This window comes from Lactuca virosa, chromosome 1 (assembly GCF_052849685.1).
Source record: "Lactuca virosa cultivar CGN04683 chromosome 1, Lactuca_virosa_CGN04683_v6, whole genome shotgun sequence".
NCBI lineage: Eukaryota > Viridiplantae > Streptophyta > Magnoliopsida > Asterales > Asteraceae > Lactuca > Lactuca virosa.
This window is the reverse complement of record NC_136426.1, coordinates 318,499,274-318,643,452: the sequence shown is the minus strand read 5'-3', so window position 1 is coordinate 318,643,452 and position 144,179 is coordinate 318,499,274.

Sequence of the window (144,179 nt, the reverse complement as noted above, 5' to 3'; positions counted from 1 at the left end):
GGAAAGCATGGGCATTACGCCAATGAGTGTACATTCAACAAAAGGGTATGTTACGAATGTAACGAGGAAGGGCACCTCAAGCAAGACTGCCCAAAGAGAGAAAGGGCTATAAAGCCAAATGTGTCGCCAAGGCCGAAAGCAAGAGCATTCCATATGATCCTTGATGAGACAGCTGACAATGCAAGGAATCAGGAATGAGGACAGATTTCCGAAGAGCAAGTCATGAAGTAGTTGGCTAGATAGTACACGAGGTGTGGCCTATTACAGGCATAGTATAGGGTGAACTTGAACACCTATGTAATCGTTTCAAGAAATAATATAAAACCTTCGTTTTGATATCTGGTGTGTTATGTTGCTATGTGATTTTCTTGTATGATGACTTGGAAAACTACGAGACAATATTTGGGACGAGTATGAGTAGGTGTGAAAGGTAGTAGATGCATATACTACCGGAAGCACATGACTCACGCTTGGATCAGTGAAAGTCACAAGGTTACCAAGAAGCCAATAATTGATTCCGTTTTATTCAAGCATGTCGTTACCATCGTTTCGGTAATGACTAAGAAGATTGTTGTTATTCCGACCCTAGTGGTCATATCAAATTAAGTCCAACTATGATGAGTATGTTACGTGGTTTAGAGAACCAACTTCGATGTAACATCTGACTTAAGCCATAGGATTGAAGTAAAAGATAATCGAAGTGATCGGTAGAGGTATCGCGACGGTTGCTTGTAGCTAGAAATGCTACCTTTTAAGATGTGATTAGAACATGAAGGAAGGTATAGTCTGTTCTGGAATTTGACTCTAAAAGACCTGAGTCCAAGCAATGCATCATACGATGAGAGGTCATTAGAACATGACCCATCGGTCTATTATGATAATCGAAGGAAGAAACTTATCTCAAGTTTGTTAAAGAAGGAGTCTCCAAGAAAGATCGAGATCGTGACATGAAGATCATGACTGAAAGTTTAACATGAGATAGAGAGCGGGTCCAAGATCGGGCACCGCCTACCGTCAGGAAGTCTTAGAGTTAGATACTCGTTCGAAGAAACATCAAAGTTACGGTTATTACTTAGGATGAAGAGATAATGTATGGAGTCATCATGTGAGCCCTGTTTCGTTGATGATTCTGGGACGTAATCATCCTAAGGGGGAGATAATTGTAACGCCCGTAGATCCGGGGTAGTCAATTTAGCGATAATAGGGGTCGAAAACGACATTTCGACAAAAGATTATTTAGAATAAATAATCTTAACCATGTTGTAGAATATGTCTCAAGGGTTCCGTACATATAAAGAACGCCGAAATCCGAGTTATAACGAAGAAGTTATGGCCCGTCGAAGTTTTACGGCAAAACCGGCACGGCACCGGGAGACGTAAATAGTGAATTTACGATAAAGGACTTTTTAGCCATAGTGATCTAAACAAAAGTTGTAGTGTACGTTAAACCGAGAGCGTCCATAAAAAGAACGCCCAAATCTGACTTCGTATGAGGAAGTTATGATTTTTCTAAGATTCGGCTTAGCAGTGCACGGCCCGAAACTCGAATTTTAGTTCGAGTTGTTTTTGGCATATGCGACCTAAATGAGAGTTGAAGATCTCATTAATAGGAACTCAACGATAGAAATACAGACGAAAACGGAGTCCGTATGAAGGAGTTACGAATTCTTCGCGGTCATTTAACAGTCTAATCTCTTCCTACTGTTAAATTTAAGATCGATCGAGAATTAGCCGACGGAGTCTAAATGAAAGTTGTAGATCTTGTTTTTAACTACGCGTGGATGTAAAAAACGTTGAAAACGGAGCTCGTATACGAAAGTTATGAATTTTTGAAAATCGGCTGATTTCCACCCTGTGTGCGATGCCACGTGTCAGCACCAGGCTGTTACTTGGTGCCCAAGCTCACTCACGACGTGAACATCAAGAGATTCACGACGTGAACGTTCCTCCAGCCCCTATAAATAAGTGGTGAGGCCTCCATTCATTCTCACACCTTCCTACTTCTTCCTCTCTCTCTCTAGAACCACTCTCTAGCCCCCGAAACCCCCCGAAAAGCCTAGGGAACCTCCCTAGCACGAGGCGGAAGCCCCGGAGCGCCCGACGGCTCTGAGAAGAAGAGCCTTTCGGCTTGGGAATGCTGCTCTAGCGGAGCCCGATTTTGAGAAAAACCAGCTGTAAGTGAGCTACGCCTAACCTATCTTTAGTATAACTTATGTTTTAATATAGTAATGTTATTAGGACCTTAAAATAATTATTTGGGCTATTATTAAGAGTTATATAAGAGTGTTGCTTAACACTTATATAATAGTAATAATAGCTAGACTATTAATTAGTCGCGGTTAACGTTAGACTAAACGCTAGTGGTATTGATACTAGGTTTTGTCAAGGGAAAATTATTTTGAGATAACGAAGCGCTGTTCAAGTACTGAGTCACCACCTTTCAGGTGAGTGCATAGTTACTTTCATCTTACACATAGATAAGAAGTATTTAATATAAATTACGTGCTATGTGTGCATATTGTCTGTATACTTGCTGTCTACGCTGGGTGAAAGATTTTTATACATGCTTTAAATGATTTAAACTGTATATATTTTTTATATCTACAAAATATGTTGGGTAAAACATGGGTAGATGAAATATGAGTCGGATGATGAGGTGAGAGGTGAAATAGACCATGAGGTGAGGGTGAGAGGTGGACGACGTAAGAATCCTTGTACCCAAATGCTGGCCCTGTCATCTAGCAGAGTATAGATGACAACCACGGACTATTCTAGACAGTCCAGTGGAACACTAGCAGGCTCGCAACCTGTAGGTGTTGTGAACGATGTGTTCACCGGTGTACTCTAAAAACCCATTGACATGTATTGCGAGTGGATTCTCGGAAACGATACTGTCGATAAACGAGATAACCCTGGCAGCTGCGCCTAAAGGACAATACCGGCAGATGCGCCTCGTAGAGAATGTCACAATTTTGGCAGATGCGCCTAAGTGATAGAACTAGCAGCTGTGGTTGATAGATGTGTCATTGACAACGATGAAATTCGTACCTATTCCTTAGGATAATCCTTAGTAATGAATTAACAAGAAATAGCTGATTCTTAGGGTAGATCCTTAAGAATAAAGAAGATAATGGGGATGGGTAATTGGGTTAACTGTTTGATGATTAAACATAATAATTATATTATTGTGGGTTGAAAACCCTATGTACTCACCTGGTTTCCGAACCTGACCCACTCAGTTTATTTGTATCACAGGTGTCGATATGAAGTTACATTACAGTGAGAGATTAAGGAGATATAAATCACTAGTGATAATGAATGTAAGTTCTGTTTATGCTTATGTTTCTGTATTGACGATGACATCCCAAATGTTTTAAAATGAATAAAAATACATTTCTTCAGAAATGCATTGATAACGTATTTATCATGTTTTACTGGGAACAAATTCCGCAACATTTTTATTAAAAGAGGTACTCTGATTTTTATAAAGCATAAACAAAATCGGTCTTTTCTGGCCGTGAAAATGGGGATGTCACAGTTGGTATCAGAGCATTAATTTAAGCGAACTAGGAATATGGATTTATTTCTAGACTTAAACTTAGAATGCTAAGTGATGATCGTGAGAAGTGTGTCTAAATAAAATTTAGGTAATACACTTGAATAGACACAAGCACTAGCTTATTTAGGGAAAATTCCTAACATGCTTTTACGTGCTAAATGATTTATGAGATGCGTTATACGATCGGATCTATGGTCTGTTGCCGACCGGATCTGGAAACTTTATGTGTTCAGGTTTGTAAACGTTTAATTACGATATTAGAACTGGCATATAACTTTTCGAAGTGATAGGGGGAATTATATGTCGATCGTAAATAAAATCTTCTCTATCTAAATTCCCGTCACTCCGCACCGAACGTCTGATTTGGTGTATAGATCAAGATGGCAAGAACCCGAAGTGGAAACGTGAATAGAAATCACCAGCCCCTAATGATTGAGCAAATACATGTTGTGGTAGCCACACCCGAGCCAATCACAATGGTTGGAGTACAAGCCATGATACGGGCTATGTTGGCTGAACAAAGGGAAGAGATGAGGCAGATGTTCCTCGAAAACAGGGATGAGCCTACCATTCCCGTTGAACAACCTGAGCTGATTCCCGAGCAATCGGAGGAAGGGAACAATAGCCGCCCTGTAAGTCAACTTGGGACTCAAGGAGAACGAAGGAATTGCCCGGAGAGGGGAAACGACAAGGATGGACGAATGTATAAGAACTTCTTGGGTGCCAAGCCACCAAGTCTTTCCGGAAGCCCGAAGCCAGTTGAGATTATGGATTGGATCTCCGAGATGGAGATGGTGTTTGAGAGCTGCAACTGTAGCTAGAAACAGAAGACCGTCTTCGCAGTAAGACAACTGAAAACTGGAGGCTTGAGCTGGTGGAAGCTATTGGCATATACGATGCCACGAGGAAAATCCCTAAGGATGTCATGGGAAGAGTTCTTGGAACAGTTGAAGATGTAGTACTGCTCAGAGATAGATCTGATAGACCTAAACAACGAGTTTCAGAACCTGAAGAAAGGGAAGATGAGTGTTGATGAGTATGCCACCGCGTTCACCGAGAGGATGAAGCTATTCCCCTACTTGGTGCCTACTGAACTCTCCAAGATTGATAGGTTTGCTAACTGACTGCCCACAGACTTTGGCCCAACAGTCAAAATGACAGCTACCTTGAAAACAACTGTTAGAGCAGCTAAGAATGTAGAGACCCAGATAAGAGAAAGGGGTCTAGAAAAAGACAAGGCAGGAGAAAAGAGGAAGTTTGAAGGATCATCAAGGTCTAACAAGGAGAGCAAATTCCTGAAGTCTGGAGGAGGAAGAGGAAGTGAAGCAAGATGGTGCGAGAAGTGCAAAAAGAAACACTCTGGAAAATGCGGTGAGGAGGTGACTTGTTTCAAGTGTGGAAAGCATGGGCATTACGCCAATGAGTGTACATTCAACAAAAGGGTATGTTACTAATGTAATGAGGAAGGGCACTTCAAGCAAGACTACCCAAAGAGAGAAGGGGCTATAAAGCCAAATGTGCCGCCAAGGCCGAAAGCAAGAGCATTCCATATGATCCTTGATGAGACAGCTGACAATGCAAGGAATCAGGAATGAGGACAGATATCCGAAGAGCAAGTCATGAAGTAGTTGGCTAGATAGTACCATGAGGTGTAGCCTATTACAGGCATAGTATAGGGTGAACTTGAACACCTATGTAATCGTTTCAAGAAATAATATAAAACCTTCGTTTTGATATCTGGTGTGTTATGTTGCTATGTGATTTTCTTGTATGGTGACTTGGAAAACTACGAGACAATACTTGGGATGAGTATGAGTAGGTGTGAATGGTAGTAGATGCATATACTACCGGAAGCACAGGACTCACGCTTGGATCAGGGAAAGTCACAAGGTTACCAAGAAGCCAATAAGTGATTCTGTTTTATTCAAGCATGTCGTTACCATCGTTTCGGTAATGACTAAGAAGATTATTGTTATTCCGACCCTAGTGGTCATATCAAATTAAGTCCGACTACGATGAGTATGTTATGTGGTTCAGAGAACCAAGTTCGATGTAACATCTGACTTAAGCCATAGGATTGAAGTAAAAGATAATCGAAGTGATCGGTAGAGGTATCGCGCCGGTTGCTTGTAGCTTGAAATGCTACCTTTTAATATGTGATTAGAACATGAAGGAAGGTATAGTCTGTTCTGGAATTTGACTCTAAAAGACCTGAGTCTAAGCAATGCATCATACGATGAGAGGTCATTAGAACATGACCCATCGGTCTATTGTGATAATCGAAGGAAGAAACTTATCTCAAGTTTGTTAAAGAAGTAGTCTCCAATAAAGATCGAGATCGTGACATGAAGATCATGACTGAATGTCTAACATGAGATAGAGAGCGGGTCCAAGATCGGGCACCGCCTGCAGTCAGGAAGTCTTAGAGTTTGATACTCGTTCGAAGAAACATCAAAGTTACGGTTATTACTTAGGATGAAGAGATAACGTATGGAGTCATCATGTGAGCCCTGTTTCGTTGATGATTCAGGGACGTAATCATCCAAAGGGGGAGATAATTGTAACGCCCGTAGATCCAGGCTAGTCAATTTAGCGATAATAGGGGTCGAAAACGAGTTTTCGACAAAAGATTATTTAGAACAAATAATCTTAACCAAGTTGTAGAATATGTCTCAAGGGTTCCGTACATATAAAGAACGCCGAAATCCGAGTTATAACGAAGAAGTTATGGCTCGTCGAAGTTTTACGGCAAAACTGGCACGACACCGGGAGACGTAAATAGTGAATTTACGATAAATGAATTTTTAGCCATAGTGATCTAAACAAAAGTTGTAGTATACGTTAAACCGAGAGCGTCCATAAAAAGAACGCCCAAATCTGACTTCGTATGAGGAAGTTATGATTTTTCTAAGAATCGGCTTAGCAGTGCACGACCCGAAACTCGAATTTTAGTTCGAGGGGTTTTTGGCGTACGTGACCTAAATAAGAGTTGAAGATCTCATTAATAGGAACTCAATGATAGAAAGACAGACGAAAACGGAGTCCGTATGAAGGAGTTACGAATTCTTCGCAGTCATTTAACAATCTAATCTCTTCCTACTGTTAAATTTAAGATCGGTCGAGAATTTGCCGACGGAGTCTAAATGAAAGTTGTAGATCTTGTTTTTAACTACGCGTGGATATAAAGAACGTCGAAAACGGAGCTCGTATATGAAAGTTATGAATTTTTGAAAATCGGCTGATTTCCACCCTGTGTGCGATGTCACGTGTCAGCACCAGGTTGTGACTTGGAGCCCAAGCTCACTCACGACGTGAACATCAAGAGATTCACGATGTGAACCTTCCTCCAGCCCCTAGCATGAGCCAGAAGCCCCGAAGCGCCCGACGGCTCTGAGAAGAAGAGCCTTTCGGCTTGGGAACGCTGCTCCAGTGGAGCCCGGTTTTGAGAAAAACCCGCTGTAAGTGAGCTACGTCTAACCTATCTTTAGTATAACTTATGTTTTAATATAGTAATGTTATTAGGATCTTAAAATAATTATTTGGGCTATTATTATGTAACGACGTAAATTTTCAAACAATTTTTCATTTTTAAAACATATTTCATTCATAACAAAACCCATTATATCACATAATATTTCAATGAACAACCCCAGAATCTCAAGTACATAACTCTTCATCAGTGTGTACAGACCATGCCGACGCCTTCCCGCGATCCTCGCTGGTACCTGAAACACATAACACAACAACTGTAAGCATAAATGCTTAGTGAGTTCCCCAAAATACCACATACAACACATACGCCTTTCCAGGCCATAACTCTGTAGGATCTTCCGATCCATGTGTCTCAGGAGACTTCCGTCCCGAATCCCGGTAGACCTTCCGGTCCTACCCGTATCGACCTTCCGGTCCGTAACCTCCTGACCTTCCGGTCCATGTCATCTTGACCTTTCGGTCCATATCATCTTGACCTTCCGGTCCTTACCATACATAACATACATAGCACATACATATCACCTAACTGTATATAGCACATACATCTCATAGCATACAAGACCTTTCGGTCACACATAGGTACCCTTCCAGATACAGTATAGTGAGAAGACTCACCTCGATGAAGTCGGATAAACTCTCGTGCTCAAAGTCCCGACCTAGCCTCCTCCTATTATTAAAATAACATCTCCGATCAATATTCTCATATTCTCATCTCTAAAGATTGGGTAAATGAAAGGTCATGGGTATTAGGGTTTACGTGGATGTAACCCTAATCCTCCATAATATATAAAGGGGTCCTTGGCTCACAAAATTGGCACAAGTGTGTGAAAATAAGAGTGGGCCGATTTTAGTGTGCATACATATTCTCTCATGTTCTTCCAAGGTATTTTGGTGATTTGTGATTCCATTTGAGGCTTCCACACTATTGGGGCTAAGCTCTTAAAGCTTTAAGACATCAAGCTACATCAAAAGGTATGTCATCTAACTAGAACTTTGTAGTATAGGTGCTTCATAATATGCTAGTTAGGATGAAACCTTGGAATAGTTAATATTTGCATGTATAATAGAGAAAACATAGATCCAAGGTTTATAGGGTTGCATGTACGCCATAGGAGTGTTAGAATGCTCAAAACCCAACAGTGGTATCAGAGCCATGGGTTGTTTTCTGTTATATTGATGCAAATGTTTTATTTTCAAGTTGGAAAAAAAAGGAAAAAAAAACATGACGTTTGTCAAATTTTAAGATAATTACTTGTTTTGTGAAAAACGAATTATTTGTAAAATTTGAATCATTTGTTATATGAGTTGAATTATGTCAAATTTGGTAAAAGATAAAATGATATGATTATTTTATTAGTTTTAAAAGTTTGATCTAAATGTTTTAAGGAGTTACATATTTTGTCATAAAATTTTGGAGCTCAAAAGTTTTTTTAAAGTTGTGATCTTAAGGGTTTTTGAAACTTCCATAAGTTATGGATATGAAAGTTTTTTTCTTTTAAAAAAAAAATTTTGATTCAAAGTTTTTATGGAGTTACAAAATTTGGTATTAATGTTTTAAAGAATTCCATAACTTGTTCTTAAGTTATGGAACATGGAAAGTTTCATCATAAAACACCATTAATTCCATAAGTTATGGAATCCAAAGGTTTTCAAGAATTACAAAACTTGCCCTCAAGTTTTGGAATTTGAGAAAAGTTTTTTATGAAAAAAAAGAATTGAATTCTAAAACTCTTGGGTTCATAACTTAAATAATTAATTAAATGGTTTTAATTTTGAGTTTAATAATTGGAATTATGATGTTTTGTTGAATAGTTCAAATTAACTCTTATGGACTTTATTAATAGTTAATTAAAGCATTTAATTAAAAGAGTATTATTAAATCCATAAATATACGGTTTGAGTTTAATTAAATTAAAAGTCTAGTTTAATTAATAGATTAAACCACCAAGTATTTTAAATGTCTAAAATACACCCTTGTACTATTATAATATTAAAAGTTTAATATATTATATGTATAAGAGCAAGTCGTCTTACCATTAGTAGGCCTCATTCACGAAGCCGGTCTATAAGGGGGGTATAAGGTTACTGCCTATAAAATGGCAGTTTAATGGGTGTCCACTCTCACTCACCGCTTCCTTGACCGGTGGAGGGTCGTTAGCCGAACAGGTACAACAAGGACTATAATTCTCCTTTCATTATAAGTATAATGATAAATACTAAGTAACTAAACACTTATAAATTCTCAATCTTAGTTACTTAGGAAAATGTGAATAAGGTGCTAATCCATGAAATTACACTTTGCACTTTGTTTAAGCTGTTAGTGGAGCGTGTGTGGTTAACCGGCACACTAACCTGGACTTAACAAGGTAGGCAAAGGGTAACTTAATGTTTATCAAAGTATCGTTGGAGCGTGTGTGGTTAACCGACACATCAATTGAGGGGTAAATATTAAGGGTACCAAGTATATTTGCATGGTTACTTCACACCTTGTTTTGTGATCCTCGGCATCCCAGTCACAAAACCTGAAGGGCGCACTCGAGATTGAAACATGCCATTGAAAAGTTCAATGAATCTCAAAAGAATCTAGGAGTTTCAAAACCAATTAAAACCTAATAATACATTTCGTTTATCTTGGTGGAAATTGGTGAATCGTCATTCACCTACCTTCAAATATTTTATAGCTTGGATTACGGCATCCCTCTTCCAAGTTATAAAATAGTTTGTTGGGTCCTAGCCTTAATATATCATATTGGGTGTTATATTAAGGACTTAAATCAACTTTACGTGAATTTCTCCCATTGTTGATGTCTGGTTTAGACAACAATGATCTTCCCAAACCAAGCTTTCCTAATGAATATGACTTCCCGAGTTTGGCTCATGGAAGTCATACTTCTCTTCCTCCACCTCCTCCAATTATTCTCCCTAACCCACAAGTTCAAGGTCACTCAAGCCCTAATGGCAAGCAACGTGTATGTGTGATCACATCTTAGAGATGAAGTCACATATTGACAAGCCGGGAGAGTTGGGTGTCAAAGTCTTGACAAAGTTGGATGTTCAATCACTTTCTAAGTCACATAGTGAGTTCCTTTGGGACTACTATGAAACAGACTATGACATGAACCTTAATGATCATATCTATTTGCTTGGTGCTGCTGAATCAGCAATGATTTGGAACGATAGTAAAGCAAATTTGATTAGAAGATCAACTTCCCAAAAACTTTATGGACAGTGACAATGGTGACACTGGAAATCCAGAAAAAGCATTCTCTTCCCAATGGAAAGGGATTGGCCATAGTCAACCTGGTTGACCAAATGGTAAAGAGAAAGGCTAAGTCTGAGATAGTCCCATTACTAAAGGGTCCATATGTTTATTTTGCCAAAGGAAGGGGCGTTGATTGCAAAGCTGCCAAATTTACCTAAGGATGTTAAAGTCACTAAGTTTGACTCTACATCAGGTAGAGCCCATTATCTAACTCTGTTAAGTTCTATTCTGAGATCCTCATTACATGATGTGACTGGGTCACATGTTGATGTTTTAAGAATCAAAGAATAGAGAGGAATCTTAAAGAAAGTAGATGCTGATTCTGATCGCGAAGGTGTATTTCGATCGCATCAGAATTTTGAGCAGTTGCTTAAGAAGTTATGATATATTCCTAAGGAATAGATAACACCAATCTTCCATGTGGATTGTAAGGATAAGTTTTTCCGCAAAGTTTTAAAATAAAAGAAAATTGTTTAATTTTATTTATTTGAAGTATCCTTACAATCGCATTTGTGGAAAATTGTTGCTTATATGATTCCACTGACAGCAATATTGGAAAATGGATTTGATTCTTTCATTTGTGGTAGTGTCTAAATTTACCAAATCAGGAAAGTTCCTCATCACCCAAGTTTCAATTGGACCGAAACTTGGAATCATGCAAGTTGAATAGTATGATGAATGAGAACTTTCAAGCATTGGAAAATCAAGACTAATTACTTGTTCACATGGATGTGTGAGTCAAGTGAAGGACTAAAGAGATCGAGTACACATTCTTGTGCACTGGTCATGTCCACCACAAAGCTCGTTAAGACTATTTGATTTACTAAAGTTTAGTAAATATGGTTATACTTACAAGTTTAAGTATAATTCTGAAACATTGGAAAAGTCTCAATGTATGGCAGAACGAATGGGAAGAATCAAATTAAGCAGAAAGATAAAAGTTTCTCAAATCTGAAAAGATGGGATAGTACTTTAGTATCATGTTTGTGATCATCTTAATGATTTAGAAATCATATCACAATTAGTCCTCTAAAGGTCATCTTGATGGGTTTTGAGCATTCTAACACTTCCTAAGTGTACATGCAACCCTAATAACCTTGGATCTATGTTTGTCTAATAATCATGCAAAGTTGAATTCCAAGGTTATATTCCTATCTAGCATACATGGGGAACATTTTTAACTTGAATGAAAGATAGAATAACTTACCTTGTTGTTGATTATGATCCTTGAAACCTTGTGAGCCTAGCACCTCAAGTGTGATGCCTCGAATGCTTCACACAACACCAAATGCAAAGGAGTAAACTTTGAGAGAATCTTACACTTGCAAAATCGGCTCTAGCCCTCTTGTTTCTTAGTGTAGCCTATTTTGGTGGAGAATGGGTTTCTTATATAGTGTTGACACATCTAGGGTTACACCATGTAAACCCTAATGTGTCATGACTCTTCATTTCCATGACCTATGGGTTTGTAACTCCCATGGAGCATCCATGGAGCATCCTATGGGTGGAACCCAACTTGATAATCCATGGAGCCTCTTAGCCCACTATATAAGATATGGAAGATTTACATAATCTACCCATATATTTAATTAGTTATCTTTTGATCACTTAATTAATTCTAAATTAATTCTTGATCAAACTAATTAAATAATATTATTAATATATTAGAACTTATAATATATTAATAAACCATAAGTGTTAATGCTCTCATTTTAGTTTATCCAATTGCATGGTGCCATGCAACCCAAATGGACCATGCCGGGTCGGGTCAAGTACATACCAGAAATAGTTATGGACTTAGACACCTTATCCAACAGTCTCCCACTTGGATAAGTCTAATAACTATAACTGCAATACTTCAGGAACCGATCGGCAATCGTAGCTCTTTCAAGGTCTCTCGGAACTGAGAAGATGATGATACGCCATTTAAGATAAGTGATCATATAATCCTCTGTTCTAGATATCAGCCGGAGAAATACATGGAACAATGTCTTACTTTGTATCCAGCAGTTTGTTTCCCGATTTCCGATTTGTTTGACAAAGAACTTAATTGAACAAATCAACTTAGTTCTGACCGGGCCCGGTACATAGGTCAAAACAAAATCATCGAGGGGCCCAGATATCAGCTTCTAATCCAAGAAGGAACAGATAAACTTCGACGCATATGTTTGTTCTACCACTCATTGAATTATACACAAAAGCACGTTTTATAACATCGAGTTACCAATGCGTTAACATATAATCAATGCATAACCAACTCATAGGTAACAAATCATATCTCTAGGTTTGAAGACTTATATGATATTACCGTCTCACGATCACTCGAGATAAATTCCATGAAGTGATTCCAGTGAGCGTGGGTTGAGTCCAATGCTCAGAACTTATGAGCACTCATGAGTGTTGTAGCCATGTCCAACAACTTAGACCTTTGCAACCAATCATGACAGTCTTGATTCATACCTACTTCCGACATATGACCGACTGTGGAGGTTCGAATAATATCATATACCAAACATAATTATTCTGGAAGTCAAAACATGCAAAAGAAATATAGTAAACGATCGACAAGAGATAGCAACACTTTACTCATAAATAAAACACCTTTTATTCATCATCTAATGTCAATTACACTTTACAAATTTCAAGGTTATCTAACTAGTAAATCTAATATCATCCTTCAGCCCTATGCTCCGAGCATGCTGGAGATGCTTAACCCGAGTCAGTCCCTTCGTGAGGGGATCTGCTGGATTCTCATCCGATGATACCCTCTTTGCCACGAGGAGTCCTTCTTCTATTCGATGTCTGATGAAATGGTATTTTCTGTCGATGTGTCTGGATCTCCCGTGATCCCTTGGTTCCTTGGCTAAGGCAACTGCACTTTCACTATCACAGAAAATTTCCATTGGCTCTTTAATAGCTGGTACAACTCCAAGGTCTCCAATGAAGTTCTTCAGCCATATCACCTCCTTTGCTGCCTCGCTAGCTGCTATATACTCTGATTCGCAAGTTGAATCAGCCACTGTCTCTTGCTTGGAACTCTTCCAAGAAATTGCTCCTCCGTTTAAGGTAAAGACCCAGCCTGACTGAGAGCGGAAATTATCCCTATCAGTCTGAAAGCTAGCATCACTATACCCTACAACTCTCAAGTCTTCACTCCCACCGAGGGTAAGGACCCAGTCCTTAGTCCTCCGTAGGTACTTGAGGATATTCTTTACCGCAGTCCAGTGTGCCTTGCCAGGGTTCCCCTGATACCTGCTAACCATGCTCAAAGAAAAGGCTACATCAGGTCGAGTACACGTCATAGCATACATGATCGATCCTACAGCCGAAGCATAAGGTATTCGACTCATTTCTGCTATCTCAGCCTCAGTACTAGGGCTTTGTGTCTTACTCAATCTGGCGTTACTCTGGATGGGTAACTCTCCTTTCTTGGAGTCCTGCATGCCGAATCTCTTCAACACCTTATCCAAGTAAGTACTCTGACTAAGTCCAATTAGTCTTTTACTCCGGTCTCTCAAGATCCTTATCCCTAGAATATAGGCAGCTTCTCCTAGGTCCTTCATAGAGAAACACTTCCCAAGCCAGGACTTAACTTCCTGCAGAGTTGGGATGTCATTTCCTATGAGTAGTATGTCATCCACATACAATACCAAAAAGCTAACTATACTCCCACTAGCCTTGACATATACACAAGATTCATCTTCACTCCTAGAAAAGCCAAATTCTTTGACTTTCTCATCAAAGCAAAGATTCCATCTGCGAGGTGCTTGCTTTAACCCATAAATGGATTTCTCAAGCTTACACACTCTATTAGGGTACTCTGTATTGACAAAACCCTCTGGCTGACTCATGTAAACATCCTCAGCCAACTTTCCATTAAGGAAAGCGGTTTTGACATCCATTTGCCATATTTCATAGTCATGAAATGCAGCTATGGCTAACAGAACCCTAATAGACTTAATCTTGGCCACTGGAGAAAAGGTCTCATCATACTCAACTCCCGGAGTTTGTGAGAAACCCTTTGCAACCAGTCGTGCCTTATAAGTGTGTACATTACCATCCATGTCGGTCTTCTTCTTGAAGATCCATTTGCACCCTACAGTCTTACGACCTGGTACATTCTCAACCAAGTTCCAAACTTGATTGTCATACATGGACTCTATCTCGCTGTCCATTGCCTCTTTCCACTTGGCTGACTCAGGGCCTGCCATGGCTTCCAAGTAACTGTTAGGTTCATCCAGACCTATCAGTGTCTCATCACTGATAAGTGTATCACCTTCCGCAGTAATATGGAATCCATAGTAATGCTCAGGTGCATTCCTAACCCTTGTGGAACGCCTCAGAGGTACAGACTTGTCAATTAGCTCAATAGAAGTTTCCTCCTCAAGTTGAGTGCTAGGGTTTGAAGTTCCTTCACCACTTGACTCTTGAATTTCTTCAAGGTCAACTTGCCTCCGACTGTCTCCTTGGCTTATGAACTCTCTCTCTCGAAAGAAAGCCCTCCTATCTACAAAGACCACATTCTCATTAGGTCTGTAGAAGAGGTAACCAAAGGATTTCTGTGGGTAGCCGATGAAAATACACCTCTCACTTCGAGGTTCGAGCTTATCATGAGTCTCGCGTCTCACGAAAGCCTCGCAACCCCAAATCTTAATGTGGTCTAGTTTGGGTACTTTACCAGTCCACATCTCATGAGGAGTTTTGACAACTTTCTTTGTGGGAACTAGATTAAGGATATGGGTGGCAGTCTCTAAGGCATACCCCCAAAATGAGATTGGTAGCGAAGCTCGACTCATCATGGAACGAACCATATCCAACAAGGTTAGATTACACCTCTCAGCTACACCATTTAACTGCGGTGTCCTGGGAGGTGTCAATTGTGAGACAATCCTACATTCCCTAAGATAGTCAAGGAACTCTGAACTAAGATACTCACCACCTCGATCGGATCGAAGCATCTTAATGTTCCTGCCCAATTGATTCTCGACTTCCTGTTTAAACTCTTTAAACCTCTCAAAAGTCCCTGACTTATGCTTGATTAAGTAGACATATCCATATCTACTGTAATCATCAGTAAAAGTCAAATAATAACGATTAGCATCCCTTGTGGCATGTTTGAAGGGCCCACACACATCTGTGTGTATAAGATCCAACAAACCTTCACCCCTCTCACAAGAACCTGTGAAGGGTGACTTTGTCATTTTTCCAAGTAAGCATGATTCGCAACTATCATCTGACTTTAGGTCAAATGACTCCAATACTCCATCCTTTTGGAGTTGGCCTATGCGTTTCTTGCTTATATGTCCAAGACGACAATGCCATAATGATGCTTTATCCAAGTTATTATTATTAACAGAATCAATACACAATACATTATTTCCTAAGTTATCAACCACAGATACAATTTCATACACGCCATCACAAGGTAATGCTTTAAAATAAAGAACATTATTAAAGAAAGCATTAATCGAACCAATTTCATTATCAAATGAAAAGGTGAAACCTTGTTTATACAATGCATGAAAGGAAATAATGTTTCTTGCCATTTCTGGCGAATAACAACACTTATTCAAATCTAAACTAAACCCACTACTTAGCAATAAAGTATAAACTCCAATCTTGGTGACAGGTAAAGCTTTCCTATTCCCCATGATTAAGTTTATTCTTCCATGCTCCACATTCTCACTTCTTCTTAGTCCCTGCAAATCAGAACATATATGAATACCACAACCGGTATCAAGGACCCAAGAGTTAGAATGGGGTGAGTTATTAGATAAGATAGTGTAAATACCTGCATGGTTGGGTTTAACTTTCCCATCCTTCACATCTTGCTGGTATTTTGGGCAGTTTCGCTTCCAATGTGACTTTTCATGGCAATAGAAGCATTCAGCCTCTTTTGGGTCAGAAGAAGGAGTGACGAAACCTTTCTTGGTTCCACTTGAAGAAGAGCCATCAAGGGTCCTAGCCTTGGTACCCTTCGAAGAGCTCTTCCTCTTCTTCCCTCTACCTTTCCCGATTGCCAAAACTGGGGCGGAGTTTGGAGTAGGAGTGTTAACAACCGACTTACCCTTAAGACCTGTTTCTGCGGTCTTGAGGAGTCCCTGAAGTTTGCTGAGTGTGACCTCTTCCTTATTCATGTGATATGTCATGCGGAATTGATCATAGCACGATGGTAAGGAGTGCAAAATGATATCTATTGCAAGCTCCTCAGGGAAGTTCACATTAAGCTTCAGCAACCGATCCACATACCTTTGCATTTTCTGCATGTGGCCCATGACGGATTCCCCGTCCTTCATCATGGTTCTTATGATAGAGCATATGATTTCATACCTCTCTTGTCGTGCAATTTGATGGTATCTTTCCATCAGATCTTGGTGCATTTCAAAAGGGTAGAAGTCCTCATAGGACTTTTGGAGTTCCGCTCTCATGGTGGCCAACATGATGCATACCACTTTTGTAGCATCCCTTTCATGTGCCCGGAAGTCAGCGATCTCCTGGGGAGTTGCAGTGGTCTCATCAATCTCCTTAAGCTCCTTGTCAAGGACATATTCTTTGTCCTCGTAGCGGGTAATCATCCTGATGTTTCTGATCCATTCATTGAAGTTGGATCCATCAAAAGTGACTTTCCCACACAAGTTCATAAGGGTAAAGGAGCCATTAGGATTAGAGCCAGAAGCAGCATTGTTTGAAGACATCTGAAAGAAGAGAACAAGATTAGTTTAGATATTAAGAGAGTCCTTAATAAAATACCCAAATGTAATATTAAGGCTAGGATCCAATCACAATATATTATAACTTAGAAGAGGTATGCCGTAATCCAAGCTATAACATATTTGAAAGGTAGGTGAATGACGATTCACCAATTTCCACCATGAAAAACGAAATATAAATATTAGGTTTTTAATTGGTTCTTAGAAATTCCTAGATTCTTTTGAGATTCAATGAACTTTTCAAAGGCATGTTTCAATCTCGAGTGTGCCCTCCAAGTTTTGTGACTGGGATACCGAGGATCACAAAACGAGGTGTGAAGTAACCATGCAAATCACTTGGTACCCTCAAGGTTTATCACTCAATCGATGTGCCGGTAAACCACACACGCTCCACCGATGCTATGGTAAACCTTAAGTCACCCTTTACCTACCTTGTTAAGTCCAAGTTAGTGTGCCGGTTAACCACACACGCTCAACCAACGACTTAAACAAAGTGTAAAGTGTAATTTCATGGATTAGAACCTTATTCACATTTTCCTAAAGTAACTAAGATTGGGAATTTAATAAAAGCATTTAGTTACTTTATAATATTCATCATACTTTTAATGAGAATTTATAAGTCCTTGTCTTACCCGTTCGGCTAACGACCCTCCACCGATCAAGGAAGCGGTGGGTGAGAGTGGACACCCATTAAGTTGCCATTTTATAGGCAACAACCTTATACCCCCTTATAGACCGGCTTCGTGAATGAGGCGTACTAGCGGTAAGACGACTTGTTGTTATACATATATATATTAGTAACTTATAATATTATAAAGTATAAGGGTTGAATTTTAACTTTTAAAATTCTAAGGGTTGGAACTAAAGTTTTAATCAAGACTTTACATGTTCCAAAACTTGAGGGCAAGTTTTGTAAACTTCCAAAACTTTTCATTTCTTATAACTTATGAATTAATTGAGTAATAAAAATGAAGACTCTTCATTTTTATAACTCTTGTGTTCTTTTAATGGCTTTAATAAAAGTGAGACTTTTGGTTTTCCATAACTTGAGGACAAGTTATGGACTCCATTAAAACACATTATGATCATGAATTAAACTACCATGAAGGTTACAAACAATTCCTATGATCATCTAATCTTCATAAGTTCAAGAACATGAATATGAACACTTTCAAGAATCAAAAATTACACTTAAAAAAAACTTGTAATTTTAATAATTGCCATTGTAAATGGATTAGCATAAACATTACACCATCTAAAACAAGCTTTAAAACATCAAAACAGTTTAGGGTAATGTTTCTAGTCCATTTCCAGCAACAAATGTGCAAACTTTCATACGAGCAGAAAACAGAAAAACGATTTTTTTTCAAGCTGTTTCCACACAAAAAAAAAAACAACAAACAAACCTAGGCTCTGATACCACTGATGGGTTTTGAGCATTCTAACACTTCCTAAGTGTACATGCAACCCTAATAACCTTGGATCTATGTTTGTCTAATAATCATGCAAAGTTGAATTCCAAGGTTATATTCCTGTCTAGCATACATGGGGAACATTTTTAACTTGAATGAAAGATAGAATAACTTACCTTGTTGTTGATTATGATCCTTGAAACATTGTGAGCCTAGCACCCCAGGTGTGATGCCTCAAATGCTTCACACAACACCAAATGCAAAGGAGTAAACTTTGAGAGAATCTTACACTTGCAAAATCGGCTCTAGCCCTCTTGTTTCTTAGTGTAGCCTATTTTGGTGGAGAATGGGTTTCTTATATAGTGTTGACACATCTAGGGTTACATCATGTAAACCCTAATGTATCATGACTCTTCATTTCCATGACCCATGGGTTTGTAACTCCCATGGAGCATCCATGGAGCATCGTATGGGTGGAACCCAACTTGATAATCCATGGAGCCTCTTAGCCCACTATATAAGATATGGAAGATTTACATAATCTACCCATGTATTTAATTAGTTATCTTTTGATCACTTAATTAATTCTAAATTAATTCTTGATCAAACTAATTAAATAATATTATTAATATATTAGAACTTATAATATATTAATAAACCATAAGTGTTATTTCTCTCATTTTAGTTTATCCAATTGCATGGTGCCATACAACCCAAATGGACCAAGTCGGGTCGGGTCAAGTACATACCAGAAATAGTTATGGACTTAGACACCTTATCCAACACATCTTAGTGCATTCTTATGACTAAGAAGAGGAGTCATGAATTGTTGAAATGGTTAGATCAGGAAGATGAGTCATACTTCGTTCCAAAACAATTCTTAGAGTCATACTCCAAGATTGTAACTTGAGTGACATATCTTAAAGAAAGGTTTAAAACACTTGTCAAATGTAAGAGTAAAAGTGTCCTACTCTTGTACATTTGAAATTGGTAAGTTGTGATGTTTTGGATAAAACAAAGACCAACTAAGGCCAATTGTGTGAAGTGTTTGTCTTGATAAAGAATCCGCACTATCTCTTGAATATTTGGCAAGATAGTCTTATATGTCAAGAGGATAGTGGGAGTCTTAAAGATCCTAAAATGAATTTCAAGAACTAATCAAGAATAAAACCTGAGGTTCTTCACTAGCACACGACTTGAGGTTTATAACCTATCGTGTTGACATATTCTTTGCCCATTCCAGTTAAAGTTGGCTTTGCATAGGAGTTTTGAAAGTTCTCAATTGGTTGCATAACAACTTGGAAGCAATGGCAGGCCCTGTACTGGCAGGTGGCAAGAAGTTAAGATTGCATAAGTTCAGTCCATATGAGTTTGGATTTGTCATTATCCTTGTCTTGTGACTATGGTTTTGACGATTCACATGGATAAGAACACATACACCATAAAATCTAAGGGTCATAAGGTTTCTCTCCGATTCATGAAAATGATGGTGAGGAAACACTTCCACCAAGTAGATTTGAAGCAGATGGCAAAAGGTCTAAACAATTGAGACTATGATTACGACATCCCTTTTAATAGTTCTGAAATTGTTTAGACACACATGCATGCTATCTAAGGAAAGGTGTATGATTTTGATAAAGTTTTATCAAAGCATCTCGTATCAGAAATCTGAACTTTGGTAAGAAAGTCAATAAAGTATTGATTTCCTTAGTCAAGAATATATATATGAATTTCATGTTGGATTGGTTCAACTTAAGGAAATTCTATATATTGCGTTCTCAAAATTCGATTATGATTACGACATCCCTCTTCATAGTCAAATTTTGAAAACATGGCAAATAAAAATATTGTAGCAAAAGACTGGTCTAGAATCATGTCTTTATGTGAGACATCATGAATCGTGTACCATTTGCTTTGGGTACAGGATCGATTGCATGTGCTATAATATTTGTCATTTCTAAATTTTTCCAAATGCCCAGAGGCATTAAGAAGGGAAAAGGTCTAGAATTGGATATGACTAAAATGATTAAGCAATTGTCGAGGACAATCTGAGGTTTACCAAAGATTGGTTGCTCAGGGACAGTTGGAAGTATAGTGCTAATTTTGGAAGGACCATATTGACATATTCTAAAAAGAGGCATCTCTTATTCAGAAGTGATAGTCAAAATGAGAATATGGAGTTGTCTCCATAGGTGGAAGTTATCTGTGTAAGATTAGAAAACTTAATGAAAGAAGCATGTCCAAAGCAATGTACTTTGAATATGAGACTTAGTTTCCATGGAGTTGATCTCCATTGGAATACCTTATAATGACTGTTGACAAGTCTTTGTGACTTTGTACATATTCATTACAGGAGGGTCAGTGCATATAAGTTTAAAATCTAAACAGATTTCGGTAAATGATAGGAATTTGAAATTCTCACATTTTTCGATAAGGATTTGGGAGTGTGAAATTAGAATCATTGAAATTATGTTCACTTGGTTTATTTCACAAAGTAAGGATCATAGACAAACATAGAGTGCATACTTGGTGTATGGCAAAGCTATTGTTTAAGAAAAACATAGTGTACATGCTTGGAGCATGGGAAAACTAGTGTTTTTAATTCAAGTATAAAGTTGATAAAACCGAAACAATGAATAAGGAGTAATCAGTATGGTGATAAATAAAAGTGTTTATTTATATTCATAGGGTTTGATACCATATTTGATTCATTTATTCTTGTGTTTCACTTTGCATGTTTTGACTTCCAGAATAACTAAGTCGCTCTTCCTGAATGATAAATCTATTCAAACCATCCACAGTCAGTCATATGTTGGAAGTAGATATGAATCAAGACTGTCATGGGTTGGTTTGTAGAGGTCCAAGTTGGTGGACAAAGTGGTGCTACAACACTCATGAGTGCTCATAAGTTCTGAGTATTGGATTCAACCCGCGCTCATTAGAATCACTTCATGGATTTTATCACGAGTGATCATGAGACGATAATATCTTATATTCTTCAAACCTAGAGATATGAGTTGTTACTATGAGTTGGTTATACATTGATTGCACGAAAACGCATTTGGTAACTCGATGTTATAAAACGTGCCTTTGTGTATGATTCAACAAGTAGTAGAACAAGTCATATGAGTCGAAGTTTATCCATTCCTTTTACCTTCGGGATAAAAGCGATATATATGGGCCCCTCGATGATTTAGCGATGACACATGTGAGTGCTTGGCCAAGCCAGCACTGATTTGATTTGATCAATCAGTCAGTCATCATAAATTGAAAATCGGGAAAGAACAAATGGACAGAGAGAATGATTATAATCCATGTCTCAATCCATATGATATCTAGAATGGAGGAATATATGATCCCTTATCTAATGGACAAGTCATTGACAAGGTCAAAGTTCGACAGCGGCTTTAAGAGCTACTATTGCCAGTTACGTTTTGAAGTCATACTCAATAATAGTTTTAGACTTATCCAAGTGGGAGACTGTTGGATTAATGTCTAAGTCCATAACTATATTTGGTATGTACTTGACCCGACCCGGCATGGTCCATTTGGGTTGCACTTCACCGGCACAATTTATATGGATAGTCTTTTGAGAATAGTATATTTATGATGGGCCAATAGGTATGGAATGGGCCAATAGGTATGGCATGGTCCATTTGGGTTGCACTTGACCCGACCCGACATGGTCCATTTGGGTTGCATGGTCCATTTGGGTTGCACTTCAAAAAGAACTAATTAAATATGGACTCTTATATATATGGAATGGGCCAAGTTCATTTAGGTTGGGCTAAGCTTTCATGGATGGTTCATGGAGCTTTTAACCCATGGATCCTATGTAAATGAAAGGTCATGGGTATTAGGGTTTACATGGATGTAACCCTAATCCTCCATAATATATAAAGGGGTCCTTGGCTCACAAAATTGGAACAAGTGTGTGAAAATAAGAGTGGCCCGATTTTAGTGTGCATACATATTCTCTCAAGTTCTTCCAAGGTGTTTTGGTGATTTGTGATTCCATTTGAGGCTTCCACACTATTGGGGCTAAGCTCTTAAAGCTTGAAGACATCAAGCTACATCAAAAGGTATGTCATCTAACTAGTACTTTGTAGTATACGTGCTTCATAATATGCTAGTTAGGATGAAACCTTGGAATAGTTAATATTTGCATGTATAATAGAGAAAACATAGATCCAAGGTTTATAGGGTTGCATGTACACCATATGAGTGTTAGAATGCTCAAAACCCAACACAAACCCCACTACATTTGATAGTGCCAAGCGATTGGCACAACGGGTTATAGATGACGGGGTTCGTACCCCGGCCGCAACAACAACCCTGGCCATCTGAGAACCCGCCAGAACCGCTGATTCCAAGCGGAAGTTCTGGGATGACAAGAAAAAGAAGAAGGCTGCCAAAAAGCAGCAGGTCGTGGCAGTGCATGCTGCGATAGCACCTACCGCTGCTGCTCCGGTAAAACAGTACGCTGGAAGTTTGCCTAAATGCAACTTCCACCACATCGGTGCCTGCCGAGAAATGCAGTGTTTGAACCGCAACAGGAAGGGGCACACTGCCCGTTTCTACAAAGCTCCGGCGAGGCCAATCAACCAAGTCCCCAGCGCAGGAGTGGGCCAAGCCTGCTACGGTTGTGGCGATGTGGGCCACTTCAAGAGGGACTGCCCTAAGGCAGGGAAAGCCGGTGGAGTAGGAAGAGTTCTGGCCATTGGCCACGAGGAAGCGGTTGTCGACCCCACAGTGGTCACTGGTACGTTTCTCCTCGATAACTCTTATGCATGCATACTATTTGATAGTGGAGCGGAGAGGAGTTTCGTGAACCAAAAATTTGCTCATTTACTTAAGAAAAAATCACGAGCACTTAAAGAACCATTCACTGTAGAAATGGCTAACGGAAAGACGGAGAGCACTAGCAGTATATACATAGGGTGTACCCTAACATTAGATAGCCATTCATTTTTGATCGACCTCATGCCGGTCTCAATTAAAAGTTTCAACGTCATTATGGGCATGGATTGGTTGAGTCTTCATTGTGCCGACATCATGTGTTACGAAAACGTTGTACGCCTTAATCTGTCGTCTGGCGAAACTCTAGTAGTATATGGCGACAAACCTAGCACGAACCTTCGTATCATCTCGAGCATACAAGCTCAGAAATTCTTGCGAAAGGAATGCCGCGCATTCCTTACTCATGTGGTCGATGTGAGCCAAGAAACGAAAGACATCCAGAACATTCCAGTAGTACGCGACTTTCCCGACATCTTTCCGGAAGAACTCCCAGGATTACCTCCGCAACATCAAGTCGAGTTCAGAATCAACTTAGTTCCAGGGACTACCCCAGTAGCCAAATCACCCTATCGTCTAGCACCTGCAGAGATGCAAGAACTGTCCTGTCAACTTAACGAACTGCTCAGCAAGGGATTTATAAGACCAAGCTTCTCACCCTGGGGAGCTCCATTCTTGTTCATCAAGAAGAAAGACGGATCGTTTCGTATGTGCATCGACTATAGGGAGCTCAACAAACTGACCGTCAAAAATCGTTATCCTTTGCCTCGTATTGACGATTTATTTGACCAACTTCAAGGGGCGAACTTCTTTTCAAAAATCGACTTAAGGTCCGGATATCACCAACTACGAGTGCTAGGGGAGGATGTTCCGAAGACAGCCTTCCGAACTCGTTATGGGCACTACGAATTCGTAGTGATGCCGTTCGGATTAACAAACGCACTTACAGTATTCATGGATTTAATGAATAGGGTGTGCCGTCCTTACTTGGATCAGTTCGTCATCGTTTTCGTCGACGACATACTTATATACTCTCGTAGTAAGGAGGAACATAGTCAACATTTGCGACTAATCTTAGAAACACTGCGTTCGGAGAAGCTCTATGCGAAGTTCTCGAAATGCGAATTTTGGATCTGAAGAGTTGAATTCTTAGGGCACATGGTTAGCGAAGAGGGAATACACGTGGACCCTTCCAAAATTAAAGCCATTGAGAGCAGGTCAGCACCGAAGACGCCTACAGAAATTCGTCAATTTCTAGGCCTCGCTGGCTACTATCGCAGGTTCATTCAGAACTTCTCCCGCATTGTGAAACCTCTTACAACACTGACCTAGAAAGGCGTGGCCTTTGACTGGGAAGAGAAGCAGGAGAGAGCGTTCCAAACGCTCAAGCGAGCCTTGTGCACCGCACCAATACTATCCCTCCCCGAAGGGATATAAGACTTCGTTGTCTATTGTGATGCGTCAAATCAAGGGCTCGGCTGTGTTCTGATTCAACGAGGTAAGGTCATCGCCTATGCCTCAAGACAGCTAAAGACACACGAGGTCAACTACACTACACACGATCTTGAACTAGCAGCAGTTGTGTTTGCTCTAAAGATCTGGATACACTACCTGTACGGAACAAAGAGCACTATCTTTACAGACCACAAGAGCCTACAACATATATTCGACCATAAGGAGCTCAACATGAGACAACGACGGTGGGTCGAGCTACTCAGTGATTACGAATGCGAAATTCGTTATCATCCGGGTAAAGCCAACGTAGTAGCTGACGCCCTAAGTCAAATCATTGACTATGACTATCCATTCACACTTGTCCACACAAATTAAGGAGTCTCAGCTCGACGCTTTGAAACCTAAAAATGTGGCGGGTGAATCCCTGAGAGGGATGGATAAGAACTTGGAGGTTTAGGGTGGCGGAGCTTATTACCTCATGGATCGGATCTGGACCCCGAAACACGGTGGTTTCAGAGAATTGGTCATGAACGAGGCGCACAACACTCGTTATTCGTCCACCTAGGTTCAGATAAGATGTATCTGGATCTTAAAAAGTTATACTGGTGGCCTAACATGAAAGCAGAGATTGCTACCTTCGTGAGTAAATGCCATACTTGCGCCAAGGTCAAGGTCGAATACCAGAAACCGTCAGGATTACTCCAGCAACCGGAGATACCTGAATGGAAGTGGGAGCGGATCACTATGGACTTCATAACCAAGTTGCCCAAGACAACGGGTGGACTTGATACCATATGGGTCATCGTCGATAGATTGACCAAGTCTGCACACTTCCTGCCTATCAAAGAAACAGACAAGATGGAGAAGCTTACAAGAACTTACATTCCGGAGATGGAGAAGCTTACAAGAACTTAGATATGAATCAAGACTGTCATGGGTTGGTTTGTAGAGGTCCAAGTTGGTGGACAAAGTGGTGCTACAACACTCATGAGTGCTCATAAGTTCTGAGTATTGGATTCAACCCGCGCTCATTTGAATCACTTCATGGATTTTATCACGAGTGATCATGAGACGATAATTGTTGGATTAATGTCGAAGTCCATAACTATAATTGGTAAGACTTGACCCGACCCGGCATGGTCCATTTGGGTTGCATGGCATCATGCATTTGGATAGACTATAATGAGAGAAATAACACTTAAGGTTGGTTAATATATTATAAGTTCTAATATATTAATAAGGTTATTTAATTAGTATTGATCAAGAATTAATTTGGAATTAATTAAGTGATCAAAAGGAGACTAATTAAATATATGGGTTGATTGTGTAAATCATTCATTCTTATATATGTGGGCTTGTGATCCAAGATTCCTTATGTTGGACTAAGTCCATGGGGTGACCCATGGATACTCCATGGAGGTTAAAATCCATGGAGCATAAGGAATGGGTAAAGTTATGAGTTACATGGTGTAACCCTAATAGCCACCATATAAAAGAATCCCATGGCTCAAGAAATCGTACACTAATGTGTGAGTGTGAGGGCTAGACGATTTCAAGGAGTGTTCAAGTTTCTCTCAAGTTATTCCAAGTGTATTTGGTGTTGTGTGAACCATTTGAGGTGTCACACTTGGGGCACTAGGCACTCAAGCTTCATGAAGACATTCTACATCAAAGAGGTATGTATTCTATCTTGTTATATTTATTATTTTGTATGCTAGATTAGGATAATACCTTGGATGTTCATAATTGTATGTATAATAGAGAAAACATAGATCCAAGGTATTTAGGGTTGCATGTACACTTAGGAGTGTTAGAATGCTCATAACCCAACAGTGGTATCAGAGCCTGGTTTTTTTTCTTGTTATACTTGCAAAAGTAGCTGAAAAATCGAGTTGGATGCATATATTCGATTGTTTTGGCTGGAATTGGACTAGGAACATTACCCTAAGATGTTTTTGGACTTATAAACTTGTTTTGATGTGGTAATGTTCATGCTAATCTAATTTCTAAGATAATTGTCATAATTTCAAGATTTGTATTAGTTTGTATGTTCATGCTAATTTCTTGAAGATTGATGATTTGAATTATGTTGTTCTTATGAGGTTCTTAGATTAATAGAAAAGTTGTGTGAAATAGTTGTTTTCAATCCATTTTAATCTAAGAGTTGATTCCAAAGTGTGTTTTTGTAACTTGTCCTCAAGTTATATGAAAAGTCACATTTAAGAATCATAAAACTCATAAAAGTTGGCAAATGTTACAAAATGAAGAGTCTCTTCATTAAATTAAAAAAAAAGTGTAACCTTAATTAGTTCCATAAGTTACAATAAAAAAAAAGTTATTTTTTTTATTAATTAGTTTAAAGTCTTCCATAACTTGTCCTCAAGTTATGGAACTTGAAAAGTTTTTTTTTTTAATTAAAACTACTTTAAACTCATAAGTTATGCAATTAATTAGTTTTGAATAGTTTCAAAACTTTCCCTCAAGTTTTGGAATTTGAAAAGTTTTCACTTATGAATACTTTAATTCCAAGTTAGCCCTTAGAATTTTAAAAGTTAAAATTCAAACCTTATACTTTATAATATTATAAGTTAATAATATTTATATATATATATATATATATATATATATATATATATATATATATATATATATATATATATATATATATATATATGTATAAGAGTAAAGTCAGTCTTACCATTAGTAGGCCTCATTCACGAAGCCGGTCTATAAGGGGGGTATAAGGTTACTGCCTATAAAATGGCAGTTTAATGGGTGTCCACTCTCACCCACCGCTTCCTTGACTGGTGGAGGGTCGTTAGCCGAACGGGTAGGACAAGGACTATAATTCTCCTTTCATTAAAAGTATTAATGATAAATACAAAGTAACTAAACTCTTATTAATACCCAATCTTAGTTACTTAGGAAAATGTGAATTTGGTGCTAACCCATGAAATTACACTTTGCACTTTGCTTAAGTCGTTAGTGGAGCGTGTGTGGTTAACCGGCACACTAACCTGGACTTAACAAGGTAGGCAAAGGGTAACTTAATATTTATCATAGTATCGGTGGAGCGTGTGTGGTTAACCGGCACACTGATTAAGGGGTAAATATTAAGAGTACCAAGTATATTTGCATGGTTATTCACACCTTGTTTTGTGATCCTCGGCATCCCAGTCACAAAACCTGAAGGGCACACTCGAGATTGAAACATGCCTTTGAATAGTTCAATGAATCTCAAAGATCTAGGACTTTCAAATCCAATTAAAACCTAATAAATTATTTCGTTTTTCATGGTGGAAATTGGTGAATCGTCATTCACCTACCTTCAAATATTTTATTGCTTGGATTACGGCATCCCTCTTCTAAGTTATAAAATAGTTTGTTGGGTCCTAGCCTTAATATTTCATATTGGGTGTCATATTAAGGACTTTAAATCAACTATCTTGAATATCTTCCAAAAAGATGTCTGGTCTAGACATTTATGATCTTCCCAAATCTCTTGAAACAAGCTTTCCTAAATGAAGATGATGTCCCATGGATATCATACTTCTTTCACCTCCTCCAATTATTCTCCCTAACCCACAAGTTCCTAAAAAGTTTAAGGTCACTCAAGCCCTATTGGCAAGGAAAGGTCTAGGTGTGATCACATCTTGGAGATGTAGTCACATATTGACAAGCCGGGAGAGTTGGGTGTCAAAGTCTTGAGAAAGTTGGTGGATCAACTACTTTCTAAGTCACATAGTGAGTTCTTTTGGGAATCCTATGAAACAGACTAAGACAAGACCCTTAATGATCTTATCTATTTGCTAAGATCAACTTCCTAAAACGCTATGGACATTGACAATGATGTCATTGGATATCCAGTAAAGCTCTCTCTTCCCAATGGAAAGGGATCGGCCATAGTCAACTTGGTTGACCCAATGGTAAAGAGAGAGGCGAAGTCTGAGATAGTCCCATTATCAAGGATCCATAGGTAACTATTGCCAAAGGAAGGGGCATTGGTTACGAAGCTGCCAAATTTACCTAAGGATATTAAAGTCAATAAGTTTGGCTCTACTTCAGGTAAAGTCCATTGTCTAACTCTATTAAGTACATGCTGATTCTGATCGCGAAGATGGATTTCAATCGCATGGTTCGGTGATCAGAATTTTGGGCTATTACTTAAGAGTTATGACATTTATATTGCTTAGGAATAGATAACAACAAGGTTTTCATATGGATTGTAAGGATAAGTTTTTCCGCAAAGTTTTAAAATAAAAGAAAAAGGTTTTGATTTTATTTATTTTAAGTATCCTTACAATGGCATTTGTGAAAAGTTGTTGCTTATAAGATTCCATTGATAGCAATATTGGAAAAATGGATTTGATTCTTTCGGTTGTGGTAGTGTCTAATATTACCAAATAAGGAAAGATTCTCATCACCCAAGGTTCAATTGGACCGAAACTTGGAATCATGCAAGTTGTATAGTATGATGAATGAGAACTTTCAGCTTGGAAAATTAAGACTAATTCCTTATGTGAATAAGGAAAGGACTAAGGGATCGAGTACACATTCTTGTACACTGGTCAAGTCCACCACAAAAGATCAAGAAGACTATTCGTCATGATTTACTTAAGTTCAGTAAATATGGTTATACTTATAAGTTTAAGTATAAGTCTGTAGCATTGGAGAAGTTTCAATGTGAGACAGAACGAATAAGAAGAATCAAAGTATGGCAGAAAGATAAAAGTTTCTCAAATCTGAAAAGATGGGAGAGTACTTTAGTATCATGTTTATGATCATCTTAATGATTAAGATACCATATCACAATTGGTCCTCTAAAGTCAAGAAGAGGAGTCATGAATTGTTGAAATGGTTAAATCAAAAAGATGAGTCATACTTCGTTCCAAAACAATTCTTAGAGTCATACTCCAAGATTGTAACTTGAGTGACATATCTTAAAGAGTGTTTGTTAACACTAGTCAAATGTAAGAGTAAAAGGTTATCTACTCTTGTACATTTGAAATTGGTAAGTTGTGATGTTTTGGATAAAACAGAGACCAACTTAGGCCAATTGTGTAAAGTGTTAGTCTTGATAAAGAATCCGCACTATCTCTTGAATATTTGACAAGGGAGTCTTATATGTCAAGAGAACAGTGGGAGTCTTAAAGCTCTTGAAAGTTTCAAGACTTAATCAAGAATAAAACCTAAAGTCCTTCACTAGCACACGACTTGAGGTTTATAACCTATCGCGTTGAAATTTTTGTACCTATTCAAGTTGGCTTTGCATAGGAGTTCTGAGAGTTCTCAATTGGTTGCACAACTACTTGGAAGCAATGGCAGGCACCTGAGCTGCCAAATGGCAAGAATTTAAGATTGCACAAGTTTAATCAATATGAGTTTGGATTTGTCACTAACTTTGTCTTGTGATTATGGTTTTGACAAATTCACATGGATAAGAACACATACACTATTAAATCTAAGTGTCATAAGGTTTCTCTCCGATTCATGCAAACACTTTCACTAAGTAGATTTCAGCTAGATAGCAATTGTGATATTTGCATTCTCAAAGTCGTTAGTGGAGCGTGTGTGGTTTACCGGCACACTAACATGGACTTGTGAGAAGTGGCAAAGGTCTAAACAATTGAGACTATGATTACGGCATCCCTTTTCATAGTTCTAAAATTGTTTAGACACACATGTGAGCTATCTAAGATAAGGTGTATGATATTGCTAAAGTTTTATCAAAACAATCTAGTATCAGAAATCTGAACTTTGGTAGTAAAGTCAGCTAATTTCTGAGTACATGTCAAAGCTAGTGGGAGCATAAGTGTTATGCTAATAATCATCATGTTAGTGGGAGCATGATAATTATGACAAAGGTTGCAAGTTAGCAATGTTAATTATAGAAAACAAAAGTTTCAATTCGTGAGGTTGCAAGGGTTGAAAAAGTTGTTTTGTTATAATTAAGGGAGAGGAAATTATACTTCATTTCAATTCTAAAAGCTTAGATTGAGATTTTAATCGTATTTAATCAAGGATATATATATGAATTTCATGTTGGAATGGCTCAACATAAGGAAATTCTATATATGGGTCCATTATTTGCGTTCTAAAATTCGATTATGATTACGGCATCCCTTTTCATAATCTGAATTTTGAGAACTTGGCAAATTGAAATGGAAATATTATAGCAAAAGACTGGTTTAGTCTTTATGTGAGACATCATGAATCGTGTCCCATATGCTTCAGATATAGGATCGATTACATGTGCTATATTAATCCTTTCTAAAATTTTCCAAATGCCTGGGGCATTATGAAGGGAAAAGGTCTAGAATTGGATATGACTAAAATGATTAAGCAATTGTCGAGGACAATCTAAGGTTTACCAAAGATTGGTTGCTCAAGGACAGTTGGAAGTATAATGTTAATTCTGGAAGGACCATATTGAGATAATCTGTAAGGAGGCAACTCTTGTTCAGAAATAATAGTCAAAATGGAATATGGAAATGTTTCAAAGTTAAAAATTATTCAATCTGTGTAAGATTAGGAAACTTAATGAAAGAAGGATGTTTCCAAGGAGCTGATCTCCTTTGGAATGCTCTGTAATGATTGTTGTCAAGTCTTTCTGACTTCGTGCATAATCATTAAGAGGATCAATGCATATAAGTTTAGAATCTAACAGATTTCAGTAAATGGCATGAATTTGGAATTCTTGCATTTGCAGTAAGGATTTGGGACTGTGAAAAGAGGATCATTGGAGTGATGTTCAATTGATATATTTTACAAAGTAAAGATCATAGATAAACATAGTATGCATACTTGGTGTATGGCATGACTAGTGTTTAGAAAACATAGTGTACATGCTTGGAGCATGGGACAACTATTGTTTTAAATTCAAATATAAAGTTGATAAAATCGAAACAATGAATAATGAGTAATCAGTATGGTGATAAATAAAAGTGTTTATTTATATTCATAGGGTTTGATACCATATTTGATTCATTTATTCTTGTGTTTCACTTTGCATGTTTTGACTTCCAGAATAACTAAGTCGCTCTTCCTGAATGATTAAGTTATTCAAACCATCCACAGTTGGTCATATGTTGGAAGTAGATATGAATCAAGACTGTCATGGGTTGGTTTGTAGAGGTCCAAGTTGGTGGACAAAGTGGTGCTACAACACTCATGAGTGCTCATAAGTTCTGAGTATTGGATTCAACCCGTGCTCATTTGAATCACTTCATGGATTTTATCACGAGTGATCATGAGACGATAATATCTTATATTCTTCAAACCTAGAGATATGAGTTGTTACTATGAGTTGGTTATACATGGATTGCACGAAAACGCATTTGTTAACTCGATGTTATAAAACGTGCCTTTGTGTATGATTCAACAAGTAGTAGAACAAGCCATATGAGTCGAAGTTTATCCATTCCTTTTACCTTCGGGATAAAAGCGATATTTGTGGGCCCCTCGATGATTTAAAGATGATACATGTGAGTGCTTGGCCAAGCCAGGACTGATTTGATTTGTTCAATCAGTCAGTCATCATGAATCGGAAATCGGGAAACAACAAATGGACAGAGAGAATGATTGATAATCCATGTCTCAGTCCATATGATATCTAGAATGGAGGAATATATGATCCCTTATCTAATGGACAAGTCATTGACAAAGGTCAGAGTTCATCGACAAGGTCAGAGTTCGACAGAAGCTTTTGAGATCTACGATTGATGATCGGTTCCTGAAGTCATATGCAATAATAGTTTTAGACTTATCCAAGTGGGAGACTGTTGGATTAATGTCTAAGTCCATAACTATAATTGGTAAGACTTGACCCGACCCGACATGGTCCATTTGGGTTGCATGGCATCATGCATTTGGATAGACTATAATGAGAGAAATAACACTTAAGGTTGGTTAATATATTATAAGTTCTAATATATTAATAAGGTTATTTAATTAGTATTAATCAAGAATTAATTTGGAATTAATTAAGTGATCAAAAGGAGACTAATTAAATATATGGGTTGATTGTGTAAATCATTCATTCTTATATGTGTGGGCTTGTGATCCAAGATTCCTTATGTTGGACTAAGTCCATGGGGTGACCCATGGATACTCCATGGAGGTTAAAATCCATGGAGCATAAGGAATGGGTAAAGTTATGAGTTACATGGTGTAACCCTAATAGCCACCATATAAAAGAATCCCATGGCTCAAGAAATCGTACACTAATGTGTGAGTGTGAGGGCTAGACGATTTCAAGGAGTGTTCAAGTTTCTCTCAAGTTATTCCAAGTGTATTTGGTGTTGTGTGAACCATTTGAGGTGTCACACTTGGGGCACTAGGCACTCAAGCTTCATGAAGACATTCTACATCAAAGAGGTATGTATTCTATCTTGTTATATTTATTATTTTGTATGCTAGATTAGGATAATACCTTGGATGTTCATAATTGTATGTATAATAGAGAAAACATAGATCCAAGGTATTTAGGGTTGCATGTACACTTAGGAGTGTTAGAATGCTCATAAACCAACAATAATATCTTATATTCTTCAAACCTAGAGATATGAGTTTTTACTATGAGTTGGTTATACATTGATTGCACGAAAACGCATTTGGTAACTCGATGTTATAAAACGTGCATTTGTGTATGATTCAACAAGTAGTAGAACAAGCCATATGAGTCGAAGTTTATCCATTTGGGTTGCATGGTCCATTTGGGTTGCACTTCAAAAAGAACTAATTAAATATGGACTCTTATATATATGGAATGGGCCAAGTTCATTTAGGTTGGGCTAAGCTTTCATGGATGGTCCATGGAGCTTTTAACCCATGGATCCTATGTAAATGAAAGGTCATGGGTATTAGGGTTTACATGGATGTAACCCTAATCCTCCATAATATATAAAGGGGTCCTTGGCTCACAAAATTGGCACAGGTGTGTGAAAATAAGAGTGGGCCGATTTTAGTGTGCATACATATTCTCTCAAGTTCTTCCATGGTGTTTTGGTGATTTGTGATTCCATTTGAGGCTTCCACACTATTGGGGCTAAGCTCTTAAAGCTTGAAGACATCAAGCTACATCAAAAGGTATGTCATCTAACTAGAACTTTGTAGTATAGGTGCTTCATAATATGCTAGTTAGGATGAAACCTTGGAATAGTTAATATTTGCATGTATAATAGAGAAAATATAGATCGAAGGTTTATAGGGTTGCATGTACACCATAGGAGTGTTAGAATGCTCAAAACCCAACATATTCTACCCCTCTCTGAACTCTCTTGAATCAGTCTTGACTACAACCCTAAAGTCAACGAAAGTCAACGGTCAAACTTTGACCCGACTCGTCGAGTGCACAAGGGCGACTAGGCGAGTGCATGCGGGTCCTCTGAATCCTTCCAGCCTCTCTTGGCTCGTCGAGTCATCCTTCCACTCGACGGGTTCCTCCGGTCACGAATCGCGGGGCAACCCCGACTCGACTCGTCGAGTCCACTTATGGACTCGGCGAGTTGCTCCCACAACAACTCTCAAATGACCTTCTGAGGTCAGATCTGTTTCTCTAAACTATAGATCTGACTTCTCCACAACTGATAACCACGTAAAGGTCAAAACTTGACTCACATGCAAAGCACCCAAGGCGTTCCTTGGTGAAATAGCTTTTAAAATGGCAACCTAGTTTCCTTTCCTCCATAAACCAACATAAAGCAGAATGGGGAAGGTTCTCTGGACCTCTATGGGTCCAGATCCGAGGTCTAACACAGCAAGGGACCATAAACTCAACTTTTCAAGCCCTAAAAGGTTATAGAAAACCCTAGATCATAGATCTTAACCCAAAACAGGAAGGGAGTTCGATTTGATACCTCAATAGTGTAGATCTGAACTTGAAAACCCTGGATCCACAGCTCCCCTGACCTCCTCTTGCTGGAAACAACTTCTCCTTTGCTAAATCACACCAAAATCGATCAATATGGCCTTATCACTCTCTCAACTCGCTCAAGCTCTCAAGGGGCACTCTCTCAGGGCGGGTAGCCGCACAAGAGGGCTATAAGGTCCTTTAAATAGGGCTCAGGCCCGGGGATTTAGGGTTTCAACCTACAGCGTGGACTCGTCGAGTCCCCCTTTTCCGACTCGTCGAGTCCGCTCATTAATCCAGTCAGCAAACACGCTCCTACTCGACGAGTCCAAGCGTCAACTCGTCGAGTCCCTCCCTTTTACAAAAAGAAAACATGATAAAACATAATACCTGGAAATCCGGATGTTACAATTCTCCCCCACTTAAATTAGATTTCGCCCTCAAAATCGCTCCTCAACCACATAGATAGAAACCAAACACTCGAAAAGCACCACTGAGAGGTCCTCACACCAAAACGATATCTTTCTCCATGAATACCTGGATCCGACCAGGAACTTTAAATTTAGAACAAAACTGGCCCCTCTGTCGCTAAAATACCCCTTTTTGACCTTCCCAGAATTGGGAAACTCTAGTGGCCTGGGCTGCCGCCAGACCCTCCACTCACGCTATCATCATGATATTCGTTCTTCGAACATTAAACCCTGATAACTCACTCCTCCTCTGATTCTCACAAAACAAAATCCGACAATCGGCTAGCGATCGCTCATACCAACGTACCAAAACAGTTTGAATCACGCCCCAAGGAACGAAAGGGTTTACATCCCACCAGGGCTCATCCACTGAACTACTAACAGAATCCATCCGAACAATAAACTTTCAACATTCTGTTCTCTGACACAAGAGAATCATGCTCGCTCAGAAGTCCTCAGACATCTAAAATCATAAGCTTCGACTGCATCCCTCGTATCCCTTTTTAACACTGAGTACCAGATCTGATCTCGACCCAACAGTTGAACCTCCAGGGTCATCCGTTGCATTATCCCAACCGTCTCCATGGTTTCCTTCTTACTACAACCATATCGGCCCAAGGTGACACACGAATAACGAAGTTCGCTTAACCCTAAGCGAATGCCACCTCCCCAACTGGAGATCGACTCAACCCCGACCTCTGTCATCTGTTACTCATGGATCCATGCAACTTGCGGTACCTCCCGTACCCGAGTACTGACCCACACAGGTCTAAGACATGAGATGACAAACAATACTCCTCAACATGGAACCCACCTCAGAGTCCAGAATCTCATCTCACCTATTCAACGCACCACCAGAGCCAAACTGAAACTCGAGGGTTTGGTCCGACCCAGAGTTGGAACCACTCGTCCCAACGAAGCACTCAACTCAGAACTCATTTCCCGCAACTCATGCGTACCTCACTTATCCCATTCTTTTGGATTGCAATGACCACACCTTACTCAGAACATAATGATCCCCTAACATTGAGGAGACCCCGATCTCGCCCCTGGTCTGACCAACAGGTTTCTAAAAACTCATCAATCAAGGCCACCCCATGCCTAAAACTCTCTGCGCCATGCTCTGATCAAAGAGTACTTTATCATAGCAACTTCTTGCTAACTAGTGTGTACTACGTCTTCCCGTAGCACCACCTCGACCTCTCACTGACTGGTGAGTACTACGGCTTCCCGCAGTATCACCACAACCTCTAACTGACTGGTGAGTACTACGGCTTCCCGCAACATCACAACAACCTCTCACTAGTGAGTACTACGGCTTCCCGTAGCATCACAACAACCTCTGACTAGTGAGTACTACGGCTTCCCGTAGCATCACAACAACCTCTGACTAGTGAGTACTACGGCTTCCCGTAGCATCACAACAACCTCTGACTAGTGAGTACTATGGCTTCCCGTAGCATCACAACAACCTCTGACTAGTGAGTACTACGACTTCCCGTAGCATCACAACAACCTCTGACTAGTGAGTACTACGGCTTCCCGTAGCATCACAACAACCTCTGACTAGTGAGTACTACGGCTTCCTGTAGCATCACAACAACCTCTGACTAGCTCACAATCCGCGGGTCAAACATAGATAGGTGCATGCACTTACCTAAATTATGCATCACTATATCTGGCGACAATCGTCATAACAAAACACCCTCCTCTGCTGCAATCCATATTCTCGGACACTCTCACTTGCTGTCATTAACCGAAAGGGCTCTCACTGGAATCATCGATACTTGACCCACCACTTGCCGTCTCCACTCAAGACTCAAAATTATCCGAAATTCAATGCATTAAATTCGGATACCTCGATACACCATATGGGACCTGACGACGTCTCGTCTCATCCACCGATATTCCTGTTCCACAACCTGGAATTGGTTGTCTAATCAACTTCTGCCCTTTCCAAGCTGAATAACAGCCCCATCGTTTAACCAGAATTTCTAAACCGCCGAACTCACCCTACGAGCCAACAATCTCGAATTCACCATTATGACCTTGAAGAATTCTCGTTCACCCCAAGGTCTCCGATCAACGGCCACTTGCCGTGGAGGCACTCATCCTTTTCAAACATAACACATGCATCATCTCGCTCTGCACCTCGTCTCAATCACCAACAACCGTGGGCTTATGAGTTCGCACTGCCGATCTCTCCGTATCCAGATCTCTAACCGTTCTCGATCGAATCTCTAATCCCTTCAATAAAATACCCGGTTCTCCCCCACTTAGGGTTTGAACCAACCCCAATCGGCGCACCTGCAATCTATCCCACAGACTGTTTCCACCATTAACATCGCACCGACTCCTGGAAGGTGCTACACAAAGCTCGATGATCTCCTGACAAAGATCGAGCAACTCCAATGCCCCGAAACTCAGATGAAATCCTCAAAACTTCCTACCATGATTGCTTTTAGTCATTTAGAATCTCACACCATTCCATCACCGGACCTCCCAACCGTCCGGTATTAACCCTGACTCTTAGTCTGGAAGTAATGATCTACCGTACTCCTTATCATCGACTCCTCAACCAACGTTCCATCACGTCACTTATCATAAGAGCAGAACCCATATTTCCACTCTTAATACCTATCAAAGACAATAAGGGCCACCGCCCTGATATACTCCTCTTGATCGTCCGACGTTGCATCTAACACATGCCCTACTATACTCAATTAGGGTGTCTCCTGGTCCTTGACCATCTCAGTCCCCACTGACGACCTGTTCAAGCTATATCTTTACCTCGCGGCAGACCTACTGCCATATACTCTGATTGAAGATCACCATCCGTGCAATCCCACAGGGCTCACCCCCAACTCAAAAACCGAAATCTCAACACCTCTTATGTCTCCCACATGAAACGGATATAGCACCACTCGGGTCACAGAAAGTGACCTCTCCACTATCGGCCGGTCGCCCAGCCCAGACCGTATTCTCCCATAACGCATCATCCCTACTCATCCCTGAGTCTTGTGACTCCAACTGGCATATCACCCACAATCCCTCGAAGCTCACTCGATTTCCCTTTTCAAGGGATGCTCCACTAAAACTTGTTCATCATGGCCTTCTGGCCCCACACTCATTCACCTCGATCTCAGTCTAGACAATCCCCCCAGAATAATTGGTAAAAACCAGAAACACTAACCGCCACATGTCATGATACTCAAACCGTGTGGTCACCTCTCGATCTGCTATGCATCATGGTACCTGAACCATGTTATCTCCTCTTAATCTTCTACGAATCATGGTACTCGAACCACGTTCCCTTTTCTCAATCCATCTCAAATCATGGCACTCTAACCCTGACATCAACTCTCGTCCCGCTACAACTCATGGGACTCGACGCATGGCATCACTTCTTAATCTGCTACTTATCATGGTACTCGAACCATGACATCACTTCTCAATGCTCAAATACCGGCTCATGCGTGCCTGCTCAGACGACACGTGCTCAGGGCAAAACAACGTCCTCTCGTGAAACATCCATGTAATCACAGTCACGGACTCCGTCCCCTGCTTGAGGGACAAGAACTCATGTTCCAACTGTTCCCGCTCCACCGGGGGAACATACTCGTCTCTGAACGTGGTAGTGAACCTGTCCCAGGTCACCTCCGAAATCTCTGCAAGAGTGAAGTTTGCCGCCACGAACTTCCACCAGTCCTTCGCCCCCAAGCGAAACTGTTTCAGTGCAAACCGAACCCTCAGATGCTCCGGACACGAACAGGTGTAGAAGCATCCCTCGATATCAGAAATCCATCTCATCGCAGAAATCGGATCCTGCGTCCCATCAAACTCCGGTGGCTTCGTGTTGCTGAACTCTCGAAACAACAACGAGTCACCTCCCTGAGGCCTGGCACAGCCACAGCTGTAGTAGCTGCAGCAGCCGCAGCTTCAGTTACCGCTGCGTACCGCTCATCAAAAGTCTCAATCGATGTGGTCTTGATAGACCAAAACATCTCCGAAATCTCGGCTCGAATCGCCGCTTCCACCTCATCGTGGATCATCTGACGAAGCTCCTCGTCACTCACGCCGCTCGTCTCAAGTCTGTGGCGTGTCTCAACCATGATGTCATAACATAAAAAAAATATCAGAGACTCACTCGAGTGTACTCGCACTCGATAACTCAACCCTACTTGTTCCTTAGTACCCTAAGGATTCTTACTTGGACTGCGCATTGATCCGGTGTTTTCAGTAGTACGGGCCCAATACTACCTTCCACACCGCATCAGCATTCATTCCAAGTCCTCCTCCTAGGATCCCAGATCACAAGTACTCTACATCTCGCTCAGCATAGGCTACCCTTCGGTAGACTTCTCATAAGCTCCTCAGTGCTACCTACTCCCTCTCAAAGCATCTCAAAGCAACAGTAATCTCCTAGGCTAAGGCATCACAAATCAGGCCACTCTAGTCCTAATATGAATACCTAGCCTACTCTAGCATGCATAACATATAATATCATATCTCATAACACATAATGTAAGGGTATTTTGGGAAATCACCGTTCGGGTGCTGGCTGATCGTACACACTGCTCCGTTCTGCCTTTCTTAAAATCTTTTACTCTTTTTATAAAAATTGTTTCTTTTCCGAAAATTTTCCTCAAATCCTCAGTTTGAGTTCAGATACACCCGAAGGTGCATCAGAATCCCTCAAACCAAGGCTCTAATACCAACTTGTAACGACGTAAATTTTCAAACAATTTTTCATTTTTAAAACATAATTCATTCATAACAAAACCCATTGTATCATATAATATCTCAATGAACAACCCCAGAATCTTAAGTACATAAATCTTCATCAGTGTGTACAGACCATGTCGGCGCCTTCCCGCGATCCTCGCTAGTACCTGAAACACATTACACAACAACTGTAAGCATAAATGCTTAGTGAGTTCCCCAAAATACCACATACAACACATACGCCTTTCCAGGCCATAACTCTGTAGGATCTTCCGATCCATGTGTCTCAGGGGACTTCCGTCCCGAATCCTGGTAGACCTTCCGGTCCTACTCGTATCGACCTTCCGGTCCGTAACCTCCTGACCTTCCGGTCCATGTCATCTTGACCTTCCGGTCTATATCATCTTGACCTTCCGGTCCTTACCATACATAACATACATAGAACATACATATCACATAACCGCATATAGCACATACATCTCATAGCATACAAGACCTTCCGGTCACACATAGGTACCCGTCCAGGTACAGTATAGTGAGAAGACTCACCTCGATGAAGTCAGATAAACTCTCGTGCTCAACGTCCTGACCTAGCCTCCTCCTATTATTCAAATAACATCTCCGATCAATATTCTCACAGTCTCATCTCTAAAGATTGGGTAGAAGGCCATTCTACCCCTCTCTGAACTCTCTTGAATCAGTCTTGACCAGAACCCTAAAGTCAATGAAAGTCAACGGTCAAACTTTGACCCGACTCGTCGAGTGCACAAGGGCGACTCGGCGATTCCATGCGGGTCCTCTGAATCCTTCCAGCCTCTCTTGGCTCGTCGAGTCATCCTTCCACTCGACGGGTTCCTCCGGTCACGAATCGCGGGGCAACCCCGACTCGACTCGTCGAGTCCACATATGGACTCGGCGACTTGCTACCATAACAACTCTAAAATGACCTTCTGAGGTCAGATCTGTTTCTCTAAACTATAGATCTGACTTCTCCACAACCAATAACCACGTAAAGGTCGAAACTTGACTCACATGCAAAGCACCCAAGGCTTTCCTTGGTGAAATAGCTTCTAAAATGGCAACCTAGTCTCCTTTCCTCGATAAACCAACATAAAGCAGAATGGGGAAGGTTCTTTGGACCTCTATGGGTCCAGATCCGAGGTCTAACATAGCAAGGGACCATAAACTCAACTTTTCAAGCCCTAAAAGGTTATAGAAAACCCTAGATCATAGATCTTAACCCAAAACAGGAAGGGAGTTCGATTTGATACCTCAATAGTGTAGATCTGAACTTGAAAACCCTGGATCCACAGCTCCCTTGACCTCCTCTTGCTGGAAACAACTTCTCCTTTGCTAAATCACACCAAAATCGATCAATATGGCCTTATCACTCTCTCAACTCGCTCAAGCTCTCAAGTGGCACTCTCTCAGGGCAGGTAGCCGCACAAGAGGGCTATAAGGTCCTTTAAATAGGGCTCAGGCCCAGGGATTTAGGGTTTCAACCTATAGCATGTACTCGTCGAGTCCCCCCTTTCCGACTCGTCGAGTCCGCTCATTAATCCAGTCAGCAAACACGCTCCTACTCGACGAGTCCAAGCGTCGACTCGTCGAGTCCCTCTCTTTTACAAAAAGAAAACATGATCAAACATAATACCTGGAAATCCGGATGTTACATATTATGAGTAATATAAGAGTGTTGCTTAATGCTTATATAATAGTAATAATAGCTAGACTATTAATTGGTCGCGGTTAACGTTAGACTAAACCCTAGTGGTATTGATACTAGGTTTTGTCAAGGGAAAATTATTTTGAGATAACGAAGCGTTGTTCAAGTACAGAGTCACCACCTTTCAGGTGAGTGCATAGTTACTTTCATCTTACACATAGATAAGAAGTATTTAATATAAATTACGTGCTATGTGTGCATATTGTCTGTATACTTGCTGTCTATGCTGGGTGAAAGATTTTTATACATGCTTTAAATGATTTAAACTGTATATATATTTTATATCTACAAAATATGTTGCGTAAAACATGGGTAGATGAAATATGAGTCGGATGATGAGGTGAGAGGTGAAATAGACCATGAGGTGAGGGTGAGAGGTGGACGATGTAAGAAGCCTTGTACCCAAATGCTGGCCCCGTCATCTAGCAGAGTATAGATGACAACCACAGACTATTCTAGACAGTCTAGTGGAACACTAGCAGGCTCGCAACCTGTAGGTGTTGTGAACGATGTGTTCACCGGTGTACTCTAAAAACCCATTGACATGTATTGCGAGTGGATTCTCGGAAACGATACTGTCGATAAATGAGATAACCCTGGCAGCTGCGCCTAAAGGACAATACCGGTAGACGCGCCTCGTAGAGAATGTCACAATTTTGGCAGGTGCGCCTAAGTGATAGAACTAGCAGCTGTGCTTGATAGATGTGTCATTGACAACGATGAAATTCGTACCTATTCCTTAGGATAATCCTTAGGAATGAATGAACAAGAAATAGCTGATTCTTAGGGTAGATCCTTAAGAATAAAGAAGATAATGGGGATGGGTAATTGGGTTAACTGTTTGATGATTAAACATAATAATTATATTATTGTGGGTTGAAAAACCTATGTACTCACCAGGTTTCCTAACCTGACCCACTCAGTTTATTTGTATCACAGGTGTCGATATGAAGTTACATTACACTGAGAGATTAAGGAGATATAAATCACTAGTGATAATGAATGTAACTTCTGTTTATGCTTATGTTTCTGTATTGACGATGACATCCCAAATGTTTCAAAATGAATAAAAATACATTTCTTCAGAAATGTTTTGATAACGTATTTATCATGTTTTACTGGGAACAAATTCCGCAACATTTTTATTAAAAGAGGTACTCTGATTTTTATAAAGCATAAACAAAATCGGTCTTTTCTGGCCGTGAAAATGGGGATGTCACAAAACTCCTCATGGAATCTCGAAACAAACTCATCCCAAGTCATGGCCGCTACAGCCCTGTAACATTTCGTTTAAATTAAATAAATAAGTAAATAATTAAGTAGCCCTAAACCCCGAGATGTAAATTATATCATTTTCTCATGTTATTTTATTGTTGCCCTAAATTTGAAATAATTTAGCAAGGCATTGGTTTTGGGGTTTAAATGTCATAACTTTTGAATATTGGGGGTTAAGAGTAATTTTCGGATAAGTATGTAAATATTTTCAGAAGTCAGGGGGTGTTTGGTAAAATATTGGACTTAAATTGAAAGGATTTTGGAATGCTGAGGACTAAATGGTAACTTATGGATTTATTTTGAAAAAATTATGAGTGGGAGGGACTGGAAGTGTCAAATTCGTATGAAGTTTGTATGGGACACGGGATTAAACCCGGTTCCTTTTTTTCCCTCTCGTTGCATCACCTAACCCTAGCTACACATCTTCAGTTGCCACCATGAGAAGCCTCCTCAGCCGCTGCTGCCTAGTCGAGTTCGATCACCACCCGTCCGCATGCTACCTCGCCATTGAAGCCCCACCACCATAACCTTGCTGACGGATATTATGGGAAACCGGTGAACCGCCGAGGACCATGGAACACGCTGTGTTCATCGTGCGTGGGTCGTGAGCCACCGGAAGCACTCGGTAAGTCCAACCATAACCCACATTTCCTCTCTCTCGTTATTTTCTGTGGATACGACGTTGGAGACGTCGTTATTGTCGTCGGTGGCCCTTGGGCCGCTATATTCGTCTTTTCCAGCGACGTCTGCCGCCTAGGCAGTGGCTGTGTGGGTGTGTGTTCGAGTGTACATACTACTTTCGGTATTGGTGTTGTTATATGACAATGTTTGGCCGGAAAAGCAACCACCACCACCGTGAGGTGGTGGCTGCCATCGCTTTGCCGCCACTAGCCACCATCTCCGGTGGCTGTGTGTTTATGTGAGTGATTGGTTTGGTGCTTGGAGTACTTTTGTCAGTATTTTGGTCTAGAATCATAGCCACCACCACCATGACGTGGTGGCTGCCGCCGTGAACCGCCATCGACCACCACCGCTCAAGGTGGCAGTGGGTGGTGCCTGACTTGGTGAAACCCTAACCAGCCTAAAACTTAGATTTTAGACCTAATTAGCATGTGTTTAGATTGGAAACCCTAATTAGGGTTTAGAAAACCCTAATCTTGGAAACCATTATTTTGGATTTGTCGGGACCCGCGTTTGGACCGTTGGATTGGAATTATAAAATTATGCTTGACCACATTGTATAATTGGCCTAGTGGGGTGATGGACTTAATGGACTAAGTCCTTAATGGGTTAAGTAAGAACACTTAACCCTAATCATCATTTTATGTGAAAACCCTAATTGTGTTCGGTTTTGAGTTGGGCTTTTCTGTTGGGTTTAGATATTCGGATTCTTGATGGGCCATCAAAGAACAAGTATATGGACTAGGGTTTTTGGATGGGCTTTAAGGTAAGGCCCATGTGAGGGGCTTGGGCCCAATTTGGAAAATTGGGCCTGATGAGAATTAAATTCTCTAAGATCGTTTAGATTCGTAACAGATTTAGACAAACACAATAAAAGCAAAGAACACCGGACGAATCAAACAAGAGCTGAATGATTAATATGCTCCACCTCAGAAGAGCTCGATAAAGAACTTCGACTATAGAGGTGTGCTAGGGTTACAGTATAATGAAAGGAATAATAATTATTAAGCGTACAGAGAACGATGCATGCATGCATCTTATAAAGTAAACCCTAATATCATAAACACGGATGAATAGGCCCAGAACCGTGATAACAATAGACCGTGGTAACAAGCCTAATGACGCAAGTCCTAGACCTAACAATCTCCCCCTTTGCGTCAATTGAGGCTAGAGATCATTTCGGTTGAGTGCGAGTAGATTTCTTCACAGTCTTGAATAACTTCGATATGATGGCGAGAAGAGTTTGACGGAAGTCAATATACCACCGAAGCATATCCGAAAAAAATTTCTTATAAGCTTCACTGTTTTGCCTACACCTGTGAATGATGTCAAGAATGTGCTCCAGACAAGTAGTGGAGAACAGGTGTTTATCGTCAAGAGCGAACAAGCACTTTTGGCCTTCGGCTCTGGTGAACATGACTGTGTGATACTTCGGGTCAATCCTACCCATTTGCATCTTGTTAACGTCGCATGCCTTCCCAATTGGTTTGATTGTAGGCTTCTTCTTTAAAGCAGAGGCGATCTCTTGATCCGTCTTGGCAACCTCATGAATGTAAGAAACTAACATTCGCTTGATGTGATCGATGATAGGCTCGTACTGTTGTTGATCAGTTAGCAAAATGTTGTTCAGGAGGATCCAGTCGTGTGGGTAAGTTCGGCAGATTAGCAAGAGAGATCATATGAACCGACTTGTCAGAGCCTCGGGTCAATTTGAACTTCACATTTATAAAATTCCCCGCTGAAGTTGGTTTCAATACCTTGACCGTTGTGATATTTTGTGCGCTCCAGGTCAAGTATTGTGGTTGAGAGAATGCAAGATAGTAGTCAATCAATTCTCGGTCAACCTTCGGGTCAGGAGTAGGAACAGCGGCGATTGGCTCAAAGCAATGAAACACAAATGCCTTTCGGGTGATAGGCATGTCGAACTAAGAGTCTCTCGAATTCTCACGATCAAACGAGATAACCGGTTCAAGCCAATGAGTGCTAGGAGACTCGATTGCTTCTTTTAACAGTTTCTCCAACGACCACAAAGGAAATAGAGTTTTTCTACTTTCCAATGCATCGTGAGCTTCTTTTCTTTTTCTTTCCCTCTCTTCTTCTTCTCTTGCGATGCGAAGATTTTCATCAAGCTCTCGGTCACGTTGCATTCTTTTGAGAGTATCTTCTTCGGTTTCTTCCTCATCACTATCATTGATTATCTTTTTGTCTTTGTCCTTCACACTAGAATCCGAAGCTTCATTAACCTTCGGTTCAGTGGTGACTTTCGGTTGTGAAGAAATTTGAATAGCTTTGCTTGTTGGAGGCTACGGTGGTTGACCCTAACATGCTTCTCCCCCTTGTTTCGTAGGGACACCAGTCTCCGGAACACCTTCTATACGACTCAACATATCAAGAGCAGGTCTCAGCTTCTCAGCCAAATGCCGTCGAATAGTGAGAGTAAGAACTGAATCATGTGCCTCTAGGAGATTGGACAGAAGAGAGTGCACATCACTAACACAGCTTTTGATAACTGCTCTCTCAGACTTGAGATCATCAATTTCCTTGGTCGCCTGATTGAGCTTCAAGGTCTGAGTTTTGAGCTGAGTAGTGTGAAGAGCCAGTTCATCCATGATTTTGTTTTCCCCGGGTAACTCAGTCTGGAGTTGATCAAGATGAGACTTGACTAAAGATACGACCTATGCATTATCAGTTTTAATCCCCGTTCTAATGCTTTCAAAATGCTTATGCTCATCCTGAAGCGAAGTGGTGAGATTCTTAATAGTAGCATTCACCATATTAGCATTCTTTTCGGCAGCCGCCTGGAGAGAGTCCAAAAACACTTGAGTATCTGAGATAAGTTTTTCGACATTTTTGGTCGCTTTCTTGCATTCGTTTGTTGATTCTTCAACAGCGATGGTGGCTTTCTGGAAAGAGGAGCTGGAAGCTTCAATGGCTTTGGTAGCTTTGGAAATAGAGGAGTCATGCTCCTTGACAAAAGTTGCCAACATAGCTTTGATAGCAGTCTCTGAGTAAGTCTCGCTTCGAGTGGAAGATGAAGAGGAAATCAACTTGTAAAGTTTCTTGTTAAGATCCTTTAAATGTCGTTTCGTTATAGGAGCATCATCATCATCATCATCGCTCTGAACTCTGTAGGGGCTATAATAGAAGGAGTCAAATTCAACATCCTCTCCACCGAGAACGGTGTCATATTCGTTTGAGATAGGTGGAGATAGAGGTTTAGAGGTAATCAGGGTTTCAGTCCATGAAGTAGGTGCCCCTGTATCAGATACGTTGAGTCCAGAGAATAGGCCCATAGTTCATGTTTATCCCATAGCAGGAAGCTTCTTGTATTCACTAATGAGCTTGCTTTCCCCAGAAACACAGTTGTACATAGTCTCAGGAATTGAACCAATGAATAGAAATTTGGTTGGATCGGCTACAAAGTGGCGATCGATGACATCAAAGTGGCGATCGATGACATCAAAGAGTCTGCCAATATTAGAATGTGGAATTTCTCCATTTCCCATTGAGTAACTAAGGTCCAAAACCTGCCACATGAGATTTCGGAATAACGAGAAGCTGAGTTTAGGCTTTATACCAGTTGAGTCCAGAGAGTAGACCCATAGTCTATGTTTATCCCATAGTAAAGACCATAGAGCAGAGTCATAAATGCTTTGCTTGCCCCGTCAGACCCTGTGTAACATCCGGATTTTCAGGTATGACAATTTGAGTATTTATTTTTGAGATGAGAAGAGGGACTCGACGAGTTGACGCCTAAACTCGTCGAGTAGGATCGCGACTGCTGACTCGGATTAATAAATGGACTCGACGAGTCGGCAAGTCGACTCGACGAGTCCGCGTTGTGGACATAAACCCTAAATCTTTGGGCATGTGCCCTATTTAAGGGACCTTATGGCCTTCATTGGCGGCCACACACACACTTGAGAGACCCTAACGAACCAGAGAACATAGAGAGTGAGGGAAGGAGCTAATTACATCACCATTAGTGCATTGTTGCAAGAAGGAAGGAGGGGATTCAAGCTAGGCTGATTGAGGAGATCAGATCTACTATCACTTCATCAAAGGTTGCTGTTTGAGGTATGAATCCATGCCTATTTTCGTGTATATAGTAGATCTCATGAATCTAGGGTTTCTTTACCCCTTCTTTAGTTGAAATATGGAGCATGTGGAGTCCCATTGAGGAATAGACATTAGATCTGGACCTTGAGAGGTCCAGAGAGTCCCAATCTTCCAGCTTTATGTAGTCCCATAAGAGTTTTGGGTCTAGGTTACCATTTTCAGGGTTATTTCATCAAATAGAGCCATATGTGTGATGCATGAACATAAAGGTTGAACCTTTACGTGACTTTTGGGTGCTAGAAGGCCAGATCTAAAAGTTATAGAAACAGATCTGACCTCAGAAGGTCAAATGAGTGTTGTCATGGAGGAAACTCGCCGAGTCCATAAGAGGACTCGACGAGTCGGATCGGGTTGCCCCGCGATTCGTGATCAGTGGTAACCCGTTGAGTAAAAGGTTAACTCGACGAGTCGAGTGAGGCCTTAGGAGCATTTAGAGGACACGCATGGACTCGACGAGTCACCTGAGTGCACTCGGCGAGTCTGGTCAAAGTTGGACCGTTGACTGGAGTTGACTTCAGTTGACCTTGGGGGTTTGGTCAAACTGATTCAAGAGAGGCCTTGGATGGGTAGAATGGTCTTCTACCCATTCTTTAGAGATGAGAACATGAGGAGAGTATTGATTAGAGATATTATCATTTTGATAGGCGGAGGCTAGATCGGGGATATCGAGCACGAGAGATTACTAGACATCATACGAGGTGAGTCTTCTCACTATACATTACCTAGAATGGTATTTATGTGCAGACCGAAGGGTCTTATGTGTTATGTGTATGATTGAGATTATGTACATTGTGTTATGTGTATGATATGTGTTATATAGACTGGACCGGAGGGTCCAATGACTTACGAGGCCAGAGGGTCCTCGATTAGACCGGACCGGAGGGTCCAACGATTTAGATCGGGCCGAAGGGTCCAACGATTTAGACCGGGCCGAAGGGTCCAATGATTTAGACCGGGCCGAAGGGTCCAACGAGCTAGACCGGACCGGAGGGTCCAACGAGCTATGGGACTGGAGGGTCCCGCTGAGACACATCGACCGGAGGGTCGTACCGAGTTATAGCCTTGAGTGGCGTATGTGCTGTATGTGGTATATTGGGGAACTCACTAAGCATTTCTGCTTACCGTGTTATGTGAAATGTGTTTCAGGTACTAGCGAGGATCGCAGGAAGGCAGCCGGCATTATCTGTACACACTGATAAAGTATTATGTATTTGAGATCCTGGGATATGTTTTACTGTGATAACATGTGATAAATTTGAGTTTTGAGATTTACTTTACGAGATATGTTATGTTTGAAAAATGAAAAATTGTTTTGAAAATTCACGTCGTTACAAGTTGGTATCAGAGCCTTGGTTTGAGGGATTCGGATGCACCATCGGGTGTATCTGAACTCAAACTGAGGATTTGAGAAAAATTTTCATAAAAGAAACAATTTTTCTAAAAGAATAAAAGATTTTGAGAAAAGCAGAACGGAGCAGTGTGTACGACCAGCCAGCGCCCGAACGGTGATTTCCCAAAATACCCTTACATTATGTGTTATGAGATATTATGTGATGTGTTATGCATGCGAGAGTAGGCTAGGTATTCATATTTAGGACTAGAGTGGCCTGATTTGTGATGCCTTAGCCTAGGAGATTACTGCTACTATGAGTTACTTCGAGAGTGAGTTGGTAGCAGCGAGGAGCTTATGAGTGGTCTACTGGAGTGTAGCCTTTGTTTAGCGAGATATAGAGTACTTGTGATCTGGGATCCTAGGAGGAGGACTTGGGGTGAATACCGATGCGTTGTGGAAGGTAGTATAGGGCCCGTACGGATCAGTGAGCAGTCCAAGTAAGAGTCCTTAGGGTACTAAGGAACAGGTAGGGTTGAGTTATCGAGTGCGAGTATACTCGAGCAAGTCTCTGATTTCTTTGTGTTATGAGACACCATGATTGATAGCAGATTGAGAGGTGATATCATGGTTCGAGTACCATGATTGGTAGAAGATCGAGAGGTGATATCATGGTTCGAGTACCATGATTGATAGCATATTGAGAGGTGATATGATGGTCCGGGTACCATGATTGGTAGCAGATCGAGAGGTGATATCATGGTTCAGGTACCATGATTGGTAGCAGATCGAGAGGTGATATCATGGTTCAGGTACCATGATTGGTAGCAGACCGAGAGGTGATATGATGGTTCGAGTACCATGATTGATGGCATATTGAGAGGTGATATCATGGTCCGGGTACCATGATTGGTAGCAGATCGAGAGGTGATATCACGGTTTAGGTACCATGATTGGTAGCAGATCGAGAGGTGATATCATGGTTTGGGTACCATGATTGTGTTGGGTTTTGAGCATTCTAACACTCCTATGGTGTACATGCAACCCTATAAACCTTGGATCTATGGTTTCTCTATTATACATGCAAATATTAACTATTCCAAGGTTTCATCCTAACTAGCATATTATCAAGCACCTATACTACAAAGTTCTAGTTAGATGACATATCTTTTGATGTAGCTTGATGTCTTCAAGCTTTAAGAGCTTAGCCCCAATAGTGTGGAAGCCTCAAATGGAATCACAAATCACCAAAACACCTTCGAAGAACTTGAGAGAATATGTATGCACACTAAAATCGACCCACTCTTATTTTCACACACTTGTTCCAATTTTGTGAGCCAAGGACCCCTTTATATATTATGGAGGATTAGGGTTACATCCATGTAAACCCTAATACCCATGACCTTTCATTTACATAGGATCCATGGTTTAAAAGCTCCATGGACCATCCATGAAAGCTTAGCCCAACCTAAATGAACTTGGCCCATTCCATATATATATGAGTCCATATTTAATTAGTTCTTTTTGATCACTTAATTAATTCTAAATTAATTCTTGATCAATACTAATTAAATAATATGATTCCATATTAATATATTAGAACTTATAATATACTAATATAAATCATAAATATACTATTCTCAAAAGACTATCCATATAAATTGTACCGGTGAAGTGCAACCCAAATGGACCATGCCGGGTCGGGTCAAGTACATACCAAATATAGTTATGGACTAAGACATTAATCCAACAGTCTCCCACTTGGATAAGTCTAAAACTATTATTGAGTATGACTTCAAAACCTAACTGGCAATCGTAGCTCTTAAAGCCGCTGTCGAACTCTGACCTTGTGAATGACTTGTCCGTTAGATAAGGGATCATATATTCCTCCATTCTAGATATCATATGGACTGAGACATGGATTATAATCATTCTCTCTGTCCATTTGTTGTTTCCCGATTTTCGATTTATGATGACTGACTGATTGAACAAATCAGATCAGTCCTGGCTTGGCCAAACACTCACATGTGTCATCGCTAAATCATCGAGGGCCCCACAGATATCACTTTTATCCCGAAGGTAAAAGGAATGGATAAACTTCGACTCATATGGCTTGTTCTACTACTTGTTGAATCATACACAAAGGCACGTTTTATAACACCGAGTTATCAATGCATTTTCGTGCAATCAATGTATAACCAACTCATAGTAACAACTCATATCTCTAGGTTTTAAGAATATAAGATATTATCGTCTCATGATCACTCGTGATAAAATCCATTAAGTGATTCAAATGAGCGTGGGTTGAATCCAATACTCAGAACTTATGAGCACTCATGAGTGTTGTAGCACCACTTTGTCCACCAACTTGGACCTCTACAAACCAACCCATGACAGTCTTGATTCATATCTTCTTCCAACATATGACCGACTGTGGATGGTTTGAATAACTTAATCATTCAGGAAGAGCGACTTAGTTATTCTGGAAGTCAAAACATGCAAAGTGAAACACAAGAATAAATGAATCAAATATGGTATCAAACCCTATGAATATAAATAAACACTTTTATTTATCACCATACTGATTACTCATTATTCATTGTTTCGGTTTTATCAACTTTATACTTGAATTAAAAACACTAGTTGTCCCATGCTCCAAGCATGTACACTATGTTTTTCTTAAACAATAGCTTTGCCATACACCAAGTATGCACTCTATGTTTGTCTATGATCCTTACTTTGTGAAATAAACCAATTGAACATAATTTCAATGATTCTAATATCACACTCCCAAATCCTTATCGAAAAATGTGAGAATTTCAAATTCCTATCATTTATCGAAATCTGTTTAGATTTTAAACTTATATACACTGACCCTCCTGTAATGAATATGTACAAAGTCACAAAGACTTGTCAACAGTCATTATAAGGTATTCCAATGGAGATCAACTCCATGGAAACTAAGTCTCATATTCAAAGTACATTGCTTTGGACATCCTTCTTGCATTAAGTTTTCTAATCTTACACAGATAACTTCCACCTATGGAGACAACTCCATATTCTCATTTTGACTATCACTTCTGAATAAGAGATGCCTCTTTTCAGAATATGTCAATATGGTCCTTCCAAAATTAGCACTATACTTCCAACTATCCCTGAGCAACCAATCTTTGGTAAACCTCAAATTGTCCTCGACAATTGCTTAATGATTTTAGTCATATCCAATTCTAGACCTTTTCCCTTCTTAATGCCTCTGGGCATTTGGAAAAATTTAGAAATGACAAATATTATAGCACATGAAATCGATCCTGTACCCAAAGCAAATGGTACACGATTCATGATGTCTCACATAAAGACATGATTCTAGACCAGTCTTTTGCTACAATATTTTTATTTGCCATGTTTTCAAATTTTGACTATGAAGAGGGATGCCGTAATCATAATCGAATTTTGAGAACGCAATATATAGAATTTCCTTAAGTTGAACCAATCCAACATGAAATTCATATATATATATTCTTGACTAAAGATGATTAGGGTCTCAATCTAAGCCTTTAGAACTGAAATAGAGTATATCCTCTCCCTTAATTATAGCAAAACAACTTTTTCAATCCCTGCAACCTCACAAATTGAAACTTTTGTTTTCTATAATTAACATTGCTAACTTGCAACACTAACAATAATTATCATGCTCCCACTAACATGATGATTATTAGCATAACACTTATGCGCCCACTAGCTTTGACATGTACTCAGAAATCAGCTGGACTTCTAGAAATCAATACTTTATTGACTTTCTTACCAAAGTTCAGATTTCTGATACGAGATGCTTTGATAAAACTTTATCAAAATCATACACCTTTCCTTAGATAGCATGCATGTGTGTCTAAACAATTTCAGAACTATGAAAAGGGATGCCGTAATCATAGTCTCAATTGTTTAGACGCTTCAAATCTACTTGGTGGAAGTGTTTCCTCACCATCATTTCCATGAATCGGAGAGAAACCTTATGACCCTTAGATTTTATGGTGTATGTGTTCTTATCCATGTGAAACGTCAAAACCATAGTCACAAGACAAGGATAATGACAAATCCAAACTCATATGGACTGAACTTATGCAATCTTAACTTCTTGCCACCTGGCAGTACAGGGCCTGCCATTGCTTCCAAGTTGTTATGCAACCAATTGAGAACTTTCAGAACTCCTATACAAAGCCAACTTTAACTGGAATGAGCACAAAATATGTCAACACGATAGGTTATAAACCTCAAGTCGTGTGCTAGTGAAGAACCTCAGGTTTTATTCTTGATTATTTCTTGAACTTCTTTTTAGGATCTTTAAGACTCCCACTATCCTGTTGACATATAAGACTATCTTTCGAAATATTCAAGAGATAGTGCGAATTATTTATCAAGACAAACACTTCACACAATTGGCCTTAGTTGGTCTTTGTTTTATCCAAAACATCACAACTTACCAATTTCAAATGTACAAGAGTAGGACACTTTTACTCTTACATTTGACAAGTGTTTTAAACCTTTCTTTAAGATATGTCACTCAAGTTACAATCTTGGAGTATGACTCTAAGAATTGTTTTGAAACGAAGTATGACTCATCTTCCTGATCTAACCATTTCAACAGTTCATCACTCCTCTTCTTAGTCATAAGAATGCACTAAGATGACCTTTAGAGGACTAATTTTGATATGATTTCTAAATCATTAAGATGATCACAAACATGATACTAAAGTACTCTCCCATCTTTTCAGATTTGAGAAAATTTTATCTTTCTGCCTAATTTGATTCTTCCCATTCGTTCTGCCATACATTGAGACTTTTCCAATGTTTCAGAATTATACTTAAACTTGTAAGTATAACCATATTTACTAAACTTTAGTAAATCAAATAGTCTTAACGAGCTTTGTGGTGGACATGACCAGTGCACAAGAATGTGTACTCGAACCCTTTAGTCGTTCACTTGACTCACACATCCATGTGAACAAGTAATTAGTCTTGATTTTCCAATGCTTGAAAGTTCTCATTCATCATACTATTCAACTTGCATGATTCCAAGTTTCGGTCCAATTGAAACTTGGGTGATGAGGAACTTTCCTGATTTGGTAAATTTAGACACTACCACAAATGAAAGAATCAAATCCATTTTCCAATATTGCTGTCAGTGGAATCATATAAGCAACAATTTTCCACAAATGCCATTGTAAGGATACTTCAAATAAATAAAATTAAACAATTTTCTTTTATTTTAAAACTTTGCGGAAAAACTTATCCTTACAATCCACATGGAAAATTGTTGTTATCTATTCCTTAGCAATATATCATAACTTGTTAAGCAACTGCTCAAAATTCTGATGCGATCGAAATCCACCTTCGCGATCAGAATCAGCATATACTTTCTTTAAGATTTCTCTCTATTCTTTGATTCTTAAAACATCAACATGTGACCCAGTCACATCATGTAATGAGGATCTCAGAATAGAACTTAACAGAGTTAGATAATGGGCTCTACCTGATGTAGAGTCAAACTTATTGACTTTAACATCCTTAGGTAAATTTGGCAGCTTTGCAATCAACGCCCCTTCCTTTTGGCAAAATAAACATATGGACCCTTTGGTAATGGGACTATCTCAGACTTAGCCTTTCTCTTTACCATTTGGTCAACCGGGTTGACTATGGCCAATCCCTTTCCATTGGGAAGAGAATGCTTTTTCTGGATTTCCAGTGTCACCATTGTCACTGTCCATAAATTTTTTGGGAAGTTGATCTTCTAATCAAATTTTCTTTACTATCGTTCCAAATCATTGCTGATTCAGCAGCACCAAGCAAATAGATATGATCATTAAGGTTCATGTCATAGTCTGTTTCATAGTAGTCCCAAAGGAACTCACTATGTGACTTAGAAAGTGATTGAACATCCAACTTTCTCAAGACTTTGACACCTAACTCTCCCGGCTTGTCAATATGTGACTTCATCTCTAAGATGTGATCACACATAGACCTTGCTTGCCATTAGGGCTTGAGTGACCTTGAACTTGTGGGTTAGGGAGAATAATTGGAGGAGGAAGAGGAAGAGAAGTATGACTTCCATGAGCCAAACTCGGGAAGTCATATTCATTAGGAAAGCTTGGTTTGGGAAGATCATTGTTGTCTAAACCAGACATCAACAATGGGAGAAATTCACGTAAAGTTGATTTAAGTCCTTAATATAACACCCAATATGATATATTAACGCTAAGACCCAACAAACTATTTTATAACTTGGAAGAGGGATGCCGTAATCCAAGCTATAAAATATTTGAAGGTAGGTGAATGACGATTCACCAATTTCCACCAAGATAAACGAAATGTATTATTAGGTTTTAAGTGGTTTTGAAACTCCTATATTCTTTTGAGATTCATTGAACTTTTCAATGGCATGTTTCAATCTCGAGTGTGCCCTTCAGGTTTTGTGACTGGGATGCCGAGGATCACAAAACAAGGTGTGAAGTAACCATGCAAATATACTTGGTACCCTTAATATTTACCCCTCAATCGATGTGCCAGTTAACCACACACGCTCCAACGATACTATGATAAACATTAAGTTACCATTTGCCTACCTTGTTAAGTCCAGGTTAGTGTGCCGGTTAACCACACACGCTCTACTAACAACTTAAACAAAGTGCAAAGTGTAATTTCATGGATTAGCACCTTATTCACATTTTCCTAATTAACTAAGATTGGGAATTTATAAGTGTTTAGTTACTTAGTATTTATCATTATACTTATAATGAAGGGAGAATTATAGTCCTTGTCCTACCTGTTCGGCTAACGACCCTCCACCGGTCAAGGAAGCGGTGAGTGAGAGTGGACACCCATTAAACTGCCATTTTATAGGCAGTAACCTTATACCCCCCTTATAGATCGGCTTCGTGAATGAGGTCTACTAATGGTAAGACGACTTGCTCTTATACATATAATATATTAAACTTTTAATATTATAATAATATAAGGGTGTATTTTAGACATTTAAAATACTTGGTGATTTAATCTATTAATTAAAATAGACTTTTAATTTAATTAAATCAAACCATATATTTATGGATTAATAATACTATTTTAATTAAACGCTTTAATTAACTATTAATAAAGTCCATAAGAGTTAATTTGAACTATTCACCAAAACATCATAATTCCAATTATTAAACTCAAAATTAAAACCATTTAATTAATTGTTTAAGTTATGAACCCAGGAGTTTTAGAATTCAATTCCTTTTTTTCAAAAAAAAACTTTTCTCAAATTCCAAAACTTGAGGGCAAGTTTTGTAATTCTTGAAAACCTTTGGATTCCATAACTTATGGAATTAATGGTGTTTTATGATGAAACTTTCCATGTTCCATAACTTAAGAACAAGTTATGGAATTTTTTAAAACATTAACACCAAATTTTGTCACTCCATAAAAACTTTGAATCAATTTTTTTTTTTTAAAAAAAACTTTCATATCCATAACTTATGGAAGTTTCAAAAACCCTTAAGATCACAACTTTAAAAAAAACTTTTGAGCTCCAAAATTTTATGACAAAATAGGTAACTCCTTAAAACATTTAGATCAAACTTTTAAAACTAATAAAATAATCATATCATTTTATCTTTTACTAAATTTGACATAATTACACTCATATAACAAATGATTCAAATTTTACAAATAATTCGTTTTTCACAAAACAAGTAATTATCTTAAAATTTGACAAACGTCATGTTTTTTTTCCTTTTTTTTCCAACTTGAAAATAAAACATTTGCATCAATATAACAGAAAACAGCCTGGCTTTGATACCACTGTTGGGTTTTGAGCATTCTAACACTCCTATGGTGTACATGCAACTCTATAAACCTTGGATCTATATTTTATCTATTATACATGCAAATATTAACTATTCCAAGGTCTCATCCTAACTAGCATATTATGAAGCACCTATACTACAAAGTTCTAGTTAGATGACATACCTTTTGATGTAGCTTGATGTCTTCAAGCTTTAAGAGCTTAGCCCCAATAGTGTGGAAGCCTCAAATGGAATCACAAATCACCAAAACACCTTGGAAGAACTTGAGAGAATATGTATGCACACTAAAATCGGCTCACTCTTATTTTCACACACTTGTTCCAATTTTGTGAGCCAAGGACCCCTTTATATATTATGGAGGATTAGGGTTACATCCATGTAAACCCTAATACCCATGACCTTTCATTTACATAGGATCCATGGGTTAAAAGCTCCATAGACCATCCATGAAAGCTTAGCCCAACCTAAATGAACTTGGCCCATTCCATATATATATAAGAGTCCATATTTAATTAGTTCTTTTTGATCACTTAATTAATTCTAAATTAATTCTTGATCAATAGTAATTAAATAATATGATTCCATATTAATATATTAGAACTTATAATATATTAATATAAATCATAAATATACTATTCTCAAAAGACTATCCATATAAATTGTGCCGGTGAAGTGCAACCCAAATGGACCATGCCGGGTCGGGTCAAGTACATACCAAATATAGTTATGGACTTAGACATTAATGTTGGATTAATGTCTAAGTCCATAACTATATTTGGTATGTACTTGACCCGACCCGACATGGTCCATTTGGGTTGCACTTCACCGGCACAATTTATATGGATAGTCTTTTGAGAATAGTATATTTATGATTTATATTAATATATTATAAGTTCTAATTTATTAATATGGAATCATATTATTTAATTAGTATTGATCAAGAATTAATTTAGAATTAATTAAGTGATCAAAAAGAACTAATTAAATATGGACTCTTATATATATGGAATGGGCCAAGTTCATTTAGGTTGGGCTAAGCTTTCATGGATGGTCTATGGAGCTTTTAACCCATGGATCCTATGTAAATGAAAGGTCATGGGTATTAGGGTTTACATGGATGTAACCCTAATCCTCCATAATATATAAAGGGGTCCTTGGCTCACAAAATTGGCACAAGTGTGTGAAAATAAGAGTAGGCCGATTTTAGTGTGCATACATATCCTCTCAAGTTCTTCCAAGGTGTTTTGGTGATTTGTGATTCCATTTGAGGCTTCCACACTATTGGGGCTAAGCTCTTAAAGCTTGAAGACATCAAGCTACATCAAAAGGTATGTCATCTAACTAGAACTTTGTAGTATAGGTGCTTCATAATATGCTAGTCAGGATGAAACCTTGGAATAGTTAATAGTTGCATGTATAATAGAGAAAACATAGATCCAATGTTTAATAGGGTTGCATGTACACCATATGAGTGCTAGAATGCTCGAAACTCAACAGTGGTATCAGAGACTGGTTGTTTTCTGTTATATTGATGCAAATGTTTTATTTTCAAAGTTGGAAAAAAAAGAAAAAAAAAACATGACGTTTGTCAAATGTTAAGATAATTACTTGGTTTTGTTAAAAAAACTAATTATTTGTAAAATTTGAATCATTTGCTATATGAGTTGAATTAGGTCAAATTTAGTAAAAGATAAAATGATATGATTATTTTATTAGTTTTAAAAGTTTGATCTAAAGAGTTTTTTAAACCTCCATAAGTTATGGATATGAAAAGGTTTTTAAAAAAAATTGATTCAAAGTTTTTTATGGAGTTACAACACTTGGTCTTAATGTTTTAAAGAATTCCATAACTTGTTCTTAAGTTATGGAACATAAAAAGTTTCATCATAAAACAAGTATTTAACTCCATAAGTTATGGAATCCAAAAGTTTTCAAGAGTTACAAAACTTGCCCTCAAGTTTTGGAATTTGGAAAAAGTTTTTTATGATAAAAAAAAATTGAATTCTAAAACTCTTGGGTTCATAACTTAAACAATTAATTAAATGGTTTTAATTTTGAATTTAATAATTGGAATTATGATGTTTTTATTGAATAATTCAATTAACTCTTATGGACTTTATTAATAGATAATTAAAGTGTTTAACTAAAAGAGAATTAATAATTCCATAATGACATGGTTTAAATTTAATTAAATTAAGAGTATAGTTTAATTAATAGATTAAACCACCAAGTATTTTAAATGTCTAAAATACACCCTTATACTATGATAATATTAAAAGTTTAATATATTATATGTATAAGAGCAAGTCGTCTTACCATTAGTAGGGCTCATTCACGAAGCCGATCTATAAGGGGAGTATAAGGTTACTGCCTATAAAATGGCAGTTTAATGGGTGTCCACTCTCACCCACCCCTTCCTTGACTGGTGGAGGGTCGTTAGCTGAACAGGTAGGACAAGGAGTATAATTCTCCCTTCATTAAAAGTATTAATGATAAATACTAAGTAACTAAACTTTTTATAAATTCCCAATCTTAGTTACTTAGGGAAATGTGAATAAGGTACTAATCCATGAAATTACACTTTGCACTTTGTTTAAGCTGTTAGTGGAGCGTGTGTGGTTAACCGGCACACTAACCTGGACTTAACAAGGTAAGCAAAGGGTAACTTAATGTTTATCATAGTATCGTTGGAGCGTGTGTGGTTAACCGGCACATCGATTGAGGGGTAAATATTAAGGGTACCAAGTATATTTGCATGGTTACTTCACACCTTGTTTTGTGATCCTTGACATCCCAGTCACAAAACCTGAAGGGCACACTCGAGATTGAAACATGCCATTGAAAAGTTCAATGAATCTCAAAAGAATCTAGGAGTTTCAAAACCAATTAAAACCTAATAATACATTTCGTTTATCTTGGTGGAATCTGGTGAATCGTCATTCACCTACCTTCAAATATTTTATAGCTTGGATTACGGCATCCCTCTTCCAAGTTATAAAATAGTTTGTTGGGTCCTAGCCTTAATATATCATATTGGGTGTTATGTTAAGGACTTAAATCAACTTTACGTGAATTTCTCCCATTGTTGATGTCTGGTTTAGACAACAATGATCTTCCCAAACCAAGCTTTCCTAATGAATATGACTTCCCGAGTTTGGCTCATGGAAGTCATACTTCTCTTCCTCCACCTCCTCCAATTATTCTCCTTAACCCACAAGTTCAATGTCACTCAAGCCCTAATGGCAAGCAAGGTCTATGTATGATCACATCTTAGAGATGAAGTCACATATTGACAAGCCGGGAGAGTTGGGTCTCAAAGTCTTGAGAAAGTTGGATGTTCAATCACTTTCTAAGTCACATAGTGAGTTCCTTTGGGACTACTATGAAACAGACTATGACATGAACCTTAATGATCATATCTATTTGCTTGGTGCTGCTGAATCAGAAATGATTTGGAACGATAGTAAAGCAAATTTGATTAGAAGATCAACTTCCCAAAAACTTTATGGACAGTGACAATGCTGACACTGGAAATCCAGAAAAAGCATTCACTTCCCAATGGAAAGGGATTGGCCATAGTCAACCCGGTTGACCAAATGGTAAAGAGAAAGGCTAAGTCTGAGATAGTCCCATTACCAAAGGTCCATATGTTTATTTTGCCAAAGGAAGGGGTGTTGATTGCAAAGGTGCCAAATTTACCTAAGGATGTTAAAGTCAATAAGTTTGACTCTACATCAGGTAGAGCCCATTATCTAACTCTGTTAAGTTCTATTCTGAGATCCTCATTACATGATGTGACTGGGTCACATGTTCATGTTTTAAGAATAAAAAAATAGAGAGAAATCTTAAAGGAAGTATATGCTGATTCTGATCACGAAGGTGGATTTCGATCGCATTAGAATTTTGAGCAGTTGCTTAAGAAGTTATGATATATTGCTAAGGAATAGATAACAACAATTTTCCATGTGGATTGTAAGGATAAGTTTTTCCGCAAAGTTTTAAAATAAAAGAAAATTGTTTAATTTTATTTATTTGAAGTATCCTTACAATGGAATTTGTGGAAAATTGTTGCTTATATGATTCCACTGACAGCAATATTGGAAAATGGATTTGATTCTTTCATTTGTGGTAGTGTCTAAATTTACCAAATCAGGAAAGTTCCTCATCGCCCAAGTTTCAATTAGACCGAAACTTGGAATCATGCAAGTTGAATAGTGTGATGAATGAGAACTTTCAAGCATTGGAAAATCAAGACTAATTACTTGTTCACATGGATGTGTGAGTCAAGTGAAGGACTAAAGGGATCGAGTACACATTCTTGTGCACTGGTCATGTCCACCACAAAGCTCGTTAAGACTATTTGATTTACTAAAGTTTAGTAAATATGGTTATACTTACAAGTTTAAGTATAATTCTGAAACATTGGAAAAGTCTCAATGTATGGCAGAACGAATGGGAAGAATCAAATTAGGCAGAAAGATAAAAGTTTCTCAAATCTAAAAAGATGGGAGAGTACTTTAGTATCATGTTTGTGATCATCTTAATCATTTAGAAATCATATCACAATTAGTCCTCTAAAGGTCATCTTAGTGCATTATTATGACTAAGAAGAAGAGTCATGAATTGTTGAAATGGTTAGATCAGGAAGATGAGTCATACTTCGTTCCAAAACAATTCTTAGAGTCATACTCCAAGATTGTAACTTGAGTGACATATCTTAAAGAAAGGTTTAAAACACTTGTCAAATGTAAGAGTAAAAGTGTCCTACTCTTGTACATTTGAAATTGGTAGGTTGTGATGTTTTGGATAAAACAAAGACCAACTAAGGCCAATTGTGTGAAGTGTTTGTCTTGATAAAGAATCCGCACTATCTCTTGAATATTTGGCAAGATAGTCTTATATGTCAAGAGGATAGTGGGGGTCTTAAAGATCCTAAAAAGAATTTCAAGAACTAATCAAGAATAAAACCTGAGGTTCTTCACTAGCACACGACTTGAGGTTTATAACCTATCGTGTTGACATATTTTGTGCACATTCCAGTTAAAGTTGGCTTTGCATAGGAGTTCTGAAAGTTCTCAATTGGTTGCATAACAACTTGGAAGCAATGGCAGGCCCTGTACTGCCAGGTGGCAAGAAGTTAAGATTTCATAAGTTCAGTCCGTATGAGTTTGGATTTGTCATTATCCTTGTCTTGTGACTATGGTTTTGACGATTCACATGGATAAGAACACATACACCATAAAATCTAACGGTCATAAGGTTTCTCTCCGATTCATGAAAATGATGGTGAGGAAAAACTTCCACCAAGTAGATTTGAAGCAGATGGCAAAAGGTCTAAACAATTGAGACTATGATTACGGCATCCCTTTTCATAGTTCTGAAATTGTTTAGACACACATGCATGCTATCTAAGGAAATGTGTATGATTTTGATAAAGTTTTATCAAAGCATCTCGTATCAGAAATCTGAACTTTGGTAAGAAAGTCAATAAAGTATTGATTTCTAGAAGTCCAGCTGATTTCTGAGTACATGTCAAAGCTAGTGGGAGCATAAGTGTTATGCTAATAATCATCATGTTAGTGGGAGCATGATAATTATTCTTAGTATTGCAAGTTAGCAATGTTAATTATAGAAAACAAAAGTTTCAATTCGTGAGGCTGCAGAGATTGAAAAAGTTGTTTGCTATAATTAAGGGAGAGGATATACTTCATTTCAGTTCTAAAGGCTTAGATTGAGACCTTAATCATCCTTAGTCAAGAATATATATATGAATTTCATGTTGGATTGGTTCAACTTAAGGAAATTCTATATATTGCGTTCTCAAAATTCGATTATGATTACGGCATCCCTCTTCATAGTCAAATTTTGAAAACATGGCAAATAAAAATATTGTAGCAAAAGACTGGTCTAGAATCATGTCTTTATGTGAGACATCATGAATCGTGTACCATTTGCTTTGGGTACAGGATCGATTGCATGTGCTATAATATTTGTCATTTCTAAATTTTTCCAAATGCCCAGAGGCATTAAGAAGGGAAAAGGTCTAGAATTGGATATGACTAAAATGATTAAGCAATTGTCGAGGACAATCTGAGGTTTACCAAAGATTGGTTGCTCAGGGACAGTTGGAAGTATCGTGCTAATTTTGGAAGGACCATATTGACATATTCTAAAAAGAGGCATCTCTTATTCAGAAGTGATAGTCAAAATGAGAATATGGAGTTGTCTCCATAGGTGGAAGTTATCTGTGTAAGATTAGAAAACTTAATGCAAGAAGCATGTCCAAAGCAATGTACTTTGAATATGAGACTTAGTTTCCATGGAGTTGATCTCCATTGGAATACCTTATAATGACTGTTGACAAGTCATTGTGACTTTGTGCATATTCATTACAGGAGGGTCAGTGCATATAAGTTTAAAATCTAAACAGATTTCGATAAATGATAGGAATTTGAAATGCTCACATTTTTCGATAAGGAATTGGGAGTGTAAAATTAGAATCATTGAAATTATGTTCAATTGGTTTATTTCACAAAGTAAGGATCATAGACAAACATAGAGTGCATACTTGGTGTATAGCAAAGCTATTGTTTAAGAAAAAACATAGTGTACATGCTTGGAGCATGGGACAACTAGTGTTTTTAATTCAAGTATAAAGTTGATAAAACCGAAACAATGAATAATGAGTAATCAGTATGGTGATAAATAAAAGTGTTTATTTATATTCATAGGGTTTGATACCATATTTGATTCATTTATTCTTGTGTTTCACTTTGCATGTTTTGACTTCCAGAATAACTAAGTCGCTCTTCCTGAATGATTAAGTTATTCAAACCATCCACAGTCGGTCATATGTTGGAAGTAGATATGAATCAAGACTGTCATGGGTTGGTTTGTAGAGGTCCAAGTTGGTGGACAAAGTGATAGTACAACACTCATGAGTGCTCATAAGTTCTGAGTATTGGATTCAACCCACGCTCATTTGAATCACTTCATGGATTTTATCACGAGTGATCATGAGACGATAATATCTTATATTCTTAAAACCTAGAGATATGAGTTGTTACTATGAGTTGGTTATACATTGATTGCACGAAAACGCATTGGTAACTCGATGTTATAAAATGTGCCTTTGTATATGATTCAACAAGTAGTAGAACAAGCCATATGAGTCGAAGTTTATCCATTCCTTTTACCTTCGGGATAAAAGCGATATATGTGGGCCCCTCGATGATTTAGCGATGACACATGTGAGTGTTTGGCCAAGCCAGGACTGATCTGATTTGTTCAATCAGTCAGTCATCATAAATCGAAAATCGGGAAACAACAAATGGACAGAGAGAATGATTATAATCCATGTCTCAGTCCATATGATATCTAGAATGGAGGAATATATGATCCCTTATCTAATGGACAACTCATTGACAAGGTCAGAGTTCGACAGCGGCTTTAAGAGCTACGATTGCCAGTTAGGTTTTGAAGTCATACTCAATAATAGTTTTAGACTTATCCAAGTGGGAGACTGTTGGATTAATGTCTAAGTCCATAACTATATTTGGTATGTAATTGACCCGACCCGGCATGGTCCATTTGGGTTGCACTTCACCGACACAATTTATATGGATAGTCTTTTGAGAATAGTATATTTATGATTTATATTAATATATTATAAGTTCTAATTTATTAATATGGAATCATATTATTTAATTACTATTGATCAAGAATTAATTTAGAATTAATTAAGTGATCAAAAAGAACTAATTAAATATGGACTCTTATATATATGGAATGGGCCAAGTTCATTTAGGTTGGGCTAAGCTTTCATGGATGGTCTATGGAGCTTTTAACCCATGGATCCTATGTAAATGAAAGGTCATGGGTATTAGGGTTTACATGGATGTAACCCTAATCCTCCATAATATATAAAGGGGTCCTTGGCTCACAAAATTGGCACAAGTGTGTGAAAATAAGAGTGGGCCGATTTTAGTGTGCATACATATTCTCTCAAGTTCTTCCAAGGTGTTTTGGTGATTTGTGATTCCGTTTGAGGCTTCCACACTATTGGGGCTAAGCTCTTAAAGCTTGAACACATCAAGCTACATCAAAAGGTATGTCATCTAACTAGAACTTTGTAGTATAGGTACTTCATAATATGCTAGTTAGGATGAAACCTTGGAATAGTTAATAGTTGCATGTATAATAGAGAAAACATAGATCCAATGTTTAATAGGGTTGCATGTACACCATAGGAGTGTTATAATGCTCAAAACTCAACAATTAATCCAACAGATTGGTAGAAGATCGGGAGGTGATATCATGGTTCGAGTACCATGGCTGGTAGCAGATCGGGAGGTGATATCATGGTTCGAGTACCATGGTTGGTAGTAGATTGGGAGGTGATGTTATGGTTCGAGTACCATGATTGGTAGCAAATTAAGAGGTGATGTCATGGTTTAGGTACCATAATTCGTATCAGATAATGGTTGTGCCTTTTTCCGGTTATTCCATCATGATTGATTAGGCTGAGATCGGATGCGATAGAGTATGGGGCCCGAGGGCCATGTTGAACGAGTTTCGATGAAGCATACGTTGAGAGGGAAATCGGTTTAGATTCGAGGAATCTGTGGTGAGATGCCAATGGGAGTCGCGAGACTCAAGGATTAGTAAGGATGGTGTTTTATGGAGGAGCACGGTCTGAGTTGAGCAATCGACCAACAGTGGAGATGTCACATTCGGTGACCTGAGTGGTGCTATTTCCGTTTCCTGTGGGAAACATAAGAGGTGTTGAGATTTTAGTTTCTGGGCTTGGGGGTGAACCCTGTGGGATAGCACTGATGACGATCTTCAACCAGAGTATCTGGCAGTATGTCTGCCGCGAGATAATGATATAGCATGAGCAGGTTGTCAGTGGGGACTGAGGTGGTTAAGGGCCAGGATAAACCCTATTTGAGTATAGTAGGGCATGTGTTAGTTGCAGCGACGGACGATCAAGAGAAGTATATCGGGGCGGTGGCTCTTATTGTCTATGAGGGGTATCGAGTGTGGAAATGAGGTCTCTGCTCTTATGATAATTCACGTGATGGAACGTTGGTTGAGGAGTCGAGGATGAGGAGTATGGTAGTTCGTTATTTCCAGACTAAGAGTTAGGGTTACTACTGGACAGATGAGATGCCCGGTAGTGGAATGGTATGAGATTCTGAATGACTAGAGGCAGTCATGAAGAGAAGTTTCTGAGGATTTCATCTGAGATTCGGGGTATTTGGAGTTGCTTGATCTCTATTGGGGAGATCATCGAGCGTTGCGTAGCACCTCCCAAGAGTATGTGTGATGTTACTGGTGGAAACAGTCTGTGAGATAGATTGTTGGTGCGTCAATTGGTGATGGTTCGAATCCTGAGTGGGGGAGAACCGGGTATTTTATTGAGGGAATCATAGATTTGTTCAAGAGCGGTTAGAGAACTGGATATAGAGACCTGCAGTACGGGTTCATGAGACCAGGGTAGTTGGTGGCGAGTTGCAGAGCGAGATAATGCATGTGGTACATGTTTGAGGAAGGATGAGTGTCTCCGGTTTATGAAGTTCGATCTATGTGGAGTTGAGGAGCGATTTCGAGGGCGAAATCAAATTCAAGTGGGGGAGAATTGTAACAACCGGATTTTCAAGTATGACAATTTGAGTATTTATTTTTGAGATGAGAAGAGGGACTCGAAGAGTTGACGCCTAAACTCGTCGAGCAGGATCGCGACTGCTTACTCGGATTAATGAATGGACTCGACGAGTCGGCGAGTCGACTCGACGAGTCCGTGCTGTGGACAGAAACCCTAAATCTTTGGGCCTGTGCCCTATTTAAGGGACCTTATGGCCTTTATTGGCGGCCACATACACACTTGAGAGACCCTAACGAACCATAGAACATAGAGAGTGAGGGAAGGAGCTAATTACATCACCATTAGTGCATTCTTGCAAGAAAAAAGGAGGGGATTCAAGCTAGGCTGATTGAGGAGCTCAGATCTACTATCACTTCATAAAAGGTTGCTGTTTGAGGTATGAATCCATGCCTATTTTCATGTATATAGTAGATCTCATGAATCTAGGGTTTCTTTACCCCTTCTTTAGTTGGAATATGGAGCATGTGGAGTCCCATTGAGGAATAGACATTAGATGTGGACCTTGAGAGGTCCAGAGAGTCCCAATCTTCCAGCTTTACGTAGTCCCATAAGAGTTTTGGGTCTAGGTTACCATTTTGAGGGTTATTTAATCAAATAGAGCCATATGTATGATGCATGAACATAAAGGTTGAACCTTTACGTGACTTTTGGGTGCTAGAAGGCCAGATCTACAAGTTAGAGAAACATATCTGACCTCAGAAGGTCAAATGAGTGTTGCCATGGAGGAAATTCGCCGAGTCCATAAGAGGACTCGACGAGTCGGATCGGGTTGCCCTGCGATTCGTGATCAGTGGTAACCCGTCTAGTGAAAGGTTAACTCGAAGAGTCGAGTGAGGCCTTAGGAGGATTTAGAGGACACGCATGGACTCGCCGAGTCACCTGAATGCACTCGGCGAGTCTGGTCAAAGTTGGACCGTTGACTGGAGTTGACTTCAGTGGACCTTGGGGGTTTGGTCAAACTGATTCAAGAGAGGCCATCGAAGGGTAGAATGGTCTTCTACCCATTCTTTAGAGATGAGAACATGAGGAGAGTATTGATTAGAGATATTATCATTTTGATAGGCGGAGGCTAGATCGGGGATATCGAGCACGAGAGTTTACTATACATCATACGAGGTGAGTCTTCTCACTATACATTACCTAGAGTGGTATTTATGTGCACACCGGAGGGTCTTACGTGTTATGTGTATGATTGAGATTATATGCATTGTGTTATGTGTATGATATGTGTTATATAGACCGGACCGGAGGGTCCAATGACTTACGAGGCCAGAGGGTCCTCGATTAGACCGGACCGGAGGGTCCAGCGATTTAGACCGGGCCGAAGGGTCCAACGATTTAGACCGGGCCAAAGGGTCCAACGATTTAGACCGGGCCGAAGGGTCGAACGAGCTAGACCGGACCGGAGGGTCCAACGATTTAGACCGGGCCGAAGGGTCGAAGAGCTACGGGACTATAGGGTCCCGCTGAGCCACATCGACCAGAGGGTCGTACCGAGTTATAGCCTCGAGTGGCGTATGTGCTGTATGTGGTATATTGGGGAACTCATTAAGCGTTTATGCTTACCGTGTTATGTGAAATGTGTTTCAGGTACTAGCGAGGATCGTAGGAAGGCAGTCGGCATGATCTGTACACACTGATAGAGTATTATGTATTTGAGATCCTGGGATATGTTTTACTGTGATAACATGTGATACATTTGACTTTTGAGATTTACTTTACGAGATATGTTATGTTTGAAAAATGAAAAATTGTTTTGAAAATTCACGTCGTTACACCCTGCAATCATCTCCGATAATCCCTTGAAAAGAAGAGTAAATAGACCATTCCATTGTGGAGGAAGGCATGACTTCTTGAATTTTGTCACTGTTGAAAGAACTTCGGTGTACCCTATATCATAAAACATGGTGAAAAGCTGAGTCGTGCTAATCGAGTCTGGGTTGACCATGGAGTGGTTGATGATTAGCCTTAGCAATGAGCAAAATCTAACCTTTGAAATCGAAGTCTTCTGATCAAAATCTCAAAGAAAATCCTTTCCTTAGCTTTGTTGTATGAAGCCGATGCATAAATTTGAGACAAGAGAGACATCGGAACAGATTCAACCTTGGTGAGGGCAATCACGAGTGGTGAATATTTGAGGCATTCAACCACCTGAAGCATGTAAGGATCATACTGAAAAGGAGAGAGTTCGATGATCAGGTTTTGATTCGACTTGATGGTGAGAAGCGAGGACTGTGCTCTTTGTTCTTGAACAGAGGATGAGTCAGCCATTGTTGAAGCTTGAAGTGAAGAAGATGAACAGTAGAGATAAATCGCCGTTTAATGCTCGAGAGGATTTTGTAAGTGGTAAAGAGGTAAAAGTGAGGTGAGAAAACCCTTTATACGATTACCATGAGAGAGAAAAATCCGGAGTGATGATTGCACGATCTTCTGAAGCGACGCCTGAAAAAGAGTGATTTGACAACTGTTACCCCGAAAAGTGTGTCAATCGTGTCAGGCGGCGTGAGAAAATGAAACAGTTCAAATTCATGTGCCTTTTAAAGTCTTATCCATTCACCGCCTCTTTAATTTTAAAACTGTTCAAATTCCCTTTGAAATGTGGACTCACCCTTTCGCTTTCATTGGTATTGACTAGTCTTCGCTCCCAAACATAGTCTAACAACATAACGTATTGAACCGAAACTATAGATCTGAGAAATAGCCATTAGTACCATGATTAAGACTTGTGGAAAATCATAAATATCTTCGTGCAAGAGTGTGCCAAAGAAAAAGAAATAAAAAAAGTATTTATGGGATATAAGTGATGTCAATTAAGACACAAAACTGTGGATCCCGGTCACGAATCTCTTCCTTCAAAGTTAAGAGAGACTTAGAAGTGTCTGTGTGGTTTCCCGTTAAAATACGATCAAATGCTTATTGAGAAGCATTGAAAGGCATCTTTTTAGTATAAGGGTATTAGTGTGGCTTTCGCTTCAATCAAACTACGAAACTTGATATAAGACCGAAAGTTGGATGAAGTACTTGTGAGAACGGTGTTTCCTATAAAACAAGTAGGTTTGACCAATTTTCAGTGACTTGGTGATATTGTAGAAATCTCAAAAAGAAAAATAAATTAGATCTTTTGGGTAGAAAAGTCTTGGTGTTAGACAATTTCATAAAGATCGCTCAAAAATGAAAAGATATTTCTTGGTACCTCCCACTAAAGTGGTTTCGTTATTACTTGGGTGAAAACTAGAACGTGTGATTGTTCACCGTCAATTCATTGTAGGTGTTGGATTTTGGGTTTCACATAGTACGTGATGAAATGAAACTATGATCATGAACACAGATGATGTGTAACCGTAAACCTCAGTGGTAAATTCTGAGAGTCTCAAGGGTTACGTTTATGAACCGAAATGTGATGGAGAAAAGTGTGAAGGTGGTTAAAGAACCGAAAGTACCTCTGCTATATAGTAAGGACCGAGCAGAAAACTCTTAACTCAATATGAGAAGAGTAAGGTAGCTCATGACTTGAGTGATTTTAGCAGCCTTATTGGGAAGAAACAATTTGTATATATTGAATCAGTAAAGCTTCACTTAGAGTCGTCGAGGCTTAGGACAACATGCAGCAGCATGCTTCTAGGGACACTTAGCTAGTACAAAGATAAAGAGAGTTATACATGTCCCAGCTTCATCATTGGAAGTCATCCATGAGTCTTTTCAGTGTGATATTTTTGGTATTTTGATTTTATTTTGAAAAAGAAAAGAAATAAAACTAAACACAAAATAAAATATTTTTGATCATTTTGATTTTTCTGAAAAATAAAAATAAAAATAGAAAAGAAAATATTTTTGGATTTTATGATTTTTCTGAAAAGAAATAAAAACAGAAAAGAAAATATTTTTGGATTTTATGATTTTTCTGAAAAGAAATAAAATCAGAAAAGAAAATATTTTTGGATTTTATGAAAAGAAATGAAAATCATAAAATGAATTTGAGAAAAGATGTACATAGTGTACAAAATATACAACCGAAATTTCACCTTAGAAGTAATGAAGCGAAATAGACCGAGCGTTCGCTCTATTTCGCTTGTCCAATTTTAATGAGGCGAAAGTGGTTTCAGTACTGATTCAGCTTCCATCATTCCTAAGCCTTGGAGTATTTTATTAAAACTTGTTTCTGGTAAGGCCTTTGTGAAAATGTCAGCTAATTGATCAGTGGATCGAACAAAGTGGATCTCAACGTTACCATCTTCTACGTGATCCTTGATGAAGTGGTATCTCAGTGCTATATGTTTCGTTTTTGAGTGTTGCACTGGGTTGTGACATCCGAATAGCGCTTTCTGAGTCACAATAGAGGGGAATTTTCTTCATGTTTAGGCCATAGTCTCTAAGTTGACTTTATATCCATATGACCTGTGAAGTGCAAGACGTGGCACCGATGTATTCAGCTTCGGCCGTAGAAAGAGACACGCACGTTTGTTTCTTGGATTGCCAGCTAACGAGTTTTCCATCAAGGAATTGACACCCGCCAGTTGTGCTCTTTCGGTCTAGACCACATCCTCCAAGGTCGGCATCAGAGAATGCTTGAATAAAGAAGCCTGATTTCGCAGGGTACCAAAGACCGAGAGACGAGGTTCGCTTCAAATATCTGAATATATTTTTCACAACCACCATATGAGGTTCACGTGGATTAGCTTGGAACCTGGCACAATAACAGACAGAAAACATAATATCTGGTCTACTTGCTGTTAGATACATTAGAGACCCTATCTGTAAGTCCCTTAGATCTGAGGATCCAAACCAGTGATCAAACAAATAGCAATCAAACACAATGAGAATGAAGTAGAAGAAGAATTAACTCAAGCAATGCACACGATTTTATAGCAGGGCCGTAAACTGTCTGGTACACCTTGATTACACACACATACGTCAACTCTTGACAGACACTGACAAGCCCTATATAGGGGATAGTTGGCCGTACACGGGTTTACGGCCGTAAACCCGTGTACGGCCGTACACATAACCCTGACCGCAAACATCAACAAAACATGACCATTAACCCACTAAGACCTATAAATATGATTGCCTAGCCCAAACCACAAACACAAGACCTTTCAATTTCCCCCTTGGTTTGAGGCTAGCATTGACTCAGTCTTTTTCAATGACAAGCACATATGACCCCCCCCCATGGCACCGAACCACATCTCCTTTTGGATAATCTCTGCAACCATTGCAGTGTATTCTTTAGCTGCATTCTCAAAAATCTCTTCAGCTACCTTGATTTGATGTTGAGCCAGCTAGTGAATATCCACCTTCCAAATTGAAGCAGATCTCTCTTGTCAAACAGGCGAAAGCAACCATCTGGAAATTTGATGACAACAGAAGTTGTGGATTCATCATAAACCCAGTAGAGCATATTTTTCAGAGAACCATCGCAAAAATTCTACAACACTAGAATTTGTCTCACTTAGTTGGTAGGTGGCCACAACACCGTCTTGAAAGGCTTGTTAGTACTTGGATCCAGTATGTGACGGTGTGTTTTGATGATGGACTCAGCAGTCTTCATATTAGTAAATCCTTTCTTTACTTGATTTTCCAGGAAAAGCTTGAAATGAGCTGCTCGTGGATCATTAGATGGATTAACAAAGGGAGCATTAGCAAGTTCATAGAGATCAACTCGTGCCCATGAGTTGAAATCATGAAAGTCCCTGTAATACTCCACATTTGAACTTTTACGTTTTACAACCCACATATTCAATCTGTCATGAAAGCCCCACGATACAATTCCTGATCTATCACCATACTTGTGACCAAATTGTTTCCTTTCAAGATCAGTTACGGTGATTTTGGGTTGATCTCCAGGAGCATTTTGATCTGAACTCTTCTTGAATAACAGTTGTGGTTTCTTAGCAGATGCTTCCAATTTAGCACGTTTTAACGAAACTATATGTGGAGCTTGAATTGGTTCTTTCTCAAATCGATTAACAATTTGAGTTTTTCTCACAGTGGGCGGGTCAGTAGGGGGGTCTTGAGAAGACTGGCCAGCTCTGAACTCTTCAACTGGTGATTTGAACTTGTCTCTAAGTTCCTCTGTCAATTTTCTTTTCAAATCATAGTAACATGCAGTTACAGTTCCAAGATGCGTTTGCAGATCTGAAATTTGCTCTGACTTCTGAGCAACATCTTCTTCAAGCTCAGCGATTCGAATGTCATGTTGTCCGATTAGAAGGTCTTTCTCTATGTTTTTCTGGTTGAGAACACCTATTTCTTCTCTAAGCTTGGACACTAAAGGATCATCATCTCTTGAATGGCCTTCCTCAATAGATATTCCTTTTGCACGAGACGATCAGAGGCAACATCATGCGAATGCCTTGGTGGAGACGATCCTTGAGCAACTGATGTGCCACCAGTTTCATATATACCGTGCTTGGGCCTTCTTGGGTTGGCATGTGTGATGTAGCAGCAGTTGTGGTTGTTGTGGATTGCGTTGGAGGGGCTTGTTCCAGAATAATTACTCTCGACCTTGGATCATGTCTTCTCATTTTTAATGGAGGCTGGGAGGTTTGAGTCGTCAGAGGATCACTCACAGATGGCATAGTAGTTAGAATAGCACCATCAAGGGGAGGAATCCCTGAAGCTGCATCCATATGACTTGAGGTAACTGCCATCTGTTTTGAGGTAGGAGTCGTCGTTTCTTGAACATCTTCAGCTTCCCCTATCTTTGTTGTTTGTTGAGCAACATCATTGATATTGTCAAAGAAAATATCGAGGTCTACCTTTGATAGGAAACCCTCATTACTTTCAAAATTTAAAGGAATTTCGTCCTTATCAAAGCCTGAGAGATCAATATCATTAAAAGAATCATCCTCATCATCATTCACAGTATCATCTTCCATCATACTTTCACTGAAATCTCTTTGAACTTGCACAAATGTCAAATCATGTTCCTTGGCCACGAATGCGACATGAGGAGCAAGTTCTTCCTCATGTTCATGCTTTGAGGCTGAGATGACAATATCCTCAGTTTCTGTAGCGCTTGAGAAATCGTCAGAACTGGAGCCATCACTTAATTCAGAAAAATTACCAAACTTCACCAATGGATACTTTCCTTCAAACACAAATTTTCCCTTCTGGTTCTGTTTCATCAGACCAAAAGCACTAGAACTGATGGACTTGAGGTCCAAAGTTTCTCCTCTTCTCTCAATCTCTGGGTGTTTGAAGTTGAAGATTAATTGAAGAAACCTTGGATACATAAGAAACTTATCCCTTGTCTTTCCTTCAATGTTTACAATCATCTCATTCAATATGAACCTTGAGTAGTTGAAATCCATGCCCGAAGGAAGAGCTGCGATTGTACTAGTGTTGAGTAAGGAAATTTCATCAGCTCCTGATTTTCAACCAGAAATACAACTCACAAATACGTGAGTTAAAATTCTCCAATACGGAGGCAACAGTTTCTTAAGAATTGGAGGAAACACCCCTTCATATCCCATTTGATCTATTATTTCTTGAGTCTGATCCATATCAATCTCTGTTGAAAATTCTGGCTCATCATTAATCTGCAATGCCTCACGGAGGATCTGCTCAGTCACCAAGATCTTCTTTCCTTTTATAGTTGCTTCAAAGGACTTTGTTTCCTTCTCATCTTTAAGTACAACTGCATTGCTTCAGAATTCTTTTATCAATTGCTGATAAATAACCAGACTGGCAGTAAGAGCAGTAGACAGACAGCATTTTCTCAATCCATGGATCATGGATTTTAAATCAGAGTGAGATTCTGGAGGATCAACCAAGAAAATGGCCAAGTTAAGAGCATCAGCAAACTTAAGTCCAGCCATTTTGTTCTGCAAAAACCAAGCTAAGTGAGAAAAACACAAATTTTTAATCAATAAACATCGAGTTTTTCCCGTTTAACAATTGATTAAGCTTTTAATTTCGAGTTGTTAAAAAATTGCATTTTAGGGCAAAGTTGGGGGTCAACGGCCGCACACGGGTCTACGGCCGTACACGGGTCTACGTTTGTACACCCTTCATCAGTGCCGAAATGACGATTTTCTTCAATAAACCCTCGATTTATGGTCGGTTTTGTTCAAGATTAGCATCATTGAGGTCGATTTGATGATACCTACACGGAGCAACAAATAATTTCAGGAATAAATGATGATTCGAAGAGCTGATTAGAGAGAGTGTTCTTAGACGCGTGTACGGCCGTACTCAGATTGAGAGGGAAGAAGTGTATTCGGCCAGACACTCTAGCTTATATACCATGACCCATACCCGGTCCATCTTTAATGGGCTGCTACCCAAATAGTTTTGATTCCAAGCCCAATGACACAATTAATTTAAAAAAAAATACATTTCAAGGACTAAAAAATAATAATAAAAATAAAATAAAATAAAACAAATTCTATAAATTAAACTAAGCAAATTTTTTAAATTTTAATTTTTTTAATTAACCTTTTTTTAATTTTTAATAATAATAATTTTTTTTTCTTTTTCTTTTTTTTTTTTGAATTTTATCAAGATAAAAATAAACATAAAAGATAAAATTTGAAATTAAAATGAATTAACACTAATTTCACCTCAACTAATGCTAATAACAATTTCTATGAGATTGGGATCAAAGTTTTTAGACAGTCCAAATCCGTTTATCGGTACCTCTACCTTCATGTCTAGATCTGGTCGATCGTCGGTATTGTGGTCCACTTAAACACGAGAGATTGTGACAAAGTTAGGACATACTGCAAGTGACAAGACCTTGAGACCTTATGTTCCTAGATAAAATTCCTAAGGACCATTCATCTGACGACGACCAAGGATATTGTTGTCCACCTAAATTGAGCAGCGAGATCTACAAGAAAATCTATTAATTGTTCAATTTTAGATGTACTAGAACATGTTTCCCGCTTCCTGGCATACCCCAACAATTAGGAACTTCCAAAGTACTCCTTACTTTAGGTGAGCAGACAATTATTATGAGAGAAGTCAGATTTAGAATGCATATGCTATACACCCAGGTCGGATCTCTTCCAATCTCGTAGAAGATGAAACATATGACTGACTAGATTTAGAGGGACTGAGAAGTAAGATGGTGCGTATGCTGTGTACCAGGTCAAATCTTTCGATCACGCAAACGAGACAACATATGGCTAATAGACATGAAGAATTGCACAGATAGAGTATGCAGAGAGATTGAATTGCATATGTTGCAGTCCAGGTCGGATGTATTTCAATCACGCAGAGGAGGCAACATATGACTAACAGGAAGAAAGAAAGAAAATAACCTTCTGCAGACCTAATTTATCGGAATTCCCCGGTCGCCCCGTCAATACCAGAATTAAGGACAAAGTCCGTACATCGAGGAAAAGTTAAACCACAGTTCTTGATACAGATTATTTAATGTAATCCGCAGATTCCCATGTATATCTCCCTGCTCAACCTACCCGAGCGTCGTATTGTCAGGCTAAACGGATCTATCTAAGTCAATATTTGTTAAGTCTCTAGATTCCTTAAGTTCATCTATGCCTAGTCAAGTCCATTTAAATCTCTCGTGACTACCAGCGCATCGAAACATCTACCTAGTCAAGTCCATTTAAATCTCAACCTAGACAATTCAACTTTGGTACGTTACACGGATTCAAATTGCCTGTTATCACATGAATATATATCACTTCCCATCAAAACATGTACAGAACAAAGTTAGCACACAATATTTTCTGTTTTTCATATTTTCTGAAAAAAATAAAACATAAACAAAATATTTTTGAATTTTTGAATTTTCTAATTTTTTTTGTTTTTGTTTTTGTTTATTTCTCCCCCTAAATTTGTGCATGAGAGAGAATGAAAACTAAATGCGCAAATTTAAACTAACCTAAAAACAAAAAATAGTCCTCAAAGCGTATCATTTTCAAAAATCCGACAAGCACATCGAATCGAGCTTTGTTAAACGGTTTTGTGAACAAGTCCGCCACATTATTAGTAGTGGGAACTTGTTCCAACCGAATGAGCGAACGCTCATAACAATCTCTGATAAAATGCACTTTGGCATCGATGTGCTTGGTTTTTGAGTGTTGGACAGGATTTTTAGCAATTTGAATTGCAGCCTCATTATCGCAAAAAATAGGGGTTTCTAGAACATTCAAACCATAATCCATAAGCTGATGTTGTATCCAGATAACTTGAGAACAACAAGTAGAAGCGGCTATGTATTCCGCCTCAGCTGTTGAGGTGGAGACTGTATGTTGTTTCTTTCACTGCCATGACACCAGCCAATCACCAAGAAATTGACATCCTCCAGATGTTGATTTCCTGTCAATCTCACAGCCTCCGTAATTACTATCAGCTAAAGCATATAAATCAAATTCAGAATTTTTCGGATACCAAAGACCTAATTTTGGGCTTCCTTTGAGATACCGAAAAATTCTTTTGACAGCAATAAGATGTGAAAGTTTAGGATTAGCCTGGTATCGTGCGCATTGACAAACCACAAACATAATGTCTGGCCTGCTTGCAGTTAGATACATCAACGATCCGATCATCGATCGATAGTCAGTCTGATCTACGGATTCGCCTTCAATATCTGGAGTCAACAGAGGTCTCTCGGCCATTGGCGTTAGTGCAGGTTTTGTGTCTCGACACCCGAACTTCTCTAGCACATCTTCAACATACTTGGCTTGATGTATCAGGATTCCGGTTGAGTCTTGTTTGACCTGAAGCCCCAGAAACATGGTCATTTCTCCCAGAGAACTCATCTCGAACCTCTTCTTCATAACGCTTTTGAACTCTTTGCACAGCTGTGGACATGTGGAGCCGAAAATGATGTCATCAACGTATATCTGAACCAGAATTTGATCGATACGAACATGCTTGATGAATAGGGTTTGATCAATTGTTCCCCGTGAATAGCCGTGCCTAAGCAAGTGCTTTGTAAGAGTTTCATACAACGCTCTTGGAGTTTGATGTAATCCGTATAATGCCTTGTCCAACTTGTAGACGTGATTCGGAAACTTCGAATTGATAAACCCAAGAGGTTGATCAACATAGATTTCTTCCTTCACAGCGCCATACAGGAAGGCAGTCTTGACATCCATCTGGTAAACCGTCAAATTCATGTAGGAAGTGTACGCAAGGAAGATGTGAATGGCCTCCAAGCGAGATACCGGAGCATAAACTTCGGTGTAGTCAAGACCCTCAATTTGGCGAAATCCATGTACAACCAATCGAGCCTTATTCCGCACAATAACCCCTGAATCATCTTGCTTGTTCCGATAGACCCAGTGCGTATCGAGTGATTTCTTGCCCTTATGTAATTCAACCAGCTTCCAGACCCCAAGCTTTTCAAATTGATTTTATTCCTCATACATAGCATCCACCCAACTGGGCTCATTCAAATCCATTTGAACATTCTTTGGCTCTATTTGAGATATGAAGCAAGAATAGAGACATGTATTTACATCTCCACTCTGACTCCGCGTTTGAACACCGTCGCCCAGCTGACCAATGATGTTTTTGATTGGGTGATCGCGTTGAATTCTGGAAGGTATCTCCTGGCTGATGTCAATGAGCGTAACGGGAAGGTTGTGAATATTAACAAATCCATCATCTGCTGAATGATCCACCTCAGACGGTCTTGCGTCGTGACAGGGGCTTGCCACAAACTCGTTAGCGATTGGTTCAGGAAAGAGCAGTTCCATAAATGTTTGAGTAACAGCGGAAGCATCTTTGGACATGAACTCTCTTTCATCAGGAGTAAGAGGAGTAGCATCGGCATCTGGAATATGTTCTTGACATGGAGACTCTGACAAATCACTTGGAACAGGTTCATCCACTCGAGGAGTCGTAGAGGACACCACCGGCGGCCTGTAAACAACTTCTTCGTCTTCATCTTCAATCACAGTCTTCAAACCAGAACTGGAACAAGATAAATCATTTGAAAACCCATTGAATGATTTCAAAAGAGATGTGTAGTCAAATAACCAATCTGGGCTGACTCTAGCATCTGTCTCGTTCTCCTCCAACCAGCGCACGTCGAAGGATTCTACGATTTGCTCTGTCTTCTTATTCTAGACCATGTACGCCATGCGAGCAGCATACCCCACAAAGTAACAATCATCGGCTTGGGCATTGAATTTGGGGTTGGATTCCAGATGAAGGAGGGTGCGAGGACAACCAAAAATATGGAAATGACTGAAATATGGCTTGTGACCGTACAAAATTTCGTATGGAGTCTTCATCTGAGCTTTTTTGATCAGGACATGATTTTGGACATAGCACGCCGTCTTGATCGCCTCAGCCCAAAAGAAAACCGGAAGTTTGGATTCACATAACATCATTCTTGCAGCGTCTTTTAACGTTCAATTTCGCCGCTCAGCAACACCATTTTGTTGCGGTGTGTGAGCAGCACTATATTGATGCACAATCCCTTTTTCCGCACAAAAATGATCAAGGACAACATTCTTGAATTTCGTCCCGTTATCAGTTTTGAGTGCCTTCACCCGGTGGTTGGTCTGGTTTTCAATCATCACAATAAACTTCTTAATCAAGTCAGCGACCCCAGTTTTGTTGGACAGGAAGAAGACCCACGTAAAACGCGAGAAATCATCAATCACAACCAGACAATATGAATTTATGTTGATGCTGAGGACGTTGACCGGACCAAATAAGTCCATATGTAACAATTGCAGCACCTGGTTGATTGAATTAACCTGTTTTGGAAAATGTGGTTTTCTGTGATGTTTTCCTTGAGCGCAAGCCACACATTTTTCAAACGTGATGAAGTCTTTGACAGGAAGCCTGCGCACTAGATCATTCTTTGCAAGTCGATTCAAGTTCATTGCATTAGCATGACCGAGCCGACGGTGCCACAACATAGCATTGTGCTCGGAAACTTTTGAGAAGAGGCAAGTTACTTGTTCAGGAAGATTGTTGTTCATGTCAATGATATATGCATTGCCATCCCATTTTGATTTTACAAGAATCCATTCAGCTGGAATGACAATGCCTGACTTTAAAATTAGACATTCTTTATCTGTGAAATGAGTCGAATATCCTTTGTCACAAATTTGAGATACACTCAACAGGATGTGCTTAAACTCGAGAGCGTAGTTGACATTCTCGAAACTTAGCACTCCATTTGAGACTGTTCCCCTTTGAGTGATCTTGCCGCCATCTCCTCCCGGAAAAAAACATAACCCCCATTAAATGTTTGAATGTCATGCAATTGGGAGATGTCTCATGTCATGTGCCTGGAACAACCGTTGTCGACATACTATGGTCTGACGACATTCCTCCGCAGCTGTTCCTGCACGATAAGCGGGATTAATTAGATTTTGGAACCCAGGTCGTTACAACCCTGGGTTTACCTTTAACATCCACAGATTTTCCTTTTTGACCTTTTGATTTTTCTTTATCATCAGAACTACACTCAGGAGATGATGTTGATTGGACAAGTTGAGATTTGGGCACCCACTGGTAATTAGGTTTTAAAATATTTACAGGTGATTTAGAAATATTTTTCCTTTTCTTTGTGCATTTAGATTTTTGACTAGGATTAGTCGAAGATCCAGATGCACCCTTTGACGAAATTGACTTTGGCTTAGCCGTATTCGATTTCGACAAGGCACCTATGACTGGTTTAGTGAAAACATGTTTGTTCATTTCAAGATCAGCCCTTTTCTTTTTATTACTAACTTTCCAATCATCATCACGAAGACGAGATCGCGAGGATTTTCTCGTTAAAGACCTTCCTCGAGACTCATTTTCTCTCCTTGGTGTGGAAAAATGTACAAATGCCCTATTAGAACAATTTCGAGCAATGTGGCCGGCAGTACCACAGTTAAAATAAATTTGTTTTTGATCACGAAAACGGGTATTGCCTTTCTCTGATTTATTTTCTTTAATGGCACCCTTACTTTTCCCACAAGTACATGTGCAAGGGTCAGGTTGTGTGTTTGGTGAGGGTGAAGTGGATGTACTTGAGACAGGAACATCAGTATTATCAAACAAATCATCAAATATATCAAAGAAATTTGAGTTATCAGACATTGATGCATAATCATCACAAGATACAACATTAGTTTTGGAATCAGAAACAAAAGCAACATCATTAGAAAGAAAAACATCAGGTTCAGAAACAATCTTATTATCAGACACATTTTCTTCAGCTTCTTGCTTGAGTTGACTTAATGGTTGATCTGCATAAGAAGTAGAAACATTAGTACTTGCAACCTGAGGACCACATCCCGACACAAATACAATAGGTTTGCTATATTTGAGATGTGCCTCTCTGTCCATTTCCTCTTTTGTTAAAGGGTTATACTGATAGGTGTGATTGAAAGGAGGAGGCACTTTTTCATACCCTAAACCCTTTGACTGATTATTTTTAAATCTCAAACTATTTTCCATCATTGATGCAACAACTTCACTCGACACATCAAATTTTCTGAAATTAAAATCCGCATTTTCAAACATATGTTTTAATGTTTCAAGTTCAGCAGTTAACTCTGCAAGTTGTTCTGGCACATATCTATAGTTTGCACATTTATTGTTGTATTCTTCCTGAAGTTTCCTAAAATCTTTTGTTTTTGCTTCTAATTGTGCTTGCAGAGGTTTCTATCCTTTCCTAAGTTGATATCTATCGTATTTTAGGTCCTCGTTCTCTCTACGTAACAATTCTATATGCTCAAGTAGATTTTTAACATTATCAATGCATGTTTGAGAACAAGAAGTCTGACTTACCTCTTTCTTTTCAGGCTCTGGAGTAGTAGACACCATGAATGCAAATTGCAGCTCCATCATTTCTTCCTCTGGGTCCGGTTCATCTTTCTCTTCAGGAATGTCATTGATTTGAGCGAAGTGAGCATTTTTAGATCCTGAAATATTCAAGGCCTGAATCTGGTCCTCCCAGTCAAATGACTGAGCTACCACTGCCAGATTGGCAGTCTCACTGTTAACAGCAACATTTCCTCGATTGTTCCCAACTGGTACCATCGTTCGATCAGTGTTTACTCGTCTGTCAGGCTTCGAACAATCACGAGCAAAGTGACCCGGCTCGTGACAGTTGTAGCAACGAAGCTTTCCCTTGTTGAAACCTACCTTCTTTTCTGCATTCATTCCCCAATTGTTCTTTCCAGTTTTCTTTGAAAATTGCTTTGCCCTGAATACCACCATCGCAATCTGCCATGTAATATCCATTTCTTCAACATCTTCGGGATGAATTTGGTCCAAATCAGCAAATGACAATTGAGGGGGCAGTTCACCGGCTACAAAAGCATTATAAAAATTGACTAGACCAGTTGCAAGAGCCAAATTTTCGTCATTCTTTTTGGGAGCAAGGGTTGGAGCAGGAGCTGGAGCAGGTGCCTTTGAAGAAGAAGCAACTTGTGGATAGGATACTGGAGAGTGAACACTTTGCACAGATGGAATGACATATGATGATGGTTAGGAAGCAGCAAACGGTTGAACTTGAGGAGTGGTGAAAGATGAAAAGGCATTGTTGAAGAAGACTAAGAACAAGAGAGAATAATCATAATATTGCATGAAGAACATGGTGGGAGAGAAACTCTCCCTGGGTGGGAGAACCCACCAACTTCTCTCTCTAGAGATTACATTGTGAGAAGTGTATTCTCTAATCCAAGAAAAGAAATGAGCTAGCTAAAGTAATAAATGACCAACTCTCCCTTTATATAGGAGGGAGAGTATTTACACCTAAAATACAATAAAGGGAAAATACAACCTAATAAACACTCATTATTTGTGGAGCATTTCCATGCACCAACAATATGTTTGGTATTCCAACCCGAGGGTTGATTGGGCCAAACATGTGTGGGGATACGAGGGTATTCCATCCTAGGGATGACTGGACCCGTCGTAGGCATGCCTGGTATTCCAGCCCGAGGCTGATTGGGCCAGACATGTGTGTTCGTGTTTATTAGTGGATTGATTGATTTTGTATGATATTTTGGGAGTTGAAGGACGCATTATCCTATCAGCAGAAAGGGGTTCGCTTCAGGAAGTGGGAAAGTTGGGTTTCCGATACTTTGGATTATCAGGATTTTGTCTGGTTGGCCGGTAGTGGTAGGTATGTTGTTGGTGGTAATCACTTGCGGGACTGTATTCTATGGATGTGGTGGACGACAAGGAGCGACATGGTAGATTATCGTCGGTAGTTTGTGGGTATCTTATCCGGATGGTATAATAGGTGGCATGTTGTGCTTGATCGGGATGAGGCGGTCCTGCTCTATGCAGTAGGCCAAGACACTCGGTGTGGGCTGACGGTAAGTCATAGGCTCAGGCGTTCCGTAGAAAATGATCCATGGTTCTATTTTCGGGTATGAACCTCAGGATTCCAGGGTTGAATAGTCCGTTAGTAGTGTTGGGAAGAGAACTAACGATGGTGTGACATCCCCATTTTCACGGCCAGAAAAAACCGATTCTGGTTATGCTTTATAGAAATCAGAGTATTCTTTTAATAAAAATGTTGCGAAATTTGTTCCTAGAAAAACATGATAAATACGTTATCAAAGCATTTACTAAGAAATTTATTTTATTCATTTTAAAACATTTGGGATGTCATCGTCAATACAGAAACATAAGCATAAACAGAACTTACATTTATTTACACTAGTGATCTACATCCCTTTAATCTCTCAGTGTAAAGTAGCTTCATATCGACACCTGTGATACAAATAAGCTTGAGTGGGTCAGGTTGTGAAACCTGGTGAGTACATAGGGTTTTCAACCAACAATAATATAGTTAATTTGTTTCTTCACATAATACATGTCAAACAATTAACCCGATTGCCCATCCCCATTTTCATCATTTAATATTCCCTAAAGAATTATCAGAAGGGTCATCTCCTATATCGTATTTACCTCTCATCTCTTTACATCACATTTCCTTATATGTTCGTTCCTAAGGACTTTTCCTGAGGATCATTGCCTACATCACATAATCAGTAATGATTTGGGGATTACCCCCTCAATATGCGCCTAGTAAGGGTTGGAGTATCATCGCATGAATACGTAGTTGCAACATCTCCTGAACTCATAATTCATAGTAAGGGTTAGAGTATCATCACATGAATACGTAGTTACAACATCGCCTGCACTCGTAATTCATCACCTACAGGCTATGAGCCTGCTGGTGTTCCCACGGGGTTGTCTAGAATAGTCTGTGGTCGCCATCTATACTCTGGTAGATGACTACATCTCCACATTGCCGGACAAGGTTATGGTATCTTTCATCCTACATCCCGAATTCTCATCACCGATCTATCCTCACCTAATTATCATCACCTTCCTATCATCACCTATCTCTCATCATTTTATTTCATTACACACCAACTATTTCATCTACCCATGTTTTACCCAACACATTTTGTAGATATAAAATACATATACAGTTTAAAACATTTAAAACATGTATAAAAAAATATTTCACCCAGCATAGACAACAAATATTCAGACAATATGCACACATAGCACGTAATTTATATTAAATATTTCATATCTATGTGTAAGATGAAAGGGACTATGCACTCATTTGATAAGGTGGTGACTCGGTACTCGGATAGCGCTTCGTTTACTTTAAAATAATTTCCTTCGACGAAACCTACTATTATTACCACTAGATTTTAGTCTAATATTTACCGTGACTAATTATTAGTCTTAGTATTATTATTATTATAAAAGCGTTTAAACAATACTTTCCAACCACTATGTACAGACAGGGCCAGACATAAAACACCGGAGGGCAGAACCATTTTGGCATATAGCACTTCTGAAACCCAACAACCCTATGCGGCCCTTTAAACCAGATTCCCCGTACCGCGAGTAGTGAAAAAGATATTATAACGACACTTATATAAGTCATAATAATAGCTCAAATATTTATTATAAGTTCATAATAACAATACTAATTTTAAATATAAGCTATATTAGAATAGGTAAGCATAACTTACTTACAAGGGGGTTTTAGCTAGGAGTCGGGCTCTGCAGGTGCAGAACTTCGTCGTGCAATCTTTCTAAGAAAGATTCGTGCAGCGCTTCAGCGCTCACCTTACTATACTAAAACTACAGAAAGAGAAGTCGAATCACGAGGGACCGAAATGCTCGGGGGATAAGAAGAGAAAGACTCTTGAATCAAAAGAATGGTGCAAGAAATATGAGAGCCCAAGCCTCTTATTTATAATAATTGAATTTACAAAAACTTCCCTCCATAATTACTTAATGACCTTATAGTTATATAAACGACTAAACACCCTTTCATAATACTATTTTAAATAGATTTAACGATATTTGTACTAAACTAATGTCGAAAGTACTCAATACTAATCTTATAATAACCGCATCGTCGATACCTTTCTAATGATATATACATTTGTATATATATGTGTACGTATATATGATTTATACTTTATTTTAATACGTAAATATGCTATTATAATTTGTAACTCGTTCATACGAACTCCATTTTTGACGTTCTTTATATCCACGCATTGGTATTTACGAGTACTACAACTGTCATTTAGACGCCGTCAGCTAATTCTCATTCTATCTCAGATTTACAAAACTGTATCGAATTTATCGCGCTCGAAGAGTAGGGACCAAGTTTCGTCCATATCTTTAACATACGAGCTCTACTCTCGACATTCTTTATATCCAAACGTAGGTAAAAAACAAGATCTAAAACTTTCATTTAGACTCCGTCGGCTAATTCTCGACCGATCTTAAACTTAACAGTAGGAGGAGATTATACTGTTAAATGTCCGCGTAAAATTCATAACTTCTACATACGGACTCCGTTTTCGTCTGTCTTTTTACCGTTGAGTTCCTATTAATGAGATCTTCAACTCTCATTTAGGTCGCGTAGGCCAAAAACCGCTCGAACTAAAATTCGAGTTTCGGGCCGTGGACTGCTATGCGAAATCTTAGAAAATTCATAACTTCCTCATACGAAGTCAGATTTGGGCGTTCTTTTTTTGTATGTTCTTGGTTTAACGTATACTACAAATTTTCTTTAAATCACTAAGGCTAAAAAGTATTCTACCATAAATTCACTATTTACGTCTCCCGGTGTCGTGCCGGTTTTGCCGTAAAACTTCGACGGGCCATAACTTCTTCGTTATAACTCGGATTTCGGCGTTCTTTATATGTACGGAACCCTTGTAACATATACTAAACATTGGTTAAGATTAATCCTTCTAAATAATCTTCCATCAAAAACTCATTTTTGATGCTCATCGTCTCTAAATTGACTAGTCCGGATCTGTGGGCGTTACAGATGGTTAGTATGAATGGTCTGTCAGGGAGCCAGACCGAATCCAGGTTTTCAGATTGCGGGTTTAGGCAGAGTAAGGTTGTGTGTTTCATGGGTTTATAGATTCGTCTTCTCTGGAACGAAAAGATTTCTATAGGATTTAGTCTCCTTCGGAAATCGTCGGATGTCATGGGTATGAGGTGCCCTCAGGATGTCAGGTTGTTGGGGATGGTAAGGGATGATTTCTATCGGGACGTTACATCAGTTGTTGTCTATAGACTGTTATGTGATTATCTGTTATATGTGCACATGTTTGTTTGGCAGTTGAGGCGTATCTGCTTTGTGCGAAAGCCAATAGCCCTGGGCATTCCAACCTGTTGGTTGTGGGCCGTGAGTATTCCATCCCGAGGATGATTGGACTCATAGTATGTGGGCATTGCAACCTGTTGGTTGTGGGCCTGGGGTATTCCATCCCGAGGATGATTGGACCCATAGTATGTTGGCATCCCAACCTGTTGGTTGTGGGCCTGGGGTATTCCAACCCGGTGGATGATTGGACCCATAGTATGTTGTTTATGATTATATGTGTATTGTTGTGGGTATGGGTATTTTGGGGGTAACTCACTAAGCTTTCGGGCTTACAGTTTCAGTTTATTGTTTCAGGTTCAGCGGATGGCCGCGGGAATGCGAAGGCGTGATCGTACACTTCCTCGATTGATGAATATGATTTCTAGGAACTCTGATGTTTAAACTATTTTGAAAAACAAATTGTACTAATTGAGTGGTTTTAAATGTTCTAAATAGTTTTAAATTGGTTTGAATTTTATGGGTGTTACACGGACAACACTTCGTTATCTCAAAACAATTTTCCCTTAACAAAACGTAGTATCAATACCACTAGAGTTTAGACTGACGTTAACCGCGACTAATTAATAGTCTAGCTATTATTACTATTATATAAGCGTTTAAACAATATTTTCCAACCACTATGTACAGATAGGGGCCAGCCATAAAACACCGGAGGGCAGGACCATTTTGGCATATAGCACTTCTAAAATCCAACAACCCTATGCGGCGCTTTACACCAGATTCCCCGTACCGCGAGTGGTCAAAAAAGATATTATAACGACACTTATATAACTCATAATAATAGCCCAAATATTTATTATAAGGTCCTAATAACATTACTATATTTAAACATCAGTTATACTTAAGGTAGGGTAAGCATATCTCACTTACCAGGGATTTCGCTAGGAGTCGGGCTCTGCAGGGGCAGAACTTCTGAGCCAAAAGCTCTTCTTCTCGGAGCCTTCCGGTGCTCCGGGACTCGCCTCTAACACCTAGGAGGTGCTAGGAAAGGGGGAAGAGGGTTTGGGGGTAATGGGAGAGAAAGAGTATGAAAGGTGTGAGTTTTGGGGGTGATTTACGCCTCTATTTATAGGCTGTCTGGGCCGATTCACGTCGTGAGAAAGGGTGCTCACGTCGTGAGCCTTGCGTAGGCTCCAAGGCGAAGTCTCGTGCTGACACGTGGCGCCAGACGCAGGTAAAACAGCCAATCTTTAAAAAATCATAACTTTCGCATACGAACTCCGTTTTTGACGTTCTTTATATCCACATGTAGGTAAAGACATGATCTACAACTTTCCTTCTGAATCCATCGGCTAATTCTCGACCGATTTTAAATTTAATAGTATGAGAAGATTACAGTGTTAAATGTCCGCGTAAAATTCGTAACTTCTTCATACAGACTCCGTTTTCGTCTGTCTTTTTATCGTTGAGTTCCTATTAATGAGATCTTCAACTCTCATTTAGGTCACGTAAGCCAAAAACCGCTCGAACTAAAATTTGAGTTTCGGGTCGTGGACTGCTAAGCCAAATCTTAGAAAATTCATAACTTCCTCATACGAAATCAGATTTGGGTGTTCTTTTTTTGTATGTTCTCGGTTTAAAGTATACTACAAGTTTTGTTTAGATCACTAAGTCTAAAAAGTTCTCCATCGTAATTTCACTATTTACGTCTCCCGGTGCCGTGCCGGTTTTGCCGTAAAACTTCGATGGGCCATTACTTCTTCGTTATAACTCGGATTTCGGCGTTCGTTATACGTATAGAACCCTTGTAACATATACTAATACTTGGTTAAGATTATTCCTTCTAAATAATCTTCCATCAAAAACTCGTTTTTGATGCTCATTGTCTCTAAATTGACTAGCCCGGATCTGCGGGCGTTACATTTGATGAACTGGAGAATGCAATTCTCTCTGAAGCGAATACGGCTGATAACAAGGTTGACAACCTGAAGGAGATAATCAACGAAGTTGTAAAAGCCATGGAAAGAGAACCTCAAGATCCTAGCGAACCTCAAGGTCCAAGCGAACCCCGCAGATTCCAGGGGGATGGTTCGTCTACATCAAAGCGACCTGATTTGCCATTCCAGGGGGAGAACCGATCTCCAACAATGAACCATGAAAGTCCAATCGAGGGGGAGAATTTTGAACCTGATGTTGAAATTGTTTCATCATTCGAGGGGGAGAATGGTAATACGAATGATGACGATATTCAGTCAGAATTTAAAGAAGAAGTCAATGCCGAATTGGATCCTGCTTATGATCCTAACTACCCTCCTCTCACAAATTGGACAAAAGATCATCCGAAAACTCAAGTAATTGGTGAATCATCTGAGGGAGTTCTTACACGCTCTCAACTAAAAGCGAAGCAAACAGCTCTATTCTCTCAAGTGGAATTCTACATGTTAAATTCGTTTGTCTCCAAGATTGAGCCGAAAATAGTTAACACTGCACTTGATCACTCTGATTGGGTACATGCTATGCAAGACGAACTCAATGAGTTTGAGCGAAACCGAGTCTGGAGACTGATTCCTACACCAAAGGATGAATTTGTGGTTCGATTAAAATGGGTATTCCAGAACAAGATGGACGAAGAAGGGAACGTGATACGCAACAAGGCAAGGCTAGTGGTTAAGGGATATTGTCAGGAATAAGGTATAGATTATGAAGAAACCTTCCCTCCTGTAGCAAGGTTGGAATCAGTTCGGATCTTTCTGGCATACGCTGCTCATAAGAATTTTGAAGTTTTTCAAATGGACGTCAAGTGTGCATTCTTGAATGGAGATCTAGAAGAGACTGTATATGTGGAGAAACCACCGGGTTTTGTGAATGAGAAGTATCCTGATCATTGCTATATTCTGGACAAAGCGGTTTATGGTCTAAAGCAAGCTCCTAGCGCCTGGTATGAACCATTAACTCGCTTTCTTAAAACGCCAAAATTCAAACAAGGTTTGGTTAACCCAACCTTCTTTCGCAAGAAAGAGGGTAACCATTTAATGATCGTCCAAATCTATGTCGATGACATCATCTTCGGTTCTACGAATCCTAGTTTAAGGGCTGAATTCCGGAAGTTGATGGAGACTAAATTTGAGACGAGCTCAATGGGTCCGATTAACTTTTTCCTTGGACTGAACATAAAACAGGAACCAGAAGGCATATTCATTAATCAGGAGGCTTACACGAAGACTCTACTGGCGAAGTTCGGTATGATGGGAGATTCTAAATTAAAGGTTGTTGGATTAGTGTCTAAGTCCATAACTATAATTGGTATGTACTTGACCCGACTCGACATGGTCCATTTGGGTTGCATGGCATCGGAACATTTGGATAGACCGTTTATGAGGAAAAGACATTTTGTGACATATTAATATATTATAAGTTCTAATATATTAATATGAAATCATGTTATTTAATTAGTATTGATCAAGAATTAATTTGGACTTAATTTAGTGATCAAAAAGAGACTAATTAAATATATGGGGATTGATTGTGTAAATCATTCATTCTTATATATGTGGGCTTATGATCCAAGATTCCTTTATGTTGGGTTTAACCCATGTGGTGATCCATGGATACTCCATGGAGGTTAAAACCCATGGAGCATAAGGAATCGGTAAAGTCATGAGTTACATGGTGTAACCCTAATAGCCACACTATATAAGAACCCCTTTAGTTCAAGAAATTGGCACTAGTGATACATATTTTGAGGGCTAGCCGATTTGAACATGTATGTCTTCTTCTCATGGTTATTCCAAGAGTTCATGATGTTGTGTGAACCATTTGAGGTGTCACACTTGGGGCACTAGACTCTCAAGCTTCACGGAGTCAAGCAACAACAACAAGGTATGTATTCTATCTAGTTTAGTATCCTAGTATCAATGTTTTGGTATGCTAGTTAGGATAATACCTTGGATAATCATATTTGCATGTATAATAGAGAAAACATAGATCCAAGGTATTTAGGGTTGCATGTACACTTAGGAGTGTTAGAATGCTCAACACCCATCAGTGGTATCAGAGCCTGGTTTGTTTTCAATTATACTTGATGGAAATTGCTGAAAAATGCTGAAAAAGTCGAATTTCGGGCATTCTGGGCACTGAACTCGCCGAGTCCACTGATGAACTCGCCGAGTCCATTAAGAAAATCATCCTACTCGGCGAGTAGGTTGATACACTCGACGAGTAGGAGCCCCTGACAGCATATCTTCGAGTTTTTTGGCTAGAAATGGACTAGGAACATTACCATAAGCTGTTTTTAAACCTATAATCCTGTTTTTGATGTGGTAATGTTCATACTAATCCAATTTCAAAGATAATTGTCAATAGATTCATGTTTTGTATTAGTTTAGTGATTAGGCTAATTACATGAAAAAGTTTGATTAAATTATCTTGTTCTTATGAGTTGCTTAGATTAATAGAAAAGTTAATTGATTATGTGTTTTCAATCCATTTTAATCTAAGAGTTGATTCTAAAATGTGTTTTTGTAACTTGTCCTCAAGTTATATGAAAAGTCACATTTAAGTTTCATAAAACTCATAAAAGTTAGTAATGGTTACAAAAATGAAGAGTCTTGTCCTCAAGTTATGGAGGTTCAAGAGTCACTTCATTAAGTAATAAAATGTGTAACCTTAATTAATTCCACAAATTACAAAATAAAGAAAAGTTACATTCTTTTATTAGTTTAAAGTCTTCCATAACTTGTCCTCAAGTTATGGAACTTGAAGAGTTTTTTTTTTAATTAAAACTACTTTAAACACATAAGTTATGGAATTAATTAGTTTTGAATAGTTTCAAAACTTGCCCTCAAGTTTTGGAATTTGAAAAGTTTTCTCTTATGAATACTTTAATTCCAAGTTAGCCCTTAGAATTTTAAAAGTTAAAATTCAAACCCTCATACTATTATTATAATTTTAATTATATAGATATGTATAAGATAAAGTCAATCTTACCGTTAGTAGGCCTCATTCACGAAGCCGATCTATAAGGGGGGTCCACTCTCACCCACCGCTTCCTTGACTGGTGGAGGGTCGTTAGCCGAACGGGTAGGAAAGGACTATAATTCTCCCTTCATTAAAAGTATTAATGATAAATACTAAGTAACTAAACACTTGTACATTCCCAATCTTAGTTACTTAGGAAAATGTGAAAAGGTGCTAACCCATGAAATTACACTTTGTACCTTACCAAGTCATTAGTGGAGCGTGTGTGGTTAACCGACACACTAATAAGGACTAGTAAGAGTGGCAAAGGGTAACTTGACTCTATTATAGATCGGTGGAGCGTGTGTGGTTAACCGGCACATCGATTAGGTGATAAAGTTAAGGGTACCAAGTCAATTTGCATGGTTATTCACACCTTGTTTGTGATCCTCGGCATCCCAGTCACAAACTTGAGAGGGCACAATCGAGATTCAAACATGCCATTGAAAGTTCAATGTATCTCAAAAGATCTAGGAGTTTCAAATCCAATTAAAACTTAATTATATTTCGTTTTTCATGGTGGAAATTGGTAAATCATCATTTACCTACCTTCAACTATTTTATAACTTGGATTACGGCATCCCTCTTCCAGTTATAAATAGGTTGTTGGGTCCTAGCCTTAATATTTCTTATTGGGTGTTATATTAAGGACTTTAAATCAACTCTCTTGAATATCTCCCAAAAGATGATCTTCCCAAATCTCTTGAAACAAGCTTTCCTAAATGAAGATGATGTCCCATGGAAATCATACTTCTTTCACCTCCTCCAATTATTCTCCCTAACCCACAAGTTCCTGAAAAGTTTAAGGTCACTCAAGCAAAAGTCTATATGTGATCACATCTTGGAGATGTAGTCAGATATTGACAAGCCGGGAGAGTTGGGTGTCAAAGTCTTCAGAAAGTTGGTGACTCAACTATTTTCTAAGTCACATAGTGAGTTCCTTTGGGACTCCTATGAAACAGACTATGACAAGACCCTTACTGATCTTATCTATTTGCTAAGATCAACTTCCTAAAACTTTATGGACATTGACAATGATGACATTGGATATCCAGTAAAGCTCTCTCTTCCCAATGGAAAGGGATCGGCCATAGTCAACTCGGTTGACCAAATGGTAAAGAGAACGGCTAAGTCTGAGATAGTCCCATTATCAAGGGTCTATTGCCAAAGAAAGGGGCATTGGTTGCGAAGCTGCCAAATTTACCTAAGGATATTAAAGTCAATAAGTTTGACTCTACTTCGGGTAAAGTTCACTATCTAACTCTGCTAAGTTTCTATTCTGAAATTCTTGATACATGATGTGACTGGGTCACATGTTGATGTTTTAAGAATCAAAGAAAAAGTGAAGAAAATTAAAGAAAGAATATGTTGAATCTGATGGCATAGATGGATTTCTATCGCATAGTTTGAAGATCGGATTCTTGAGCTACTTCTTAAGAGTTATGATATATTGCTTAGGAATAAATAACAACAAAGTTTTCATGTGCTTTTGCATTGTAAGGATAGTTTTTCCGCAAAGTTTTAAAATAAAAGAATTTTTTTTTGATTTTATTTATTTTAAAATATCCTTACAATGGCATTTGTGAAAACTTTTGTTGCTTATAAGATTCCATTTAGAGCAAGAGTGGAAATATGAATTTGATTCTTTCATTTGTGGTAGTGTCTAAATTTACCAAATAAGGAAAGATTCTCATCACCTAAGTTTCAGTTGGATAGAAACTTGGAATCATGCAAGTTGTATAGCATGATGAATAAGAACTTTCAAGCATTGGAAAAATTAAGACTAACTACTTGTTCACATGGATATGTGAGTCAAGTAAAGGATCGAGTACACATTCTTGTGCATTGATCAAGCCCACCACAAATAATCGTTAAGACTATTCGTCATTATTTACTAAAATTCAGTAAATATGGTTATACTTACAAGCTTGAGTGTAATTCTGAGACATTGGAAAAGGTTTCAACGTATGGCAGAGCGAATAAGAAGAATCAACTTAGGCAGAAAGATAAAAGTTTCTCAAATCTGAAAAGATGGGAGAGTACTTTAGTATCATGTTATATAATCATCTTAATGATTAAGAGACCTTATCACAATTCATCCTCTAAGTGCATTCTGGTAGCTAAGAAGAGGAGCTGTGAATTGTTGAAGTGGTTAAATCAAGAAGATGATTTATACTTCGTTCCAAAAACAATTCTTAGAGTTATACTCTAAGATTGTAACTTGAGTGACATGTCTTAAAGAAGGTTTAAAACACTTGTCAAATGTAAGAGTAAAAGTTTTCTACTCTTGTACATTTGAAATTGGTAAGTTGTGATGTTTTGGATAAAACAAAGACCAACTAAGGCCAATTGTGTGAAGTGTTTGTCTTGATTAGAATCCACACTATCTCTTGAATATCTGACAAGAAAGTCTTATATGTCAAGAGGACAGTGGGAGTCTTAAAGGTCTTGAAAGTCTCAAGAACTAATCAAGAATAAAACCTGAAGTTCTTCACTAGCACACGACTTGAGGTTTATAACCTATCGTGTCGACATGTCTGTGCCTATTCAAGTTGGCTTTGCATAGGAGTTCTGAGAGTTCTCAATTGGTTGCACAGCTACTTGGAAGCAATGGCAGGCCCTTGAGCTGCCAAATGGCAAGAATTTAAGATTGCACAAGTTTAATCCATATAAGTGTGGATTTGTCAGTAACCTTGTCTTGTGATTATGGTTTTGACAAAATTCATATGGATAGGAACTCATACACCATAAAATCTAAGTGTCATAAGGTTTCTTTCCGATTCATGAAAATGATGGTGAGGAAACACTTTCACTAAGTAGATTTTAGCTAGATAGCAATTGTGATATTTGCATTCTCAAAGTCGTTAGTGGAGCGTGTGTCGTTAACCAGCACACTAACATGGACTTGTGAGAAGTGGTAAAGGTCTAAACAATCGAGACTAGGATTACGGCATCCCTTTTCATAGCTCTTAAAATTGTTTAGACACGCCTGTGAGCTATCTAAGATAAGGTGTATGATATTGATAAAGTTTTATCAAAGCAATCTAGTATCAGAAATCTGAACTTTGGTAAGAAAGTCAATAAAGTATTGATTTCTAGAAGTCCAGCTGATTTCTGATTACATGTCAAAGCTAGTGGGAGCATGAGTGTTATGCTAATAATCATCATGTTAGTGGGAGCATGATAATTATGATAAAGATTGCAAGTTAGCAATGTTAATAATAGAAAACAAAAGTTTCAATTCGTGAGGCTGCAGGGGTTGAAAAAGTTGTTTTGCTATAATTAAGGGAGAGGAAATTATACTTCATTTCAATTCTAAAAGCTTAGATTGAGGTTTTAAGTCGTATTTAGTTAAGGATATATATATGAATTTCATGTTGGAATGAATCAACATAAGGAAATTCTATATATGGGTCCATTATTTGCGTTCTAAAATTCGATTATGATTACGGCATCCCTTTTAATAATCTGAATTATGAGAACTTGGCAAATAGAAATGGAAATGTTATAGCAAAAGACTGGTTTAGTCTTTATGTGAGACATCATGACTCGTGTCCCATGTGCTATATTTATCCTTTCTAAAATTTTCCAAATGCCTGGGGCATTAAGAAGGGAAAAGGTCTAGAACTGGATATGACTAAAAGGATTAAGCAATTGTCGAGGACAATCTAAGGTTTACCAAAGATTGGTTGCTCAAGGACAGTTGGAAGTATAGTGTTAATTCTGGAAGGACCATATTGACATAATCTGTAAGGAGGCAACTCTTGTTCAGAAGTGATAGTCAAAATGGAATATGGAAATGTTTCAAAGTTGGAAATTATTCAATCTGTGTAAGATTTGGAAACTTAATGCAAGAAGGATGTTTCCAAGGAGTTGATCTCCTTGGAATGCTCTGTAATGGTTGTTGTCAAGTCTTTCTGACTCTGTGCATAATCATTACAGGAGGATCAATGCATATAAGTTTAGAATCTAACAGATTTCAGTAAATGACATGAATTTGGAATTCTTGCATTTACAGTAAGGATTTGGGACTGTGAAAGAGGATCATTGGAGTTATGTTCAATTGATCTAATTCACAAAGTGAAAATCATAGACAAACATAGTATGCATACTTGGTGTATGGCATGACTAGTGTTTAGAAAACATAGTGTACATACTTGGAGCATGTGACAACTATTGTTTTAAATTCAAGAATAAAGTTGATAGCTGAAACAGTATACAATGAATAATGTGGAATCATATGGTGATAAATAAAAGGTGTTTTATTTATGTTCATAGGTTTTGATACCATATTAGATTCTATTATTATTGTGTTTCATTTTGCATGTTTTGACTTCCAGAATAACTAGGTCGTTCTTCTTGATTGACTAAGTTATTCAAACTAGCCACAGTCGGTCATATGTTGGAAGTAGATATGAATCAAGACTGTCATGGGTTGGTTTGTAGAGGTCTAAGATGTTGGACAAGGGGCTACAACACTCATGAGTGCTCATAAGTTCTGAGTATTGGATTCAACCCGCGCTCATTGGAATCACTTCATGGATTTTATCACGAGTGATCATGAGACGATAATATCTTATATTCTTCAAACCTAGAGATATGAGTTGTTACTATGAGTTGGTTGTACATTGATTGCACGAAAACGCATTCGGTAACTCGGTGTTATAAAACGTGCCTTTGTGTATGATTCAACAAGTAGTAGAACAAGCCATATGAGTCGAAGTTTATCCATTCCTTTTACCTTTGGGATAAAAGCGATATCTGTGGGCCCCTCGATGATTTGATGGTGATAAATGGAAGTGCTCGGCCGAGCCAAGACTGATTTGATTTGTTCAATTAGTCAGTCGTCATAAATCGGAAATCGGGAAACAACAAATGGACAGAGAGAATGATTATAATCCATGTCTCAGTCCACATGATATCTAGAATGGAGGAATATATGATCCCTTATCTAATGGACAAGTCATTGACAAAGGTCAGAGTTCATCTACAAGGTCAGAGTTCGACAGCGGCTTTTGAGAGCTACGATTGCCAGTTGGTTCCTGAAGTCATACACAATAATAGTTTTAGACTTATCCAAGTGGGAGACTGTTGGATTAGTGTCTAAGTCCATAACTATAATTGGTATGTACTTGACCCGACTCGGCATGGTCCATTTGGGTTGCATGGCATCAGAACATTTGGATAGACCGTTTATGAGGAAAAGACATTTTGTGACATATTAATATATTATAATTTCTAATATATTAATATGAAATCATGTTATTTAATTAGTATTGATCAAGAATTAATTTGGACTTAATTTAGTGATCAAAAAGAGACTAATTAAATATATGGGGATTGATTGTGTAAATCATTCATTCTTATATATGTGGGCTTATGATCCAAGATTCCTTTATGTTGGGTTTAACCCATGTGGTGATCCATGGATACTCCATGGAGGTTAAAACCCATGGAGCATAAGGAATGGGTAAAGTCATGAGTTACATGGTGTAACCCTAATAGCCATACTATATAAGAACCCCTTTAGTTCAAGAAATTGGCACTAGTGATACATATTTTGAGGGCTAGCCGATTTGAACATGTATGTCTTCTTCTCATGGTTATTCCAAGAGTTCATGATGTTGTGTGAACCATTTGAGGTGTCACACTTGGGGCACTAGGCTCTCAAGCTTCATGGAGTCAAGCAACAACAACAAGGTATGTATTCTATCTATTTTAGTATCCTAGTATCAATGTTTTGGTATGCTAGTTAGGATAATACCTTGGATAATCATATTTGCATGTATAATAGAGAAAACATAGATCCAAGGTATTTAGGGTTGCATGTATACTTAGGAGTGTTAGAATGCTCAAAACCCATCAAAGGTTCCAATGGCATTCGGAACGAAGCTAACACCATCTCTGGAGAAACCAGCTGCTGATATGACCCTCTATCGTCAAATGATAGTGAAAGGTCTTGTCTTTGTGGTTTGGGATAGGCAATCATATGTATAGGTCTTAGTGGGTTAATGGTCTTGTTTTGTTGATGTTTGCGGTCAAGGTTGTGTGTACGGCCGTACACAGGTTTACGGTCGTAAACCCATGTACGGCCATCTATCCCCTATATATAGGGCTTGTCAGTGTCTATCAGGAGTTGACGTATGTGTGTGTAATCAAGGTGTACCAGACGGTTTACAGCCCTGCTATAAAATCGTGTGCATTGCTTGAGTTAATTCTTCTTCTACTTCATTGTCATTGTGTTTGATTGCTATTTGTTTGATCACTGGTTTGGATCCTCAGATTTAAGGGACTTACAATTGGTATCAGAGCCATTCCGGTGTCAAACTTAATTTTAGTGTTTACGACTACAAGATCTTCATCAATTTCGTGGTTAATTCGAGTTTACTTGTTGGATATCTGCTTTTGATCGACATACAAGGCTTTCGATCAGAATTTGCTTGGAAAACTGCTGATTTTTGTGTGTACGGTTGAACATTGTTGAAGCTTGTACGGCCGTAATCAAGTGTACGGCCGTAAACCATTCAAAGATTATTGACTGTACACTACATTTCGACTGTAATCCCTTCATTGACCGTGAAAGCTTCAACTTTGACTGTGTACGGTTGTAGATTGTTGTATACGACTGTAATCCCCTTGTACGGACGTAATCCCCTTGTACGGCTGTAATCCCTTGTGCGGCCGTAAACCCTCTCAGTTGTTGTTTGAGAATTTTATATTTTAGTACTTTTCTTGTTAGCTTGTTTGTTTAATCAATAAAAAAAATGGACTCACAAAACTCATCGATTCATCATGAATTGGATTCCATAATGGGAACAACCACACGTATTCCACGTCTGTTATCTGCCGAAGGTTTCCCAGAATGGAAATATCGGATTGAGAAGTACATCAAGATGAAAGATTTCGAAGTATGGCGTAGCATTCTCAGAGGACCAGTAAGGATTACTACCACACTTGCAAATGGAACAATAATTGACAAAGTGTATGCGGACTACACTGATGAGGATTTTGAAAAGGTGGAAGAACAAGAAAGGGCTCTGGCTACTCTGACCATGGCTTTATCTCCCGATATAGCTCAAGGTTTCAGAGAATATGATTCAGCCAAAGCACTATGGGAAGCTCTAATTGAAGTCTACGAAGGAAACGAAGACATGAAATAGAGCCGTCAGGATATGCTAAGACAAAAATTCAATATGTTTAATCATATTCTTGGTGAAACCCTGGAAGCTCAGTTACAGAGATTTACCACACTCACTACTGAAATGAGTTCAGCCGGAATTTATGTGCCTAAATCTGAAATAAACAAGAAGCTGCTAAATTCTCTGCCGAGGTCATGGGATATGAATGCTGCTGTGATCAAGAAGACAAAAGACCTTAATCGTCTAAGTCTAGCTGAAACAATGGCAATTATTAAAGCTTGTGACTTAGATGATAAGCAGAGAGAGATCTTCGTTATAAAAATGGGTCTCAACAATTGGTATCAGAGTCGTACCTTGAAGATCTCACGATTAGTTCAAGGGAACGACTCCCGTTCGGTGATTATCTTGTGATTTTTCCGTGTTTCTGCAAGAAAATTTTTTGGGTTTCTTACCGGAATTTTTTTTATGAAGTTCGTTCTTAGTTCTATTTTCTGGGGTGATTCTATCTTAGTAAAATAAATTGTTGTTGCTGCTGCTGCTCGTTCTATTTATTGCTGGAAGAAGATGTTCTTAAATGTTATTATTATTTTGCTGTTGAAGAAATGAAGAATATTTGGTGAAGAAATTAATTTTGTGGTCTCCAAAAGGTTGAAGACATTGTTCCAGGAGCTCTTTTTTCTTGGATGAGAAGACACAAATTTAATGGGCTTATTTTCAAGAGAAGTGAATTTTATTTTTCCAAGCAACTTTTTCTTCACAAGAGGTATAAAGTTTCTATTCTTCTAACTTTTCCTACTGTGAATCTAATGTTGAAGACCATTTGGACGTAAATTATGTTTGTGAAAAGCATTTTGTCCTTTTTGCTCTTTTGGGTAAAGAGTAATTCACTCATATTTGCCTTCCCAAGCAAAAACAATGTGACATTGTCCTTTCCCATCACCTTTTGTCCCCTAAAAACCCCCTGCACACTCTTCTTTTTGCCTTCCCAAGACCACATGTTGACTTAAAATGCTTTATAAAAAGATTCCCTTATTAAAATATGAATAAATGGCCTTTGCTGCACCATTTTTCATGAAAAAATAGCATTTTTCGTCACCTGTTCAGCCCTTTCCGGACCCCAGAACCGCAGCCAAAAACTGCCTACCGGAGTCCCCTTAAAAGCCTACCCGCAGCCCTTCTTAGCCTTGCTACCGCAGCCCCTCTCAGGTCCCTATCCACAGCCGAGAGACTGCAGTCATATGCTTATTCTGAAAAACCGCAGCCATCCCTCTTGCTCGGACCGCAGCCTCGGTCCGCAAGCATTCCCTCCAGTTTCGCACCGCAATCAGCCCCTTTGCACTGTAGCTCGCATCCGCAGTCAGCTGTTTCATCCGCAACTCCTTGCTTTGACTTCGGTACCTGACTACCCCATCAGCGCCCAGCCCTTCCATCCGCACCCAAGACTCCTACCGCAACCACCTCCCACCCAAATCACCGCTCTCACCCGCAGTCACCTCCTACCCAAATCACCTCTCTCACCCGCAGTCACCTCCTACCGCAATCACCTCCCACCCAAACCACCTCCTCTCATCCGCAAGGTACTAGACCCGCAACCACCCTCCATTAGCACCCTCCTCCTTCCTTCGACCAGACCTTCCCTCCTCCCTTCTCCACCCTCCTTCAGCCCCTCCCCTCCTCCCATCTCTTCTTCCTTCTTCCTCCTCCTCCCCCCCCTCCTTTCCTCCTTTCCTCCTTTTCTTCCTCCTCCTCCCCCCTCCTTTCCTCCTTTTTTTCCTCCCCTCCCCCCCTTTTTTTTCCCCTTACTTTTTTTTAAACCCCTTTTTTTCTAGAATTATTTTTTTATTATTCAGATTTTTTTTTCTGCATTATTTTTTTTAATTAAATTTTTTTTAACACCAATTTTTTTTATTTTTAGCCAATTATTTTTTTTAACACCAGTTTTTTTTATTTTAGCCAATTATTTTTTATTAGCAATTTTTTTTATTAAAACCAATTTTTTTTTATTTTACACCAATTATTTTATTTAACACCAATTTTTGCCACAACCGCACCCTTGGATTGTCACATTAGTTCATTTCATGCCGGTTATTATTGGAAGAATCCTCCTACCGCAGTCGGACTTCATATTATTTTTGGTGATGCTTGCACCGCAACGGCGATTGATCAACAAAGTTGTTTCGCATTCTTCACTTTATGAGATTTTATGACTTGTCGCTCTTGATTTTTGGTTGACGAATCATGTATCTTGAGTATGTGGACCTTATTCTCTATTGAAGACCACTTCAAGTGTTCTGGCACCGCAGTTTGGATATTTGGATATATTTTTGGCACAACAGATTATTCTCAGCACAGCTTCAGCAACTATGTCACCCGCCTCCTCATGACCGCAAGAGTATCTCTTTTACTCTGTCTCGTTTCTTATCGAGACCCTTCATACATCTAGGGAGAGCTTCTCTATTAGCTCTTGGTATCTGACACTCTCCATCCGGTGATTTGTTGATTTTTGATATCCGGTCATTGGTTATCAAAAATAGGGAGAGAATATCATCCGGATTTGGTTATTATGATTGTTTGAGTTTGGATTTTGAAGACTTCTGAAGACGATTATTTATTTAGTGATGCGATGTGACACTTCTTTTTGGTATTTACGGATCAAATTTTTGGCATTACTCGATGTTTTCCGATTCAGATTATTTATTATTCGGACTCTACAACAGGATGATTTTGTGTTCGCATCCGGTTCAGATCTTATGGTTTCACGAGTTTGGATTTGTGATATGTTGAAGACGAAGATTATTTTGGCAATGTGACGTGGCACTTATTTTTGGTCCTTGGATCAAATTTTCGACATTGCTGGACCATGTTTTTGGACTCACATTATTTTTATCCGGACTTCATTTTATGGATGCTTCACATTTTTAGCAGGTTATTCTTTGAAGAATTTCGGTGTATTATGATTCGAGAACTCGAGATGTTTTTCAGACTTTTGAAGCCGAAGTGTTTCTTTTATTGGATCTTCTACTTGCTCATGGTGACCTCCTTCTTCGGGTGATTATGACTGGTTTGAAGATTTGGATCTTATTTTTTCTGCTTCATTGGTTGTGCTTTGAAGCCGAAGACCTTCATTGTTAGAGATTCATGGCCAGTTTCAGACTGCACAGACACTTCAGAGTTTCAGAGACATTTCAGCACTTGATTTCACTTTATTACCACACTTGCTAGTCAGATTACTGTATTATAGCCTTGTATCACTTATTGGATCTCTCATCATTTGTAAGCATTTAGGGAGAGAATGTTGGTGCATGGAAATGCTCCAAAAATAATGAGTGTTTATTAGGTTGTATTTTCCCTTTATTGTATTTTAGGTGTAAATACTCTCCCTCCTATATAAAGGGAGAGTTGGTCATTTATTACTTTAGCTAGCTCATTTCTTTTCTTGGATTAGAGAATACACTTCTCACAATGTAATCTCTAGAGAGAGAAGTTGGTGGGTTCTCCCACCCAGGGAGAGTTTCTCTCCCACCATGTTCTTCATGCAATATTATGATTATTCTCTCTTGTTCTTAGTCTTCTTCAACGAACTCATAATATGTTCTTCGTGTTCATACTTCCAAAAACACGATTAATCTCGAGATATCCTTCTTACGCACTCACCGTTCATTATAAAAATGGGTCTCAACACATATCAGGTCCAATCAATTGTAGGGTCCGGTCATCCTCAGGATGCAATACCCTAGATTGGAATACCTCTATGAACATAACTCGCGTCTACTCATAACTTGAGATCCAAGGATCTATCCGCGCGCCTCATCCACCATCCCCTGATTTGTCACAACCGAGTGCAACTCCCCTGAATCTCAACAATACATCCGTCCCGAACGCGCTCCTACAAGAGACATAACCAACACAATCTATATTCCCACAACCTCTGACTGGAATTCTCCCGATAACCTATGGACACCGCTGTCGTCACTTCAGATGTCCAAAACTCCATCCTGGAGGTACTCACCTCCTTAATTTCCCAGAAGGCTTAATCAATGTCCTTCACAACACCATCAAGTGTCACAGTTCCGAAACTGTTGGATTAATGTCTAAGTCCATAACTATATTTGGTATGTACTTGACCCGACCCGGCATGGTCCATTTGGGTTGCACTTCACCGACACAATTTATATGGATAGTCTTTTGAGAATAGTATATTTATGATTTATATTAATATATTATAAGTTCTAATATATTAATATGGAATCATATTATTTAATTAGTATTGATCAAGAATTAATTTAGAATTAATTAAGTGATCAAAAAGAACTAATTAAATATGGACTCTTATATATATGGAATAGGCCAAGTTCATTTAGGTTGGGCTAAGCTTTCATGGATGGTCCATGGAGCTTTTAGCCCATGCATCCTATGTAAATGAAAGGTCATGGGTATTAGGGTTTTAATGGATGTAACCCTAATCCTCCATAATATATAAAGGGGTCCTTGGCTCACAAAATTGGCACAAGTGTGTGAAAATAAGAGTGGGCCGATTTTAGTGTGCATACATATTCTCTCAAGTTCTTCCAAGGTGTTTTGGTGATTTGTGATTCCATGACGTTTGTCAAATTTTAAGATAATTACTTGTTTTGTGAAAAACGAATTATTTGTAAAATTTGAATCATTTGTTATATGAGTTGAATTAGGTCAAATTTAGTAAAAGATAAAATGATATGATTATTTTATTAGTTTTAAAAGTTTGATCTAAATGTTTTAAGGAGTTACATATTTTGTCATAAAAATTTGGAGCTCAAAAGTTTTTTTTAAAGTTATGATCTAAAGGGTTTTTGAAACTTCCATAAGTTATGGATATGAAAGTTTTTTTTTAAAAAAAAAAATTGATTCAAAGTTTTTATGGAGTTACAAAATTTGGTGTTAATGTTTTAAAGAATTCCATAACTTGTTCTTAAGTTATGGAACATGGAAAGTTTCATCATAAAACACCATTAATTCCATAAGCTATGGAATCCAAAGGTTTTCAAGGATTACAAAACTTGCCCTCAAGTTTTGGAATTTGAGAAAAGTTTTTTTATGAAAAAAAGAATTGAATTCTAAAACTGTTGGGATCATAACTTAAACAATTAATTAAATGGTTTTAATTTTGAGTTTAATAATTGGAATTATGATGTTTTGTTGAATAGTTCAAATTAACTCTTATGGACTTTATTAATAGTTAATTAAAGCGTTTAATTAAAAGAGTATTATTAATCCATAAATATATGGTTTGAGTTTAATTAAATTAAAAGTCTAGTTTAATTAATAGATTAAACCACCAAGTATTTTAAATGTCTAAAATACACCGTTATACTATTATAATATTAAAAGTTTAATATATTATATGTATAAGAGCAAGTCGTCTTACCATTAGTAGGCCTCATTCACGAAGCCGATCTATAAGGGGGGTATAAGGTTACTGCCTATAAAATGACAGTTTAATAAGTGTCCACTCTCACCCACCGCTTCCTTGACTGGTGGAGGGTCGTTAGCCGAACAGGTAGGACAAGGACTATAATTCTCCCTTCATCATAAGTATAATGATAAATACTAAGTAACTAAACACTTATAAATTCCCAATCTTACTTACTTAGGATAATATGAATAAGGTGCTAATCCATGAAATTACACTTTGCACTTTGTTTAAGCTGTTAGTGGAGCGTGTGTGGTTAACCGGCACACTAACCTGGACTTAACAAGGTAGGCAAAGGGTAACTTAATGTTTATCATAGTATCGTTGGAGCGTGTGTGGTTAACCGGCACATCGATTGAGGGGTAAATATTAAGGGTACCAAGTATATTTTCATGGTTACTTCACACCTTGTTTTGTGATCCTCGGCATCCCAGTCACAAAACCTGAAGGGCACACTCGAGATTGAAACATGCCATTGAAAAGTTCAATGAATCTCAAAAGAATCTAGGAGTTTCAAAACCAATTAAAACCTAATAATACATTTCGTTTATCTTGGTGGAAATTGGTGAATCGTCATTCACCTACCTTCAAATATTTTATAGCTTGGATTACGGCATCCCTCTTCCAAGTTATAAAATAGTTTGTTGGGTCCTAGCCTTAATATATCATATTGGGTGTTATATTAAGGACTTAAATCAACTTTATGTGAATTTCTCCCATTGTTGATGTCTGGTTTAGACAACAATGATCTTCCCAAACCAAGCTTTCCTAATGAATATGACTTCCCGAGTTTGGCTCATGGAAGTCATACTTCTCTTCCTCCACCTCCTCCAATTATTCTCCCTAACCCACAAGTTCAAGGTCACTCAAGCCCTAATGGAAAGCAAGGTCTATGTATGATCACATCTTAGAGATGAAGTCACATATTGACATGCTGGGAGAGTTGGGTGTCAAAGTCTTGAGAAAGTTGGATGTTCAATCACTTTCTAAGTCACATAGTGAGTTCCTTTGAGACTACTATGAAACAGACTATGACATGAACCTTAATGATCATATCTATTTGCTTGGTGCTGCTGAATCAGCAATGATTTGGAACGATAGTAAAGAAAATTTGATTAGAAGATCAACTTCCCAAAAAATTTATGGACAGTGACAATGGTGACACTGGAAATCCAGAAAAAGCATTCTCTTCCCAATGGAAAGGGATTGGCCATAGTCAACCCGGTTGACCAAATAGTAAAGAGAAATGCTAAGTCTGAGATAGTCCCATTACCAAAGGGTCCATATGTTTATTTTGCCAAAAGGAAGGGGCGTTGATTGCAAAGCTGCCAAATTTACCTAAGGATGTTAAAGTCAATAAATTTGACGCTACATCAGGTAGAGCCCATTATCTAACTCTGTTAAGTTCTATTCTGAGATCCTCATTACATGATGTGACTGGGTCACATGTTGATGTTTTAAGAATCAAAGAATAGAGAGAAATCTTAAAGGAAGTATATGCTGATTCTGATCCCGAAGGTGGATTTCGATCGCATCAGAATTTTGAGCAGTTGCTTAGGAAGTTATGATATATTGCTAAGGAATAGATAACAACAATTTTCCATGTGGATTGTAAGGACAAGTTTTTCCGCAAAGTTTTAAAATAAAAGAAAAATTTTATTTATTTGAAGTATCCTTACAATGGCATTTGTGGAAAATTGTTGCTTATATGATTCCACTGACAGCAACATTGGAAAATGGATTTGATTCTTTCATTTGTGGTAGTGTCTAAATTTACCAAATCAGGAAACTTCCTCATCACCTAAGTTTCAACTGGACCGAAACTTGGAATCATGCAAGTTGAATAGTATGATGAATGAGAACTTTCAAGCATTGGAAAATCAAGACTAATTACTTGTTCACATGGATGTGTGAGTCAAGTGAAGGACTAAAGGGATCGAGTACACATTCTTGTGCACTGGTCATGTCCACCACAAAGCTCGTTAAGACTATTTGATTTACTAAAGTTTTGTAAATATGGTTATACTTACAAGTTTAAGTATAATTCTGAAACATTGGAAAAGTCTCAATGTATGGCAGAACGAATGGGAAGAATCAAATTAGGCAGAAAGATAAAAGTTTCTCAAATCTGAAGAGATGGGAGAGTACTTTAGTATCATGTTTGTGATCATCTTAATGATTTAGAAATCATATCACAATTAGTCCTCTAAAGGTCATCTTAGTGCATTCTTATGACTAAGAAGAGGAGTCATGAATTGTTGAAATGGTTAGATCAGGAAGATGAGTCATACTTCGTTTCAAAACAATTCTTAGAGTCATACTCCAAGATTGTAACTTGAGTGACATATCTTAAAGAAAGGTTTAAAACACTTGTCAAATGTAAGAGTAAAAGTGTCCTACTCTTGTACATTTGAAATTGGTAAGTTGTGATGTTTTGGATAAAACAAAGACCAACTAAGGCCAATTGTGTGAAGTGTTTGTCTTGATAAAGAATCCGCACTATCTCTTGAATATTTGGCAAGATAGTCTTATATGTCAAGAGGATAGTGGGAGTCTTAAAGATCCTAAAAAGAATTTCAAGAACTAATCAAGAATAAAACCTGAGGTTCTTCACTAGCACACGACTTGAGGTTTGTAACCTATCGTGTTGACATATTCTGTGCCCATTCCAGTTAAAGTTGGCTTTGCATAGGAGTTATGAAAGTTCTCAATTGGTTGCATAACAACTTGGAAGCAATGGCAGGCCCTGTACTGCCAGGTGGCAAGAAGTTAAGATTGCATAAGTTCAATCCATATGAGTTTGGATTTGTCATTATCCTTTTCTTGTGACTATGGTTTTGACGATTCACATGGATAAGAACACATACACCATAAAATCTAAGGGTCATAAGGTTTCTCTCCGATTCATGAAAATGATGGTGAGGAAACACTTCCACCAAGTAGATTTGAAGCAGATGGCAAAAGGTCTAAACAATTGAGACTATGATTACGACATCCCTTTTCATAGTTCTGAAATTGTTTAGACACACATGCATGCTATCTAAGGAAAGGTGTATGATTTTGATGAAGTTTTATCAAAGCATCTCGTATCAGAAATCTGAACTTTGGTAAGAAAGTCAATAAAGTATTGATTTCTAGAAGTCCAGCTGATTTCTGAGTACATGTCAAAGCTAGTAGGAGCATAAGTGTTATGCTAATAATCATCATGTTAGTGGGAGCATGATAATTATTGTTAGTGTTGCAAGTTAGTAATGTTAATTATACAAAACAAAAGTTTCAATTTGTGAGGCTGCAGGGATTGAAAAAGTTGTTTTGCTATAATTAAGGTCGAGGATATACTTCATTTCAGTTCTAAAGGCTTAGATTGAGACCTTAATCATCTTTAGTCAAGAATATATATATATGAATTTCATGTTGGATTGGTTCAACTTAAGGAAATTCTATATATTGCGTTCTCAAAATTCGATTATGATTACGGCATCCCTCTTCATAGTCAAATTTTGAAAACATGGCAAATAAAAATATTGTAGCAAAAGACTGGTCTAGAATCACGTCTTTATGTGAGACATCATCAATCGTGTACCATTTGCTTTGGGTACAGGATCGATTGCATGTGTTATAATATTTGTCATTTCTAAATTTTTCCAAATGCCCAGAGGCATTAAGAAGGGAAAAGGTCTAGAATTGGATATGACTAAAATGATTAAGCAATTGTCGAGGACAATCTGAGGTTTACCAAAGATTGGTTGCTCAGGGACAGTTGGAAGTATAGTGCTAATTTTGGAAGGACCATATTGACATATTCTGAAAAGAGGCATCTCATATTAAGAAGTGATAGTCAAAATGAGAATATGGAGTTGTCTCCATCGGTGGAAGTTATCTGTGTAAGATTAGAAAACTTAATGGAAGAAACATGTCCAAAGCAATGTACTTTGAATACGAGACTTAGTTTCCACGGAGTTGATCTCCATTGGAATACCTTATAATGACTGTTGACAAGTCTTTGTGACTTTGTACGTATTCATTACAGGAGGGTCAGTGCATATAAGTTTAAAATCTAAACAGATTTCGATAAATGATAGGAATTTGAAATTCTCACATTTTTCGATAAGGATTTGGGAGTGTGAAATTAGAATCATTGAGATTATGTTCAATTGGTTTATTTCACAAAGTAAGGATCATAGACAAACATAGAGTGCATACTGATGGGTTTTAAGCATTCTAACACTTCCTAAGTGTACATGCAACCCTAATAACCTTGGATCTATGTTTGTCTAATAATCATGCAAAGTTGAATTCCAAGGTTATATTCCTATCTAGCATACATGGGGAGCATTTTTAACTTGAATGAAAGATAGAATAACTTACCTTGTTGTTGATTATGATCCTTGAAACCTTGTGAGCCTAGCACCCCAAGTGTGATGCCTCAAATGCTTCACACAACACCAAATGCAAAGGAGTAAACTTTGAGAGAATCTTACACTTGCAAAATCGGCTCTAGCCCTCTTGTTTCTTATGTGTAGCCTATTTTGGTGGAGAATGGGTTTCTTATATAGTGTTGACACATCTAGGGTTACACCATGTAAACCCTAATGTGTCATGAATCTTCATTTCCATGACCCATGGGTTTGTAACTCCCATGGAGCATCCATGGAGCATCCTATGGGTGGAACCCAACTTGATAATCCATGGAGCCTCTTAGCCCACTATATAAGATATGGAAGATTTACATCATCTACCCATATATTTAATTAGTTATCTTTTGATCACTTAATTAATTCTAAATTAATTCTTGATCAAACTAATTAAATAATATTATTAATATATTAGAACTTATAATATATTAATAAACCATAAGTGTTATTTCTCTCATTTTAGTTTATCCAATTGCATGGTGCCATGCAACCCAAATGGACCATGCCGGGTCGGGTCAAGTACATACCAAAAATAGTTATGGACTTAGACACCTTATCCAACAGTCTCCCACTTGGATAAGTCTAATAACTATAACTGCAATACTTCAGGAACCGATCGGCAATCGTAGCTCTTTCAAGGTCTCTCGGAACTGAGAAGATGATGATACGCCATTTAAGATAAGTGATCATATAATCCTTTGTTCTAGATATCAGCCGGACAAATACATGGAACAGTGTCTTACTTTGTGTCCGACAGTTTGTTTCCCGATTTCTGATTTGTTTGACATAGAACTCAATTGAACACATCAACTTAGTTCTGACCGGGCCCGGTACATAGGTCAAAACAAAATCATCGAGGGGCCCAGATATCAGCTTCTAATCCAAGAAGGAACAGATAAACTTCGACTCATATGTTTGTTCTACTACTCATTGAATTATACGCAAGAGCACGTTTTATAACATCGAGTTACGAATGCGTTTTCGTACAATCAATGCATAACCAACTCATAAGTAACAAATCATATATCTAGGTTTGAAGACTTATATGATATTACCGTCTCACGATCACTCGAGATAAATTCCATGAAGTGATTCCAGTGAGCGTGGGTTGAGTCCAATGCTCAGAACTTATGAGCACTCATGAGTGTTGTAGCCATGTCCAACAACTTAGACCTCTGCAACCAATCATGACAGTCTTGATTCATACCTACTTCCGACATATGACCGACTGTGGAGGTTCGAATAATATGATATACCAAACATAATTATTCTGGAAGTCAAAACATGCAAAAGAAATATAGTAAACGATCGATAAGAGATAGCAACACTTTACTCATAAATAAAACACCTTTTATTCATCATCTAATGTCAATTACACTTTACAAATTTCAAGGTTATCTAACTACTAAATCTAATATCATCCTTCAGCCCCATGCTCCGAGCATGCTGGAGATGCTTAACCCGAGTCAGTCCTTTCGTGAGGGGATCTGCTGGATTCTCATCCTATGATACCCTCTTTGCCACGAGGAGTCCTTCTTCTATTCGATGTCTGATGAAATGGTATTTTCTGTCGATGTGTCTGGATCTCCCGTGATCCCTTGGTTCCTTGGCTAAGGCAACTGCACTTTCACTATCACAGAAAATTTCCATTGGCTCTTTAATAGCTGGTACAACTCCAAGGTCTCCAATGAAGTTCTTCAGCCATATCGCCTCCTTTGCTGCCTCGCTAGCTGCTATATACTCTGATTTGCAAGTTGAATCAGCCACTGTCTCTTGCTTGGAACTCTTCCAAGAAATTGCTCCTCCATTTAAGGTAAAGACCCAGCCTGACTGAGAGCGGAAATTATCCCTATCAGTCTGAAAGCTAGCATCACTATACCCTACAACTCTCAAGTCTTCACTCCCACCGAGGGTAAGGACCCAGTCCTTAGTCCTCCGTAGGTACTTGAGGATATTCTTTACCGCAGTCCAGTGTGCCTTGCCAGGGTTCCCCTGATACCTGCTAACCATGCTCAAATCAAAGGCTACATCAGGTCGAGTACACGTCATAGCATACATGATCGATCCTACAGCCGAAGCATAAGGTATTCGACTCATTTCTGTTATCTCAGCCTCAATACTAGGGCTTTGTGTCTTACTCAATCTGGCATTACTCTGGATGGGTAACTCTCCTTTCTTGGAGTCCTGCATGCCGAATCTCTTCAACACCTTATCCAAGTAAGTACTCTGACTAAGTCCAATTAGTCTTTTACTCCGGTCTCTTAAGATCCTTATCCCTATAATATAGGCAGCTTCTCCTAGGTCCTTCATAGAGAAACACTTCCCAAGCCAGGACTTAACTTCCTGCAGAGTTGGGATGTCATTTCCTATGAGTAGTATGTCATCCACATACAATACCAAAAAGCTAACTATACTCCCACTAGCCTTGACATATACACAAGATTCATCTTCACTACTAGAAAAGCCAAATTCTTTGACTTTCTCATCAAAGCAAAGATTCCATCTGCGAGGTGCTTGCTTTAACCCATAAATGGATTTCTCAAGCTTACACACTCTATTAGGGTACTTTGTATTGACAAAACCCTCTGGCTGACTCATGTAAACATCCTCAGCCAACTTTCCATTAAGGAAAGCGGTTTTGACATCCATTTGCCATATTTCATAGTCATGAAATGCAGCTGTGGCTAATAGAATCCTAATAGACTTAATCTTGGCCACTGGAGAAAAGGTCTCATCATAATCAACTCCCGGAGTTTGTGAGAAACCCTTTGCAACCAGTCGTGCCTTATAAGTGTGTACATTACCATCCATGTCGGTCTTCTTCTTGAAGATCCATTTGCACCCTATAGTCTTACGACATGGTACATTCTCAACCAAGTTCCAAACTTGATTGTCATACATGGACTGTATCTCGCTGTCCATTGCCTCTTCCCACTTGGCTGACTCAGGGCCTGCCATGGCTTCCGCGTAACTGTTAGGTTCATCCAGACCTATCAGTGTCTCATCACTGATAAGTGTATCACCTTCCGCAGTAATATGGAATCCATAGTAATGCTTAGGTGCATTCCTAACCCTTGTGGAACGCCTCAGAGGTACAGACTTGTCAATTGGCTCAACAGAAGTTTCCTCCTCAAGTTGAGTGCTAGGGTTTGAAGTTCCTTCACCACTTGACTCTTGAATTTCTTCAAGGTCAACTTGCCTCCCACTTTCTCCTTGGCTTATGAACTCTCTCTCTCGAAAGAAAGCCCTCCTAGCTACAAAGACCACATTCTCACTAGGTCTATAGAAGAGGTAACCAAAGGATTTCTGTGGGTAGCCGATGAAAATACACCTCTCACTTCGAGGTTCGAGCTTAGCATGAGTCTCGCGTCTCACGAAAGCCTCGCAACCCCAAATCTTAATGTGGTCTAGTTTGGGTACTTTACCAGTCCACATCTCATGAGGAGTTTTGGCAACTTTCTTTGTGGGAACTAGATTAACGATATGGGCGGCAGTCTCTAAGGCATACCCCCAAAATGAGATTGGTAGCGAAGCTCGACTCATCATGGAACGAACCATATCCAAGAAGGTTCGATTACGCCTCTCAGCTACACCATTAAACTGCGGTGTCCTGGGAGGTTTCAATTGTGAGACAATCCCACATTCCCTAAGATAGTCGAGGAACTCTGAACTAAGATACTCACCACCTCGATCGGATCGAAGCATCTTAATGTTCCTGCCCAATTGATTCTCGACTTCATGTTTAAACTCTTTAAACCTCTCAAAAGTCTCTGACTTATGCTTGATTAAGTAGACATATCCATATCTACTGTAATCATCAGTAAAAGTCAAATAATAACGATTAGCATCCCTTGTGGGATGTTTGAAGGGCCCACACACATCCGTGTGTATAAGATCCAACAAACCTTCACCCCTCTCACAAGAACCTGTGAAGGGTGACTTTGTTATTTTTCCAAGTAAGCATGATTCGCAACTATCATCTGACTTTAGGTCAAATGACTCCAATACTCCATCCTTTTGGAGTTGGCCTATGCGTTTCTTGCTTATATGTCCAAGACGACAATGCCATAATGATGCTTTATCCAAGTTATTATCATTAACAGAATCAATACACAATACATTATTTTCCTAAGTTATCAACCACAGATACAGTTTCATACACACCATCACAAGGTAATGCTTTAAAATAAAGAACATTATTAAAGAAAGCATTAATCGAACAAACTTCATTATCAAATGAAAAGGTGAAACCTTGTTTATACAATGCATGAAAGGAAATAATATTTCTTGCCATTTCTGGCGAATAACAACATTTATTCAAATCTAAACTTAACCCACTACTTAGCGATAAAGTATAAACTCCAATCTTGGTGACAGGTAAAGCTTTCCTATTCCCCATGATTAAGTTTATTCTTCCATGCTCCACATTCTCACTTCTTCTTAGTCCCTGCAAATCAGAACAGATATGAATACCACAACCGGTATCAAGGACCCAAGAGTTAGAATGGGGTGAGTTATTAGATAAGATAGTGTAAATACATGCATGGTTGGGTTTAACTTTCCCATCCTTCACATCTTGTTGGTACTTTGGGCAGTTCCGCTTCCAATGTGACTTTTCATGGCAATAGAAGCATTCAGCCTCTTTAGGGTCAGAAGAAGGAGTGACAAAACCTTTCTTGGTTCCACTTGAAGAAGAGCCATCTAGGGTCCTAGCCTTGGTACCCTTCGAAGAGCTCTTCCTCTTCTTCCCTCTACCTTTCCCGATTGCCAAAACCGGGGCGGAGTTTGGAGTAGGAGTGTTAACAACCGACTTACCCTTAAGACCTGTTTCTGCGGTCTTGAGGAGTCCCTGAAGTTTGCTGAGTGTGACCTCTTCCTTATTCATGTGATATGTCATGCGGAATAGATCATAGCACGATGGTAAGGAGTGCAAAATGATATCTATTGCAAGCTCCTCAGGGAAGTTCACATTAAGCTTCAGCAACCGATCCACATACCTTTGCATTTTCTGCATGTAGCTCGTGACGGATTCCCCGTCCTTCATCATGATTGTTATGATAGAGCATATGATTTCATACCTCTCTTGTCGTGCACTTTGATGGTATCTTTCCATCAGATCTTGGTGCATTTCAAAAGGGTAGAAGTCCTCATAGGACTTTTGGAGTTCCGCTGTCATGGTGGCCAACATGATGCATGCCACTTTTGTAGCATCCCTTTCATGTGCCCGGAAGTCAGCGATCTCCTGGGGAGTTGCAGTGGTCTCATCAATCTCCTTAAGCTCCTTCTCAAGGACATATTCTTTGTCCTCGTAGCGGGTAATCATCCTGATGTTTCTGATCCATTCATTGAAGTTGGATCCATCAAAAGTGACTTTCCCACACAAGTTCATAAGGGTAAAGGAGCCATTAGGATTAGAGCCAGAAGCAGCATTGTTTGAAGACATCTGAAAGAAGAGAACAAGATTAGTTTAGATATTAAGAGAGTCCTTAATAAAACACCCAAATGTAATATTAAGGCTAGAATCCAATCACAATATATTATAACTTACAAGTGGTATGCCGTAATCCAAGCTATAACATATTTGAAAGGTAGGTGAATGACGATTCACCAATTTCCACCATGAAAAACGAAATATAGATATTAGGTTTTTAATTGGTTCTTAGAAATTCCTAGATTCTTTTGAGATTCAATGAACTTTTCAAAGGCATGTTTCAATCTCGAGTGTGCCCTCCAAGTTTTGTGACTGGGATACCGAGGATCACAAAACGAGGTGTGAAGTAACCATGCAAATCACTTGGTACACTCAATGTTTATTACTCAATCGATGTGTCGGTTAACCACACGAGCTCCACCGACCTATAATAAACTTTAAGTCACCCTTTACCTACCTTGTTAAGTCCAAGTTAGTGTGCTGGTTAACCACACGAGCTCCACTAACGACTTAAACAAAGTGTAAAGTGTAATTTCATGGATTAGCACCTTATTCACATTTTCCTAAAGTAACTAAGATTGGAAATTTAATAAAAGCATTTAGTTACTTTATAATATTCATCATACTTTTAATGAGAATTTATAAGTCCTTGTCCTACCCGTTCGGCTAACGACCCTCCACCGATCAAGGAAGCGGTGGGTGAGAGTGGACACCCATTAAGTTGCCATTTTATAGGCAACAACCTTATACCCCCCTTATAGACCGGCTTCGTGAATGAGGCGTACTAGCGGTAAGACGACTTGACGTTATACATATATATATATATTAGTAACTTATAATATTATAAAGTATAATGGTTGAATTTTAACTTTTAAAATTCTAAGGGTTGGAACTAAAGTTTTAATCAAGACTTTACATGTTCCAAAAGTTGAGGGCAAGTTTTGTAAACTTCCAAAACTTTTCATTTCTTATAACTTATGAATTAATTGAGTAATAAAAACGAAGACTCTTCATTTTTATAACTCTTGTGTTCTTTTAATGGCTTTAATAAAAGTGAGACTTTTGGTTTTCCATAACTTGAGGACAAGTTATGGACTCCATTAAAACACATTATGATCATGAATTAAACTACCATGAAGGTTACAAACAATTCCTATGATCATCTAATCTTCATAAGCTCAAGAACATAAATATGAACACTTTCAAGAATCAAAAAACTACACTTAAAAAAACTTGTAATTTTAATAATTGCCATTGTAAATGGATTAGCATAAACATTACACCATCTAAAACAAGCTTTAAAACATCAAAACAGTTTAGGGTAATGTTTCTAGTCCATTTCCAGCAACAAATGTGCAAACTTTCATACGAGCAGAAAACAGAAAAACGATTTTTTTTCAAGCTGTTTGCACACAAAAAAAAAACAACAAACAAACCTAGGCTCTGATACCAATGATGGGTTTTGAGCATTCTAACACTTCCTAAGTGTACATGCAACCCTAATAACCTTGGATCTATGTTTGTCTAATAATCATGCAAAGTTGAATTCCAAGGTTATATTCCTATCTAGCATACATGGGGAACATTTTTAACTTGAATGAAAGATAGAATAACTTACCTTGTTGTTCATTATGATCCTTGAAACCTTGTGAGCCTAGCACCCCAAGTGTGATGCCTCAAATGCTTCACAGAACACCAAATGCAAAGGAGTAAACTTTGAGAGAATCTTACACTTGCAAAATCGGCTCTAGCCCTCTTGTTTCTTATGTGTAGCCTATTTTGGTGGAGAATGAGTTTCTTATATAGTGTTGACACATCTAGGGTTACACCATGTAAACCCTAATGTGTCATGACTCTTCATTTCCATGACCCATGGGTTTGTAACTCCCATGGAGCATCCATGGAGCATCCTATGGGTGGAACCCAACTTGGTAATCCATGGAGCCTCTTAGCCCACTATATAAGATATGGAAGATTTACATCATCTACCCATATATTTAATTAGTTATCTTTTGATCACTTAATTAATTCTAAATTAATTCTTGATCAAACTAATTAAATAATATTATTAATATATTAGAACTTATAATATATTAATAAACCATAAGTGTTATTTCTCTCATTTTAGTTTATCCAATTGCATGGTGTCATGCAACCCAAATGGACCATGCCGGGTCGGGTCAAGTACATACCAGAAATAGTTATGGACTTAGACACCTTATCCAACACATACTTGGTGTATGGCAAAGCTATTGTTTAAGAAAAACATAGTGTACATGCTTGGAGCATGGGACAACTTGTGTTTTTAATTGAAGTATAAAGTTGATAAAACCGAAACAATGAATAATGAGTAATCAGTATGGTGATAAATAAAAGTGTTTATTTATATTCATAGGGTTTGATACCATATTTGATTCATTTATTCTTGTGTTTCACTTTGCATGTTTTGACTTCCAGAATAACTAAGTCGCTCTTCCTAAATGATTAAGTTGTTCAAACCATCCACAGTCGGTCATATGTTGGAAGTAGATATGAATCAAGACTGTCATGGGTTGGTTTGTAGAGGTCCAAGTTGGTGGACAAAGTGGTGCTACAACACTCATGAGTGCTCATAAGTTCTGAGTATTGGATTCAACCAGCGCTCATTTGAATCACTTCATGGATTTTATCACGAGTGATCACGAGACGATAATATCTTATATTCTTCAAACCTAGAGATATGAGTTGTTACTATGAGTTGGTTATACATTGATTGCACGAAAACGCATTTGGTAACTCGATGTTATAAAACGTACCTTTGTGTATGATTCAACAAGTAGTAGAACAAGCCATATGAGTCGAAGTTTATCCATTCCTTTTACCTTCGGGATAAAAGCGATATATGTGGGCCCCTCGATGATTTAGCGATGACAGATGTGAGTGCTTGGCCAAGCCAGGACTGATTTGATTTGTTCAATCAGTCAGTCATCATAAATCGAAAATCGGGAAACAACAAATGGACAGAGAGAATGATTATAATCCATGCCTCAGTCCATATGATATCTAGAATGGAGGAATATATGATCCCTTATCTAATGGAAAAGTCATTGACAAGGTCAGAGTTCGACAGCGGCTTTAAGAGCTACGATTGCCAGTTAGGTTTTGAAGTCATACTCAATAATAGTTTTAGACTTATCCATGTGGGAGATTGTTGGATTAATGTCTAAGTCCATAACTATATTTGGTATGTACTTGACCCGACCCGGCATGGTCCATTTGGGTTGCACTTCACCGGCACAATTTATATGGATAGTCTTTTGAGAATAGTATATTTATGATTTATATTAATATATTATAAGTTCTAATATATTAATATGGAATCATATTATTTAATTAGTATTGATCAAGAATTAATTTAGAATTAATTAAGTGATCAAAAAGAACTAATTAAATATGGACTCTTATATATATGGAATGGGCCAAGTTCATTTAGGTTGGGCTAAGCTTTCATGGATGGCCCATGGAGCTTTTAACCCATGGATCCTATGTAAATGAAAGGTCATGGGTATTAGGGTTTACATGGATGCAACCCTAATCCTCCATAATATATAAAGGGGTCCTTGGCTCACAAAATTGGCACAAGTGTGTGAAAATAAGAGTGGGCCGATTATAGTGTGCATACATATTCTGTCAAGTTCTTCCAAGGTGTTTTGGTGATTTGTGATTCCATTTGAGGCTTCCACACTATTGGGGCTAAGCTCTTAAAGCTGGAAGACATCAAGCTACATCAAAATGTATGTCATCTAACTAGAACTTTGTAGTTTAGGTGCTTCATAATATGCTAGTTAGGTGCTTCATAATCTCTGCCCTAAACCGGGCTACAAACTACTCCCAAGGCATAGTCTGCAATCCCAAAAGCGCAAAAGATCGTACCATCAATCCTTGTCGCCTGATACAAGAGATGGAAAGCGAATCGGATCTCACAAGATACTTATACTACATCGACCCCACCCGCGCTCACCAGTGCCGACATGCTGTCGCCAACCATGGTATCCAACCATGATACCTTCCCTGACCAGCCCTTAAAATCCCCTAACAATAAATTCTCCTAATACTTCTAGTGACCTAACAACTCATGAAGCTCTGCGACACATAGACCAGACTAAACAGGCAACCAACCCAAATTTACTGCTTATCCATACTCAACAATATTCCAAGACAAATTAAATACTGATCACAGACGATTTGACCATAATATTATTAAATAATGGGGTTATCCAATTACATACCAAAGACTTCTTGCGGCTCGACTTTGACCTCATGAGGAACGAGGACCGCTGGAATCTGAATTCCTTCCGTCCTCAACGCATGACAGTTGGACCTGAAATGACATGGCTCGTGACAGTGAAAGCATATCTGATCCTTCTTGCAATCCTGTTGCACATGCCCTCTATCCCCGCACTTGTAGCACCTGAATTTGTGACAAGCAAATCTGTGGGTTCCCCCACACTTACCACACACCTCCTGACCCTCCTGACTTCCAGCACCCAGGTCAGCAGCCTCCAACCCTTCTTCCTCTGCTGAAAAGTCCTTCCTCCTCTTTCCTAGTTGTGACCCCACCACCGGCACTCCCCGAGTAGTCATCCTGGTAGCAACATCTCTCACAGATTGCAAAGTTGTAACTTGCTCCCCGAACATGGCGATCACCCTGGTGGTGACCTGGTCCACGACACCGAACAATTCTTCTCGCAAAAACTGAGAAACCTCCATGGAAATCATCTCCCGTATCTGATCGAAGGACAATATCGGCCTATCATGGCCACTCGCTCCCGATCCTGATCCGGATCCCGCCTCAAATCGATTCGCCATCACCATACTGAACAGATACCAGGAAGATATCAGATAATCCGCATAAACGACGGGGAACCTACTCCCGACCAAAACCTAGGGGTTGTGACTTCCTTGATACGCGTATGGGTCATGTGCTTTCAGTAGTACGGGCCCAGACTGTTGGATTAATGTCTAAGGCCATAACTATATTTGGTATGTACTTGACCCGACCCGGCATGGTCCATTTGTGTTGCATTTCACCGGCACAATTTATATGGATAGTCTTTTGAGAATAGTATATTTATGATTTATATTAATATATTATAAGTTCTAATATATTAATATGGAATCATATTATTTAATTAGTATTGATCAAGAATTAATTTAGAATTAATTAAGTGATAAAAAAGAACTAATTAAATATGGACTCTTATATATATGGAATGGGCCAAGTTCATTTAGGTTGGGCTAAGCTTTCATGGATGGTCCATGGAGCTTTTAACCCATGGATCCTATGTAAATGAAAGGTCATGGGTATTAGGGTTTACATGGATGTAACCCTAATCCTCCATAATATATAAAGGGGTCCTTCGCTCACAAAATTGACACAAGTGTGTGAAAATAAGAGTGGGCCGATTTTAGTGTGCATACATATTCTCTCAAGTTCTTCCAAGGTGTTTTGGTGATTTTTGATTCCATTTGAGGCCTCCACACTATTGGGGCTAAGCTCTTAAAGCTTGAAGACATCAAGCTACATCAAAAGGTATGTCATCTAACTAGAACTTTGTAGTATAGGTGCTTGATAATATGCTAGTTAGGATGAGACCTTGGAATAGTTAATATTTGCATGTATAATAGAGAAAACATAGATCCAAGGTTTATAGGGTTGCATGTACACCATAGGAGTGTTAGAATGCTCAAAACCCAACAGTGGTATCAGACCCAGGTTGTTTTCTGTTATATTGATGCAAATGTTTTATTTTCAAAGTTGAAAAAAAGAAAAAAAAACATGACGTTTGTCAAATTTTAAGATAATTACTTGTTTTTGTGAAATACTAATTATTTGTAAAATTTGAATCATTTGCTATATGAGTTGAATTAGGTCAAATTTAGTAAAAGATAAAATGATATGATTATTTTATTAGTTTTAAAAGTTTGATCTAAAGAGTTTTTTGAAACCTCCATAAGTTATGGATATGAAAAGGTTTTAAAAAAATTGATTCAAAGTTTTTTATGGAGTTACAAAACTTGGTCTTAATGTTTTAAAGAATTCCATAACTTGTTCTTAAGTTATGGAACATGGAAAGTTTCATCATAAAACAAGTATTTAACTCCATAAGTTATGGAATCCAAAAGTTTTCAAGAGTTACAAAACTTGCCCTCAAGTTTTGGAATTTGGAAAATGTTTTTTTATGATAAAAAAAAAGAATTGAATTCTAAAACTCTTGGGTTCATAACTTAAACAATTAATTAAATGGTTTTAATTTTGAATTTAATAATTGGAATTATGATGTTTTATTGAATAATTCAATTAACTCTTATGGACTTTATTAATAGATAATTAAAGTGTTTAATTAAAAGAGAATTAATAATTCCATAATGACATGGTTTAAATTTAATTAAATCAAGAGTATAGTTTAATTAATAGATTAAACCACCAAATATTTTAAATGTCTAAAATACACCCTTATACTATTATAAGATTAAAAGTTTAATATATTATATGTATAAGAGCAAGTCGTCTTACCATTAGTAGGCCTCATTCACGAAGCCGGTCTATAAGGGGGGTATAAGGTTACTACCTATAAAATGACAGTTTAATGGGTGTCCACTCTCACCCACCGCTTCCTTGACTGGTGGAGGGTCGTTAGCCGAACAGGTAGGACAAGGACTATAATTCTCCCTTCATTATAAGTATAATGATAAATAGTAAGTAACTAAACACTTATAAATTCTCAATCTTAGTTACTTAGGAAAATCTGAATAAGGTGCTAATCCATGAAATTACACTTTGCACTTTGTTTAAGCTGTTATTGGAGCGTGTGTGGTTAACCGGCACACTAACCTGGACTTAACAAGGTAGGCAAAGGGTAACTTAATGTTTACCATAGTATCGTTGGAGCGTGTGTGGTTAACCAGCACATCGATTGAGGGGTAAATATTAAGGGTACCAAGTATATTTGCATGTTTACTTCACACCTTGTTTTGTGATCCTCGGCATCCCAGTCACAAAACCTGAAGGGCACACTCGAGATTGAAACATGCCATTGAAAAGTTCAATGAATCTCAAAAGAATCTAGGAGTTTCAAAACCAATTAAAACCTAATAATACATTTCGTTTATCTTGGTGGAAATTGGTGAATCGTCATTCACCTACCTTCAAATATTTTATAGCTTGGATTACGGCATCCCTCTTCCAAGTTATAAAATAGTTTGTTGGGTCCTAGCCTTAATATATTATATTGGGTGTTATATTAAGGACTTAAATCAACTTGTTGGGTTTTGAGCATTCTAACACTCCTATGGTGTACATGCAACCCTATAAACCTTGGATCTATGTTTTCTTTATTATACATGCAAATATTAACTATTCCAAGGTTTCATCCTAACTAGCATATTATGAAGCACCTATACTACAAAGTTCTAGTTAGATGACATACCTTTTGATGTAGCTTCATGTCTTCAAGCTTTAAGAGCTTAGCCCCAATAGTGTGGAAGCCTCAAATGGAATCACAAATAACCAAAACACCTTAGAAGAACTTGAGAGAATATGTATGCACACTAAAATCGGCCCACACTTATTTTCACACACTTGTGCCAATTTTGTGAGCCAAGGACCCCTTTATATATTATGGAGGATTAGGGTTACATCCATGTAAACCCTAATACCCATGACCTTTCATTTACATAGGATCCATGGGTTAAAAGCTCCATGGACCATCCATGAAAGCTTAGCCCAACCTAAATGAACTTGGCCCATTCCATATATATAAGAGTCCATATTTAATTAGTTCTTTTTGATCACTTAATTAATTCTAAATTAATTCTTGATCAATACTAATTAAATAATATGATTCCATATTAATATATTAGAACTTATAATATATTAATATAAATCATAAATATACTATTCTCAAAAGACTATCCATATAAATTGTGCCGGTGAAGTGCAACCCAAATGGACCATGCCGGGTCGGGTCAAGTACATACCAAATATAGTTATGGACTTAGACATTAATCCAATAATCTCCCACTTGGATAAGTCTAAAACTATTATTGAGTATGACTTCAAAACCTAACTGGCAATCGTAGCTCTTAAAGCCGCTGTCGAACTCTGACCTTGTCAATGACTTTTCCATTAGATAAGGGATCATATATTCCTCCATTCTAGATATCATATGGACTGAGGCATGGATTATAATCATTCTCTCTGTCCATTTGTTGTTTCCCGATTTTCGATTTATGATGACTGACTGATTGAACAAATCAAATCAGTCCTGGCTTGGCCAAGCACTCACATGTGTCATCGCTAAATCATCGAGGGGCCCACAGATATCGCTTTTATCCCGAAGGTAAAAGGAATGGATAAACTTCGACTCATATGGCTTGTTCTACTACTTGTTGAATCATACACAAAGGCACGTTTTATAACATCGAGTTACCAAATGCGTTTTCGTGCAATCAATGTATAACCAACTCATAGTAACAACTCATATCTCTAGGTGTGAAGAATATAAGATATTATCGTCTCATGACCACTTTGTCCACCAACTTATACCTCTACAAACCAACCCATGACAGTCTTGATTCATATCTACTTCCAACATATGACCGACTGTGGATGGTTTGAATAACTTAATCATTCAGGAAGAGCGACTTAGTTATTCTGGCAGTCAAAACATGCAAAGTGAAAAACAAGAATAAATGAATCAAATATGGTATCAAACCCTATGAATATAAATAAACACTTTTATTTATCACCATACTGATTACTCATTATTCATTGTTTCGGTTTTATCAACTTTATACTTGAATTAAAAACACTAGTTGTCCCATGCTCCAAGCATGTACACTATGTTTTTCTTAAACAATAGTTTTGCCATACACCAAGTATGCATTCTATGTTTGTCTATGATACCTACTTTGTGAAATAAACCAATTGAACATAATTTCAATGATTCTAATTTCACACTCCCAAATCCTTATCGAAAAATGTGAGAATTTCAAATTCCTATCATTTATCGAAATCTGTTTAGATTTTAAACTTATATGCACTGACCCTCCTATAACGAATATGTACAAAGTCACAAAGACTTGTCAACAATCATTATAAGGTATTCCAATGGAGATCAACTCCATGGAAACTAAGTCTCATATTCAAAGTACATTGCTTTGGACATGCTTCTTGCATTAAGTTTTCTAATCTTCTACAGATAACTTCCACCTATGTAGACAACTCCATATTCTCATTTTGACTATCACTTCTGAATAGGAGATGCCTATTTTCAGAATATGTCAATATGGTCCTTCCAAAATTAGCACTAGACTTCCAACTGTCCCTGAGCAGCCAATCTTTGGTAAACCTCAGATTGTCCTCGACAATTGCTTAATCATTTTAGTCATATCTAATTCTAGACCTTTTCCCTTCTTAATGCCTCTGGGCATTTGGAAAAATTTAGAAATGACAAATATTATAGCACATGCAATCGATCCTGTACCCAAAGCAAATGGTACACGATTCATGATGTCTCACATAAAGACATGATTCTTGACCAGTCTTTTGCTACAATATTTTTATTTGCCATGCTTTCAAAATTTGACTATGAAGAGGGATGCTGTAATCATAATCGAATTTTGAGAACGCAATATATAGAATTTCCTTAAGTTGAACCAATCCAACATGAAATTCATATATATATTCTTGACTAAAGATGATTAAGGTCTCAATCTAAGCCTTTAGAACTGAAATGAAGTATATCCTCTCCCTTAATTATAGCAAAACAACTTTTTCAATCCCTGCAGCCTCACGAATTGAAACTTTTGTTTTCTATAATTAACATTGCTAACTTGCAACACTAAAAATAATTATCATGCTCCCACTAACATGATGATTATTAGCATAACACTTATGCTCCCACTAGCTTTGACATGTACTCAGAAAGCAGCTGGACTTCTAGAAATCAATACTTTATTGACTTTCTTACCAAAGTTCAGATTTATGATACGAGATGCTTTGATAAAACTTTATCAAAATTATACACCTTTCCTTAGATAGCATGCATGTGTATCAAAACAATTTCAGAACTATGAAAAGGGATGCCATAATCATAGTCTCAATTGTTTAGACCTTTTGCCATCTGCTTCAAATCTACTTCGTGGAAGTATTTCCTCACCATCATTTTCATGAATTGGAGAGAAACCTTATGACCCTTAGATTTTATGGTGTATGTGTTCTTATCCATGTGAATCGTCAAAACCATAGTCACAAGACAAAGATAATGACAAATCCAAACTCATATGGACTGAACTTATGCAATCTTAACTTCTTGCCACCTGGCAGTACAGGGCCTGCCATTGCTTCCAAGTTGTTATGCAACCAACTGAGAACTTTCAGAACTCCTATGCAAAGCCAACTTTAACTAGAATGAGCACAGAATATGTGAACATGATAGGTTATAAACCTCAAGTCGTGTGCTAGTGAAGAACCTCAGGTTTTATTCTTGATTAGTTCTTGAAATTCTTTTTAGGATCTTTAAGACTCCCACTATCCTCTTGACATATAAGACTATCTTGCCAAATGTTCAAGAGATAGTGCGGATTCTTTATCAAGACAAACACTTCACACAATTGGCCTTAGTTGGTCTTTGTTTTATCCAAAACATCACAACTTACCAATTTCAAATGTACAAGAGTAGGACACTTTTACTCTTACATTTGACAAGTGTTTTAAACCTTTCTTTAAGATATATCACTCAAGTTACAATCTTGGAGTATGACTCTAAGAATTGTTTTGAAACGAAGTATGACTCATCTTCCTGATCTAACCATTTCAACAATTCATGACTCCACTTCTTAGTCATAAGAATGCACTATGATGACCTTTAGAGGACTAATTGTGATATGATTTCTAAATCATTAAGATGATCACAAACATGATACTAAAGTACTCTCCCATCTTTTTAGATTTGAGAAACTTTTATCTTTTTGCCTAATTTGATTCTTCCCATTCGTTCTGCCATATATTGAGACTTTTCCAATGTTTCAGAATTATACTTAAACTTGTAAGTATAACCATATTTACTAAACTTTAGTAAATCAAATAGTCTTAACGAGCTTTGTGGTGGACATGACCAGTGCACAAGAATGTGTACTCGATCCGTTTAGTCCTTCACTTGACTCACACATCCATGCGAACAAGTAATTAGTCTTGATTTTACAATGCTTGAAAGTTCTCATTCATCATACTATTCAACTTGCATGATTCCAAGTTTCGGTCCAATTGAAACTTGGGTGATGAGGAACTTTCCTGATTTGGTAAATTTAGACACTACCACAAATGAAAGAATCAAATCCATTTTCCAATATTGCTGTCAGTGGAATCATATAAGCAACAATTTTCCACAAATGCGATTGTAAGGATACTTCAAATAAATAAAATTAAACAATTTTCTTTTATTTTAAAACTTTGCGGAAAAACTTATCCTTACAATCCACATGGAAAATTGTTGTTATCTATTCCTTAGCAATATATCATAACTTCTTAAGCTACTGCTCAAAATTCTGATGCGATCGAAATCCACCTTCGCGATCAGAATCAGCATATACTTCCTTTAAGATTTCTCTCTATTCTTTGATTCTTAAAACATCAACATGTGACCCAGTCACATCATGTAATGAGGATCTCAGAATAAAACTTAACAGAGTTAGATAATGGGCTCTACCTGATGTAGCGTCAAACTTATTGACTTTAACATCCTTAGGTAAATTTGGCAGCTTTGCAATCAACGCCCCTTCCTTTTGGCAAAATAAACATATGGACCCTTTGGTAATGGGACTATCTCAGACTTAGCCTTTCTCTTTACCATTTGGTCAACCGGGTTGACTATGGCCAATCCCTTTCCATTGGGAAGAGAATGCTTTTTCTGGATTTCCAGTGTCACCATTGTCACTGTCCATAAAGTTTTTGGGAAGTTGATCTTCTAATCAAATTTGCTTTACTATCGTTCCAAATCATTTCTGATTCAGCAGCACCAAGCAAATAGATATGATCATTAAGGTTCATGTCATAGTCTGTTTCATAGTAGTCCCAAAGGAACTCACTATGTGACTTAGAAAGTGATTGAACATCCAACTTTCTCAAGACTTTGACACCCAACTCTCCCGGCTTGTCAATATGTGACTTCATCTCTAAGATGTGATCACACATAGACCTTGCTTGCCATTAGGGCTTGAGTGACCTTGAACTTGTGGGTTAGGGAGAATAATTGGAGGAGGTGGAGGAAGAGAAGTATGACTTCCATGAGCCAAACTCGGGAAGTCATATTCATTAGGAAAGCTTGGTTTGGGAAGATCATTGTTGTCTAAACCAGACATCAATAATGGGAGAAATTCACGTAAAGTTGATTTAAGTCCTTAATATAACACCCAATATGATATATTAAGGCTAGGACCCAATATGATATATTAAGTCCTTAAATTTGATCTTTAAAAGTTTTAGTTTTGAAATTTAAATAGTTAAACCCTAATATTTTGAAAGGTTTCAAAATTTGTCCTCAAGTTTTGGAATTTAAATTTTTGATTAAAAGGTAAATTTGGAAATATTTAATTTCTAAACCCTAATGTTTTGAAATGTTTAAAAACTTGCCCTCAAGTTTTGGAATTTAAATTTTGATTAAAAGTTTGATTTTAAAATGTTAAATTCTAAAACCCTAGTTTTGAAAAAGTTCAAATTACACCCTTATGGTTTTATTAAGTTAATTAAAGTTATAATTAAAAGAGAGTTAATAAATCCATTATGATATGGTTTATATTTTTAATTAAATTAAAAGTGTGATTTATAAAATTAAACCGCCTAGTATTTTAAAAGTGTAAAATACACCCTATACTATATATAACATCAAAAGTCTAATATTATATATGTATAGCTTAAACTGCTAGTCTTACCGTTAGTAGGCCTCATTCACGAAGCTGGTCTATAAGGGGTGTTTAAGGAAATTGCCTATAAAATGGCGATTGAATGGGTATCCACTCTTACCCACCGCACTCTTGACTAGTGGAGGGTCGTTAGCCGAACGGGTAGGATAGGGCAAACCCTCTCCTCATTAAACGTATAATGAATAAAGTAACTAAATGTTTTACTAAAATCCCAAATCTTAGTTTCTTTAGGAAAAAGTGAAATTGATGCAATTCCATGGAATTTGTAATGCCCCGATTCTCAGGTATAATTTAAATAAGAGTTATTGGATGAAGCTCTACTCGACGAGTCGGTTGACCTACTCGTCGAGTAGCAGCGGGGTGGGATCGCGTGTTAAGTGACCTACTCGACGAGTCCATATTGGGACTCGGCGAGTAGGAGCTGGCAGATGAAACCCTAAATCCCGAGGTTTTGCACCCTATTTAAGGAAGCATAAGCCTCCTTTGGCCTCTTTGCAGTCCTTGAGAGCTCAGAAAAACCCTAATTCGTGTGGTGTTCATTCTTGTGTATGTAAAGCTTTGGAAAGGAGATCTTTTGAGGAGAGAAGCTTGGGGAAACAAAAGGTTAGGAGCAAGGAAGTGTGGGAGATCACAAATCTACCTCAAATAGCATCATTTGGAGGTATCAAGTCGTCACCTTTTCTCCTTTTTCTTTCTAGACCTCTTTTGGTTGAGATCTAGGGTTTTTATGGTTTGGTTGAGATGGTAATGTGGGATATGAGCTAGATCTGAAGTTGTAATTTCAGATCTGTAACCTTCTTGGGTTCTAGAGTCATAAAGCTCTGATTTTGGTCGAGAATGAGGACCTCCTTGTGCATAAAGCCCCATTAAGAACTAAGTTTTGGCATTAAGAGCCTTATTAGTCATGCATGCACGTAAAGTTTGCAACTTTACGTGAAAAGCATGCCCTAGAAGCTTGGATCTGTGATTTGGAGCCGATGTATGGCTCAAAACAAGTCTGTATGGAAAAAGGACTGAATGGACTCGGCGAGTAGCAAGGTTGACTCGGCGAGTCACATGAAGATGGCCGTGAACTCGACGAGTTGGATGAACAACTCGGCGAGTCTGATGAAGATCACCATAAGACTCGACGAGTTGAAGAACAACTCGGCGAGTCGGATGAGTTTTCCCTAAGATATGTATGCGTGTGTACCCGTCGAGTGGCAAGGAGGGAACTCGACGGGTGGCCTTAAAGTTTGATCGGGAATCGAAGGAACTCGACGAGTCACCCCGATGACTCGGCGAGTGTAATGTGCTTCGAGGAACTAGGCGAGTAGCCAAGGGTACTCGGCGAGTTGGGGGTCAACATGGACTGTTGTCCTTGACTGAGGACTTTGACTTTGACTAGGGGTTGACTGGTGGGTTATGGAGTACCTTATAGAGTTAAGGACTTATGAGTATATTGTACTATGGTCATAGGTGGTGGAGCCTGTGACAAGTGATCCGAGAATTGGAGTTTCCCTTTCGAGTCGGCATCTGCGAGGTGAGTCATCCTCACTATATCGATAGGGTCTACGGCACCAAGGCCGACCCTTTTGTTGTTATTATTATGGTATGCTATATATGGTTTGGTCTGCTAGATCGGAATCGGGGTAGACAGTAAGCTATGATTTATGATCCGTAAGAATTGGTATGTTAGTGACCTGCTAGGTCAGTACTCTCGTTACGAGAGGATTCTATGGTTGATGATCAGTATGATAGATATGTTTGATGTTGTATATGCCAGTATATGATAGTTATGTGAACTTGGTTATTTTCTTATTGGTTGGGTTGAGGCGGTCCTGCTTTGTGCTGAAGGCCAACACACCCTATGAGCGGTCCGGGGAGACTGCAGGCCACGAGGCGGACCAGTCATGCCGAAGGCTCGGGATAGATTCAGATAGACTGTAGGCCCAGTAGGGAGGTCCAGTTAGGCCGATGGCCCAGTATGTATGAATAGATTCAGTTAGACTGTAGGCCCGGTAGGGCGGACCAGTCAGGCCGATGGCCCAGTATGCATGATTGATTGATTGGTTGTTACTGATATGGTATTGTCAGTGTGGTATTGGTATTTTGGGGGTAGCTCACTAAGCCCTCGGGCTTACAGTTTCAGTTTATTGTTTCAGGTACTTCAGGAGATCGTGGCAAGGCGAAGGCGTGACCGTTCCGATCCTCATCCTTATGATATGATTTTGGGACACTCTGATGGATATTGATTTGAAAACATTTTGTAAACAATACTATTTGACTTTTATTTATGGTTGAAAAAGTTTGAATTTGGCGTAAAATTTATGGACGTTACAGAATTACACTTTGTACCCTTGTCGAGACAATTAGTGGAGCGTGTGTGGTTAACCGGCACACTAAGTTGGGTTTGGCATTGGTAGCGAAGGGTGACTCGATGTTTGTCATAGATCGATGGAGCGTGTGTGGTTAACCGGCACGTCGATTAGGTGACTGTAACATTGAGGGCATCGCGTACATTCGCATGGTTATTCACAACTTATTTGTGATCCTCGGCATCCCAGTCACAAATGAAGGGCATAATCGAGATTAAACATGACATTGAAAAGTTCAATGAATATCAAAAGATCTAGGAGTTTCAATTCATTTAAAACTTAACCTTCTTTTCATTTTTCATGGTGGAAATTGGTAAATCGTCATTTACCTACCTTCAAATGTTCTGCGAGTTGGATTACGGCATCCCTCTTCCAATTTGTAGGATATTGTGTTGGGTCCTAGCCTTAATATCTCATTTGGGTGTTTTATTAAGGACTCAATCAACTAACTTGATTTTTTCTCCCGTTCTATAGATGTCAAAGTCTGACAACTATGGTCTTCCTAAATCCGTTGGAAAAAGTTTTCCACATGAAGATGATGTTCCACGATTGGATTGTGGAAATAGAAATCATGCTTCTCTTCCTCCACTTCCTCCAATAATTCTCCCTGACCCACGTGTTCGAAGACTTGAAAAGTTCAAGGTCACTCAAGCCCTATTGGCAAAATATATGAAAATGGAAAGTCAGTATGTGCTCATGTCTTGGATAAAAGGTTACATTTTGATAGATTGGGATTCTTAGGTGTCGATGTCTCAAGGAAGTTGGTTGTTGACTTGGTTCTTCAGTCACTTCCAGAATCATATGGTAAATTCGTTAAAGAGTACTATATGATAGACCACGACATGACCCTTATTCATTTGACTTATTTGCTTATTGCTGCTAAATCAAAAATGATTTAACGCACTGGTCAGCAAATCTGTCTGGTAAATCAATATCCCAACCCTCTATGGGTAATGGTAACATTGGAAGTCCAGAAAAGTTTTCTCTACGCAAGAGAAAGGCTGAGTCTGAGATAGTCCCGTGTACCATTCCATAAGAATCCATGTGTTTCTACTGCCAAAAGAAGGGGCATTGGTTACGAAGCTGCCCTGACTACCTGAGAGATCTAAGAGATGGGAGAGTCAAGATGTATGACTCTGCTTCAGGTAAAATTCACTATCTAACTCCATTAAGTTCCTATTTGGAGATTCTTAATACATGATGTGATAAGATTACATTTCGATGTTTTGAAGGATCAAAGAAAGGAAAGGAAGCTTAAAGGAAGGAGCAAGCTGAGTCTGATCGCGAAGAAATGGATTTTGATCGCATGATTCAAGGATAAGATTTTTAAGCTACTACTTTAGAGTTAGGATAGATTACTAAGTAATATTTACATAGTTTTCATTTGTAATCGCATTGTAAGGACAATATTTTTCCGCAATAAAATAAATTTTGATTTATCTTATTTATGTTTCCTTGCGATGGATTTTATGAAAATTGGTGTTTGAATGGCTATATTGTTAGCAATATTGTGAATAGATTTGATTCTTAGTTATGTTATTTGTGGTAATGTCAGAAATTTACCAAATGAGGAAAGATTCTCATCACCCAAGTTTCAATTGGACAGAAACTTGGAATCATGCAACTGGTATTGTGTGACGAATGAGAACCTTCGTATTTGAAAAAAAAATTGAGACTAATTCCTTGTTCACATAAATTGAGACTAGTAAAGCACACAATGAGAGCCTTCGTATTTGCTAAAAGATTAGTAAATATGATTATACTTAAAAGATTAAGTATGATTCTGAATCATTGAAAAGTTTCAATGAATGGCAGAACGAATAAGAAGAATCAATTAGGCAGAAAGATAAAAGTTTCTCCAATCTAAGAAGAAGGGAGAGTACTTTTGTATCATGTTTTATGATTCTCTTAAAGATTATAAGAACCATATTACAATTCATCCTCTAAGGACACCTTAGTGCACTAGTATGGCTAAGAAGAGGAGTCGAGAATTGTTGAAATGGTTAAGTCAATAAGATGAATCGTACTTCGTACCAAAATCAATTCTTAGAGTCATACTCCAAGATTGTTAATTGAGTGACATATACTTAAGTAGGAATGTTCTTACACTAGCACATTTTGGTAAGTTGTGATGTCTTGGGTAAGACAAAGACCATCCAGTACCAAATTGTGTGTAGGTTTGTCTTGATAAAGATACACGCTCACTCTTGAGTATTTGTTTTGTCAAGAAATGTTTATTGATAAGAGAATCTTATATGTCAAGAGGTTAGTGGGAGTCTAAAGATCTTGAAAAGTTTCAAGAACAAATCAAGAAGTAAACCTATTAAACACTAGCACACAACTTGAGGATTGTAACCTATCGTGTTGACAAAATTTTATTTCTGTGTCAATCCAGTTGAGTGATTATGCATATGAGTTCTACGAGTTCTCAATTGAATGCATAAGGGCAAACACCTTGATCAATGAAAGTACATTGATTGGCATAGGTGAGCTGCTAAATAACATGGAAGCAATGGTAGGACCCTTGATGGCAAGAAATTAAGAATGGACAAGTTCTGTCCATAAGAGGTTGAGTTTGTCACAAACATTTTCTTACGATTATGCTTATGACAAATTTGCATGGATAGGAACACATGCACCATAAAATCTAAGTGTCATAAGGTTTCTCTCCTTCATGAAAATGATTTTGAGGAAACGCTTTCACTAAGAGAGATTTTAAGGAGATAGCGATTATGTAAATTGCATTCTCAAATTCGATTATGATTACGGCATCCCTTTTCATAGTTCGAGTTGTGAGATTTGGAAATTAGTTTGAACAATCAAGACTTATTGCTATAAGTTATGGGATTGTTTAGACACACATGTGAGCTGTCTAAAGTAAGGTGTATGAGTTTGAGATGCTTAGATAAAAGCTTATCAAAGCATATCGTATTAGAAACAATGAACTTCGGAAGTCAATAAGTATTGTTTTCTAGAAGTTTAGCTGGTTTCTGAATACGTGTCAAAGCTAGTGGGAGCATAAATGTTATGCTGGTATGGACATAATCATCAAGTTAGTGGGAGCATGATTATTATTGCAAGTTAGCAATGTTAATTATAGAAAACAAAAGTTTCACTTTGCAAAGTTGCATAGGTTGAAAAGTTGTTTTGCTATAATTAAGGGAGAGAATATTATACTTCGTTTCAAATCTACAGGTTTAGATCGAGAAATTTTAATCAAATTTAGTCAAAAAGATATATGAATGTTATGTTGAAAGGATTGAACGTAAGAGAATTCTATATATGGAAATATTTGTTGCGTTCTCACACTCGAATATGATTACGGCATCCCTTTTCATAGTTCGAATCATGAGAACATGGCAAATAGAAATATTATAGCAAAAGACTGGTAAAGTATCATGTCGTTGTAATAATCGACCGTTCTAAAATTTTCCAAATGCCTAGGGCATTAAGAGGGAAAGAGGACTAGTATCGGATTTGACTGAATTAGTTAAACAACTGTCAAGGATAATCTAAAGTTCGCCAAGGATTGGTCGCTTGTGAACAAGTTGGAAGTATAGTAATGGAAAGACCATATTGGCATTATTATTATTAGAAATGATTCTATTAATAATGAGTTGTCATATGGCAAATATGGAAATGTTTCCTTATTGGGAGCTGGATGCTAAGAGTTTATGTCTAGATTAGAAAAACTTTTATGCAAGAAGGATGTTCAAAGGAATGTACTTTGAATGCGAGACTTCATGTCTATGGAATTGTCTTGTAAAAATCTCCAATAGAGATTTTTGTAATTTCATTAGCCGAGTCTTGATGACTTTTGTGCCATGATATTATGAAAGGGCCGTTGCATAAAGTGTTAGAATATAACATATTCTATAAGTGGCAAGAATTTGGTATTCTTACACTTGTGGTAAGGATTGGGAATTGTAAAATGAGTGTGATTGAAAATGTTATTCAATTATACTATTTCACAAAGTAAGGACCATAAGTAAACATAGTGTGCATGCTAAGAGCATGGGACAATTGTCGTTATAATTCAAGTAAGAAGTTGATTACCCGAAACAACAAATAATGAAGTAATCAATATGGTGACTAAATAAAAGTGTTTTATTTATACTCAAAAGTTTGGGGCCATATAAGATTAGTATTATTCTTGTGTTTCAATTTGCATGTTTTGACTTCCTAAATAATTGAGTTATTTGAGAATAATCGAATTATTTGAACGTTCCACAGTCACTCATACTTTGGGAGTAGGTATGAAAGAAGATTGTCATGAATTGGTGTGTAGATTGTCTAAAGTGTATTACACATAGCAAAAGTTTGCTACAACGTTCATGAGTGCTTACGAATATGATTTGAGCATTGGATTAAACCCACGCTCACTTGGATAGCTTCATGGATTTTATCACGAGTGATTGGTGAGACGATAATATCTTATATTCTTAAAACCGAGATGTGTGAGTTGTATCTTGCGAGTCGGTTATACATTGATAATATGTAAACGCACTAGTAAGTTGGTGTTATAAAACGTATTGTTGTGTGTGATTCAGTGAGTGAGTACAAGCGAGCATTGAGTCGAAGTTTATCCGTTCCTTTTACCCAATGTAGGATAAAAGCGATATATGTGGGCCCCTCGATGATTTAGTGATGACAAAGGAAAGTGCTCGGCTGGGCCAGGACTGATTTGATTTGTTCAATTAGTCAGTTGTCATAAATCGGAAATCGGGAAACAACATATAGACTGAGAGAATGATTTCAATCTATGTCTCACGTCTATACGATATCTAGAATGGAGGAATATATGATTCCTTATCTAAAGGACGCGTATCTGATAAGATCAGAGTTGACAGCGGCTTTTGAAAGCTACGATTGCGGATCAGGATCTGAAGTCATACGCAGAATAGTTATTTGACTTATCCAAGTGGGAGACTGTTTGATTAGTGTCTAAGTCCATAACTATTTTGGTATGTACTTGACCCGATGGTGCATGGTCCTTTTGGGTTGCCTTCACCAAAGCAACTTGATAGGATGATTTGTGGAGAAAGAGATTAATTATGATTTATTAATATATTATATGAATAATATATTAAAGGAGAAATCATATTGTTTAATTAATATTAGTCAAGAATTAATCAGAATTAATTTTGTGGCTAAAAGACATTAATTAAATAAAGGGGACTAGAACTGTCAATTGTGTGATAGTTGAATATTGGGCTAATGGACTCCATATTAGAGGAGTAGACGAATTCTATGGGGAAACCCATTAGAAATCGTCCAAGGCCTCTAAAGGAGGAGTCCATGGGTTGCTTAGTGTGACATCCCCATTTTCACGGCCAGAAAAGACCGATTTTGTTTATGCTTGTTTGAAAATCAGAGTAACATTTTAAATAAAAGTGTTGCGGAATTTGTCCCAAAACAAAATATGATAAAGATTTATCAAAAGCATTTCCAAAGAAATATATTTCATTAAAAGACTCGGGATGTCATGTTCGATTCAGATCAAAAGCATAAACAGTACAATATAAGCCTTACTACATTATTTCATATCTACATGCCTATATCCGTAATCCCTCATCCAAAACATCACATCTATGCTCGAGCGCCACTACCTGTAATACATGAAACTGAGTGGGTCAGGCTTGGGAGCCTGGTGAACACATAGGGTTTTCAACCCACAATAAATAAGTTTATTAATTTCATCGATCAACAATAACCCGATTACCCGTTCCCGTTGTCCTCACTTTACGTCCCTAAACACCTATCATAAGGGACCCAGGTTGCGAACCTACTAGCGTTCCACTGGACTGTCTAGAAGAGTCTGTGGTCGTCATCTATACTCCGCTAGATGACTGGATCAGCAACAACATCGAGACCTCTCATCATTTTATCACACATCGTCTTATTACATCTACCCATGTTTTACCCCAACATTTTTGTAGATATAAAATACATATACAGTTTAAATCATGAAAAACGTGTATAGATCATTCATCCAACATAGACAGCAAGTATTCAGATAATATGCACACATAGCACGTAATTTATATAAAATACTTCATATCTATGTGTAAGATGAAAGTAACTATGCACTCACCTGATTAGGTGGTGACTCGGTACTTGAACAGCACTTCGTTACCTCAAAACAATTTTTCCTTGACCAAAACCTAGTATCAATACTAATAGGGTTTAGTTTTAACGTTAACCGTGACTAATTAATAGTCTAGCTATTATTATTATTATATAAGCGTTAAATAACACCCAATATAACTCATAATAATAGCCCAAATAATCATTTTAAGGACCTAATAACATTACTATAATTATTTAAAAGTTATATTAAAAATTGCGTAGGCGTAGCTCACTTACAGCGGACTTTAAAGAAAACTGGGCTTTGCTCGGAGCAGCGTTTCCGAACCGAAAGACCCTTTTTCTCGAGACTCCGGGAGCCTCGGGGCTTCCTTTGGGTGCTAGGGATTTTTCCTAGGGTTTAGGGGTGGTTTGGGATCTTAGAGAGAGAAGTGATTTTGGTGTGATTTACTCGACAGCCCTCGTAGCCTATTTATAGGCGCGAGCCTTCGGAGGTACGCTGGGCGTACAGCACTACGTCGGGCGTAGTTCGAATAAGGGGACAGATGGTGCGGCTTCGGTGGGGCGATGTGGAGCTTCCGAGACCAAGCGATTTCCGAACGCGGGGTATACCCTCTTACGCGGTGCGTATGCGAGGCGATGTGTCATCCATCCGAAGCGAAGCCTTGGGCAACAAGCAACGGCTCAGATGCGGCCACGTCATCTCTCTTCTCGCAGATTTAGTAATTTTGCTTCCCGACTTCTAAAATTCATAACTTTTGCATACGAGCTCCGTTTTCGACGTTCTTTATATCCACGCGTAGGCGGGAACGTACTCTACAACTTTCGTTTTGACTCCGTCGGCTAACTTTGAATTTATTTTAAAAGTTATATTTTTATCAGGCCGGGACAGGATTGGTCCGTTAAAAATTCATAACTTCTTCATCCGACGTCCGTTTTCGTCTGTCTTTTTATCGATACGCTACTATTGACGAGATCTTCGATTCTCGTTTAGGTTGTGTTGGCTAAAAACCGCTCGATCTAATATTCAAACTTCGGGCTGTACACTGCTAAGCCGAAACTTCGAAAAATCATAACTTCCTCATACGAAGTCAGATTTGGGCGTTCTTTTTATGGACGCTCTCGGTTTAACGTCTTCTATGACTTTCATTTAGATCACTAAGGCTAAAAATTAATTTATCGTAAATTCACTATTTACGCTTCCCGGTATCCTGCCGGTTCCATTGCGAAACGTCGACGGGTCATAACTTCTTCGTTATAACTCGGATTTCGGCATTCTTTATATCTCCGGAATCCTTGTTTCGACCAATACAACTTTATGTAAAGATATCAGGCTTATCTCACGCTTTAATTTTGACGCTTATTTTTATTCTTTATTTATTATACATTTATAAATAAATAATAAGCATATAAATTCACATAATTTACATAATACTCAAATATTTCATCTTTATTACATCAAAAGAGTTAAAATAGTTGACCTAGACTATTACATCGTCTAAAAATGCTTAGCCCTGAAACCCGGGGGTTACAATTCTCTCCCCCTTAGGATGATTCCGTCCCGGAATCATGCGTCAGCAAACAGATGCGGATAGCGACTCATCATGTCATCCTCTATTTCCCAAGTGAGATTCGGCCCATTCGAATGTTTCCACTGGACTAGCACTAAGTCGACCATATTGCGTCGTAACTTCTTAGTCTTACGGTCAACAATTGCCTCAGGCTCTTCAATCAGCCTCTTGTTTTCATCCATTCTTAACTCTGAGATTGGAATTATGTCGGAAACTTCTCCCGTGAATTTCCTCAGATAACACACATGGAAGGTGTTATGAATACCATCGAGTTCTTCGGGCAATTCCAGCTTGTAAGCTTGGTTCCCAATCTTCTGAAGAACTTTGAACGGTCCAATAAACCTTGGACTTAGCTTTCCTCGTTTCCCGAATCTTATAAGTCCCTTCCACGGTGAGACTTTAAGCAAAACCGAATCCCTAACTTCGAAGGTCATCGGTCGTCTTTTCTTGTCAGCATAGCTCTTCTGACGATCTTGAGCTGCTAACATCCTTTCCCTTATCACCTTTAACTTCTCAGCAGTCTCATGGACTATCTCGGGGCCCATAAACTTCTTTTCTCCAGCCTCAAGCCAACAAGACGACATACGACACCTTTGCCCGTACAAAGCTTGATAGGGTGCCATCTTGATGCTCGAGTGGAAACTGTTGTTGTAGGAAAATTCTACCAAAGGTAAATGCTCATCCCAGTTACCTTGGAACTCGAGGGTACATGCTCTCAACAAATCTTCAAGAGTTTGAATTGTTCTTTCGCTCTGACCATCAGTCTGCGGATGGTAAGCTGTACTCAAACATAACTTTGTACCCAATTCCTCTTGTAGACTTCTCTAAAATCTTGACATGAAACGACTATCACGATCCGATACAATCGTCAGAGGAACATCGTGAAGTCTTACCACTTCCTTCACGTAAGCATTTGTGAGCTTATCCATAGACCACCTTTCGTTGGCAGCTATGAAATGTGCACTCTTTGTTAAACGATCCACGACCACCCAAATCATGTCGTGACCGTTCTTCGTCCTCGGTAGTTTAGTCACAAAATCCATGGTGATGTCTTCCCATTTACCCATGGGTACAGGTAAGGGTTCTAAACTCCCATATGGTTTCTGATGTTGTGCCTTAACTCTTGCACAAGTTACACACTCGGCTACATACTTTGCAACATCGAGCTTCATCATCGGCCACCAGTAGTAGGGTTTTAGGTCCCTATACATTTTTGTGCTACCGGGATGAATCGAGTACATGGTCTTGTGAGCTTCTTCGATCAGAAGATCTCTTATTCCTCCCGTTTTAGGTACCCAAATCCGATCTTGGAATACCTTCAGTCCTTGACGGTTTGTACCGAATACCAACGTCTTTCCCAAACGTTCTTCCTTTCGGTCATTCTTTTCTGAGGCTTCTTCTTGAGCTTTCTTAATACTTTCCACAATTGTCGAGACAACTTCAATTCTCAATGCTCTTGGCCTTTTCCTTTCAAGATTGACTTTCCGACTGAGAGCATCAGCAACAACATTTTCTTTATCGGGGTGGTAAAGTATCTCACAGTCGTAGTCCTTGAGTAATTCTAGCCAGCGTCGTTGCCTCATGTTCAATTCTTTCTGATTAAAGAGATACTGGAGATTCTTATTATCAGTGAAAAGTTTGCACTTCGTTCCGTAAAGGTAATGCCTCCATATCTTTAGAGCAAAAACTACCGCTGCCAACTCCAAATCGTGAGTGGGGTAGTTCTTCTCATGCTCCTTCAATTGTCGATATGCGTATGCTATCACCTTTTCTCTTTGGGTCAGAACACAACCCAACCCGACTCCAGATGCGTCACTATAGACTGCGAAGTCTTCAACTCCATCGGGTAGAGAAAGAATCGGTGCTTCACATAACTTCTTCTTTAGATTCTTGAATGCTTCTTCATGCTTCTCGCTCCATGTATAAGTAGCTCCTTTTGTCGGGGTTTGAGCATTCTAACACTCCTATGGTGTACATGCAACCCTATAAACCTTGGATCTATGTTTTCTCTATTATACATGCAAATATTAACTATTCCAAGGTTTCATCCTAACTAGCATATTATGAAGCACCTATACTACAAAGTTCTAGTTAGATGACATACCTTTTGATGTAGCTTGATGTCTTCAAGCTTTAAGAGCTTTGCCCCAATAGTGTGGAAGCCTCAAATGGAATCACAAATCACCAAAACACCTTGGAAGAACTTGAGAGAATATGTATGCACACTAAAATCGGCCCACTCTTATTTTCACACACTTGTGCCAATTTTGTGAGCCAAGGACACCTTCATATATTATGGAGGATTAGGGTTACATCCATGTAAACCCTAATACCCATGACCTTTCATTTACATAGGATCCATGGGTTAAAAGCTCCATGGACCATCCATGAAAGCTTAGCCCAACCTAAATGAACTTGGCCCATTCCATATATATAAGAGTCCATATTTAATTAGTTCTTTTTGATCACTTAATTAATTCTAAATTAATTCTTGATCAATACCAATTAAATAATATGATTCCATATTAATATATTAGAACTTATAATATATTAATATAAATCATAAATATACTATTCTCAAAAGACTATCCATATAAATTGTGCCGGTGAAGTGCAACCCAAATGGACCATGCCGGGTTGGGTCAAGTACATACCAAATATAGTTATGGACTTAGACATTAATCCAACAGTCTCCCACTTGGATAAGTCTAAAACTATTATTGAGTATGACTTCAAAACCTAACTGGCAATCGTAGCTCTTAAAGCCGCTGTCGAACTCTGACCTTGTCAATGACTTGTCCATTAGATAAGGGATCATATATTCCTCCATTCTAGATATCATATGGACTGAGACATGGATTATAATCATTCTCTCTGTCCATTTGTTGTTTCCCGATTTTCGATTTATGATGACTGACTGATTGAACAAATCAAATCAGTCCTGGCTTGGCCAAGCACTCACATGTGTCATCGCTAAATCATCGAGGGGCCCACAGATATCGCTTTTATCCCGAAGGTAAAAGGAATGGATAAACTTCGACTCATATGGCTTGTTCTACTACTTGTTGAATCATACACAAAGGCACGTTTTATAACATCGAGTTACCAAATGCGTTTTCGTGCAATCAATGTATAACCAACTCATAGTAACAACTCGTATCTCTAGGTATGATGAATATAAGATATTATCGTCTCATGATCACTCGTGATAAAATCCATGAAGTGATTCGAATGAGCGCGGGTTGAATCCAATACTCAGAACTTATGAGCACTCATGAGTGTTGTAGCACCACTTTGTCCACCAACTTATACCTCTACAAACCAACCCATGACAGTCTTGATTCATATCTACTTCCAACATATGACCGACTGTGGATGGTTTGAATAACTTAATCATTCAGGAAGAGCGACTTAGTTATTCTGGCAGTCAAAACATGCAAAGTGAAAAACAAGAATAAATGAATCAAATATGGTATCAAACCCTATGAATATAAATAAACACTTTTATTTATCACCATACTGATTACTCATTATTCATTGTTTCGGTTTTATCAACTTTATACTTGAATTAAAAACACTAGTTGTCCCATGCTCCAAGCATGTACACTATGTTTTTCTTAAACAATAGCTTTGCCATACACCAAGTATGCATTCTATGTTTGTCTATGATCCTTACTTTGTGAAATAAACCAATTGAACATAATTTCAATGATTCTAATTTCACACTCCCAAATCCTTATCGAAAAATGTGAGAATTTCAAATTCCTATAATTTATCGAAATCTGTTTAGATTTTAAACTTATATGCACTGACCCTCCTATAACGAATATGTACAAAGTCACAAAGACTTGTCAACAGTCATTATAAGGTATTCCAATGGAGATCAACTCCATGGAAACTAAGTCTCATATTCAAAGTACATTGCTTTGGACATGCTTCTTGCATTAAGTTTTCTAATCTTCTACAGATAACTTCCACCTATGGAGACAACTCCATATTCTCATTTTGACTATCACTTCTGAATAAGAGATGCCTATTTTCAGAATATGTCAATATGGTCCTTCCAAAATTAGCACTAGACTTCCAACTGTCCCTGAGCAGCCAATCTTTGGTAAACCTCAGATTGTCCTCGACAATTGCTTAATCATTTTAGTCATATCTAATTCTAGACCTTTTCCCTTCTTAATGCCTCTGGGCATTTGGAAAAATTTAGAAATGACAAATAATTATCATGCTCCCACTAACATGATGATTATTAGCATAACACTTATGCTCCCACTAGCTTTGACATGTACTCAGAAATCAGCTGGACTTCTAGAAATCAATACTTTATTGACTTTCTTACCAAAGTTCAGATTTCTGATACGAGATGCTTTGATAAAACTTTATCAAAATTATACATCTTTCCTTAGATAGCATGCATGTGTATCAAAACAATTTCAGAACTATGAAAAGGGATGTCGTAATCATAGTCTCAATTGTTTAGACCTTTTGCCATCTGCTTCAAATCTACTTCGTGGAAGTATTTCCTCAGCATCATTTTCATGAATTGGAGAGAAACCTTATGACCCTTAGATTTTATGGTGTATGTGTTCTTATCCATGTGAATCGTCAAAACCATAGTCACAAGACAAGGATAATGACAAATCCAAACTCATATGGACTGAACTTATGCAATCTTAACTTCTTGCCACCTGGCAGTACAGGGCCTGCCATTGCTTCCAAGTTGTTATGCAACCAACTGAGAACTTTCAGAACTCCTATGCAAAGCCAACTTTAACTGGAATGGGCACAGAATATGTCAACATGATAGGTTATAAACCTCAAGTCGTGTGGTAGTGAAGAACCTCAGGTTTTATTCTTGATTAGTTCTTGAAATTCTTTTTAGGATCTTTAAGACTCCCACTATCCTCTTGACATATAAGACTATCTTGCCAAATATTCAAGAGATAGTGCGGATTCTTTATCAAGACAAACACTTCACACAATTGGCCTTAGTTGGTCTTTGTTTTATCCAAAACATCACAACTTACCAATTTCAAATGTACAAGAGTAGGACACTTTTACTCTTACATTTGACAAGTGTTTTAAACCTTTCTTTAAGATATATCACTCAAGTTACAATCTTGGAGTATGACTCTAAGAATTGTTTTGAAACGAAGTATGACTCATCTTCCTGATCTAACCATTTCAACAATTCATGACTCCTCTTCTTAGTCATAAGAATGCACTAAGATGACCTTTAGAGGACTAATTGTGATATGATTTCTAAATCATTAAGATGATCACAAACATGATACTAAAGTACTCTCCCATCTTTTTAGATTTGAGAAACTTTTATCTTTCTGCCTAATTTGATTCTTCCCATTCGTTCTGCCATACATTGAGACTTTTCCAATGTTTCAGAATTATACTTAAACTTGTAAGTATAACCATATTTACTAAACTTTAGTAAATCAAATAGTCTTAACGAGCTTTGTGGTGGACATGACCAGTGCACAAGAATGTGTACTCGATCCCTTTAGTCCTTCACTTGACTCACACATCCATGTGAACAAGTAATTTGTCTTGATTTTCCAATGCTTGAAAGTTCTCATTCATCATACTATTCAACTTGCATGATTCCAAGTTTCGGTCCAATTGAAACTTGGGTGATGAGGAACTTTCCTGATTTGGTAAATTTAGACACTACCACAAATGAAAGAATCAAATCCATTTTCCAATATTGCTGTCAGTGGAATCATATAAGCAACAATTTTCCACAAATGCCATTGTAAGGATACTTCAAATAAATAAAATTAAACAATTTTCTTTTATTTTAAAACTTTGCGGAAAAACTTATCCTTACAATCCACATGGAAAATTGTTGTTATCTATTCCTTAGCAATATATCATAACTTCTTAAGCTACTGCTCAAAATTCTGATGCGATCGAAATCCACCTTCGCGATCAGAATCAGCATATACTTCCTTTAAGATTTCTCTCTATTCTTTGATTCTTAAAACATCAACATGTGACCCAGTCACATCATGTAATGAGGATCTCAGAATAAAACTTAACAGAGTTAGATAATGGGCTCTACCTGATGTAGCGTCAAACTTATTGACTTTAACATCCTTAGGTAAATTTGGCAGCTTTGCAATCAACGCCCCTTCCTTTTGGCAAAATAAACATATGGACCCTTTGGTAATGGGACTATCTCAGACTTAGCCTTTCTCTTTACCATTTGGTCAACCGGGTTGACTATGGCCAATCCCTTTCCATTGGGAAGAGAATGCTTTTTCTGGATTTCCAGTGTCACCATTGTCACTGTCCATAAAGTTTTTGGGAAGTTGATCTTCTAATCAAATTTGCTTTACTATCGTTCCAAATCATTTCTGATTCAGCAGCACCAAGCAAATAGATATGATCATTAAGGTTCATGTCATAGTCTGTTTCATAGTAGTCCCAAAGGAACTCACTATGTGACTTAGAAAGTGATTGAACATCCAACTTTCTCAAGAGTTTGACACCCAACTCTCCCGGCTTGTCAATATGTGACTTCATCTCTAAGATGTGATCACACATAGACCTTGCTTGCCATTAGGGCTTGAGTGACCTTGAACTTGTGGGTTAGGGAGAATAATTGGAGGAGGTGGAGGAAGAGAAGTATGACTTCCATGAGCCAAACTCGGGAAGTCATATTCATTAGGAAAGCTTGGTTTGGGAAGATCATTGTTGTCTAAACCAGACATCAATAATGGGAGAAATTCACGTAAAGTTTATTTAATTCCTTAATATAACACCTAATATAATATATTAAGGCTAGGACCCAATATGATATATTAAGTCCTTAAATTTGATCTTTAAAAGTTTTAGTTTTGAAATTTAAATAGTTAAACCCTAATATTTTGAAAGGTTTCAAAATTTGACCTCAAGTTTTGGAATTTAAATTTTTGATTAAAAGGTAAATTTGGAAATATTTAATTTCTAAACCCTAATGTTTTGAAATGTTTAAAAACTTGCCCTCAAGTTTTGGAATTTAAATTTTGATTAAAAGTTTGATTTTAAAATGTTAAATTCTAAAACCCTAGTTTTGAAAAAGTTCAAATTACACCCTTATGGTTTTATTAAGTTAATTAAAGGTATAATTAAAAGAGAGTTAATAAATCCATTATGATATGGTTTATATTTTTAATTAAATTAAAAGTGTGATTTATAAAATTAAACCGCCTAGTATTTTAAAAGTGTAAAATACACCCTATACTATATATAACATCAAAAGTCTAATATTATATATGTATAGCTTAAACTGCTAGTCTTACCGTTAGTAGGCCTCATTCACGAAGCTGGTCTATAAGGGGTGTTTAAGGAAATTGCCTATAAAATGGCGATTGAATGGGTATCCACTCTTACCCACCGTACTCTTGACTAGTGGAGGGTCGTTAGCCGAACGGGTAGGATAGGGCAAACCCTCTCCTCATTAAACGTATAATGAATAAAGTAACTAAATGTTTTACTAAAATCCCAAATCTTAGTTTCTTTAGGAAAAAGTGAAATTGATGCAATTCCATGGAATTTGTAATGCCCCGATTCTCAGGTATAATTTAAATAAGAGTTATTGGATGAAGCTCTACTCGACGAGTCGGTTGACCTACTCGTCGAGTAGCAGCGGGGTGGGATCGCGTGTTAAGTGACCTACTCGACGAGTCCATATTGGGACTCGGCGAGTAGGAGCTGGCAGATGAAACCCTAAATCCCGAGGTTTTGCACCCTATTTAAGGAAGCATAAGCCTCCTTTGGCCTCTTTGCAGTCCTTGAGAGCTCAGAAAAACCCTAATTCGTGTGGTGT